Source organism: Pseudopipra pipra, chromosome 2 (assembly GCF_036250125.1).
Source record: "Pseudopipra pipra isolate bDixPip1 chromosome 2, bDixPip1.hap1, whole genome shotgun sequence".
Taxonomy (NCBI): Eukaryota; Metazoa; Chordata; class Aves; order Passeriformes; family Pipridae; genus Pseudopipra; species Pseudopipra pipra.
The window spans coordinates 41134485-41250657 of NC_087550.1; the positions used below are offsets into that span (position 1 = coordinate 41134485).

Here is a 116173-nt window from a genome sequence, read left to right on the forward strand (position 1 = left end):
TGGGGCTCATAGATATAACACCTTAAAATGGACATGTGGATGAGAAGAAAGGATACTCCTGTGGTCAGATTTGGAAATGTGAATGATATATGCTTTATAAACATAACAATGCACAAAAGACAGTCCTCTCCAGGCATAGGGGAACAAAGAATGTTTTCAGAAGCATATGCTTTATAGTGATACAATTTGATGTCTTGACTTAGTCAATTTATTAGTTTTAGTTCCTATTAAGTATATCAATGGTAGAGGCTAATAACTGTAAGAGATATCCAGCTAGAAACGTCTGAAACAAAACATTAACCATTCCTCACATGGTCAACCAATGGAAAAAAACATTGTATAACTGCTCCTCTATAAAACCATGTGCTTGGATTCATGTATGTTAATGTGTATGTGTGTGATGAGGATAAGCAGAGTTTTCAGCACATCTTGGTATCATGCTGGTAAAAAGAAGAAAAAGATGTGAAGATTGAAAAACTGCTTGAAAACCTTCACTATATGCCAAGTCATGCTTCTTTTGAGTACTAATATTTTAATTCTCTTTATCAGTTGACATAATGATCATAGTTTTTAATCTCAAAACATTCACTCATATAGTGAAATCCATTCAGTGTCTTGCTGGATGACACCTGGAAATAGAATTCTATCAAAGTGTTGTCCAGCGTCAATGTATTGACTGAACTGCTGGGTTGAACAATATGTTGTGGATGAAGAACACTGCTGAATAAATGTTTAGCATTGCAATTACACATATGAAAAATAACATTGTCTGCAGAAAAATATAATGATAATAGCTCAAAAGAATAAAACAAAACTAAACTAAACTTAAAAAACTCAATCAAACAAACAAAAAACCAAAGGGATAAGTCACCATGCTGTGAAAGCAAATTTCAGATTGAAAATTTCATGTTTTCACTATAGGTACCTCTCACAATTTAGTGAGAGGTATCTCTCACTATCAGGTTTAAGTTAAGTATGCTAAACGCTTGAAGTAATACTTGCAGTCACAAACAGTGAATCCCTGGCATAAGTCAAACCTATTAATTTTCAGACATTTCAAGCTGTATATCTCTTATACTCATTACTTTTGACTACAATATTCAGTGCCTTTCAAACAATCAACATATATCTCAGAATGTGTTAGTGGTTCCAGCTAAAAACAAGACATATTTATTTGATTAACTACTGTGGTTACCAGTTCTAATTGGGAACATGCTTGATTCTTTATTCTATAAAGCAAAGCTAAATACTCAGGCAATTTCTGATGGCTCTGGGTGCCAGGTAGGTCAGGAGCACCATGAGAACAGTTCCTCAGATTTCATTTTGAACATGTCCTTTCTTGTCTGGTCTAATAAACAAGAAGCACAGACCTAAGCAAAACAAGTCACAGAAAAGTACACAAGAGTTTTTTCAAGACTTAAAAAAGTTTCAGTCTCAGTTTGATGTGAAAGTTCATGGGACTTACCCAAAACATTTCTACCCTATTAATAGTCTTGGTTTAATATAGGCACAGAGCAAAGGCACTGTGAAAACTTCTTCACATAAATCTGTTAATGCACTTAAGGTTTGAGTTACATAATTTCTTTTGCACTTTTAGAATCTCTTCAGAAGCCAAACTCTATTAAGAAAAATTTAAAGTTTTCTACACATGGTTCAAGTCACTGCTGGATGATATATTACGAGGAAGCAAAGAGAAAGGCTAAGATACCAGCTATTTCTCCAACAGGTTAGTTCTGTGGTGTTAACCAGTTCAAAGGGGTGCAGTATTACTGTGTTTTTCCACAACTCTGGGGAAAAGTGTCCATAGGGAGATGATTTTTCAATCCTGGCCTTGGCTTTTGGGGCTGCAGATGGTGCTACTGAGCTATGAACTCTTTTGAAAATCTGGTTCTTAATGGAAGAATCAAATTACTTGAAAAAATTATCAGGCATCATCCATCGTGCAGCTGCCTCAGGACTGATGTCACTCTTGATCTCAGTTTACCAAACACAGTCTCTGAAAGATCATTGCACTGTCATACTTTCGTAGTGGAAGATGCTATGTTTGGCAGCAGCAGTGTGTTTTAACACTGGAGTATGCCTGGGAGGTGTTTTGAGGTTTCGGCATTTCTTCTGATTGGGGATTAAATGTTTTAAAATTTGTGAGAGGTTTTTGACCCTAATATTTCCAAATTAGTAAATTTTTACTCTGAAATTTTGTAAAAGGGTAAATAAGCTCATTAGCTTTCAGATTCTATTAAAATATAGTGAGATTCTCATTTATTTCAACATTTGTTTTCAAAGATAAGTGCAAATTCAGCCCTTTCGTTAGGCTTTTGTTCCAGCCCTCCTACTAACTAGGGGAATTAAAATAGGAATTCAGTTTGCAATCACAAATGTAGACAGGTGATACTCCTGAGTGGGGACCAGGGCATCTACAGGGCAGGGAGGGCAGCCAGAAGAAGAATCCTCAGGCATCGCCCAAGGCTCTGGGTGGGGAGAAGGGAGACCCAAGGAGCAAAGTTCAGGGATCAGCCACAAAATAGAAAGGGTGTGGGGTGGAACTATGTAGTAATAATCTTACTTTGGGCATGAACTGAATTGTAGGATGATCTGATAATGGCTTTTCCAGTGATTAACTTTTTGGCTCAACTCTCTGACTACCGCTGGAAATGATAATGGAATATTTTTTGTAGTAGTTACAGAGAAATAAATGATAGTGCCAAAAATGAGGGATGTATAATACACGTCTGTGAGGCTCTCAGTGATAGATGCTCAAAATATGTCTCCTGGGGAGTTATGATTCCAGTGATCTTGACCCACAGCGGTTGTCTCTTAGAGATGTCCACTAAAATGTTGTTGTTATTCACAGAAAAGAGATGCATCTGAAACACACTGCCATGACATACAAATAAAACTGTGTTACAAAGGATCTCATACAGGGGGGAGGAGCCCAGAGTTTGTTTTTATTCATGGTAGGATCACATTTAATGATCTCAATTGGAAAATAACTGAGTATACAGCTAAGAAGATGAATCAAGCCCCTCATTCCAGCACATGATGGAATACTATTAAACCTGAAATTAATCTCATGGGATAAATCACTCCAAACTAGTGTTAAATCATACTGTATTTGAATTTTGGTGAAAAAGGCTCACGTATGTTTTATTTTTTATTGCTTTAAGTATTTTTTTCTACAAACAAAAAGATATCCTTTTAATTTCCTTTTTCATAATAAAAATATTAGTTTCTATAAAAACTCATGGATCCCACATAAAGAACCTCTTTAGGGAAAACATAGAAAGAAAATTCCCAAGGATTGGGAATCTGTTCAGTACTAAAAGTTAACCCCTTCCTACCACACACCTTCAGATCAATTTTTTTTTTTTTGCAGAGTAGGAGGATGCATTTGAAATGACAACTTCTCAGTGATAGAGCTGTTTATTTTAGGGCTGCACCAGAGAGCAGTCATTTGAGACACTTGAGAGAGTAAGAACCAAGGAGGTGGAAACAGAATTCATATCCACGCTTACCTATTGCAGTGGCATTTCTAAGAGGCAATAATTGGGAAAAGATGAAGACATTTCAGAGAAAATCTTGTGTTTATTTGTCTAGTCCTTCACCTCAGGATTTATAACTTGGAGTCAGCTACAGACTGATATGACAGTAATTAAATATTATATTCCTCAAATCTAATTTTACTTTCATGGGCCTGTCACACTAAAGAAGGAATAAACACTACTCACAGTATGTTTCGGGTGTTTTAAATCCTATAATCTCCAAATAGGAAAATATCTTCAAATGAATGGGTTATAACTTCCAAGAAAGAACTTTTATAGAAGATAGCTAATGCAAGAACAGATCAAAAATTAGCTTATGAAAAACAGAGTTACCAAGCTGAGTCCTCTGCTTGACTAATCAGTTCTGTCCATATTCCCTGGCTAACATCAATTCACAGAATGTAATGCAACGTCTTTGTTGTTTTCTCCAAGTTTTTGGTGGTTTCATTGTCAAGAGCAACAGAAAACATAGGTTCACTATGATTAACTATTCTTCAGAAAGGAGAAAACATTAAGTATATTAAACATAAAAGCATTTAAACTATTAGTTTCTCAATTGCAACACTTATCCTGTTTTCCAAAGCTTTGTGTGAGACTGCAGGGAAAATCTGGACCTTTATATAGTGGTGCTGCTCAAACACAGCAAGCATGAAAGATGCAACCAGAAATGTAAGATCTATGCAAGCAACTCTGCAGAGTTTTTGTTTCCACATGAAGCTCATTAGAGCACACACTGAAATCTACTTGCCCAGTACTGATTTTACTACTAAAAGGTAGCTTGTTAAGAGACATGAAAATAATAGGATAGGCAGAAGAGTAAAGAAACACCACAATCTCTATCTCAAAATATCGTCCAGGTGGCCAAATTCTGGAATTTCTGATTTGTGTGACTATTTATTTCTTTAACATTTCCTTTTGAGAGAAATTGAAATAAAATATCAAAACCTCTCATGAGGTGAAACTTCTAGAAAAATTCACTTCAGGATTATTGGGTATTATCTGGATTTTCATTTCAATAAATCAAAAGGACTCTTCTCACTAAAGCTTTCTATGGTAAATCATACTATGAAAGTCAACATGATAAAGGTAGAATAAAGCATTTCAGCTTTATCACAACACTCCATTAAGAAGCTACTCGCAGCAACTATGAGAATTGATGGTCCCTGCAACCAGGGGACTTAATCTGATCTTTTCAAAGAGAAAAGTTTTCAGAGGCCTTTATAACAAGAATATACTCGTATATCAATATTCCCAAACATTCTCAGAAATTTCAAGGACTGATAAGACCCCAAAAGTATTTTTAGAAGTGTATATTATTGTCCACAGAAGAATAATTTGTCTTCCTGTGTGGTTAGTTTTCATTGATGCTCATAATCATTCTTTTTTTTTCTCAAAAACATTGCACAACAGCAGCTGCTTCCCTCCAGTCCCACAGAGCCCCACAGCACAGCCCAGCACAGCTGGCAGACACCACAGGCAGTGGTTTCTGGTCTCTGCTCTGAGATCCTGTATGTCTTCTGGGAACTTTTACTGAGACTGTCAAGGGACTCTTGGGAACCCTTTGAGGAACACCAGGGTGCCTGCTGCTGCCAGAAAAGGTCAGGTGCAAGAGGCTTCAACCACCCGGAAGCTCTCACAGCAGGAAGAGGTCAGAAGCCTGCACAGCATCAGGGTAAAGACAAAGAGGGTGGCTGCATCCTCTCTGAGATCTGCTGTCTTATGATCTTCAAACTCAGCTGCAGTGAGAGAGGGGCCAGCAGCATCTCTGCTTATTGGGTCAGGAAATATAGACTCACACAGTGGGAGCCTCCAACCAGAGGCCAAGTGACTGGAAAGCAGCTTTGCATTGAGGGCCTTGTGGGTCCTGGCAGAGAACGAGTTGACCATGAGCCAGCATTGTGCCCTTGCAGCAAAGAAGGCCACCAGCTTCCTGGGCGGCATCAGGAAGAGAGTTGCCAGCAGATCGAGGGAGGTGATTTTTCCCCTCCATTCAGCACTGGTGAGACCCTGGTACAAGAGAGACACGACGTGAAGTCTAGTGAAGGGCCATGGTGGTGATTAGGGGCTAGAAGCCTCTGCCATACAGGGAGAGACTGAGAGGGTCTATTCAGCCTAGGGGATCTTAGAAAAGGATATAAATACCTGGGGGATCTTAGAAAAGGATGGTGGGATGGTGGGATGGTGGGACCAAAGAGAACAGAGCCAGACTCTTCCCAGTGGTGACCAGTGACAGGACGAGAGGTAATGGACACAAATTGAAATATATGAAATTCCATTAAACATTAGAAAAAAGAAATTCACTGTGAGCTTGGTGAGATACTGAAACAGATTTCCTGGAGAGTCTCTAAACATTCCCTTCTTGGGGGTCTTCAAAACCCAACTGCAGATGGCACTGGGCAACCTTGTCTAGCTGATCCTGCTCTGAGCGAGGTGATTGAACTAGACGATCTCTTGAGGTGCCTTCCAGCTTCAGCCACTCTGTGTGTCTGATAGAACTACTTTCAGGCTATAATCATGGGTACGTCATTGCAATATTACTACTTTGTAAGCAAGATACCACAAACGGTGTCAAATCCTTTCTCAGCAAACTTGTTTTACTTAGTTTTCCGTCCCTTATCTCCATATGAGTGCTGTCTCATTCTCTTTCTTATCTCCACCCTATTCACTGACAGACAAAATATGTTTGATTTTCCTGAATTGCTGAATTTTCAATGAGATGAAAATAGGATCTAATTTGAATAAAACGGAACATCATAGCTTCATAAGAAGATTTAAAGTGATTTTAGTAAATTTAGGATAATTACATATTTCCTTCCTTTCATGAAATTCATCTGATATCAACCTGTCTGCTTGGTCTGATTCTTGTTTTGTTGGTATTTTCATGGTTTTAAGAGAAGAGGAAATGGCTTGATTAATATTTGCTTGATTTCTGTAGTTTTTCTCTCCTTCTTTTCTTTTCTTGTACATTATTACATACATTATGGGTAGTTTATGTTTAAAAAATCCTACATTTTAAGAATGCAATTAATATAATATCTGTATTTTTGTTTAAGAGTCTATTGGACATCCTGCTCCGTGCTGGAGGTGAAGTAACTGCAAGCAGTGACATAGCTGTCAAGGTAGAATGAAAGTCTAAAACAAGGTAAGAAACAACAGAAAAGAAATAGAATCTTCACTGTCAATAGGAAGGATGAGGTAGAAGGCTTGTGTGACCTTATTCCTCCCCAGCAGTGTGTTCTCACTGCAAATTGTAGCTCATGCTTTGCTTTCTAAGTTTAGACCTCTGCTGCCACTTTTCCAAATATATACTATAGAAGTAATTTTAGGCACAAAAGGTGCCTAAAGGTCCTCCAGAGCATGGGAATAGTGTATTGAGTCTAACAAAAAGCCCATCTAGGCAAGGATCCTCATTCTCTTTGCTAGTCATCTTTCACTGTTAGAAAAATAACAGGATATTCATAGATGATGCTTCACTCTAATACCCTCCTGATTCAGTTCTTATCTAAATTTAGAGATATACAGCAAAGATGTCAACATCTGAGAAAATCACTTAGGGAACCTCATCATATGGAACATGTATTTGGTGAAATTTGCCTGACCTACTTTAAGCATCACTATTAGGATGAGAAGAATCATGCTCTTACAGTACTTACTTCTCCTTTAACTGTTAGAGGGTGTCAAGCAAGATTAGTTCAGATGTAAGTGGCTTCCTGAACAGAGACAGGTGAAGTTATCTGAGATTAGTTTCATTCAAAATACCTCTAGTCAAACTTGGATTTGGGGTTTTGAAGAAGCAAGGTATGGGTTAGGGTTCAGACCTCTGCTGGGATCCACAACTGATGCAATTGTACCTCAAGGGAGAAGAAATCTTGCAGTGCTGAGATGTGTTCAGATAACTGGGAATAGTAACACCAAAATAATGATAAGAAACAACAATAGAAACAGTATTCAGAGGCAGTAAAAGGAGCAGCAACAGGATAGCAGGCAAAACAAGTAGTTTGTAGAAGGAGATTGTGAGCTGACCAGGAATTAGGCAATGAGCACAGAGTGCAACACAAACAGGGAAGAAGGGTTGTGGCTTTAACCATGTCAGTACATCTCAGTTGGAGGAGTACCCCTTGCCACCATTTCTTCAAGAATGCCAGTCCATCCCACTCATAACGCTATCAGGTGTTTTTCCAAGATAATACCATAATTCTGCTTTCCTTCCCTCACATAAAGGAAGACCTTTATCTTCCTTAAAGGAAGAGGCAAATATTATCTGGATGTGAATGCTATTTGTTCTGAAGCACCCCGAAGGCACAATTCAGTGTCTGGAATGGAGCATGAGCTGCAGTTGTTTTAACTTTTTTAAGTGAAAATCCTTAGAAACTAAACATAGCCTTTTCTGCTATTTAAACACGTGACAGAAGGGTTGAGTCAAACTGAGATTAACTGATTCTTCTAGCAAGGCAATTGTACAAAAGAGCAGCTTTATTCTGTACAGCATCTTTCATACAAAACAAAGTAGTAACACCTTCAAATGCAAGAGAGAAAGATAGAATTATTTCTCTTAATGAATATCAGCAAAATAGTAATAAAATGCAAAACTAAACAAGGGCAAAAACCTAGTAACAGAATTCTAAGACTCGAAACAAATTAAGAACAAGAAGAAACAAGAAATCTTTGTAGGTTAGGTTAAAACAAGCAAAAGGCAAAAAATTAATCCAGACAGAGCACCAGTATTTCACTTTAATTCACTTAGCAAAATGGGACCACAGCCTCCAGATTTTTTTTCTCATATGGTATTTTAAATTAAACCTGCTCTACGGCAAAATAGATTGGCTAAAAGGGTGAAACATAACTTAATTATCTCAAGAAAATGTAGTATTGCCAACCTTCTGTGACAGCATAAAGGCAATTCTTATTTAACCTTGATGAGCATGAACTTAGTGTATGAATGAGAACATGAAGAACAAAATTTAACTTTAAAGCCATTCCCACAAGTAAGGTCCTGCCTTTTCAATGCCAAATATTTGAGACTGGAAATATTGGTAGTCACAAGTCAAAAAAAGTTTATCAAATTTTCATCTATTAGTTGGAACTTTTTCAATCCCTGTTCCCACTGTTCTGCATTCCAGGCTTAGACACTTCTTCCTGCTGAGCCTAGGGAAAAAACCACTTTTGCATACTAAATGCTTTGTTATTTGACAAAAAGATAACTTCATTTTTCCTTCAAGCAGTTATCATCCCACAATTATCCCTTCTGCTGTCAAACCACTTTACTGTACAATGACTCTTGAGGTTACTTTTCATTCAAGAAGGAAAAAAATTTTTTGAGATTTATTTCCCAGCTTTCATCCTTCTGCAACTAGTTACTACTTGTCTCTACTGATTCCCTGGGCAGTGGTGAAACAGTCCTGCCACCAAAGGACCACCTAATGTTTAGCTTTGATATTGCTTCTACTAAGCCTAGCTATAACGTTTCTGGGGGTTTAGTGATGCAGAATCAGGCTCCTGATCTTGTCTGCCATTCATAATGAAATTCCCTGTGCAAAGTCACACTGCAAGTGCTAGCAGAGTGCAACCTACCACAGTATTTCTGGAGCAATGAATCTCAGGTGGGAAAAAAAAAAAAAGATTTATTCATATTCTTTTGTGCCATAAGTGTACAAGAGCCTTAATTTTGGAAAATGAAATATTGCACATAGGCTCTATTACCATTTTTAGAATCAAAACAACTTCAAAGACCATCAAGTTCATCTGCCACGATAATATTTATTGTGGATTTTCAAGAGAGGCCATGAACAAGTGCTCTGAACTTTAAAAGCAACCATGACAAATTATTTAAAGCAGAGATGCCAAGTACTTTGACATCCAGGCCACATGGCGTTTACAAATAAGGACTGTGAGCCAGAGTGGTATTGCTCCCTTGGGTTATGTGGTCTTTGTTTCCACGACCTCCTGTGACCTATTTGTTCATGTATACTGTACATTTCCTTTCTATGTGAAAGGAATATTTCCAGTTCATAGAACAATTTAAAAGGTCACTATCAAAGCACGTTCTAAAACTCACAGGCTTAGCCAGCTTTCCTTGGAATTTTCTGTGACCTATGGCATAAGGTTAATGATCCTAGAATGGAGTCATTTGAACAAATTGCTTCCGTGCTCTCCACCTGCTCCTAAAGAAGGACCATTTAAGATGAACAAGTTCTCCTGACTTTTTTACCTTTACATGGAGCTTGAAAAAATGGCCCCTATCAACAGTGCTTCATATTTTTCAGGGAATAAAATGTATAGTAGCTGGTAATCAGAATCTAACATTTTCTTAACAGAGGCCACATTTTTATTTGGAAGAACTGTACCAAACAGGCCTGATACTGTCTAGTTTCAAACAGAGAGTTCCTTCCAGATGAACACTTATACATTTTGCAGTCTCTTCACCTCGCATGGATACTTTTAACTCATGCACTTTAGAAGCCATGGAGTAGAGCACTCTGCCTTAAAGCCATCTATATATCATTTTAGCATGTCAAATAAAAGTCAATACTCAAATAAAGTAAATCCCCTACCCTAGGCTGCACACAAATTTCTACTCTTTTACCCCAAATATGGGAGAAGGGCAAGGATTACTGGTAAAACATTTCATCTTGATGGACTCTCACCACCAGTTACCTCTATCTAAAGCCTGGGACACAGGCAAGATTTCACCAGTTTCATAAACTGCTGCTCATCCACTGAGCCACAGCCATGAATCATGTTTGTATTCTTAGGTTTGGGAAAACAAAATAAAACATATTGATGAAGCAGATTAAAGCTATTCCATCTTATCTCAAATTTGCAAGGAGGTTAAGAGCATGTATGCAGTCAGTAATTGCTACTGCATGATGCACAGTGATGTGTTAAATCACAAAACCCATGCCCACAGCTAAGGCAAACTTCTCCAAGCTACGTCTCCCTATTTTCTACAACCACCTAGGAAAATTCAATGCAATCACACCACATACAGATTATTCCCAGTGGAGGCTCCAGTGCCTCCATAACTCAAGGACTTTGGTAAGTGTCTGAACTCTCTACTGTGCAAATCACAAAGATGATTACTTAAGATTTCTGTTTTGCCTTGTGTCTACATTCAGCCATTTTTCAAATAATTTATGAATATTTAATAGTCAAAAAATTACCTAAGAGGTTTCTGAAAGGGGAAATATCCAGTTATCAACAGTATAGGAATCAGTGGACCAATTCTCCCCAAAATTTAGTTTTTACACGTGACTTTTCACTCCTGTTTTCACTCCATTTTTTTTATGTATGAAGCATTAAATGGTCATTCTGTGATCAAATGAAAGGTAGGTCTTTACTTAAAATGTTACAAACCAAGCAACAGAACTGAGTTTAATTACAAGGCATGTGATAAGGTCTGTCAACACTGCCTAAATATCAAAATAAATCTCAGTCACACTGAAACACCTTCCAAAAAATTAGGAATTTCAGGAGGCCAAGATTATACCTTTTGAGTTACTGTGTCTCTCTCTATTTGCTATATATGGATCATCTAAGACAGATAATGAAGACAGTACATTGCTTAATCAGAAACCATCACTTAACAAGTTACATAAAAATTATTAAAACCAAAAAGGTGACACTAAAGACCACCCAGAAAAATATCTGGTCTATATTTCACTGGCTCTTGTTATATTTTGTAAAGACACTTGCACTGAAAAGAAACCCTTCTCTGACCTTTTCCCAAACTAGCGATGTTTTCACAGAGATGCAATAACAGTTATTTTCTGTAACATGAGAATCCATGATATCCATAATAACTAGATTATTATTCTTCCTAATTGAATCTGGAATGAAATCAAAGGACCAGAGATATCATCCACTCAAAGGGGACTTGACAGTCTAAAATCCTGAGTTTGATAAAAATAAACATGTGTTGAGTGGTAGGAACACCATATCTGTCTTCAGCTTCACGTTTAGCTGCATACTGTGAGCAGTGAAAGATCTGCTGATTCAGCCAGAACTGACATGCAAAATGAGTCAAAGAGGAATAGGTCAGAGGAAATACTTATTTATAAGTAGCTTTTATGGCTCTTAAACTAACACAAAGAAGACATCTCACGTTGCCAGACCACTTGCCCCCAAAGACCAGGGATATTTTGTTTAGAGGTATGGGCATAGTTTTTCCTGGGCTACATACTTGTTGCAGGAGTATTACTGTTGACAACAGGGCCTGAGGAGATAACCTGACAATATCAATAGGGCTGACTTCATTTTCTATACTCTTTTACTCACAAATTTTCCGTATGTTCAAAACACTGTGATCTCAATATAACACACAGATTCTAAGAACTACAAGACTTCTGTAGGCATTTTTCTTTCCCTCTAGGAGCAGTTAAATGTTTCCACATACACAAACAGTGTTTTTAATACCAATGAATAAGTTTTACTCAACAACTGTGTAGAGCGATTGCTCCACAGCTTACACTAAGGGCTTCAGAACTGACTCAAGGCAGTGGCAACTGGACTCATGGTGGATGAAATCATACTGAATGAAAAAGGCAAAGACTGACTGGAAAACCACGCCAAAAGCTCAAAAGTTAGAACTGTAGCAAGCCTGTCTGAGTTCAAGAAGTGTTTGGACAACACTCTCAGGTACGTGGTATGATTCTTGGGGTGTCCTGTGCAGAACCAGGAGTTGGACTCAATGATTGTGGTGGGTCCTTTCCAACTCAGCATATTCTATGATTCTATGATTTTTTTAGAAAGTACATACTGCACCCTTGCCAATTGCTCCTGGTCTCATTTAATAGAAGACAAAATTATTCAGACAAGTTATCCTTTTGCTCCCCCAACATCATTGCCTCTGCATGAAGAAGGCATTGATATGGTAATTCATAGAGGTCATACAAGTCTTCAGACAATACAAGTCAGGCATGTCCATACTTCAGAGGAATAGAATCCACAAAATAAAAACACAGAATGTGAAATTAGATTCTGGAAAATAATGGAATTTGTAGTTCAAACTGGCTCATCAGATGAATGTTATTCTAAAAGTGGAATGTTTGTCCGAGAATTGACTAGAAAATTTTCAAATATTGCTTTTTGACAAAAAAAATACCACTTCATCTTATACATAATTTTTTTAAAAATTGTAGAAATAGATTTATGTTTTGCTTCTGTCATCTAGTGTTTTATTAATTGCCACAGTGACTTGTTTTCCATAAGATTAATTCTGCTTTTACGTCAAATAATTTTCATTACAAAATCTAGTATCTTCTAAGCTAGAAAAGATAATGTTTCAGAAGTGCTATATTCAAAGCAAAAGTTTTACTCTCCAAAATGGATTACATTTTTAAACTTAAGTCATGAAAACATTAAGAATTTTAAGGTTTGTTTCAGACAGGATTCGATTTTTTTCAAAATTTGCTGGAAGGCAGAAAAGTGATTTCCTCCCCATTTTTAATATGTAATCTGGATTACATTATTCATGATGCATTCCTTCAATTTCTCTGTTAACTGTAGGATCTTGATTTTCTTTTCATAGTACTTTGCGTAACAGATTATTTGAAAGTGTGCATTTAATGGAGCTGGCTTGTTTTCATTTCCATTTGTGTAAATATGACCATCAATTTCTGGGGAGATATTTTAGTCACTATGACAAGCAAGGTCAAAATTGGACTTTCTTCTAGGTACTGTTGTAACAAGTTACATCAAAGTGGTTTTATCAAAAACTTTCTAAATCACAGTAAATAGTTTGAAGGTTCTTTAACAATGTTATGGCATTGAAATTAGAACAGATAGCTGCAGTCAACACTAAGTTAGTAAAAACCTCTATTTTCAGTCAGTTAAGGTCCTTATTAATAAGCATCTTGTTTTATTTTACATTATCTGAAGTTTCACATTTGAATTTAAGTTCAAGCTAACTTAACTTAAGGCTCTTCCAATGTTAGACTGGGCAGTAGGGAATGAATTGAAACTGGTTTAAAACAAATTTGGTCCAAACACTTAAAACAAGACTCTTTAATAAATCACATTGGTATAATTCAGATATTTTTTTTTTTGGTTTCAACAACCTTTACTTCTGTCTCTGCATATAAACTGTAAAAAGCATTGGATTCAGTTGTCATGCCACTGTTGCCTTTTTCTCTATATAATGAAATTACTGATTAAACTGACATGAGAAACTCAGCTCTGACTTTTGAATTTTTTTATAAAACCTATTTGGAGAGGGAGTTTTGATATTTTTCAGACAAAAAGAGGAGAAAACTATGTTCTACACAACTTGCAGCTAGAGAAATGAAATATAGTTGTGAATCTATTGTTTTTTATTCTCTGACTTATAAGTTCAGTGTCTGAGAAGAAAACTGGATGAGAAAAATATTGAGGAGGTCCTAGCACACAGGTCTGTTATTGCTCTAAGATTTTATAGCTTACACAGTGTTTTCTTCTTGCCTTAAAACTGTAAACAACCCATTAACTCAAATATTTCAGAAAGCAATTTCAAAGAACCCTGTAAATGGGTTACTGTAGAATAACCAGCTCTCAGAGATAGAGCATGAAGCAGCCTGTAACTGCATACCCTTCTGGTTATCCTGTGTTCTGCAAGGCCAAAATTATGCTTTTCGATTTGCAAACCACTTTGTCAGCATTTTTGGGGATTGGCCCCAAACTGGTAGATTATTTTAACTTTCTATAATAGAGATTTCAAAACATAACTGGAAAATCTTGGTGGGGGGAAACCTTCCAAGTTCAAGTAAGGTAGATGGGTCATGGAAAACAAAAATTATACTACTATAATGAGTTACCCAGCTATACTAACTATATTTTTAGGCTTTCACTAAAATGGTGTCCTTAAGTATGTATTCAGGCAAGGATATTGCAACGTTAAAGTAATAAATTAGTAGTAAAAGTATAAAATGATTTTGTGTAATAATTGAATATGTGGCATGACTAGTTTTAATATGTTTGACATTGTCTGATATTTCTACTGCATGATTCAGCAGAGACAAAAGAAACATGCAATGCAGGCACACAGGAAAGCAAATGGTCTCTCTGTGGAGCTTTAATAGAAGTACACACAAGAAATATGACTTTAAAATGCAAAATGGAAAATTTCCAGCTCCCATCTTAAGAACCTTCTAAAAGATAAGCATATTTTCTAACCTCCTAGCTGCTGAAAAAAAAGAGCATCAGCAAAGGCCCATCACCCAGTTTTTTGTTTACTTGAAGACTGACCCTTTCTCTAGTTTTTTGAAGAAAAATATGTGGGCACTTGTTTCCAGAAGAGGTCTTGGCCTGCTGTTCTCAGGCAGATGGAGGCTCCTAGGCTGAGCACAGCTGACTGCTGCTCCTGTCCTTTCTGTTATTTCTGCTTTAAGTCCTCTTCCTGGTGGGCATGGGGGCTGGGAATGCTTCATGCACTGGAACCTAAAAAGCAGTGCAATGAAAGTGGGTTGGTTCTGAGGACCCAAGGTGCACAGTAGATGCACAGTAGGAGGTTTAACTTTAGACTAGAGCTAATCTGTCCCTGGCCAGGCACAGTCCATTTGGCAGAATCAAGATGATTTTTAAAAAAAAATTCAGCTTAGCGGTTCTCAAAAGCTTTTAGTGTTCAAAATCACCACACAGCTAGTGAGTGCTTGAAACAATATGCTGACTGTGTCCTACCTTTTCCTCTTTCCTCTATTACCTTTACTTTGAAAGCCTGTTTCCAAGCAGTGTTCACCAGTAAAGTACATCACTTGCTATTAACATTTAGAAATTAAATCCTTCTCTGATGACTCAGTCTGCTGGAAAAATCGCTTTTTCTTTCCTACTGCGCCATCGAATGAACATCCAGAAAGGATGCAGGACTCACTCTCCTGCATTTTTCATCTGCTGGCTATCTACTGGGACTTGCAAGTGCTCAGTTTATCAGATAATTTTGACGTCTCAGGAATCTTAAAATAAAATTCTACTTAAAAAGTTATACAGTGCCTCCTCCCTAAGCAGAAAGACAGAGAGCAGAATACTCCAGCTACTATGTCAGAACATACAGGGTAAAGAAGAACAAAGGTTTATTTGTCATGCAAAAGGTGCCTGTGACAGATAACTTTGAACTAGTACAGCACTCACAGGAGACTGATCAGCAAAGATGCAGCTATAGGTTTTCTGTGCTCAGACAATACTTACTATTAATACTGGCTTTTAGAGTATGTGTTTAGCTTGACTGCAATATTAGGCTAATACTGCATGACTGTGGCTGTACTGCACCCAATCTGTACCAGCTCAGACTAAAACAGCTTGGGTCTCCACATCCTGCTCTTCCATTCTACTGGCACCAGGGTGAGCCTGAACTAAGCTCCGACTGCTCTAAACAATGGAAACGTTCTTTCCATATTATCTACTCAAAAAATATAATATTGAGACACTGTGTGTCAATTGATCAATTCAATAGGTATTTCTGAAAGATAGGGATGTCTCTCAAATACTTAACACTGTTAGGAAAATATACTGAGCGTTTTTTGCCACCAATGACTTTAGTAAGTGCTTATGTTGTCCAAGTTCCCTATTTGGATGAGTGTTAAAGACTGTGAACTTGTCTTTATGTACTACACCTCCTGTCATGGACAACCAGCAGGTCTGATCCTGAGGGTTTTCATGGTCTGCACGGGAACAGTGGGTGTTTCTGCAGAGAAATGGCCCATTCAGAATAAAACCCTCCCCATTAGCTGGAGAAGAAAGGGTGATGCTTTTGGAGAATGTGTTTCACTTTTAAAAATACAAGCTCTCAGCAGCCTCACTGACAGTATCCAAAGTAATAAGAAAATGGGCTTCAGAGCACCAGATGACTCCAGCACACTCGTGCTCCAGGGAGTAAGCATCATGTTAGACAACATGTGAAACAGCCACTGTTTGTGCAGATGCATTTTTCTTTTTTAAGCAAATTCAAATTGTTTTCAGACATACTTACCTCCTAGTATTATCAAATAACAACAATTTACTTTGAAGCATCAGGGTTTCCTTGAGAAGAAACTATTAAAGCAATTTTATAGTCTTCCCGGGTCTTTAAATCACTGATTAATGACGACACTGGTTTCTACTGTGCTTGCTCATTTGTTTGCTAGTTTAGGGACTGTGTGACCATCAGTTTAAAATTTTTTCCACTAGGACTTAATCCCTGTTCCAGGAAAATGGCACTGTTTCATGTCTGACTGACTGAAGACGAAGTGACAAGTTTCTTTCTCATTCTCTCAGGCCCCAGTGAACCAGGCAGGTTACAAGAGCCATTCTGGTGTTTTTTCTTGCTGTAATACGTTGGGGAGGGCAGGCAGGGACACAGGATGAAACTTTTTCATATACTTCACATGCAGGAAGATGTACAGTAAACATTGCGTTTGCACTCTTGGACTGCATCTATGGATCTGAAAGGGTATTTAAGGCTTTCTGTGTAATGCTGAATATGTACAGAATTAATTAAAGTGATACAAACCAACACTGACTTAAGTTACTAAACAACAACTTATGCAAACAATTCCACCAATGCAGCCCACTCCAATGCCTTTCTGTAAAGAATTTCTTCCTAATATCTAACCTAAACCACGCCTGGCAGAGCTTAAGACCTTGCCCTCTTGTCTTACTGATAGTTGCCTGGGAGAAGAGACCAACCCCCACCGGGCTACAACCTCCTTTCAAGGAGTTGTAGAGTGATGAGGTCTCCCCTGAGCCTCCTCTTCTCCAGGCTGAACAACCCCAGCTCCCTCAGCCTCTCCTCACAGGACTTGTGCTCGAGTCCCTTCACCAGCCTGTTTGCTCTTCTCTGGACCTGCTCCAGCACCTCAATATCCTTCCTGAACTGAGGGGCCCAGAACTGGACACAGTACTCCAGGTGTGGCCTCACCAGTGCTGAGTACAGGGGAAGAATCACTTCCCTGGACCTGTTGGCCACACCATTCCTGATACAGGCCAGGGGGCCATTGGCCTTCTTGGCCACCTGGGCACACTGTTGGCTCATGTTCAGCTTCCTGTCAATCCAAACTCCCAGGTCCCTTTCTGCCTGGCTGCTCTCCAGCCACTCTGTCCCCAGCCTGTAGCGCTGCAGTGAAACAAGCGATTGGAGAGCTCCAGAAAGACTACACTCTCCAGCCTGAGATGGACCAAGTGCACATTTTCCACCAAGTGCATGATTAAGTTTGAAGATGTACCCAAAGGCAACAGGTCATATTTCATTAAAGCTTCTGTTTCAGCTTGAACTTGGTCACCCAAGAGATTGTTCCTGCTTTGAATGTCTGCTGTGTATAGCAGGTATAATAATAATGATTGTGATTCTGCAGTTGAGGCTGGTGTAGGTCTGTGTGCCTGGAGAAGTAAGTGATCACTATTCCCACACACAAAATTCAGAAGGTGAATCAGACAATAGAGACGAGACTAGATAAGTAGGGGGAGACTAGTAGGGTGACACTCTGGAAGAAGTGAACAAATGAAAATGAGAAAGAATAAGAGAGATTATAGTAAATATCCCAAATAATTTTTTGACACATTTATTTATTCATACTGGACCCTGCTTAATTTAAGATAATATTTGCCACAAAGGAGTTGAATGTCAGTTTAATGTTTCTGTAGAAGAAGAGAGGAACACAAAGTCCTCTAAGTCAAGTTTTGCAATGAGGCTATGGCAGCCATGCAGCTTCCAAGCAAACACCAGGAATGAGTACAATCATAAGTGAGCTGGAACGTGGCTATCATAGAAGAAAGAGACTTCATTTAAAATTTCATCAATATATGATGTTCTATGTAAGGAGACACAGAATCTTAGAAAAACATACAGCTATCTACAGGGATGTAGAGAAGGAATACAGAAGAATGTTCTTTGTCTAAACAAACAGCTTATGTAATCTGCTTCAGCCTCATGATAACTATGTGTAATACAGATGAACTTCATATGCCTTCAGTCAAGGAATGATGCTGCTGACTAGTTGCTTTAATGATGTTCAAGAATGTCTATCTCATTGTATCTGGAACCTGCAAAAGTCCTTAATCCTGCTCATGGAAGTAAATTGTTTCAGGGAAGCAAACAGTCTCAGTGTAGGGTCAGACACTTTATTCTATCATCAGATCAAGTTACTGTACTTACTAAAAAGAATCACTAAACACGTATGAGACTACCCAGGTATACTGTGGGGAACATCCAGCTGTCCAGGGTCTTATGGCTGCAAGTTGCTTAGGGCCTCACATCATTACTACCTACAACAAGAGCACAGGTCATTGTCAGTTCCTTGATAATTAACTCTGTGGGGACCTTGAGATTCAAATAGTGTGGTGAACAAGTTGCTACATCATTTGATTACTTTTTTATTGCAGCAGAGTAGGACAATCTAGATGATACTCAGTGGGGACAGACAATATTTAGCTCTTGGTTGCATCCTGTATGAGGGATTTCACTCAGCTTGGCAACTTTCTTATAGGAAGAGCAATGATAAAAATACATGTAAACCTGAATTTGGTGTTTGGTCAGCTGAATTGGCCCTACTGAAAATGAAATACCAATTTCTTGTGTAAGAATCTATGCCAGTGTTTGTAAAGACAGAGTACCAACTCCCCAGTAAATATATCAGTAGCACATTTAGACCAGTAAGATTTTCAATGAGAGAGCTTTAAGTAAAATGAATGGGTCATATCCAGCTTTTTCCCTGCCTAAAATTGTATTGTGAACCAGGTGAAGGTAAAATCTGAAGATATCATATATCTGGATAAATACTGGATAGTTCTCCTACTGTAATCGTTTGGTAAAATGCAGCATGGAAATACACAGTGCATGACTCTGAACTTTGTTGGGTTTATAGCCATTTAAGTCCATAGTTCTTAGTTTTGCTGTCACAGTTTTCCTATACTGTGAATAATAAAAGAGAATTAACAATACTTAGGGGATCCTACCCTTTGCTTACTTAATCTTATTGTGAAAGGATGTTTAAAAAAGAGGTATTTTTAAACCTTCAGAAAATGAAAAGATCCAGTCTCGGTGTTCTTAGTGCTACTGGTTGAGCTGCCAAAGGTTTACAGAAGATTTACTGGACATCCTGAAATTGTACAATTTGATTACTGGTAATGTCTTCAGAATTTTTTTGTGCTCTGATAAAATTTGATTTTCTCTCCAACAATATCTGTTGTGTTCACCCCACTGTTTTCTTGCTTTTAACTTTTACAACCTCGTCTTCATCAGATTTATGTGCTAAAGACTTCTCTTGATTCATTCTGGTGATCTCACACTTCTATAAATTTAACTTAACCAATCAACAATGTTGGATTGACCACTACCCTATTTCATCATAATTATGATGAAAAAAACTACACTTACAAATTTGGTCAATGTCTTAATGAGACCCCATTTCAAGCTAAGTAGTTCCTGAATATACTGAATTAGTATTACAGAGCATTATTCTTTGCTTTCACTTCCCAACAAGAGCAGCAGTAGTACATTTTATGAAGACTGATTCTCGATAAACTGGGTAATTTCTGACTCTGTATAATAATGCCTGCTCTGATTTACAATTAATTACTTTGTAGTTTATTTAAGTATCATGATTTCTCCTGTTTCCACTCAGAAAAGTAGCACATATAAGGCTAGAAGCAACACAGAAATAGCCATTCTTAACAGATGTCTTTGATTCCTCCTGAGTAAATGTTGGACAGTAATTCAGTTTTTAAGAAAAAGTTGCTCCAGAAGGAAATTTTATTTTATTTATATTCACATCTTTTTATTCCTTAGGACTATATTACCAGTGAATTTAAATTGAGTAAACTCTTCTGTAACGTTTTTCAGCTCTTGAAAACAGAAATGTTTATATATATATATATATATATATATATATATGCAAACACCCAGAGGATATAATATAAAGATATGCTATAACAAGGGGATGTAGCTTCAAATTGCACTAGGTGAGGTTCAGGTTGGATATTAGGAAAAATTTCTTCACTGAAAGAGTGGTTAAGCATTGGAACAGGCTGCCCAGGGAAGTGGTGAGTCACCATCCCTGAAAATGTTCAAAAAAAAGTATATGTAGAACTTGGCAATATGGTTTAGTGGACAAAGTGGTATTCAGTTGAAGGTTGGACTTGATGATCATGAAGGTCTTTTCCAGTCTTAGGGACTCTGTGACTCTATAAATTGATAGCAATATTTCCATCACAAATGGAAAAATACTGATGTTACAAAAACAATGTAATTGTTAGCACTGTATATCTAACATTATTTTTTAAAAGTTGAGCTTTTTTTTCCTGTCTTGGGAAAAGGCAGGAGATTTTAATGCAGAAGAACAAACAGTGAATCAAACTAAGTCAGCGTTGACACTGGAAATACTAGTTGTGTCTTATAGGTATTTATATGTCCCTCCTCAATAAGGTAACATCTGAATGCCTTGCATTTTTTTAATAAGTTCTTCCTCACCCATAAAACAGAGGAATATTTTTGTCTACAATTTGTCAGCTGTGAAGGTGAACCACAACAAATAGGAAACACAGGGATTCAAAAGGCTTAAATTTCTCTTAGATCTGTGATCTGAATATCATCTACTGGATGCCCATGGAGGTCCTCAAGCCAGCTAGCGCCAAACAGCTAGAAAATTAATTGTGGGGAATGGAAGGTGTTTGACTATGGTCCCAAGCTTTTTTTGCCCCAGAGTTTCAAATTGCATGAGTAGATGGTCCTCATTAGTTGTGTGTCTTTTCTCATTGAAATAAAAATATGAGCTTGTGTCACCCACCACAAACTATTTAGGGAGCTTCTTGACATTTAAGGTCACTGAATATCAAACAGGAAGTGTTGGATGTTGTGGGAAAAATCTCTTGTGTAAATGTTTGAGCAATACTGATATAGTGTAAAAATCAACTGCAGACAATTAGAAATAAGCTCTTAGTGTAGATGTGCAACAATGACACAAATCTAGCATCTGCTAAGATAAAAATTTCATGTTTAGTATGATTCTTACGTCTATCTGTTACTATGAGTATTCTTGTTAGTTAGCTCACTGAAGATGTATTCTCTCTCCTGCTATGATTTATTCACATTCTTCATAAGGTCACGGCGTAGAACAATATACTGATGAACTCCTGAGTCACCCTAAGGAATGTCTAGCCTTGCTGTTCTTCGTTCCTTTGACAAAATGCCTTGGTCTGAAATGGCTGGACCATTTTTCAGAGACGAAGGAAAGATTAAAGGGACTAGAGTCTGATAAACAAGAAAGAGGAAATTTATCTCCCATGTCTGGTGGATGGGAACTCCCTAAAGAGAGGTGGGATCCTGGTTTTCATCCTTTCTCTTGCTGCCGACTCTCTAAGGAAAATGTCTCCGCAGAGTGAGGAGAAGGGATGTCTCTTAGGGAGTTTCCATCCTGGTACACTTTTGCATTTGGTCCTTGCTATGTGGTTGTTTTCAGTCTCCAGGATTTTTGCACAGCCCTCAGTAGCAAAGGGAGTCAAGTTGCCCTTGCTAACAGGATTTTATGTAAGTGCAGAGAGCCACTATGCTGCTGTCACAGCTTGTTAAGAGGTAGAGAGGAAGACCAGCATCTCCTTCAAGATCAAAGTTAAAGAACTTTATACACCCTGTTGGGATGAGCCAAACTACACTAAGTCCCAGTACAAAGTTGTTGCTGGGGGTTAGATCATGTTTTGTGGCCAGGACTGGTCCTATGCAGCCATTTTCCACGGCAGTTAGCATGGTGGTGCACGCTGCAAATCTCTGATGAGGCCTGTTGTTGCCCTGTCGCTTGGGCATCCTCCCACCACTTTTATTGCGTATAAGGAGTAAATTTGTTATTTTCCATTGGGGAGTTACTATCTCTGCTCAGTCCTTGCTGTCAAACTTGTAGTTTCATGTTCCGTCAGCATGCTGGGGTAAAGATGACCCTGTTTATACAGTTAAAAATCCATCAAGGAAATGCTGAAATTTGTTATAACCTCAGGAGCAGTAATTTTTGTTTTCTTCTCATTCCCCATAAGTAACCTGCCTTTGTTGCTAAGCTCAACTTTGGAACTCTACATGCAAGTAAAGCAGTTATTGTGGGAACTTGCTGAGATTATTTACTGTCATTCTTCAGAAAACGCATTTTTCCCTTTTCTATCTTCTTTTATTGCTGCACTCTCTGGCTTCTTTACTCATAGGTTTCTTTCACAATCAGCTCTTTTTTTTTTTTATTTTTGTAGACTTGCCATTTCTACTTACTATCTTTTTGAGCCTTAAGACTTCAATTTTTTTCTTCTCCCCTTACCTAAGATACAGGTACCTACCTTTGAACTAGAGTCTACATTTTTGGCTTGTTGATTAGGTATCTGCAATCTTTTCACTCTGACATCAAGTGTATCCAGACTTTATAACATACTTTGAGGGAAAGAATTATCAAAGATATGAAAGCGAATGGAAGATAGGTTAGAATTACATGAAATTACTAAAGGTACATTGTACCACATTAATCCAGTATCTTTATTTGAAAAGTGTAACTCTTGACTACATCGAATTAGTGATATAGTACCATGGAAATTATTAGTTATATGGATGAAGGTAGGGATTAGGACAGAAATTATAAAGTGGGTGGTAAACTGATTAAGTGAAAGATGGCAATGTGTAGAGCTAGAAGAGTAGGAATTAGCCTTGAGGAATTTTGCGTGCAGAGTTCTTAAAAAATTATTTTGGGGATTGGTTTCTTTAATATTTTGATTCATAATGTGGACAACAATTAGATTCTCAAAAAAACAGACTGATTTTTGACGTGAAGAAATGCTCAGATGTGGCTGAGCATTGATATTTCAGTTTGAGGATGACATAAATATACACCTGACATAAATATTCACCTGTGACTTGTTTCTCCAGACAGCACTTCCTGATCTCCCTTTCACAGGGACTGGCTTTGATAGACAGGATGAGATCGGAAACAAACCAGAAAGGCTTGACAAAAGAGTAAAGGCCAGCTACAAGCAGGAGATTATTCTCCTGGTACGGATCAGATGTTTTCAACATTTTTCAGAGCACTGTGGAGAGAGAGAGATGAAGAGGGCTCCACCTGGGACCAATATGTGCTAGGTATCTATTCCACAGATTTAGTTTCATGCCAATGCAAACATTTTAAGAGTGTGTGCTTGGTCAAAGATAAATATTGCATATGCAAGAAAGCAGAGTTCCCTGACCCTGTGTAAATCAAAAAAATGGCCATCAGTTTTCCTTCCTTTCCCCCCTCCAGATATTTCCATCCAGTTCTAGCAAATCTTATTCGGTCCAATTCAGCCTCTCCCCCCCAAGTCCTCTTCCACAGGAAATGGTGGGGGTGGGTGACACATGGAAAGAAACTGCAAAGTCAGCATTTCAGAATATCGTGTTGGGGAAAGCTATTTCTGCAGCAGTGGCTGGGAAGGCACAAAGGAGTGCTGGCTCCCTGTACCCCAGCCCCAGGACTGCCAGGGGAAAGCAGCACATGATGCTGGAGCTTGGCACCAAGCATAGGTGTATACAGGGAGTAGGGCTTTTATTTGGTCTCAGCTCTCAGCTGATTGCTCCTGAGTCACAGCTGATTTCCTTGGAGTAGAATAGGTGCTGTAGGGCCTGCTTTCTACTGCTGTGCTTTTGCCACCTCTCAAACACCTGTGGGGTCCCACTCCCCATGTCAAAGGAGATTTTTAGATCTCTTGCAGGGTCCCAGACTTCAGGTCACACTGAGCTTCTGAAGAGCAACTGAAGAACCCAGGTGATAAACCAGCAAATAAATACAAAACAAGATTTCCTGAAGAAAATCCTTGTATGGGTGTGCAAATTCAGAAACAAGGAAATGTCCCTCTACCTCAAGAATTTAATTAACTCACTGCACTCACAGCTGTAAAGGACTCAAATGATCGCTATTTCATAGATGTGCCATAGAAAACTTATGCAATATTTTTGGTGTTTGCTTTGTATCTAAGGAACTTGACATTTTCTAAAGATCAGCCTCTTCAAAAGAGCCTTATACAATTTACAAATGGACCAAATGGATCAGCTGAGATCCGTCTGTCCAGCAGCAAAAATAATCACATATTTCTGCAGTAGACCTGATTCTAGAATAATACTGACTATAATGAACTATGGAAAAACATACCTTGCTCCCAGTTAAAATAGGTTTTGAAGTTTTTCTCTCAAAAACCCACCCATTTCTTAATCTAAGATTACATTCTTCAGTGTATTGCAAGGCTCTCTATTTTTCCATCCAGGACGCATACTTTTTTTCTTTTTTCCCCTCTTTTCCAATAGGATATTCAGAAGAGATTTGCACTGCTTCAGGAGTAATCTGTGAGATGGGAGCTATACACTAAGAGTGACAGGGAAGGGAGATCATGGTGGCCTGGCTTAGCAAGTAAAGGGAGTAAGCTGTCATGGAAAAGGGAGACCCCAAAACTGGCAAAACAGGGCTGACAGTGGCCCACCTCAAGCATATGTACACAAATACAGAAGTGGTAAGAGAACAGGATGATGGAAGAAGCATTCACACCCTTTCTGGAAAATCTAGAAGAGTGTGCAACTCTCTAAGGTGCATGGAAGGAGAAACCAGGCTTGATCAAGATGTTAGCCTTCTATAAGGAGATTACTGGCTCATTAGATGAGAGGAGAGCCATGGATATTTTTTATCTTGACTTCAGCAGTGCTTTGGACATCTTTCCCACTGCTGCCCCCTTCAACACAAGCTGAGGAATTATATTTACGAATGGATGACAGTGAGGTGGATTGAAAGCTGGCTGAACTGCCAGGTTCACAGGGCTTTCAAAAACATGTTCCTGGATCTGCTGAGCACACATTGCAGTTATTACACATACATACATTATACACATATGGCATACAATAAATACATATATTATACATACCTATGTAGACACATTCCAATTTCCCGATGTAGAAACAAATAAGCATCTGCATGGAAATGCAGTTGGTTTCAGGTAAACCCAACAGCTGTACCATGAGAGGATGGTAAAATTCTAGCAGTATTAACTGGAGAGGTAAAACAGCATTTATCAAGCAAAAGTGTTTTAAATCAACAGGATTCATTAATTTGCATCTACATACCACAAACTGGTATTACATTTCAATACATCTTGAAATATGAGGGGACTAAAAGTCTTCAAAATTGTATCAATTCTCAAAAAAGGTAAGAAGGTTATCTGACTGAATTTGACAACAGTTTGCCTGATTTTTATTCCAGGCAAAATAAATATAAATTCTACAAGGGATCCAACTAAAACAGAAGAACAAGAATAGCAAAATACCAGTTTGCATGGCTTTTGAGGAATCAGAATTCATTAAATGAACTAGATTTTCTTTCATTATCAGACCACGCACCTGATTTACTCATGCAGAATTAAATATATAAGAGTTTATAAGCCATCCACTTTAATACTATTTAATATTGTTAAATAAAAACTAGTACTCTAAGAGGTCTTTTCCAAATGTAATGATTCTATGATTCTATCTCAATTCAACAGAGACTAGCTAAAAATTGGGTGTAAAATCTGCTAGCTAGTAACTAGAGAGTCACTCCCAAATGTACATATTTCTGCAAAGCTTCCTCAGTGATCAATATTTTTCACAGGTATTTTTCATGCTTAGTGAAAGGACAAGCACAAACCCCACTTTGCTCTTTTCCAGCATCTGCCTGGAGAGAGTTCAGCCCATGGCTCAAAGTAATACACCCTTGACCTTCACTGTGCTCCCAGCAAAGTCTGGGACTTTGCGTTTTTCTATTGTCTAAGATCACGTCAACTATTTCAGTTTCTTTTCTTACAAATCTTTTCCCTAAACAGTTATGCTTGCAGATCTGCTTATTAATATACCCTCACAAAAAGAATTTATTTTTTATAGACTTGATTTTTTCTGCTGATTTCAATGCATTTCCTGGGCATATACTATTCTTTCTTGCCCTACTTCTTTAGCACACAGGTCACTGATGTCTGCACCTGTACTTGCTGGTTGCACTTTCATAGCAGGCCGTATTAAAAGGCATCTCTGTTCTCAGCAAATGTAAACTCAAGAAAGAGCCTATCACAGTGTCACTGACTGACCCACAGTCCCAGATAACTCAAATACTTGGCAGGTCAAAAGAAATCTGGTGACAAAATGTCTTCATCTACTTCTTCCAGGAAATGAAGACACAAGCACATGGAAGAGTCATCTCATAAATACAGACATTGTTTGGGAATAACATATTCCTCCTTCTCTACTTCCAAATCGCACGAAAAAAAATATCAGAAAATGCAGTTAATTATCTCAGAATTCCTAGGAATTTCTGAATACAACATAAGGTACAAGTTTGAGGAAATTATTAGAAGTGTTATATCAGCATGACTGCAGCAACATCTCTTCTGCACTGACTACACAATTTCACCTTGTTTAAGCAACAACTTACAGACAACTTTTCTGCCACCAAAGGGGTAACACTATCAGGATATCTTAAGCATACAGTGGGCTATATGTAGTGGACATAAATGTGTTTAGCAGAATGTTCACAGACAAAAGAATGCCTTTGAGAAAAGAAATGCTCCAAATTAGTCATCATATCGTGCCGTCAGTTTACTGCAGGTTGACTGTGCACTGAGCATCCATCCCAACTCAGAACTGCCATGAGTAGTTCATGGTAGGTAAACCCTAAGAGGCTCATGGAAACTCCCAGCTGACACACCAGCCAGCCCGCAAATCCAGTGTGCGATGGCAGATGCAGGTTCTGGGTGGCAGAGGAAGAGGTGTTCATCACCATTGCACTGAGCCTGGCCCTACACACAGCCACAGTCCCCAGCACTGCTGTTGCTGGGCGCTCCGGTGCATTCCTGACAAAATCTAGATGCAGCTCTGAAGTTATTTAAAGATGGATGAATAAAAAACTCTGCAGTAGGGGTTTGGGCTGTGAGCAGTGTTCTCCTTCTATCACGTCACCGACGTGTTGCTATGCAGGGTAAGCCCTCTCAAGCCCATTTAGACAAAGTTGCTTATGTTTTAAATTTTTTGACTTTTCCCCTGGATTCTCATTTTCCTGTTCTCTTTTTGCCTTTTTTTTTAAACGCTTTTTTTTTTTTTAACACAAGTTGCTAAGGCAACTTGTGGCAGAAACAGGGAGGCAGACACAATAGATGCCTGACCCCACAAGGTTAACGTATCATGACATTTAGAGTCAAGGGCCAGTGACCATTTGGCCAAAACATGACTGTAGAGATGGGAATGATTCAACAAAAGCTTTTCTGTGGGGGTAAGCAAACCTAATTTACCAAAGGTACAGGGTCCCCCAGTGGGCTTTGCCGGAATACCTGGCCATGCCCGATTGCCACAAATCAAAAAGTATCCTTTCAGGAGTTGACGAGCAACTGCTACACCAGGTGAGGGTTGCTTGTGTGTATATAAACACCAAGCAGATGCATTCTGGTAAAAGGGCATATCTGGAGACAAGTCTTGTGAAAGGGTTTCTGTGGTAGCAGAAGCATCATTTCTCTTACTGTACTTATTAGCCAGCAGTGTTGCACCTGTATAATCAAAATAAAAGCAAGAAGCAGCAGTTAAGGTACCCAAAATATCTAACTCCTGTGGTGCAATGCCTACTGGTAGCTTAACAAGCCAGTCATTTATATTTGCGATGCAGCTCTGCACAGAAGCATTACAAGCCTTTGTTGCTAAATCAGGTAATCGTGTAACATTAGAAACAAGTTTCACTGCATCAGAGTTATTTACAGGTGCCCCAACAAGGCATGTGTGAAAAGGCAGCTCTGGTTTCACCAAGGAGGCACAGAAGGTAGTCTGGTTCAGTGCTTTCATCAGGGTCACCCAGACGTTGTGGCTGTTCCACGGGTTGAGTCGTTCGAGCTGTTCCACGTAGGAGTCATCACTGCCGGTTCCCCCGAGGCAAAAAAGGACGCACGCACTGAGCAGGAACCCACCGCGGTCCATCGGCTGTAGAAACACAAGCATAACCCTTTCCCCAGGTTATCAGTTGATGAGGGCCGGACCACTGTCCAGACACCAGGTCCCGTACCTGAATGGGAGCAGGAGCAGTCACAGGTTGAGATGACAATAACAAGGAAAAATGCAAAAAGAGAGCAGGAAAATGAGAATCCAGGGGAAATGTCAAAAAATTTAAAACATAAACAGCTTTGTCTAAACAGGCTTGAGGGGGCTCACCCTGCATTGCTCCATGGGTCTCTTCCCCTCTCTGCTCTGGTGCCAGCCTGCAGCTGCCCAAACCCTCTCATCTGATCTGTCCCACGTCAAGTCCAGCCAGCAAGCCTTGGGTCTGCCATGTAATGTGCCTTAGGCACAGTACCAGTGAGTGCCACAGGACTTGTCTGCAAGCTTCAGGTCCCCTGCTGAGACTCCACAGCCCTGGATGTCCTGTCTATGCAAAGCCTCAGGACAGTGAGGTGCCTTCGACGTGACATCAGGGAGACAGTCAAGGACACCCTGCAAAAGAGGGCACGGCTCAGTCTGCCCATCCCCTGGTTTTCCTCACCATCCTCACAGCATGTCTCCATTCCCCAGTTTCCACTCAGGAGTGACTTCTCCAGGAGACATGAAAGTTGGGGGTTGCCAGGGACAGGTGGCCCCTGAACAGTTTGGGAGTATTTCTACGGTAGGTAATTTATGTGCCTCTTTAGTTGATGCCTTTATTGTTTGGATTAGTAATTAAGACTAACTTTTGTCAGGCACCATGAAGCAAGCCTAAAGCAGATTCATATATCCTTCCTTCATAACCTTCACTTAGAAAAATTCCATTCAAGAAAAGTCCATATTGCACAGATTTTTTTCCCCATAACTATAATCAGGAATGGCACATATTTGGCTCAAGGCAGTGATGCATATTTGTGAGCTTTCCTTGCTCCTGGGTGGCTTCTGAAAATGTCAAATCTAGAATTTAAGCACTTCCTTTTCTGATGTAATTTGAGAAAGCAGGTTTGTAAACAATTGGACTATATCTGCTGTTGACGACATTAACTGCATCTATTAGTGAAGTCATACATCCAATTACTGTTTCCAGGAAGTCTGCAAGTAGTAATGCAGCAAAAGACAGAGGTTTTACAATGAACAGTGTCAACTACTCAATAAAAGTATATTTGATTGTCTCCACACCATGTGTTCTGTCATTACTGAACAGAAAATAAATTAAGCCAAGGCTTTCTCCAAGTAACATTTTAGAAGTTATCCAAAAACTCATGAAATTAAAGCTTGGTATATACACTCTTCAGAGTCAATAGAAATATAGAGCCTGTTGAGCTTAAAATTATTTTATAGTTACTTCTGTAAAGGAGCTTAATCACAGTTCATTCAACTCAATAGACATTTCACTTTATAACATAGTTGAATCAGTGCAACTTGAAGGAACACCTTGCACCAATATGTCTGATACCAAATTTAATTAAATATTTCAGCTAAATATCTTTTGCCTTGATTGACTAATCATGAGTCCTAAACTGAGACTTCAGCTTCCAGAAAAATATCTCCTTTGTATATCCACATGCTCCAGTGTGGGGTCCCCCATGGGCTACAGGTAGATCTCTGCTCCCCTGTGGACTTCCATGGGCTGCAGGGGCACAGCTGCCTCACCATGGTCTGCATCACGGGCTGCAGGGGAATCTCTGCTCTGGCAACTGGGGCATTTCTCCTCCTCTTCTCCTCCAGTGACCTTTGGGTCTGCAGGGCTGTTTCTCTCACGTATTCTCACTCCGCTCTTCTCTGTCTGCAAGCTGTCTGACAGAATTTGGTGACAGTTTGCCTGATGTTAATTCCCAATCAAAAAAAATTTCAAGTTCTACAAGGGGTCTGATTAATACTGAACAGCAGGTTCTGTATTAATACAGAATAGCAGGGGGTTTTCCCTGTCTCAAATACGTTATCCCAGAGGTGGTACCACTCTCACTGATGGGCTCAGCTGTGGAGACAGCTGGATTGGCTCCACTGGACATGGGGGAAACTTCCAGCAGCTTCTCACCAAAGCCACACCTGTAGTCCCCCTGCAGCCCCCCACTAGCAAAACCGAAACATGCAAACCCAATGCAGTGGTTTAGAATGATAAGCACTAATCAATCGTTCATTTTCATTAGAATTCAGGAGTTATTTCTGCTTACGTCTTGTAATTATTAATTTAAGAGGACAGAAAAGATGTGAAGACAGTTTAAGCATCTAAGAAGGTATTAGCAAAAGAATATAATGCAAAATCAAAAAAGTTACAGAGATTAATTCCTTCAAATATTTCACTAGAAAATAGAATGTGCTTTTTCTTCTGATTGCAATTTCCTAATAAGAAAGGAGTTATTAAAATTGTAAAAGCTAACAGGCTTTGTATAAATTATTCTTTTATATTACTTGGACTTTCTTAGCTTTTGTACTCTGGCCTGCTGAATTCCGTTTATTTCTCAGCATTTTAGTGGACTGCCAATCTATGTAGTAGGATCAGAATTAAATCAGAATGCTAGAAAGGTTTGAAAAATATTTAACCTTGCAACAATCCAGGACCTTATTGAATATTATGCAGCAGAAATAGCTGCAAATATAAAAATGAATCTGTTGTCACAAGCAGGAGACATACAAAATGGAACCTTATTTTTTAAACACTCTGGTGTTCCTGTGATGGGTTCTCAGTGTCATAACTCATGTATTTAGTTTTGCAACCAAAAAAATACAAGAAGAAAAAATAATTTCTATTTTATATCTGTTCATTGTAGAAAATTAATTGGATTTTGACATTTTTTGTCTGCAGCTACATATCACAAAATAGCTAAGACTGGAAACATCTACTTCATTTTCCTGTATATCTCATAGTTTCCCCATCCCTGTTTCAGCTGAGAGACACAAAGCTATGTTTTTGTACATGGGCCAGGAAAAGAGGTACAAGGACAGAGAGGGTAACATTTTCTCCCTCTACACTTAGGTGTGGGTACATGGTGAACGCAGAAGTCCTGGTCTGACAAGCATTCTGACCAGCACCTGGTCAAAGTATGCTCTAACGCCTGCCTAGGAAGTGCCATGTGTTACTTCTGCATGAAAACCCAGGTGCATCAGAGGAATTAACGGTCTGGCAGGCACCCAAGCAGAAGGGGAGTTAAGCACAGTGATGTTAAGCCACAGCCAAAGCTTATCCATCCCACCTTAACTAGGAAGTCCTTCTCACATCTCTCTCTATAAATGCAACTTCTGCACACTTACAGAAAGAGATTACCCACCCTACACATTCCCATTACACAATCTTCATCCAAAGGTCCATCTAAGCAAGCCTCACACCTGGTGGGAGCCCATAGCAGATGCCTACGGAAGCTATCAAGGCAAAACAAGACTCAGCCTTCAGAAACCTCTGGTGCAGGCATTTCCTATTCTAGTGTCAATGTCTGTGAACATAATAGCACAGGGGAAGGTTTAGATTGGATATTAAGAAAAATTTCTTCACTGAAAGGATGGTCAAGCATTGGAACAGGCTGCTCAGGGAAATGGTGGAATCACGGTCTCTGGAAGTGTTAAAAAAAATGTGTAGGTGTGATGCTTAGGGACGTGTTTAGTGGTGGACCTTAGAAGGTTGGGTTAATGGCTGGACTTAACGACCTTGGAGGTTTTTTTCCAACCTTAATGGTTCTATACATTCATCTCCCATGAATCCATCCAAGTCTTTGTGGAATACATGCAAACTTTTACTGTCTTTAGCAAACGTTTTATGTGCAAAGATTCATTGCCATGAGCCCCTCTTCCACAGTGCTAAATAGAAAATTCCCCACAAAGTATAGTACAAAAACCTTAAAAAAAAAAAAAAGTGTGAAAACCACAGTACACGGAAGTCCTGACAGGCAGTGCATGCTCTGAGGGTTTTCGCATGGAAAGCAAACAGCAGTGACCGCAGTTCTGGGCTGCCAGGGGAGCCCAGGACATGCTGTGCCTCCTGCCATCCCGTGCGTCCTGGGCTGAGCAATGCAGGGAGGTAACACGTGACATCGCAGCTGGAGGAGACTGTAGGCAAAATACACTCAGGAGAAGGAAGCAGAAAAAGAGAAAGACGGGAAGGGGAAAGGAGAAAGAAAGCGGAAGGCAGGATCCCATGGCAGACGGGAAGCGCAGGGCCCGCCCCACGACGGGGCACAGCGGCGCTTTGGCGCCCCCTGGCGGCTGTCCCCGCGAGGCGCCCGCGGCCCTGAGCGCAGTCCCGGCCCTGCTGGGGTCTGGAAGCACCCGGGATTCGGGCCCTGGGCAGGGGACAAAAGGGGTGTACCTGAAACAACCCTGTCAGTTTTGAATGGTTGTTATAACAGAGCTTTTCTGGACTCAAAGCTGAGCCTGATATTTGCTTCTGAGAGCTTGTCTTTGTTAGGCAGCCTTGCCTGTGAGCCCCCTGCCAAGGACAGCCGCTGCAACCACAAAAACCCGGAACTGTCAGACCATATAAGGCTGGGGAGAAGCTGAGGCAATGGAGGAAAACACGTGGAAAATAAATGGTTGGGAGCGTCTTTGGTACTGGTCTTAGCAGCCTTCTGTCTCGCTGAAAGTTGCATTTGAAATGTACATTAGTACATAGGTTTGTCTGCACGTGTGTGATTTTTACACGCACACACACACACACATGCACACACAGAGAGAAATTGAAAATTTGAAATGATGGAGCAAAAAAGCTTTCTGTGATGAAAGGACCATTCCTTTCTTCATGTGAATTGTATCTTTGGACAGTCCTGCAGAATACAGTGTCATTTGCACTGTTTGGTATAAGAAGTATTCATTAGAGCATGTTGTACAGTAACAACTTAACTTCTGGTCGATGGATATAGACAATGTCAGCAAAACCTGTGTCCGCTGAAAGCCAAGGATGCCTTCCTTTCCTCAATTTTAACTCATTTTACAATGAGCTGCAAAATGAAGTGCAGCCTGTCTTTATGGATTAAAACAACTGGAAGATCAATACTTAGCCTGGAAATATGTATGCAGGTTTCCAGTACCCCTTTTGTAAATAACTTACTTTCTCTTTGCAGCCATGCCAACAGAAATCCCACAAAGCACCCCTTCCATGCCAATGGATTGTCTCTGCTGGCTTTTGGGTTGACAATGGGACAGTGCAGGGCATGCTCCAGGGGGAGCGGTGCAAAACAAAACTAAAATCCCCAGAAAGGTTTCCTGTGACCAGAAAGGTCAAATGATTAAATAATTTGAGTTCACCAAACTGAGACTTACAAATTAAAGATATACTATGGGGAAAAGAAAATTAAAGAAATGTAGTTTCATAGCATCAGAGATTGCATGTCCTGTGAATACAACTTCTCATAGCTTAGAGTATCATTCCTGGAGTAGATATTAAGAGCATTTAAACCAAGATACCCTTTATTTGAAACACTCAATCAGTTTCTCTTAATATGGTACACCCTACATGTTCCTTTATATTATAGTCGAAATAAGACTGTTTGGGCAATGACCAACTGATTACTGGTCGTAAGTATATGGCCACAAAAATCTTATGTGTGGTAGTTGGGAATCATCAGCTGTAAATATAGAACATAGGCCTCTGAAACAGTTTAATATTCTTGTAAATTCTATGTGTTTAAGTAAAAATTTGTTTTCACAGTTGTTTTAGTGGAAATGGAATGAACCTTTGAAGACAGTAGCCATCTATCACATGGAAAATGTTCTCTTGTCATTGCTGTATTTCAGATTTGCATAGGCAAGCTGCCAACTAATCTCTAGCACTCTGATTTTCTAAGCACATGCTAAATTTTAAAACAAAACTAGACTAAACCAACACTCACATTTCAGAACATCCAAATGATAATAAAACTAAGAGATTCCTATGCTCAGCAGTTTTTCATAGAAACCTCCATGAAAGGAAAAAAAATCATTAAACTATATTAAATTATATTATTATCTAATTACTTGGTTTGGTGCCACAGAAGCATTTAGTGTGATCATGACTAGTAGATAAAAAAGAATTAAAGCATTATCCATCTTTTGATTGAGAATATTACATTGAAAACTCATACCTGGAAGATTTCTAGGAGTTAAAACTTGACTAGTATTTGCAATTTGGACTTCATCCTGTTTGCAGTTAATGCTGCAGATCCAGCTCTCACAGCACAACAAAGACACAAGTCAAGCCTGGGGCAAAATAAATTCATTTTATCTACAAAGGGAGAGAACTCTAAGCCACAGAGAACATAGTGTCTACCTGCAGCCTTGCTAGTAGAGCAGTACCTAATGGTATTAAAGCATATGTATTGAGTTTAAAGCAAGTGTCTGCAAATAGTCTTGGAAATGTTTTTATCTTTCAAAGAACTGTAAAATTCAAAACCTCGCCCCACCACTGACATTGAGAATTCAATTCATTTTTTGTATAGGTTTTCAATTTGACTTGACTTAAAGATGCAATGCCTATTTGCAAGATGATCCTTCAAGATTTAGTTATTTTTCCAGGCCCATCTCCACTGCGATTACTTGCTGCCAGCTAATCTAACCAATGATGGCAAAGGGGACATTAAACCTGATAATTAATCGTGGTAGTATCTGCCAGCACACATCTGCAATCTTCACTTGTCACCTTCATTTTTAATCAGGGATTCTAATTAAGCCACAAGCAGCCTCAGGGTGTCAGTAGAATATAGCTCTGTGCATCCAGAATCCCTACTTAGGATTCTCCCTTCCTTTCTGCTTGCAGGCTCGGACCTGGTTGTCAGAACAGGGGCCCCATCATCAAAGTCTGAGGCTTTCATTAAAGCCATTAAATTTTCATGAAATTTAGCCAGTGGCATTCTCCAGTAGGATTGTTGTACTGCAGCCTGAGGACTCTTTCTGACATAAGAGCCCTAATAGCATGACACCATCCAGGCTTGCAGCCAGGATTAATACTCTTTTTAAGCTCTAATGCCTGTTAATCTTGGTGCAGAAGCTCTTTCATTTTAGTATCTACCTTTATAGGTCTGCTGGGTCCATGTTGCCATTCAAAAAGATTGCATTCCTAATAAATATGGAGTGAGAGGGAGGGCTAAACAAGGTTTACATACAGTCTCTTCACCTCTAATTTCAAAGACTAAAGTGTCTGACAACAAAATCACCCCACGCTCAGAAAATTCAGTCTCCCCCAAGAGCAGGACATATCTCCTTTCTCATAGTCCCTCTACAGGGCCTGTGATATTTTTCTTCAAGCTACTTCCTACCCTGTTTCTCTTGCAGCCCCTCTTCCCCGATAAGGATAGCCCCCGATTTCTCTCTAGCAGAGAGAAGCCTTCTGCTTTTAGCAACTTTTTACATCCAATTGTTAAAGACTAGTACTGAAGCACAGAATAAAAGAGGAATGTTTTCTCTCTCTTAAGCTTGTAACATACCCTATGAAAAGCTTCATTTCCTCCTATAGCTATGTATATCTTTGGGAAGAAGTTCTAAACCACTGAGGTTCTGAACTGATGATGGTTTCTGCTCACTGTATTAATGTTTGGTCTAAATAAAAAATAGCAAAGGGGAAACTCACAGAGTTTTTAGCTGTTTTCATTCCACGTGCTACTACAGAGCTGATCTACTGAAACTGAAGCAAAGATGAGAAATACCATGCCTAGCTGCTGCAGATTAGATGCCAGGTTCCAGAAACACTGCTGTACTGACAATAGTCACATTTTTATTGATATTATTTTATTTTTACTGACAGAAATTCAAAGAATTAATAACGCACTTATACAACTTAAATTGGTTTTGTTCATTACCATATGATCATTCACAAAGTGAATGACAATCAGAATGAAAAACATAAGATCAGGCCCATATATCCAAAAATTAAAATTCCAAAGCTATGCATTTTCTTTAAAAAAAGTTTTTAATTCGTAGTGAACTGTAAAATAGACAATGGTAGAGTAAAAACTGGATTATGAAACATATTGACTGTGCAAATTAAATACAAAATAGACCATAGTTCTTGAATCTCAGTATCAACCTTACTTGTATAAAGATCAGGACCTGAGGGTATACTGAACTCTATATATACATTGCAACAATTTTTAACTTGCCTGATAAAGAATATAAAAAGGAGAGCTGATTCTGAAAAATTAACCTAAGGTGAAGAAAAGATATTTTTCCAAAATATTATGATGGAAATGGCAGGTACATAGGTTTTTAAAAGAAAATTTGCTGCAATTTCTTAGAAATTCAGATATGCAGAGAGCATAGAAAAAGTACATTCAGAGGTCATCATTACACTTCTTTTTATAATTTTTTCTGCTGGTTCTGAGATTGCCTAAGAGTAAATAAAATTAAAAGTTGAATAAAAGCTGACAAGAACTAAGCTTAATCCTTTTTCTGAAAACCCAGTTCTTTTTAGGACCTTCTTACTCAAGCGGGAACACTACAAATGCTGACATTTCCCAATAAAAATTAGTAACTGTATTGTAGAAATACCTAATAAAGTTTTGACTGAACTCTTCAAGTGAAGATGAAAGGTATTTATGATTGCAATGATACATTACTCCACATAATTGCCAGAAGAGATATATTTCTAATGGAAATATGGATAATAGGTTCTCCGAATTTTCATTGAAACTGATTTAATTTTGACTGGTTTATTCTTCATTTTCCATGTATCCCAGTGAATCCCAGTTGCAAGAAATCTACCTGTGTAGCGATGAACACCATTAAGATTTGCAAGGCCACACTTGCTGAACCACCATCCAGTGCTATCACTGAAGTTACTGCAGCTCTTTACAAGCTGTTCTTTAATAGTGCATACTGGCCTGCATCCATCATTATCAACATCAAAAGTGCTGAAAGGCATTGAATTCTGGTTATCTTCTTTTCTATATCCTCTAAATGCATCACCTAAGCACAACAGATAGAACAGAAGGATAAAAAAATTATTTATGGAAGATCATTTCTTACTTGTTGCATATCTCACAAACTTTTCCTCTGAATTTATTAGAAAAATAGAATTCTTCAAAAACATTTCAAGACACCAGATAATGAGCAGGCAAAGAAAAAGAATAAAATACTGAGAAATATGGAAGTTGAAATTCAATGAAACAACATCTTTATATTGTTGTTGCTTTTAGCAGTGCATACTGGCTAGGAAGGTAAAGGCTTCTGTCCTCAAAGACAGAGGAAGAAAAGTTAAAGGAAACAAAAAGGGTTGTAATTTAAGATTTTCCAGTAATGCGTCCAAAGTCCCAGAGAGACTAATGAGAAAAGATGGAATTTTAAAACTCAAAGGTCAGTGATTATTGGCTCTGTTGTCTTACTAAAGAAATACAAATACACTATCTTACAAATACAGGTATAGTAAAGCACCAACACCTTTAGAGAATAGCTATTTCATTGGTAATAAGGAACATTCTTGCATATTACTAAAATGTGAAAAAAAAAAGAGAAAAAAGCAGTAAGACATGCAATATTTAATGAAAACCTTTGCACACTTAGCTATTAAGAGAGGTCTGAAACTGTAAATTAATTTGTGTCTATGTAGCACTCAGTAACTGTTACACACTGTAGACCAACTTTGTTCACTCAGTTTCTTTCTCTACCCTTTGTGCATGACTGTCTGGGCTCTTCTGAATTAACCAAAGCATCATCAGGAAGACTTCCACTAACATCAGCAAATCTGAGATGAGATAATAGACATATAAAGAACTGTACCATTAGATAGATAAACACTAACACCTAAAAAATCCCTTATTTATTATATATATCCTATGGACTTGAATCTGTTAAAGATCCTTCCTTAATTCATCTTTATTAAAGAAGAGTTTATTCAGTTACTCCATTAAGGACATTGAAGCGATAAAGTGATTTCCTACTATGTAAAGATTAATGTTGGCATAACCAAAATTGCTATATCATCACCATTTATCTGCATAAATGTTCACTATGCACCAGAGAAAAACACATTATAAATAATTTTTTAAAAGTTATCTTAATTATTACTCTTTTGAATGCATTTTTTCATATTAAGAAAGGGACCAGCTACTTTTAAATACTTTAAAGAAGGAAGTTCTTACCAGCATTTCCTGAATAATGCCCCAAATGGATCTTAAAAAAACATGCTTCATCTTCTATCCAGAATCCATCATATGATGCATAGGCATGCTTGTCATTTTCTGATTCCAAGTCCACATAAAGATTGAAACTAGTGGCTTTTTGATTTACTATGTCAAAAATCTTCCTTAGTCCAAGCCAAAATTCCCCTTAAACAGAAATATAATATATAGTCTAGAAATGGAAACTGCAAAAGAAAAAATTATTGTTCTTTCTTTTCTACTTTTCTTCCTCAACCAAATGTAATAAAAGTTGTATGATAGGCTTATATTCCTTTAAAAGACTAATGAAGGAACAGAGTAATTTTCCTACTTCCTTAGGAAATCCATGGAAAGAATTCGATGTGGGCATCATCTTTTTTCTCTATGGTACTTTTTAGAAAATTGTCCACATGATAGATTTCAAACATTTGTCTGCAATATATCTTAGGAAACCACAGAAAAATGGTTGTGCTAAAGATCCACTTGCAAAAACAGAGTTCAGCATTCCTAAGGGCAGTACTGAGAAATGATGAATGTTAGCATTCTATGAAACACAACAAAACACAAACCCTATTCTCAGGATTTGCTGCCTCCGTAAATCGCACTTGTTGCCCCATATGAGCTGTGCTTTTGTGTACAGAAAAGCTATGTGCTTCCATTGCAATCCCAGATAAACTTCTGATAAAGCAAATGGGTTTAGACTTGCTGGATGAAAGGTGGAAATAAAAAATTATTATCACAATTGTGTTGTCATTAGCTATTGAAATATTTCCATTCTGTTTCTAACTTTGCTTGTCCTATGGTGAAATATTACTGATTTTTCTCTCCTTTAAGGAAATATTTTGCAAATGTGATTCAAAACAACTATTTGGTTTGAATAGGCTATTTTTTTTAATCTGAAAAGAGAGCAAATACAATCTATACATTATTTCAGGCAGAGAATATCATATTTTAAACACCTCCTGTGAGACAGCAATGGCTAAAGACTCTAGCGGGGTCACAGTCATTACTGAGAAGATCATACAACAGATTTGATAAAAAAAATACTTATGTAAAAATAAGACTTAAGAAACGAGAACTTTATACTACTAAAACTCCTACACAATTTAGTGGAATGTTGCTCACATAGAGGCAGCATAAATGTAGGATACGAAGCACTTTAGAGTTTTTAAAATTAATACCAGTAAGATCACCAAATCCATCCAGATATTCAGACCATGTTCTCTGGAATGGAATGATTCCATCAGTTCTTTTCTGAACCACAGTCCATCCACCTCCTCGAAAATCCATGTCACAAAAAACCTAAAAATAGACATAGATGTAACTTCAGAATTCAGATTCAGATTTCAAGCATTCTTGAAGGAGCTGTTATGAAGAAAACATTTTAATTAAATAAAGGTGAACCCAAGATGGAGCAGGGTCCTGGCAGAGATCTGCAGCCCGTGGAGAGGGCAGCCCACACTGGAGCAGGTTTTTCCCAGGTAGGATTTGTGGCCCCTGTGGGGGACCCATGTGGGTACAGCTCATTCGTGAAGGACTGCACCCCATGGAGGAGTGACCCATGGGACAGGAGTTTGGGAAGAACTGCTGCCTGAGGGATGGACTCACGACGGAGAGGTCCATCAAGGACTGTCTCCAGTGGGAGGGACCCCACGGGAGCAGGGGAAGGACTCCTCTCTCTGAGCAGTGACAGAAACAACAACTGACTGTAAACTCCGTTCCCCACCCCTCTGCACCACTGAGGAGGAGGAGGGAATACATGGAAGGAAGGGGGGGGGGGGGGAAGGTGTTTTTAAGACTGTTTTGTTTCTCACTCTTTTAGACACTACACCACCTAAGTTGTTCAAAGTAATTCTAGGGATACTATACATAATGAGTGTTTAAAAACAGAGGTTCATTGGTAAGTGCCTCCTAATGTAATTAATATCAGGAGAATTAACCTGGAAAATGCTTATAGCTATGGAGCTACTTGTGATAACAAAAGTAAGTTCAGAATATAACGTTGGCTGTCATAACATTAAGCAGATGCACAAGTGATGGAGTAAAGAAATTTTTGTTGATGTTACAGGGAAAGTACACAATGAAACATATTTCAGAAAAGAGAGATTTGCAATCTTAGCCAGTTGATAAAAGTAGAATCTAGGTGTAATTCAGTTTAACCCTCAGCAAAATTTGTGGCAGTCTGTGTGTTATATGTTCCCCCCCATTGCCTGTACTAGCCAGATATTTTTCACAAAACCAGACTTGTTCCTTGGCAGGAACGCATCAACATCATATTCAGAGCCTCTCAATGAACACCAAGAAAGCAACAGGACAGAGCTGCAATGTGGTCTAATATAACCTGGGGAATCTTAGATCTTCAAGTAAGCCAATGCCATTGGATGCTTTGGGCAATCCTTTCAACACAAATACTAAATGAATCATAGTAAGGGTCATGTGCACGAAAGAGACTTGTGGGCTTTATTCCCTGGAGAATCACATGCTTATTTCAGTCACCCAGGGAGAGTGGAACAGGAATAAAAAGAAATACAGAAGAATATTTAAATGCGAATACCTAAAAGTCATTCAAAATAATCCCATTGCCTCATCTGCTGTCTTGAGAAGATGATTGCATCCTTGGCTACTCCTCTGACTATGAGTCAGAAATACTAAGAGGAGCCCACTTGACCACAACAGCAATCTTCAGTCCAATATAACTCAGTGGGAGTGTTGATAATTCTCAGAAGGAGCAGATTTTGTTCTACATGAGAGGTCATCAGCCAATTAAATACAGCACCAATACAAACAGCAGCTAAGTAAAATATGAGATAGATTATAGATAGATAGATAGATAGATAGATAGATAGATAGATAGATAGATAGATAAAGAGAGAGAGAGAGAGAGAAATACAGTCATAGCTGTGTAGTTTCTTAATTCCTTATAGGCTAGAAATGTTGCAATTGAAAAGTCTTATAAGACTTTACAGTTTGCTCTATGTCTCATATCATGCAAGGTATGAGGGGCATGATTGTGCCAGGTGCAAATTAAATTAAATGAGCAGGAGAATGCTTCCATTGAATATTTCTCCTCTTTCCATCTTCAGTGTGCATAAGAGGTATATTCCAAACAACTGTTTAGTTTGTCTGATCCACCTTACAAATATCATTGATCTAATTTCACTAATTGAAAAATGTATCAGAAATTGATCATGATTAATTTTTCCAAAAGTGAAATTGGTTTTAATTGCCTCATGTTTAAATGCTCAGACAAAAGCCCATTTGGAATTAACTTTCTGAGCTGCCAAAAACCTGCCAATACCACTGAAACTGGATATTTTTATTGCTCCTGGAATTCAGGTTTCAATTAGCCCAAGATAAGCATCAAAAACTATACTCACTTTTGACAATATGAGGTTTTAAACATGAAAACATGAGAATAGGATCAAGTTGTTTAATATTTGTTTTCTTCATTAAACTGGTATCTTCATGCAAATGATTCTAAACACATTTTCCTTTAGTTTCTGTTACATTAAAAGGGCAGCTTATTGCTGAAAAGGTCCTCATTGAAATAAATTGTTTATATCAGAATTCTTGGCTATTAGCCTCTAAAAAATGCATTATAATTTCTTGTTTATGTTTTAATGTTTTAATGTCTTGATATTTTTGTTCATTTATCATTTCCTCTACCTTTTTTATGCTTCCACACATGAAAGAATTTGCATAAAATAGTTCTCCTTAAAATAACATTCTTTATAGAACACATATTTTACATATTTTTCTCTGACAACTTTTTGGCCCTGTCTTTTAAGTTCTGTGCAACATCTACCAGACAAGAAATGAGACACTCATTTCATGATTGCAGATATTCTTTTCATTATTTATTTTTACCTTTTTCTTTTAATCAAATTATTATGATTTTTCTTTTTTGTTTCTTGTACTCCTTAAAGAACCTTTCCACTCATATAACTGATTTTCAGATTCTGGAAGTACCTTTAAATGTGGAAAAGTGGCAAAAATATTTTGAATGAAAAGAAATTTTATCATTTCAGATTTATTTGTCAAAACCTAAAAGTGAACTGAGAAATCACTTTTCTCACATAATTATACCATCTCTCGAGACAAGTAATTTGGGTAAGGTATGAATATTTCCTCAATGGAATTCCCCTCAATCTAAAAGAAATTCTGAAACAAATGCACTTTTTGGTATGGTTCATCCTGCGGTGAGGCAGACAGCATTTTCTTTATACTATAAATATGGTTGTTCCGTGAACACTGCAACATGTCTCTGCATTTCTTTTATGTGGGAGGAACTTGCTGATGAGTTACAGACCGTTTTCCTGAGCTGACTGCATTGTAGAGAGAGAATGACAGGTTTTTGTATCGGGGGTTGCAGTCCATTTTTTTTTTTTTTGATATCCCAGCATAATTCTGAAGCCTTTTCTTAATCAGTTTGATCTCCTTTTTTGTAGCATTTTGAAGGACTCCAATTGGCTAGAGGTAAAGGGATTCATCCTTCCTTTGTTATATATAAAATAAGACTATAAAGTTAGATATTAAACTTTGCTATTTATTAGTTGACCTAAATGTCATGTTTCTGTTTCAAAAGCTAATGACTCCAGCATGAACTGCAAAGTTAAAGGTTTGAAAGTACCATATCTGCTTTTCCACTATACATAAGGCCTTCTCTAGATAGAACAGCCTGAAACAGAAATAAAGACATAAAACAAAATATTCCTTGTGTTTGCATGGATGTGAATGTCCTGAGTCTGAGGAAATTAACCCAAAATTCTCTTCTAGATGAACACCATAACTCACAGCAATAACATAAAGTGCAGGTGGTGATAGGAAGCATGATTGCTGCAGTTTGTCTTAAGAATATATATCCTGCAAAATGGATATGAAAACTAAAATTTTAGATGCCTCTCTGCCTCAAGACTGGCTTATAATGATACTGAGACAAGAGCTAAGCACCTGCTCCTCACAATAACGTACATCTGCCCCTATATTTAGATGCTTATAGGCATTGGAGTCACACCACAAGAGAAGGCAATGCTATACAGCAGAATAATTGGCTCTTCAGTTTTCCATCTCCAACATAGAAAAGAACAGCACTTGTAAATGTCCAGAAGGGGTGCTGGAAAGTACCTTGGGTTTTCCTCTTTGGTACATTTTTCACTACATATGAAAACTGACAACAGGCTCTTATGACAGAGATTAAATTTCTTTGTAAAACATGAGAAACTTGTCAAAATTATAGTAACAGTAGACACATGCAGAGGATTTACTACATTTCTTATTCATCCGTTGAGAAATTGTCAAGGAAAACACCTTAAATCTAATAAAAATATTCTAAGTGCATATTCTCAAGCAAATTGTGATTATCCTGAGAGATAAATGTATTACCTCAAAAGGATAATTTGATCCTTCTGGATGGATAATGTACAGACCAGATGGAGTTTTTGAAACTGAACCTGTGGTATCTTTAATATGAGTGCAGTCCAAACCTAGAGAAAAAAAGTATTTGATGAAATTCATGAGCAAAATGTATTTTTTTAAAAATACAGATCAAGCACAGAAATATTACTATTCTTGGTAACATATAAATGATTTAAAATAGCATTTTTTCTCATGCAAGTTTTAAAATCATGTTTTGTCATGAAATTATCTTGTAAATTCAAATTCTCTGATCTCCATTAAGCTCATAAGTAAGTATAAATTACACTGCATAGAGAAAGTTCTTTCTAATCTTAATAGATATGATACAGAAATTAAAGATTATGTATCTGGGTAATTTTACAAATTTTTACATTTTATTTATAACACTTGTACTGAGAAAAAGACATATTCTCTGGGAAATTGTATCTTTTTCCTACAGACACTTGTATTTATACTTGTAAAAGCCTTTTCATCATAATGTATACATGAAAAACTATTTGTCTCTAAGTGTTAAGCCAGGTACATGTTAAATATACTCAAAGAAGCAGTTTCCACAACCAGCATGGCTGCTTAGACATAATGTTTCCATTAGTTTGGATGGACATTACAAAGAAAATCAACTGTCCAGTGAACAGTTGACTTACATCCTATTTGAAGAAGGATATTGCAGATGCAGAGTACACTTTATTTCATTGCAAAAGAACATGCCATTTAGCAACATTAGATTACTTATTAACAGATAATCATAACCTGGTATTTTGCATAAAAATCAACAACATGCTAAACAGGATGCCTGGAATTGTCAATTACAAATTATTTAAAGCAGCATTTATGACAACATTTTTAAACAGTTCATAAAGTTTCCAGAGTTTTTATACTACTAACACGGGATAAATGTCAATGTTACAATTCCTTACTTTTGCTTTAATTAGTTTCTTGTCAAGATACAAAAGCAAAAAGGGAAGGTGTCAAGACTATATCTGAAAAATATTTACCATGAGATTGAACTGCTTTGTAAGGAAGTGGATCCAGATGCTTTCTCAAAACTGCTGCATTCAAAAGAACAAGTTTGTTCTTGAGTTCATTTACCTGCAAATTCAAATAAAAGATCTTTAATTAGGTTGCAATGAGGAATTTTACATTCTAAAGATTTTTTTTTTACTCCTAGTAAATATAATCTGAAGTTTGTTTTTTGTGATGTGTTAGTAAATTGTACCTTTATTAGGCAAATCGATCTTCTTTTTTACTTTTTTCATCCAAAACCGTTTTTAGGCACAATTCCGGTTGATTCAAAAAAAAAGTCCTTCAGTTTGATTAAAGCTTTTTATCTGTATTGAGTGATGCAAAGTGCTTGTAAAATACTATCAGAGCTAACAATAGTGTAATATGTTATCTGCACAAATACAACAGGACTGGAGATGGCAACTAATGGGAAGGAATAGTCCTCCACTTATGCAACTGCCATGTATGACACTATGTTGTAAAACAAGTGGTGCTTATCACTCCTTGTAGAAATGGAACTCACACCCTACCCAAGGTACAAGGAATGGTGATAGGGTCTCTAATTCTACTGGTTTAATGACAATAATAATACTTATTTTTCCTCAGATAAACAACACCTGTAGTGAGAAATAACAAATACAAACGTTAATGATAAAGAAAAAAGTACCTGACTAGAAAGGTAGTCCAAAGAAGACTGTTGATCATCCATCATGTCTCTTACCAGTTTTTGCGTACTTCTTGCATATTCAACAAGAGAGTCCTGCAAATTTCCTTCAAAAGAAATATGTTCATCCACTTTGTTATCATAAATCTAGAATTATTCTTGACCGGATGACAACACACTTATTTATGATATCTATGCAAATAGTGAAGGTGTTTTACCTTATGGCACCTGAAAGTGAAATGAAAGTAGTACAGAGACCACAGACTAGAGTCAAAATGCTAAAAACTTCAGACTTGTTAATTGCAGTAAAGACATCTTAAGAAGTGATGGCTCTTCTTATGTTTTGAAGAAGAATTTCATCTTATCCTTGGGCAAATTGGATGACCAGTTAATGGATATCACACAAATATAAATGCAAATGATAAAAGACAGATATATAACATTTCCTATCATCCTACATTTGCTCATTCACTGTGCTACTTCTGTTTTTTGCCCTGATGCTAAAAATAAAATCATCATCATCGTCATCTGGACAGATAATTAATAATATATACTAAAAAATCATATGTGAAAACCAAGAATTTATACAACTGTTTTCTGAGGCTGATTATATCACTTGCTGTGTAGTTTATCAAGGTAGTGATAGAGAGTGCCCTGTGTATGCATGTATAAAAGGTAAACTGAAGTACAGATTTACTCCCATGTAACTAACTAAATAACAAACTAACTGGCTAATTCCCACTTAACATCCCCACACCTAGCTATGATGTTTAAATGAGGGACAGACATCCTGCTCTTCCTCCCTAATGGAGATAGATACTGACGTTCAGAAGGTAACACAGACCTAGGTGAGCTGTGCTGCTGCTTAGATTTGTCTGTCTTCACCCATGATTAACTTTGCCACACCAGCTGCATCCCAAAAAAAGGGCACCCCAAATTTTCTGAACAATACTCAGAATTTGGGCAGCAGGTTCAAAGGCTGCCACATGTGCTCAAGAAGATTAAAAGATAAATTGGTACAGAATAACGTAGCATAGCAGAGGATTGCATAGCATGACATTGCATAGCTCATCACTAAAAGTATTTTTTATGAGTACATACTGCACATGTAATGTTTTTCCCCTCGTAAAATTTTAGCTTGAGCATCACATGGTACAAGGCATGGTTCTTTTTGTTTTGAAATGTCTGCAGATTTATTTTTCTCTTCTGCCTTGAGTGGTCCCTCCACAGCTCCAACATTCCTTGTATCCTGTTGTACCAAAAAATGTAGGGGGAAATAAATTGATCATAAAGCATATATAAAATAGCTCATCCTGTCAAAATGAAGTAGGTTGCTCCACAGATCTTCCTTCAAAACCTCTTTCTTTAAAGCTTGGTCAAGCGATAATTGACAAAGCTGAGGCCAAAACCGATTAGATGTTTTCTGCTTAGCCATACCTCACAAGAAAAAGATAGTGTCAGGGGTAAAGAATAACCTCTATAAATCCAAAAAATACCACCAGCATTTCTGGTGAGGTATTCTGCCTGTGAGCACTGTGAACCGGAAGCAAGAACGTGAAAATCTTGCAATTCAGAAGCTCACATTTTAGAAATCACCACACCCAACAAACATCTCAAATGTTGACAGAGTATTTTCACCGGAAAGGAGCAGGCTTTTGGATTTACCAGATATTAGCAAAATACTTTTACTCTTGAAAATCCCTAAATTATTTACTCAGACACTGATCAGGGAAATACCTGCATAAGTTATTAACCTATGCATTTAAGAAGTCCCAAGCAGATTTAAAGACAAACTCAGCATTACAAAAAAAGCATTTAAAATGTTCTTATGGAGGAAAGAATAAAGATACAGTATTCATGGGCACACAATTATGTGAAATAGTAAGAAAAATAGCATTAGTATAAGTAGTTACGCCTATTAATGTTATTTAAAATAATATTTTCCTGTTTAATAGTTTTTATTCTATGGTGTCATGTGACATAAAATAAGGGAGTGCCTCTGAGTCATCACTTAAAGAAATGCTAAAAGTAATTCCTGAAATATGTGTCACTGACAAAAGACTAAACAACATATTTTCATGAGAGTCTTTGTTTGTTGATTCCATAATCTCAGCAAACCATTTGCAGTATGTTCATATGATGTATTTTCAAATTAAATAGGATTCTTAGACATTTCAAATTTTAATGAAGAAGAAAACTTATTTGGACTTGAATATATCTTCAACATAGTTGTTCTTTCCTGCTACAGTTTTTTTCTTCCTGGTATTGGCACTGCCCTGGCAAAGCACTTAACAGGTTTTTCTCCTGATTTTTGCTTTTAAAAAGTAAAACCAAAAATTACATAAAACTCTTAACAAGGAGATTTTACAAAAAAGGTTTTTGAATTACTAGTATAATTACATTTTGTGCCTGGAAATAAATGGTAGAAAAGTAAAAGAATATGTTTCTTTAATTTTGAAATAAGCACAAAGTAAAGGAGGAAAAATTATGTAAGAGTTATAAACAGATCGTTTGAAATTTATAAATAGATCACTTGAAACTATGGCTTGTTCCAGGATATTATCACAGCTACTCAGTAGATGTTCAATTAAATACTCTCAAGCAAACATTTTTAATCAATATTTATCTTTAACAAAAGCCAACATGAAACAAGTGATTAAGTGTGAACTCAGCAATTCAGGCAAAAACTGTGACTCTGCCAAAAACAATAGTTACTCTTCATTTAGAGTCATGCAGATGAGATTAAAAATATGACCTAACAACTGAGTTGTGATAGCAGACATTAACACAAAAATGTTCTAATATCCTGAAGTCCTACGATTTCAATGTAGTTTCTTTTCTGAATCTGAAAATACCTGATTCTTCTGTATGTTTGTATCTATCTTGAATAAGGCACTCTACATCTTTAAAACATCTGTCACTTTTCTGAGAAATCATTCAGTTACATTCATTACCTTTTCTAAGCAAAGTAATTGAAAATCTTACCTTACATGCACAGTGCTTTCCATCACTTATGACAGTCTCTCCTAAACTGAACAAAAAAATATTAAGACAAATCAGTGAAGTTACCCTAAAGTGGTAGTTCATCTTTTACTTGAAGAAATGCAAATGTTTTAAACGGGTTTCAAATTTCTGTGGAAAGGATTGTACACAATGAAGTCCTGAGCTAAGTATTTGGGAATGTCTACAGCACAAAGGGCAGCCAACACATCACTCTTTTACTGCCTGGATTTAATAAATCATATTCTAACTGCACAGTAGAATTTATATACTACTTCTTGCATCCTGAGGGAAATTACTGCTTATCACCTCTACATGACACATCAAACCCATATATTTTTATTGTGATAAACTCTGACAGATTTTCTTATATGCTACTTTTGAGCATTGGTATATATTTGGCATGAGTGATCTTGGCTACTTGAAAGAAAAACTAGTATTAATCGATGTCTTCAAATTTTTACAAAGGTTTTTATCATTAAAATGAAGATGTTTGTATTGTGGTGGTAGTGCACTAGGACAGGCATGGAGGCAATTTTGGAATATGTCATAAAAGCAAGTTCAAAATAGAAAACTGAAAAACATTATTTTAAATTAGTACTTTGTATTACATAGAAAATGTTTACTGGGGGGACAGTAGGAGTCTTGTGGTCTGAGACCACCTGTAGGAACACAGGTACTGAGAGTGAGACAATCATTCAGTACAATGATTTTTATCCCTGAAGAATGTCAAAGTACAAGAGAATGGCCCAAAAAAAAGAAGAAAATTAAATGTAGTCCACATAAGCTTAATTACCACTATGCAGCACTAACAGTTTTCACACACCCAAGTCCACTACTTTTGTACCTAAAAACTGGACCTGATATTTTAACAAAAAAAAAAATTATTAAAGAATTTAAATTGTCTGTGCTCTGGCTGAATAAATGAAACCTCATCTTCTAATGTACCACTGGGAGATACACTGTTTAAAGAACATTCAGAATACACTGTTCAACAGCACCTTACCCGGCTACAGCCAGATAATGTTCCAAATTTGTCTTGATAAGGTGGTTCATCTCCATCCCTGTCTGAAGCTGGAATACACAATAGCTTTTGCTATGAAGAGATTTGAAAGCGTTTGGGAGCAGACGATTAATACAGTTTTAAGTCAGTTTAATACAGATTTAATTCAGTTTTTTAATCCATTTTTTCTTTAAAATTAATAGCTAAAGGGTACTAAGCACGTGTACCTGAGAGGAGCATATTCAGCTTCTTGTGAAATTCTAAACAACTTTCATTATTCTGTACTTCTCAAAATCACATTTTTATTTTTTTCTGAAGTACCACATGGAAAATCATAGTTTTCCAATATGAAAATTACAAGAGTTTGACTAGTGCATCAGTTGATACTCTCTCAAGAAGACACAAGTTTTGATTCATAGTTCAGTCTCAGGAAGGTGAAAAGATTTTCATGGTTATCTATACATGACATTAAGAGGGACAAAAAAGTTTTTCTTCTTCTTTCTATGCACAGAAATAGGCAGAGGTGACAGATTTCAGGAAGGGATGGTTAAAATACAGAGAATATTGACTGAATTTCTTCTCCCATGCAGTCACATGCACAGCTCGGAGGAATGGGGCATGAAGCAAATTAATCCCCCACTGCAAAAAGAAGGAAAGAAAAATGTGTTTCTGCAGCAGCACAGCTATGCTGCAGCCTTCGAATAAGACTTGTAATAAATTCAGAATCCCTCCCACAAAGTTTTAAGATCTGATCTTTATCCTTCACTGGAATATCAGTGTCTAACTCAGAGTAAAATAATGAAACTTCTTTCAAACCAACTGCCAGAGCTGGACCTTCCATTCTGTAACTACTTAAGACGAGGCTAGTTGCTGTCCTAGATTAATCATATGTCTCAGAAATACAGGTCCTCAGCTAGTCACCTTCTCATCCCACAGTCTGAAAGATGTGAGGTTACCCATGAGGAGGAATTATCCAATAACCATAAAACAGGACTATGAGAATGTAAGAAAAATGTAAAGAAGGGAAAGAGAGAAAGATATATAAAAACTATTCTTACTTCTAAATCTCAGAAAGTATCTTAAGGTGAAGCTGCAAGTTGTGCTGTATTAGATCAAAATTTTCAATAAATCTAAAGAAGCTCAAATCTGCCAGCATGAGTTGATCATGAACTTGAATATTCTAGATGTGCCATGGGCTCAAATTCTGCAGTTTTTTCCCAGTTCCACTTCAGTCTTGCTTGGGTGACTCAGTTCTCCATACTGATAAACTCTTCTGCTAATGAAAGCATCCTAAATGAAACAGTGTATTTTATCAGGCAAACTTGGATTTTAAAAAGTTTATGTGGGTTGGAAAGCATATGGTGGTAAAGTGACAACCACTTTTCTACCTGCAACACAGGTGAGCAGATGGGGCAAAGAGGTGGTGAATTTGGGGCTAGTATTGTGAACTAGAGGTGAAAGACTTCCATTTTAGGGTCATTTCTCAACTGTGGTAACTACTATTATAACTATTATAAACTATTATAACTATTATAACTACTATCTATAACTATTATAAATATTATGCACATTTGGCGACCTGACCATCAGTGATCTTGACTGTAAAATGGCAATAGTAACACCTACTTCACAAGCTGTGCTACAAATAGGGGGGAAGGGGGCTGGGGGACGGGGTGTCTGTGGAGAAAAGTATTTTACAAATGCCGAGTACTATTTTTACCTTCCTAGTCAGAGACATAGAACAGCTGCACAGTGGAAAAAAAAAATAAAAAAAAAAAAGGGGAAGAATTGGTTTAAGCTGAAACACAACAGCCAAGAAATGTCTCGCCAGGAAATCACCAAGGCATTTAGCCTGTTGCTGACAGCTCATCCAAGGCAGAGCAATATCCCAAGACAACCCTGCTTTGCCAAAAAAAAAAAAAAGTTTTGCATTTTTAAGAGCAAATTACTATTTGGTTTTGTTTTTTTTTTTTTTACTTTGTGTAACTTTATTTAATGTATTTTTTAATATTTTCTATAAAATTTTATACAATTTTACTTTTTAGTTGTTGTTCTTATGACTTCATCCTGTGGTAAAAAAAAGTTTATACTGTAACTCCAAGTCTTCACCGTCAACAGGTCTCAGAGGCACCCTCAGAGAGCTCTAGAGCTCGGCAATTGAACTCACGAGGACGTGTTTTCGTTCGGATACCGGGTGCGTTTCGGGTTTTTAAGTGGCACTGCGCGGTTTACAGCGGTGCAGAGGGGATGGACAGCAGCGCGGTGCCCGGCGCCGGTGTCCCTGATGGGACGGGAAGGCACGGAGAGAGCAAGGTGCCCAAGCATGGCTTCCACCCTGGCACGGGGACCGACAAGGACCTGCGAGGCGAGGCGGTGCCGGGGCGCACCCTGTCCCTTGCTCCCGGCTTGGCGAAAGCCCAGGCACGCCAGCCAAACCGGCTCCCCCCTCCCGCTCCCCGCCGCGGCCCCGCCCCGTTGCGAAGGAAGCGGCGTCCCCGGTTGCCACGATGCAGCGGGGCTGGGGCCGGGGCCCGGCGCTGCCCGCGGTCCCGGGGCGCTGGATGGAGCTCAGCGGGAAGGGCGGCGGGGCGGCGCGGGGGCAGCACCTCCCTGGCGCCCCGCAGGACAGCGCGGGAGGGAGGCGGAGCGCCCCTGGGTATCCTTCTGCGAGCCGTGCGGGGCCGGGGCCGGGGCCGGGGCCTCGGGCGGGCTCTCGGGGTCGGCTACGCTGTGTGGGGCCCGTGTGGAGCCCGTGTGGGGCAGGGGCGGCGGTGGCCCAGCCCCCGCCCCGCTCCTCGGTAAGGGACCGCCTCAGGGGTGGCCTTAAATTAAAACTTACACTTCGTGGGTTTTAAACTGCTGTGGGAAATTCGAATTCTCAGGCAGCTTCGGAGTTTTCTTGTTTTCGTTCTTCTGCGAGGCTCTGCTACTGGGAACTGTGTTTTCCATCCCAAGTGCTACTTAGATCAGTCTTGCCTCCTGCCACTAATGATTTGTCTCCGTGGAGAGCTTTTATGCAGTAATGTTAATCAATTTCAGTGTAAACAACTAATACTTTAGATGTGTGGAGGGGGTGTTTTTGCTATTGAATCATTTTCCCTGTGGTACATGTGTCCGTATGTTACAGATTTAGATAACTACAGAAATATGTCCCTACAAATGAACATAATAAAGGTGAGATTTTTCAGCTGGTGATCATCATGAAAGATGAGTGGAAAGCTTCTCTTAAAATCCCTTTAAACAGTAATATGCAATTACATTCTTTTCTGGATAAGCATAAAGTTAGTTATGATTATAACATACAATTATGGGACCAACTATTGTATCCTTAGTCAAAAAAGGCATATCAGCATTTTGTATCTCATCAATAACGTTTACCCTTTCCCGAAAAGGGGAAATATAAAAATCGATCAAAAATTTAAAGTCAGTCAAACAGGCTGTTCAATCCAGTTTCTGTTGTCCTTAACACAATACTAGGGATAGAGCTTTAAAATTTCATTTTGAACAGGATTTAGAAGAAGAACGTCGGACATTGAAAGAGGATCAGAAATTACATCGGAGTAAGGCACAAAAATATTTGATAGAGACAAACAGAAGAAGAAGGTAACTAACTAAGGTTCCTTGGAAGATTTAAAAAAAAAAAAAAAAAGTCAAAACCTTGAGATAGCTCAATATATCTCTACTATTTGCATGTTCACCTTGGTCTAGCAGAGTCTAGGATAAAAAGTTTCATAAATCCAGTTTCTTGCTATAGGACAAATAAAATGTAGAAAGAACAATATTCTGATTTACTCACTAATTTTTGGAAACTCACTGTAGTCACCTCTTATTGTATAAAGTAAAAGTAAGTAGCACGTCCGTCTTGTGGCTCTGATCTGCATTCCTAGTATTATTCTGGTTTTTATTAACTTCAATGGGTGTGTGAAAAATGCACTCAGCTGTACAGAAAGGACCAGGAAGCTGGAAACTCTTGTTTCCTTCTGAAGTGTATACTTTTCTGTCTGCACAGCATAACAGCTGCACAGCCTCCCCTTCGTTGTGGGGCTTTGTGCTCCCGCTTCCCAATAAACACAGAGCAACATCTTTCTAGTACAGGATTATATTTATAATAAAGTTATTCTGTACTGACATTTTAAACAGACCTTTGAATAGTCTGTATTTCTGCATACATGAGAATGCAAAGCCATGAAATATTCTGTGACAAATGGATTAAGTAAATCAGACACTGAAATGTTTCAGTGAAGTGCTGTAAGTAGTTTTAATAGATTTTCTCCCTCACACTGGACTTGTGCTCACACGTACAGGAGACTTGCCTGTGTATTCTGTAGAGGCAGATGGGTTCCTCCTTGCCAGTCCCCAGCCTCAGGCCAGCGTCCTCTGCCTCATGTTAACTCATTAACACTCATCCCCCACAGTTCCTGTGTACGATGATTTCTGTTGTACAATGTTTACTTATTGACATATGTTCATAACTCCTAAGAGAGGTGGTATATATTTTTTATGCTGCCATTTTAGCTTGACGGTATATGCTGTCAACACATGTTTTGAAATATAAAGAAAAGTGGAAGAGGAAATATAATCACCTGGGAGAGATTAAAGACTGTGCGACTCACAACCTTTGCAGAAAATAAACTGAGTCTCAGTTGAAAAATTAAATATCTAATTTAGTTTTCTGGAACAGTACCACTGAAACACTACACATCTCAGATGAACACTGTTTATTGTATTACTGGTCTTGAAATATTATACTCTAATGTAAAAGACAGACAGCCTGCATAGTTTTGACAGACTGGTGTAGTTAAGCTAATACTCATTGATACATAAATACATTTCCATATGTATGTCATTGCAACCTTAAGAAACACGGTATAAATCCAAGTTACTCAGGAGAGCCAGTTAAAAATTATAGGTATGGTATTCATAAAATGAAATTGTTTCAAATTGTGATAACTGAGAATGGCATAACTATTAGCATGATAAGCAGTTCAAATGGAAGTCTGGTGTGACAAGTCTGAGAAGGAGTTAGCTATCTAATGTTAGAAAGGTATTAAGTGCATACAGTTTTAATAAGATGTGAAATATAATTAAAAATTAAGGGTCATTGCATATATGGAGGAATGTAGTTTGACAATAAAAGATTCCTTGAATCTGAATATTTTTCCCAGACAGTTTTGCAGGTAGGAATTGATTAATCAACCACTAGGTCATGTCTCAAATCTGTGTGTGAGCCAAGAACCATTAGCTTTGTTACACATGTAAAGGTGAGGGCCTGTTGTTGGCTCCTGTTGTACTTGTTGTCCAGCAGGGCCCCCACATCTGGGGTTGTTCCTCCCCAAGTGCAGGACTTTGCACTTCCTCTTGTTCAACTTCATGAGGTTTCTGTCAGCACATTTCTCCAGCCTGTAGAAATCCTTATGAATGCCAGCACAACTCTCTGGTGTATCAATCACTCCTTCCAGTTTGGTGTCATCTGCAAACTTACTGCGAGTACACTCTGTCCCATCATCCAGATAATTTTTGGTCAACACCTGGCTGAACATGAGCCAGCAGTGTGCCCGAGTGGCCAAGAAGGCCGATGGCATCCTGGCCTGTATCAGCAATAGTGTGTCCAGCAGGACTAGGGCAGTGATTGTCCTGCTGCATACAGCACTGATGAGGCTGCACCTCAAATCCTGTGTTCAGTTTTGGGCCCCTCACTACAAGAAAGACATTGAGGTGCTGGAGTGTGTCCAGAGAAGGGCAGTGAAGCTGGGGAAAGGGCTGGAGCTCAGGTCTTATAAGGAATGGCTGACAGAGCTCAGGATGTTCAGCCTGGAGAAAAGGAGACTCAGGGGAGACTGCCTCTGTCTCTACAACTACCTGAAAGGAGGTTGTAACGGGGGGGGGAGGGGGGGTGGTCTCTTCTCCCAAGTAACAACTGCTATAGGATGAGAGCAAATGGCCTCAAGTTGTGCCAGGGGAGGTTTAGGTTGGATACTAGGAAATTTTTCAGTGAAAAAGGTTGTCAAGCATTGGAACAGGCTGTTCAGGGAAGTAGTGGAGTCACTGTTCCTGATGGTATTTAAAAGCTGTGTAGATGTGGCACTTAAAGTCATGGTTTAGTGGTGGACTTGGCAGTGCTGTGTTTTTTTGTTGGACTTGATGACTGTAAAGGTCTCTTCTCACGTAAGTGATTCTGTGTTTCTATGTTTAATGAAGATGTTAAACAGGATTAGGCCCAGTATTGACCTGTATTGTTCAACACTATGTACTGGCCTCCATTAAGACTGTTTCACTATCTATCATGTACTTGTAATGAATTTTCTAAATATACTTGTAATGCAATTTTCCCTGACAGCGTTATATTGATTTGTTGTCAATACCTCTAAAATGCAGCAGCTTCAACATTAAAAATACTCAATTTCTACAAGATGTGCTCAGTTAATTGCTTTAATAGTAACAGACAAAGACATCACTTGCTCGGGAAAGGGGTAGTATAGCTTTGGAAAGAAAAGTCTCATAACTTAAGTCACACACCTTTTTCAGCCTATCTGATGCCATCTGTTTCTTTGCATCTCTTTTACTGACCAAGCTTCTTACTTTTGTGTTAACAACAATGCTTCAAAACAGAAGAAAAATCCCTAACCTATGGATAAGCTTTATATGAGTTGCCTGAGTATCAAGAAAGTAATTTCTTTATTGTCTCACTGATAGGTGAAGTTGCAATTTCAAGATCAGATTAAGAATTAAATATTCACTGGGGCAGTAGCTGACAGATATTTTGTTTAAATAACAGTATTCTGGAAATAGGAGCTACTGACTAAGCACATACTTGATGTAAATTAATAGGATATCATATTTTGTGTTTATATGACTCACTGCTTTCTAAATACCAGCTGTCAGTTTTGCTGGGGACTATAGACTTCCTGCTGTTATTGCTCAGTGCAAAATGTGCATCCCATTCTGCTGGGATGTTACTGGCTGCAGGTAGTTTTTTCATTCTGGAAATGCAATTGTCTATGTGCATGTTAAAATAAACCTTACAGTTAGCTATCTTGGTTCAGCGTTTTGAATTACCTTGCAATAGCTTATCCATCTGTTGTTACCGGAGAAGGGAATGCTTTCCCAATTTATATCAGTTTCCAATCTATTCTCATTACTATTTTTTTCATAGTACTTAGTTTTCAACATGTGCACAAGCTTTGTGCTCCACCTACTGGCTGATTAACATTGATTATTTAATAAAAGCTCTTTAAATTTTTCATCGGTGTTGTTGACAGAGAATGAAAAGCAGTCTAGAGCCGGAAATAAGAGAACAATGCTAGCACTTGGTAAACAAAGTGTTATACATTTTGTATTGCTTTCTATATCAGAATGAAACTATGAAAAGTAGGTGAACACTATAACCATGTAGACTTGAAATGCAGTATTGCCATTTCTAATAATGGCTGAATTTGCAAGGCTTTTGGACAGATGCTTGCCAAACTTGCTCTCTTTGAATTTTTCTTGACCTGACAGCGGCTTTATTTTACTTGGTTTGGCTGTAACAACAGTTTCTCTAATTGACCAGGTGTCTGTGGCTAATTAATTTTGCCTTGTGTAATTTTTTATGGTATGACCATAGTTTTATATAGATAACACTAACAAGTAGTTCTTCTATGTAGAGAATGAGGCATTTATGATGCTAAACTGATGATGTAGTGTAGGGAAATGCAGGCCTGGTACAGCAGCAGAGGCCTTGATATCTGGAGGTGCAGGATGCGGCACGGAGGAGTACTGGCAGGGAAGAGTAAGGGATGGCACACAGGCTTGGCACTGTAGACCCCATGGCTATAAACAACTCACCAATACTCAGTTAAAAAAATGCAGAACTAGATCTGACAAACCTTTAGAGGCTTTACAGGTAACAAAGAGAAGAAAAGAATAGTGTGTAATATACATAAAAGGCACCATGTATGCAGTATTTTTGGAGGTACTGTGGAGTGAAGATAGAACAAAGGTGTAGAAGTGTGTTAGCAAATATAAAAATTATTCCAAGTGGATCCTGAGGTGAGGAAAAAGAAAGCAATAACATGAACATCCTGTTGGTCCTGCTGAAGGGACTCTAGATTTTGCCAGTTTACCCTAACACCCCAGCACCACCAGAATGAAACTAGAAGCAATGCAAGCATGAGCATCAGGAAAAGGGGTAGAAAACTCAATGTGTGAATAACAGTTCAAACTGTTTTATCATTGTTATTGACCTTTTTCTGTATAGAAGTATTCTAACTGTATTATTATTTTTTCATTAACAATTATAGCTGGATTAATAATAATTAGACTCTTAAGATTTGGATTATACTAATAGAAAAAAATGCTTGGCTTTATATAAGGTATGCTTGCTTTTTGCTTATAAACAAGTTATGTAGTGTAACAACTGGTATATAGTGTGGGCAGCTCTCCTGTGAACCTTTTGGGCATTTTGGAGGACAGCCATCTGTGAGCCCCTTCAGCATTGTAAGGGTTGGTCCATCTGAAGCCCTTACAGCACTTTCAGGCTGTCCTTTTGTATTCAGCATATAATAATCAAAGATGAGGGAATAGGTTAATATGTGTTCCTATTAAGCATGTCACCTAGAGGAAAAAGTTGATTTATTGACAATGTGCACAGATCTTTTTAAGGATATAAGACGTGTTTCCTGCCCACAAAGGGAATTTTGAGTGTGACACCCCATTCTATCCTTTTCCTGCACTTGCTGTACTCATTGATTATACAAATACCTCCCTACCTCAATTTTAAAATGATTGTGCACTGAGTTGCAACGTCATATGGCAACCAAAGAATGAATAACATCAACTCAGTATCAAAAGGTGCATTTCATAGCATTCCATATGCACTGTATATATTCTTCTTTTTTATTATTATTTTCATCCGAGGCAGTAGTAAGCATTTAGTCCACCTGGGAAGGTAGCATCCATCACTTCACTGTGAAGACAATTTTGTAAAATTAACCAGGAAATAGCTCCACCATCTAGTCATGCTGTTTTTAACATAAAAATGCCTTCCACATAATGTCTGTATATCTGAGACAGCTAAATATTTTAAGTTTCATATTCCAAATTCACTATAAACATTTTGGCAGCCGTTTCAAAAATTGCTGCACCGCTGGATTGTTTAGAGTAGACAGAAAAATTGGGTTAAAAAAACACCAGTCAGGAAATTCTTCTGCTAACTCTTCATCTTAAAGCCATACTCTTTTGCCAATGTTACATCTGCGATATGAACCTAAGCTGGTGGCTTAAGGAGAGTGCATGAACAAACATTTGCTTTAACTGTTTTTCAATGTGCATTTGTAAAATTATTTATTTTACATAGTGCACCTGGGTGTCACAATTTACATTCTGTGAGGTCAAGAAGTTAACGATGCTGGCTTCACTGAATATCTTGCATGCATTTCTTTACATTTAAAATAAGATCCTTTTTTCTCCTTCATGTCTTAATCCAAACTAAATAATGATCATGATGAGCTGTGGTGAAAAAGATCTCTTGCATCAGCATTTGGCCTTGCTCATTCCCAGCTATATGGAACAACAGTCCTTTTTTTATGCCAGTTATTAGGAATGTGGAAGAGTGCAGCTAAGTCATATCCAAAATCATTTTAAAAAATAACTAAAAGTTCTGTCAGAATTCACTTTTTCCTTTTTGGAGTTATATGCTGGAATTACTCCAGGTGTAAAGTTGCAGAATTTCCCACATGTTTGAATTTAACAACTACAGTTCAACTAAAGGCCTTCTTGACTGGCTTCTAGAAATATTGAGGACATCATGAAGAATGTGTTTAAAGTACTTACTAGGATAAGCAAGTCTGTTTCCTCTCTGGTGATTTTTTTATTTCTTTAGTCAGGATAAAGATGTAAAACATTGCAGATTTCTGTATCAGATTTTAAGGTGAGTGAAATTCAGGACTACTGAAAGTGGTCAATGAACTCTAGTTCTACTTTTTAGCTGTCAAAACATGTTTTGACAGCCATGTATATGTGAGTTTTCAAAACAGCGAAGGTTCTTTATGTGTCTCTGTGCTATGCGTTGGCTTCCAAGTGGATTAAAGTAGATATTCCTGTATAAGTGTATACTTGGGAATTATTTGGCAGTTTTCCTATTTTTTTACTATTGTGCAGTTACAGCCTTTAGACTTTCTAAAATAAAAAGTACCTATTTCAAATTATTTTTCTGTTTGTTTTCCAGGTGATCAGTCAGCACTTTGAAGGGATACTAGGGAGGCTCAAGTTGAATATTTCAGTTTGAACTTTTTTCCAAAAGGCAAAGGGAGGAATCACTAAAATAGCTTGAGTTAAGGAGAAGCTCTGTTAAGCAGCAGCTTTGCTCCATTAAGCAAGAAGATGTATGAAGCAACTGCAAGTGATTAAAGTTATGGGGTGATATCTTATTATGGTGAGAGAACTGAAGAACATATGGCTAAACATTTCTTTCCACTACTGCTGGCTAAGAGTGGGACCCTACTTAGTGCTAGTGACCTGTCAAATCACGTTTCTAATACACAGAGAACTTCAAAGATGGGAAGCTGCCTTGCATGGCAGGCTTTTGAAGTTGAACTTGAAGAGTATTACTTTTACAGTATTACTCCATTTAGAATAGAATGTTTCCAGGGATGGGACATCTACAACCTCTCTGGGCGACCTGTTCCAGTGTTTCACCACTCTCACTGTAAAAAATGTCTTCCTTATATCTAGTCTGAATCTACCCTCTCTTAGTTTAAAACCATTAAATATGGCTTGCCTACATAGGCACTGTGCCAATATGTTTAATGGGTGTATTTCACTCAAGGAGCTAGTTTGTCAATAACAGCTGATGCTTTTGTCAGCAAGAAAAAAAAATCTGCATAACTTCATCATCGAGCTTGTGCCTACTGAAGGAAACCTTTGTGATGATGGTTGGTTTTGATTAGAGCTGCTTTCCTTTCCAGGTAGTAGAAGGATATGTTTAATATATTTGATATTAACAACTGATTCTGTCAATTGCAGTTTCACATTACTATTTTATCCCATTTTGTGCTGCTATCTGATTGTCTTTCAGGAAACTTCTTAACAATTAGAAGTTGAAACTAACTCTTGCATATTTGCAGGTAAAACCTGTAGTTCCTTTGTGTTATTTCTAAATAGCAACTTATAAACTGTTACTATTTCTTCAACAGCTTGTGAAAGGCACACACGCAGAGCATTTGCAGTTCAGCTTCCTGTTTATCTGCTCACTGTGGTACATTTAGGTGGTAATGTAAAGGCTGTTGTGAAAGCAACATTGGTAACAAGAACTGGTCAAGTCTGCATGTTAATTCAAATATAAAGAAGAATCAAATCTCTGGCTGAGGCTAAAAAATAAAAATATGTTGTGACTTCTTCCCCACCCACTGCCCCATTTACTATAAAAGTCCAGCTGTGCTGAAGTTAATGGCATTTAATTTATGGACAAGCAACCTTTTGTACTAAAGTGGCAAGTTGGTAAGCAAGTAAGTTACTAATATTTTGGTAAAAGTAATTCAAAAACATAGGAATGATCTACTTCTGATTCTTACATACAGAGCCTTTGAAGAAAGACAGAAGCAAGAAGAAGTAAAAGAACAAAGATTTAGACAAAGAGTTCTTCAGCAAAGGAAAATTAAACTTCAGGAGGCAACTGAGAAGTTCCAGCGTGCTCATCTGCCTTTTTCTCAGCACAAACAAATAGGTTTGTAAACTAAAATTTAATCATTATTCACAATACAAGTGTTTTTCTATTCGCAGAATCATAGAATTGTTAGGGCTGGAAGGGACCTCTGGAGATCATTATTAGTCCAACCCTTCCTATTATTCTATCAGTATAATATAATTGAAGCAAACGGAACAATTAACTTTACTCAAATTCATTGAATTCATAAAAGCAAAACAACTGACAAGCTCAGATCTGATACATATGACAATTGAGTAGAGGGAATTAAAAACACAGTTTTGGTTTTATTCCTAAAAATTATACTCTGAGATATTGCACTATATTCCGGACACAGTAAGTGCATCACCTCCTTGGGGTATTGTGGCTTTCTGGGTTTTCCCCACTTTTTTGACTACAATGTGCTTATTGCTTGCAGTACTGTGCTTTCACAGCTGGGTGAGAGGTGTTACAAAGCCACTGACAGTTACTAGGGTAGAGTAATGGTCCCCTCTTTGAACCACTGAAAATGACATATTCAAGAATGTGCATTTTGTTTATCATTAAGTAAAAGCAGTCCTAGCATATATTAATGTGTTACATAACTTTTTTTCCAAATTAGTCCACTTTCTAAGCTGTTCTCTCATTGCTGGGAAGTAGTGATCACTGCAGCTCAGTTCCTGCTTTCTTGGAATCAGTGCAGATTGGCAGAAGTTTGTAACAGCATTAGCCAAGTCTGATTTCCAGTCAACTTTCCAGTGTTCAAACTCTTAAGATATGGTCTATTACTTAGGTATGCTTTAGCAGATTTACTCTCCCAACTGCAATTGTGCCAACTGTGAGGTAATGTCTCTTACTTCAAGATCAAATGTCAGATTAAAATAACAAAATAGAAAAGTACTGGTTTAGGGCTTCTTCGTAGCCCTACTGACAGCCCAGACTGTGTAGCAATAGAATGAATCATAATTTTTTTCCTTGGTTTTCTTTTATGCAAAAAGTTACTCTTTACCCTACTTTTACTTACTTGAAAGAGGCAATAACTTGTGCCTGTCTGGACTCTTTCTTTCTCCACTGATTGGATTATTTGGCCTCTGTAAAATACCTGCAAGCCATAACTTCGGCTAAGTGCATGAGCAGAATAATCATGATGTAAAAAAAAATTAGATTTTTTAACCTCCTACTTTTTCAATGATGCATTTAGAAAACAAAGAGCAAAATTGTTGAATAGATGTGTAACTTTAAACACTTAAATAGGCTGGCATTTTGTTTCAGAGGAACTCGAGGTTCTCTAGCATGTTTAATAATGCTATACCACTCTGTTTATTGTAACTCTCTGGATTTAGGCTTCCAAACTTCAGAAACTTAACCAAACCAATTATGGTGAATTATTCCAATTTTAAAAATATTTTTTCCACTGTGTTTTTTTAACTCTGATCCCTCTAGTCCAGACAAAAGCATCTTCTCAGTTAGAAGAAGCTCTTGAACAACTTAAAGGATCGGTTTTAACATCAGGATTGTCCTTCCCAAGGATAAACAAAATCAACTTCAGGTAAGCATTCCTGTTTACTCTGATGATCACAGGAAGTAAATTGATTTATTCAATAAACAGGAGACGATTACTCTTTAAGAAATTGTAGGACATTTCTCTCATAGCAAAGAAGGCATTTCTGTGAAGTTTTCCAATGAAGCATTATGCAACTTCCTTGAGTTGTTTGTGTCCATTTGGTAAGACAGCAGAGGAGGTGACACACACCTTTTCCCTTCAGCAGAACTCTGGGAATAGTCAGGACTAACCCAATCTCCATTCAGTTATAGCCTGACTCAGATTTCCATGGTTATCAAACCATTTGCTATACTGTGATTTATAAAGTATTCTGTCTAGATGGTTTCTTATTCTTATCAGATGTTTTTCCTTCTGACATTCAAGGATACTTTAGTTTATATATTCATGCAAGGATCTTCTTTCCAGCTGTCATTCCTTTATATTTCTCATTCTCTATATGTATTGTGAGTATCCTGTAATTTTATTTTATATCACATACAATTTGATTTGCATACTTTTCTCTCTGCCCAAGCACTCTTTCGAAGATACCTTGACTTATAACAGAATGTTTCTTCATACATATTTTGTCTAGCTGCTGTATTTCATACTCCTTCCTGATTATCCCCTTCCTAATCTCTTATTTCTTTAACATTTCAGTTCAAGGGGTTATTTTTGTTATTGCTGCTTTTGTTGTTACTATTATTATAATTATTTTCTGCATTATATAAATTCTGCAGATGTTCAGAATAGACAAATTCTGTCTAAAAGGGGTCTTCCTAATTTTGAGCTTCAGTGTGTTCTTCATTGTGACATTAATATTCAGGTTGTTTACATAGCTACTGCTGATTAATACCTTTGTGTGTGATAAACTGATCAACTGAGAAAATATTTCATAACTCTACAGCTAAACACTCATGCTGTTTGCCAGTCAACATTCATAGGAAGATTGCAGCCATAAAAACAAAGAAACAAGCAAGAAATCTACCTGTTAAACCTAAGTTTTCATTTATGGGAAAAAAATGTAGATGTTTCTGAACCGTGTCTCAGGGTTCCTGATGGTTTGCCTCATTTCACTTATAGGCTTCATTAAGGATAGCAGCTCAGTGCCTCTTCCCCCAGCCTTTATCACTTGTTTCTTTATTTTTCATCTTTTTTCAAATTGCTCCTTGTGCTTTGCTTTTGTCTCTCAGGACCTCTTAAAACCACTTACCATTTTTTACATTGCTGTCACTCCATTTTTATTTGTATAATTTTAAATATTCACTATCCTGTAATAATGATAGTATGTTCCTTTCACAATCTTCAGGTTCATAATGAAAATTTTATATGTCATTTTTATATGATTTCCTAAGGAAATTAAATTTATATGTTCATATTCTTTTACAGCTTGTGTTTCCCTAGTAACCAAATCTGAGAGAGAGCTAAGAATCTCAAAGTTAATTATATTTTTATAAGTTCAAAATTAGTAATTGCTCAAAGAAAAAAATTTAAAATAAGTGACTCCAGCAGGAAAAAAGTTTAAAAGTTGAGTCTACTATGATCTATTGGCAGGTCACAAGCCACTTAATACAGATAAAACAGAAGAGTGTTTTGGGAAGGTTCACAAAGCTGAAGGTTCTTCAAAGCTCACCAGTTCTGAGTTTTAAAGCTTTAAACATTTCTTGTAATCTCTTTAATTGGAAATGTTGGGACAGCTAATAAATAACTCAGATGAAGTAGTAGATGCCTTTCTGTATTTCTCCTTGCAATTCTATAAACACTTAAGCCAAAAATCTTGTATTATCTTTAGAATTTACCGTCCTTAAAAACAGAGTATATAGAATTCATTGACAGTCACCTTTCAAAGGTAGGAATGAATACTGTATTAAGTATTCAAGATAAATATGGCTGTAGACCCAACAGTCTACACATATTAGTGAATTTTAAAAGGTTCTAAAATTCCTAATGCCTATGTTTAAAAAAGAAATAAATTGAGCAATGAAGACATATTAACTCCTCTTGGAGAAAAGCAAAACCAGATTTTTGGGGGGCCAGGTGTCTGACAAGAAAGTTTTGGGATAGGGATGCTATCTGCCATACAAAAGAATAGAGCATGCAATTTTCTGAGTTCTTTAAATAAATACAAGATCTACCTATCTGGTAAATCTTGTTGGATCTCTGCTTTTAGGTAAAGGCATACCCTTTACCTAACATACAAGTAACTTCACTGAAAGTTTATACTGATAGTCTGTTTTCTCTGTTCTGCTTCTACCACCATTTGTAGTCATTGTGGAGTACAACAAAGAAAATCATAGTCGTAGAACTGTTTTGATTGGAAAAGACCTTTCCAATCATCGAGTCTATTTGTTAGCTCAGCACTGCCATGTCCATCATTAAATACTTGATCCTAAAGCAGCAAGACATAACCTTGGCTTTCTAATCAATTGCAAGGATTATGGCTCTATTAAACATAGGTAAAAACATAAAGGATGGATCTGTTGACAAATAACTGTATGTGCCACTTTGGATACACCAGACTAAGGGCATTTAAGGCCCTTGAACGAAGCTGGAGCCAAAAGACAGGATCAGTGTCCTTCACTAACTGTTCCACCTAGACAGTCTAGCATAGCTGGCAACCTGGCAATAGTTCAGAATACTAAAGCTTGATCTAGAACAAAGGTCTCTATGTAACCTTTCAATACTGTGAGCAGAAAAGGTCTATGGCAGATTTTGGAACGCTTAGGTTGTCCCCCCAAGTTCCTTAAAATGATCATCTCACTCCATGAGGATCAGCACGGCCAAGTCAGATATGGCAATGCACTTTCCGAGCCCTTTCTAATAACTAATGGTGTGAAACAAGGCTGCGTTCTCGCACCAACTCTATTCACAGTCTTTTTCAGCATGATGCTCCAAAGGGCCACGGCAGACCTCGATGATCAGGACGGTATCTACATCCGATACCGTACTGATGGAAGCCTGTTCAACCTCAGGCGACTGAAGGCCCACACTAAGACCTTAAACCATCTTGTCCGGGAGATGCTTCATGCTGATGACGCCGCCCTTGTGGCCCACACAGAAGCAGCTCTGCAGCGTTTAACATCCTGCTTTGCAGACTCTGCTGAGCTTTTTGGTCTGCTAGTCAGCTTAAAGAAGACAGAAGTTCTCCATCAACCTGCACCTCAGGAAGTCTCCCATCATCCCCATATCACCATTGGCCAATCAGAGCTCAAATCAGTCCAGCAGTTTAATTACCTAGGCAGCCTCATCTCCTCAGATGGTAAGATTGACGGAGAGATAGACAACAGGTTAGCAAAGGCATATAGTGCCTTCGGAAAGCTTCATAAAAGAGTTTGGTGAAATAAACACTTGAAGAAAAGTACCAAGATCAGTGTTTACAGAACCATAGTGCTGTCTGCTCTCTTATACAGATCTGAATCATGGGTCATCTACCGCCACCACCTGCGACTCTTAGAACGCTTCCATCAACGCTGCCTCCGTACAATCCTAAACATCCACTGGTCAGATTATGTGACCAATACATCTGTTCTAGAGCAAGCAGCTGTCACAAGTATTGAGGCCATGTTGCTGAGAACACAGCTGCATTGGGCAGGGCACATCTCCAGGATGAAGGACCACCGCCTCCCTAAGATCCTGCTCTATGGTGAACTTGCCACTGGCTGCCGCAAGAGAGGAGCCCCGAAGAAAAGATACAAGGACTCCCTGAAACAACATTTCAGCCTTGGCCATATTGATCAACATAACTGGTCTACTCTGGCCTCCAATCGGGAGGTCTGGAGACACACCATCTATAACGCTGCTGATGCTTTTGAGAAAGCACGCAGGATCACCCTTGAGGAGAAAAGACAACACAGAAAGAATTGTGCCTTGCAGAATATACCACCTAAGGAGTCTTTCTGCTGTGCATTTTGCAACCGGATGTGCCTGTCTCGTATTGGCCTTTTTAGCCACCAGCGTGCTTGTAACAAATGTGGGTAGAGCCCTTCCCAAATCTTCGTTCGCGAAGCCCAGCCATGACTAAAGCTTGATCTACCCACAAGCTGTGGGGTTTGGCATCTGGGTTATTTTTGCTTTTTTTTTTTTCAGACCTTCTTTTCTTATTGCTTAAAGCTACTTGTTTCTTGATTTTGTCATCCTTGATATCAACCCAGTTCTTGCTTCTTGTTTTCCAAAGCTTGGTTCTTATTCCTAGTGATCTTACCCAGCTTCATTCCAGTTCTATCTGCTTTTTGTTCTTGAACATACCTTGTTACAAACTCCCTGCCTTCCTGGTCACTAATTGCACTTTCCTTGTCATTTGGCTTTGCATGCTTCTTGACTTCTTGCATTCCTGGGTGTCAACCTGTCCCATGGTTCTTGTTAATTCTCATCTTGTAGAAACCTGTGGTTTCCTCTGCCTTAATTTTGGCCCACCCTTGTCGCAGAAGCCAGCTACACTAGCTACTCCAAAGGTGGTTTTTTTTCAGGCATCAAATACGTGTACTTTAACATACCACAATACTGACATTACTCATCATCAGTAGATTTGGGGTCTCTACATACTACAAAGCTTTCTTGCTCTTTGAAGTAAGGGAACACCTGACGGCATGCTCTATATAAGCCAATTCTATGAAAAAACAAAGCCCATTTTCCTTGGTTTTTTATTTTCCTTGGGTTTTTTTCTGCTTTTTTTAAAAAAAACCACAACCCTCTTTGTTCCATTTCTGCAAATTACCAAACTGTTGGCTGACATCTTCCATATTAATTCAGCCTGAGGCAGTCACCCAACAACCTAATCAGAAAAGTCTGACTATTTATAAATAACAGAAGAGATGTCTTAAAATGGAAAGTGTTGGACACTTTTAGATAGTACTAACAGCACCACCTGTAGTTACATGTAGTATGACTATCCTTCACTTGCCAGGCATTTATTGGTGGTATATACTTTCAGAAAGGGACATATTTAAAAGTGTACTGTTGACACATAAAAATAAGATAAAGTAATAAGTTGCTTATCTGCATCAAGCACCACAGATGATACATCCTCATCAGCATCTAGAAATGATTCTTTCCATCAGAAGCAGATGTCAGCAATGTTTGGCTGTGATAAACCAATACAAGAGAGCAGTAGAACAAACATGGATAGTCACCAACTTCTCTTCCAGAAAAATCTGAAAGAAATGCAACAGCTCCTTGAAAAACAGCATCTGAACAACTTGGAGGTATGATATTTTCCTGTGATTCATTACATGATGCTTTTTAAGTGTGACAAAAAGTTTCTTGAGTGTGACGAAAATGAAAGGTCTGTTAAGCAGTCTTTACCAAGTAGAAAACACAGCTGTACTATGCCTTACCAATAGATTATTTAGGGTAAAATAATCTTTTGCAGTAAGAAGTCAGAGATCTTTAAAAATACTTGTAAGAATATTTTCACAAATTCTTCAAATATATATGTCATGTTGTCTTTTTTCTCTTTGAATGTAGGATTTGTGTGTCAGACTTCTTGGCTCTGAAGTTGCAAGTCAGTCTATCACAGGAATCTTGTGCTACCTCCAAATTTAAATTGGCGCACAGTTTTCAGCGCACAGTGAAGTTTCTGCTTTTCTATTGCTACAGCTCAGCTACTGCTATAGCAGTATAGTGATAGTAGGTCAAATGTTGGGGGATTTTTTTTCTTGATTTTTTTTCCTGATTTTTTTTTCCCAATGCGTGGTGATTTGTTAAGAGATTGACTTCCAGTCTCTTGAGGCCCTTTTTTTGTCATCTTTGGAATAGCTGCAGGTGTTCCAGCAACAAGCTTTCTGCCTAAACTGATTTTTGGACCCAAAATCAGTTTCAAAACTCACCTTAGAAACAGTGAAAATCAAGAACTGAGCTCAAAAGTGATTTCTTATTACTGCACTTTTAAGTGTTATTTTACGTCTGTCAGTGTTGTCTTTGATTTTGAAAATATTGTCTTCAGAATTACATTTTGTGGAAAGAAAAGGACATACTTTTATATGTTTCTTTTATATATATAACATCTACTGATATCCAGAGTCGTGGTATCTGAAATGACCTGGACTCTGTGAAGCACCATCCCTCTATACTTGTGATGGCTAGAGACATGAGATCATTGGTGGCCATAAAGTAAGAGCTTTTTCTTTAAATACATGTGTATGGATAACTTTTGGAAGACTGTATAGAGTTCGAATCTACTTTGATATGGATGTTTTCAGGAACATTCATCTCTGCCTTTGTATCTACTTTGTTCTGATGGTTATTTATGAAAATCTTGAGCAGCTGATGGCTAACACAGAAAATCTCACTCAGTTGAAGTGAGATTCAAAAAGGTTGAGAAGACAGAAAGTGAGATTCAAAAAGGTTGAGAAGACAGAAAGTATAGTTGTACTGGCAATGATTAGTTTCCTTTCTTTTTTCCAAGCATAAAAAAAGGAAGAGCAAATGATAATTTATAGAAAAGAGATAATAAAACTGAATTCTAGATAACCACTTTAAAACAAAATACAAAGAAGTCTAAGCTTTTTTTTTTTTTTTAATTAACATCACGTGCATTTCATTGATATAGTGCTTGCAAATCCCTCTCTAAATGATGATGCTGAATTTGGCAGTAATTGCATTAGGATATCTTAGAATTAGAAAACAAAATGCATTCTCTTTGACAAAAAATGTATAAAAAGATTATTCTTAATATAATGTAAGAGGTATATTGTAGTGTATTTTATCAAACACAGTTATCACTTTCTAATTGAATACTAGAAAAAATCTGCTATGAGTCATGAATAATTTTTTACTTGCAGTTTTTTCTAAATGTTATACCAACTTCGGACACTGCATATAAACTCGTGTTCACAAATTAATGTGTTTTTGAAAATATCTTGGTCCTGTAGAAAATTTAGCGCTTTTTTCCAGAATGTATTTTTCTGCTGCCACTAGGGGTTGCTCAGCTTCTTTCCTCTGATAAATAGTTTCAAAACGTAAATATTTATACTTAAGGCATTTGGACTTTCTTTCTTTCTTGAAATTGCATGTTTTGGAGTCTGTTAAGAAGAAAAGTCAAGAAAGCTATTGTCCTTGTTCCATGACCTGAGTTTGGGAAGTTTAATATTTAGATTCTGCTGGTGTGCATGTGCATTGAGAATTCCTGTGTTGTGAAATAGTATTTATAATACTCTTACTAATAAGATTTATAATTTATAATTATTTGTAATACTCTTACTGAAATGAATAGATTTCATTAGTCTTGCTCCTACCTGTTGTCCAAACTCATTTCAACAGTGCTTGCCTCTCTGAAAGTAAAGTATTTCCTTGTGCACATGCTTTGCAATCTAACTATCCACTGAGATCCTTTGACCTCTCTTTATTTCTGTTTTTACAGGCCCAGCAGGATTATAGAGATTCCTAAAATTCTTTACTTTCCTACAAGGGAATAAAGTTCTATGTAAACCTTTACTAGTAGATTTGCTGTGTTCCCTGCTTTACATCCCTAAAAATTTGTATAGATTCATCAGTAAGCCAAGGTTTTTAGTGACCCTTCTACCATTTTCAAAAAATTATTTTGCTTAAAATATTGAGAGCAGTAGATTTTGTTCTGTGCAACAGTTGCATCTAAGCCAGTATATCAAATTATTATTAGTTATATGTTCATGAGTATGTTCTGTTTTGAAGAATTTAATATTGTTAACTTCATTCACAAAAAAAGGATTTGTTGCACAGTCTTTTCCTGGTTTTATTGTATGCATAAACAAAATCTTTAAGGTGGAGCTGATAGCATAGTCTTTGACTAAACCTGCAGGCAGCTTTTCACCAAAAGACATTAGACCCAAATGCTTATCATTTTTCAAAATTATTAACTGATTATGTCCAAATTTTTCATTTCTAGTGCCTGCCTTGAACTGAATAATTTAGAAAATTCCCATTAAAATGGCTCAACTGTGACTAGTAATAATATTGTTTAGGTATCTTTTGTCTTTTTCTTTTGGCCACCTCTTTAATTTGGTGGCCATACAACATTATTTGGGTCAGTACAATGTTTCTAAGCTCCTCCAGAAGAATACATTATGTTGGAATCAAAATGATTGGCATAACATTTTACCTCTTTGTTTCACTTTTTAAACAAAATACTTGAAGTAAGAGCTAATTCACTGACAAAATAGGTATGGATTATCACATGGAGGTTGTATTTTCCTCTTCCATCCTTTATGTGCCCATAATCAGGTTACTCAAGTGATATCCATGAAATCTAAATTTAAATCCCTTTCTGCTTGATTTGAAGCAGGATTTTTAGCTTGGCTCTCCTTTTCTTCCAAGCATATTGTCCAGCCATTGAAGTACTGAGTATCAGTCTTTCTATGGATTCCATTCTCCTTGGAAGAAAATACTTCAATATTTATTGAAATAGAGATGGAACATAGAACTTGCAATGCAAACCACGAACTCAGAAGGTTATTCTTATACTGTCTTTAATACAAGAAGAATTTGTATCTTATTGTACTGTGTGCGTTCATGTGTGTGACATGTAAAATCACATAAGTATCTGAGAAATAATGAAAAGTGTTTTCTAAGTGATGTTTCACTGAGTGGAAGCAGCATAGGTATGAACATGGCCTTCCTTGCCTGAGTTGACCTGTATGACTGTCAGCTGTTTGTGTTACTGTGATTTTGAGGTTGGACAGTTGGAGATGTTTCAGGTAACTGATGGAAAAACTGTAGTATGACTGGAATGACTTAAACAAAGGTTCCTTATGCAAGGAACCTAATTATGCAGTCTAATTCTTCAGAGGCAGAGACAAGACCAGCATGGGGAAAAGGAGGGCCTGTGTACAGAGTCTCTGCCAAGTATCAGGAACTTGTAGAATGCTCAGGGCTGGTTAGTGGGAAAACAGATTCTGAAGGGGAGGGTTGTGATAAAATGGCATTGAAACAGAAGTCAGACTAGATTTTGTAGACATCAGTCAACAACTTGAAATAGGTTTCTATGGTCACCTTAAATCTAGAAACGTTGGCCACTTTTTACTTATAAATGGGAGTGTTAACATTTTTATGTTGATCACTTAAATTTTGTGACGGACCTAAATGATTTCTCTCCTTATTTTCCTTTTGGCAAGATCAGAGGGGTTCAGTTTTCATTGGCTTTCAACCAATATTGCGATATACAGCTATCTTCCACATTATTTCACTAATCCAAAATTCACATATGCTATAAAAACAATTTGAAATGTATCTCCAGACTAAATTATTTTACCCATTTATTTTACTTTTAGATTGCCCTGTATGGAGTCAGGCTTTGGACTCAGTGATCTTTGCGGGTCCCTTTCAACTCAGGGTATTCTATGATTCTAAAAGGATTTCTATATCTGACTTTTAGGAGTTCGTTATATAAATCCACCTTCTGCCTTGGTTGCTGCTGTGCAGTGCATAAGATAGAGTGGGAACATGTTAAAAACTGTTCCATCTTTACAATCTATTTACATTGCTAAAATAAAAAATCATGTTTTGTCATAGACTACTAAAATGTATACAAGTGTTTTAGCGAATTAGATAGTTCTGGTAGGATAGTCTCTCAGCTGACCTAGAGATTATTTTAAAAGTTATATTCACACACTGTGATTCTTTCAGGAAGTTTGTACCAGTCAAACAGTATTAATTTATTCTTTCTTACTGATGCTACAGCTCCAGGTCATTCAAATCTGTTAACTTAATCATTAAAATGTTTATTAGTTAAGCACTTAAGAACTTCTACAATTAATATTTCATATGCATGCCAAATTTTTCTCCATGGCTATATGCCTTATGATGGTTTTCATTTATGCAGTCCCATAATATTTTTACATGATAAATTTGCGGGGTAGATGATGCCTGCTCACCAGGTGCATAAATTTTTTTAATGGGTTAGAAACAAAAAAAGAGACTAATGCATCATGGTGCACAGTGCCTCAACATTTAATGATTTACAAATTTTCATAGTATTTAAACCTAGCATTATGAGTTCTACTCCTAGAGCTGAATGACCAGGTTAGTCTGTGAGGGTTAGATACCTGGGACAGGGTACCTGAGAAACAGTACTCTGAGTACTGAGGTGCTAAAACAAGAGAGAGACAAGTTTAGCTGAAAATCTGTTTCCTACACAATTACGTACATTTACCTCAGGACTTAATGAAAACTGGAAGTCAGACTGGCACCCTGGCATTCAGTGTTCAGATCACTTTTCTTTTAAACTTCTCTACCAGTATGGCTTATTGAATTACCCAAGTGCCCATGAAATTAGAAACATTAATTCTTTTTATCCCTAGAAGTTTGAACCTGCGTTTCTAATATCCCGTGATGATTTTCAAACAAGTGAATCAGATCCCTTTAAATACTCATAGAATCATAGATATCTAGTTTCTGTATTCCAGGAAGCTTGGGGGAAGATCAGTCACCTAGGAGTTAGACTAGGAAAGACAGGAGTGTTGATAGTAAGATTTTCTCTGGTAATCTTACTCCTCCATAGCTTCTTTGGTGGGTCTGGCACAATATAATGGATCTCTTGTGCAATGTAAGCATTAGAATCCTTTCTTAGTGGAATTTGCTCTCTTGAGTCTGCCCAAGTCTTCTGAGAAAGTAGTGCCAAACTCATATGGAAAAGAGATTATTAATTTTAATGGACTTTCCTATTCCATAGTTGGTAAATTCAAAACTAATGAAGGTGTTTAGGTACTTCGCTGGCTTTGAGAAGTAGTTTTGTATCTATATGTCCACTGGTGTCTTTTACCTCAGAATCAGTTAGGTGTATAACATTATATATATATATATATATATATATATATATATATATATATATGTATGTATGTATGTATGTATGTATGTATAACAAGCAAAGAATATCTGTAAAAATAAACCACTTGAAATTATCAAAATAGTAAGTAGTGCGAGAGGTGAGGGGCCTGGGTTTTCAGAGTAGGTAGCATTTTTTCCAGCATTTATCTTCAGAAGAGTGTTCCCATTTACCTCCTGGAATTATGAACAGTCAAAACTTCTTTTGCAGAACATGTCAAATACAGATATAGCAGCTCTTTGGTGTAATAGTGTTCTGACAGAGTCAGAACACTTTGGCAGAAAATTCACTTGTCAGGTTCCCTTAAAATTTCACTTGTTACAATGTTTCATTGGCCTCATGAAAGATTTATTAGGCTCATGTTTTCTCTTTGTTTTAGTGCTTTACTAAAATGAAATTTTTTGACACAGCTGTTCTGAGTCTTAAGACATACAAGTGACCTCTTTAACTCCTCGGAAGTGTTCCCTTTCCTGGAATACCACATATGTGGACAGAGGGGGGTTAGATTTCAAATGTTAGAACATAAGATAATGCAGGCCACAGGCAATGCAATACATCATACTGATATAACAGAAACAGTATGCAAATACAGAAAATAACAAAATAGTACACTCTATGAACATTTTGTTTCCTTGTCATCCTATAGTATTCGCACAGATTAAATCAAATTAAATGATTGGGATTTCCAGGTTTATTTCTCTGCACTTATTGATCACAAAAATGGGTAATTGTTCAATGCCTTTTTTTTGTCTGCAGAAGTAGTTCTAGTTACACATTTCTATGAGGAAACATGACATTCAGTTGCATTACATGGTAGGTTAAAATGGGGAATGAAATATGTGAATATTTTAATAAGAATGTTAAACATCTTTAATGTGTGAAAGGATGAAATTGTATGCTGAAACAAAATAAACGTAAAATTAAAAAAAAATGAACTAAATTTGCATAAACTATGTAAAAGTAAGTATGTGTTTAAAGGAGGACTCTATTCTTTAGTTCCTAACATTTCTGGATGTTACCTCAACTGGGACTTTGGGTTTTTTACAAGGAGAGTAAAATTATATATATAATGAAGGATGAAGTCTTTTGTGCTCTGGAGCACAACTAGGTAGAATTTTTCTTAATCTTAATTTTTAAAAGTTGCAAATTTTCTTGCATCCTCCAGATTCATCAGTTTAAGCTGACCCGCTATCAGAAAGAGTGCTTTTTAAATCAATCCTTAGAAAATTTTTCTGCTGTCTAACTTTGTCATTTTAGAAACATGTATTTTGCCATACAGTTGCAGTTTCCAAATTAGACAAGGACTAAGCCCTAATTTCTTTTTACTGTTTTTTCTTTCCATCTGAAAATTTCAAAGTTAGTTCTTAAATTTGGCCTGGTATTGAAAACTCTGAGTAAATGCCTTTTCCTTGTTTGGTGAAGTTCAAGCAGAGGTTAACAATATAATTTAGCCAAACATAAAAGTTAATAAATAACTAACAAAGTGTTATTTCTTTTTTTCTATTAGAAAAGCACTGGTTTATATAGCTTTAGTTTGAAAATTTTCCCTAAAGGGATCTTTCCCTACACTTCGTTCTTTGTTCTTCTATTTAGTTTCGGTATCTCAGATCATAACTATAATGGAAGACTGCACCAACCTCTGAACATACAGTGGAAGATAAGATTTAATTCAACCATAAAAATCTTTCAGGACTTACTAAGCTTTTTATTCTGCAATTTAATACATTTGTACAACTATAAAACATGCAATATTAAGGTATAACAATTTTATTAGAATAAAAAATGTTTACTACAAAAATATATTATTATTATTCACTAAAGAATTTTATGTATCCTTTGGTGAGTTTTCAAAATGCTAATTCTATGTTATTGCTAGGGGATATATATTCACTTGCCTCGGTTAACAGATTTTGCTACTTGAAACATTTTCCATTTAAAGTCACTAATAAAAAAAAAATCTTCATTGCATAAGTTGCATGTCTAATTCAGCTTCTCTTAGTTTATCACACCAGTTTTTTCCAACATAAGTTTAACAATCACTTTGCTGCTGAGTTGTGTGAAAGTGAGTGTACGAGATTGTGAAAATAGTTGACATGCTTGTTATCCTTTATGCTTATGGGTATTTTGAAGTCTTGTACTTAAAAAAGTATATATTGTCAACGATGTCAGCATCTCAGTGCTTGGATAGAGAAGTAATAGTGAAGAAAATGCTTGTACAGTACATACATAAAGTTGTCCCACTAATGTTTCAGATGGTACCAGTTCCTCTTATTCATCACTCCATTAAAATCTGATGAGAAGGTTGGGAGAGTAGATGGGACTCCCTTAGGCTCTTATACCTGATCTGTCCTCATAGATCAGATGATACTTTCTTCTTTCTGAAAGACACGAACAGAACAGGGAATTTCACTGGGGAGTTGGGAGCTGTTAGTTGCTGTGGTTATGATAACTAAGAGATTTTTCTGTGTTTGCCATGACATGGCTTAACTCCTTATCACTTGTGGTTCGTTTTATGAAAAGAAACATATTCAGTCTAATATTATGGAAAAGTTCCAGTTTGGGGCAGATCCGCTATCAAATCTGCATTTTCATGGATTCTCTTTCAATTTGTAAACTCACTTAGAAGCCTTACAGAGTATGGAAGTCATCCTGTATCATAGGGAAATCCATAAACAGTATTGTTGTTTAGATAAATCTAGTTCCTTTTTTGATATTGCAGAATTTATATATAACTAAGGATTAAATTTGTTGAACTATGCAGCTCTCTCCTCTAAATTTCTTCCCAAATTACACCATTTTCTTTTACAACTTAATACAGGTAAATTTTGACTTGGTGGAAACACTCATGGTGATGTGAACCCAAGTCATAAAAACATCAGGCTTAAAATTGTTTGTATTTTAGTCTAAGCTATCATTAATGAAAAATTAGTATCAGCAAAACCACATTTCTGATAAATCTAACAGTCTGATTCTTTGCCTGTATTACAGAATTTTCATCAAGAACTCAATGAAACAGATGATTCAGAAAGCCTGACAAGCCTTGACAGTCTTGAGGCTGAAGGACAAAGTGGAAATTACACAACACCGAATGAATCATCTTTGACTGCACAGTGTGACTGTGCCCTGTATGATCCAGAAAAATCCCAGACTAGGAATAATGGTTTACTTCATATAGATCAAAGTACTTCTAAAAATGCACATCTAAATAATTGCCTGAGAAATGCAGATCCACACTACCACAACATACCTATTCATGATCTTTTAGCTAAACATAATGTTCTAACTCCTGCTGAACATGTGAATGCTTCAGAAGAGGAATCATCTGCTTCTCAGAGATCTGGAAAAAAACTTCCAGAGTTCTCTACCTCTGATAAGCAAAAGAGCTCTGTAATTAATACATTTAGTTTTCTGCAAAATATAGAAGAAGACAGAAGCAAACCATCTTCTGGAATGGCTAGCACATTAGCCATTACTCATCCTGTTTTCAATCCTAGCAAAGCCTGGGACAGCCCTGATTCTATTCCAGGAGAAAGAGTTCAGGATCTGATGCAAGATCAGAGTTTTAAAATGACCCCACAGAAGAGAACTATATCTGTGCAAGCATCCAGTCAACCTATTGCAACATCTATAATCTTATTTCCTAATCGGGGATGTTCCACTGGCATTCCCAGCACAGCTGATACATTACCAAAGGACAAAAATATCAGTACAAAGTTTTTAAAAAATACCTCAGGAAAAATGACTGAAACAAAAGAAGAAAATATTAAATGTATTAATGATACTATTCCAGGAACATCTTTATTTCAAGACATACCAAATGCCTCAGTTTGGTTGGAAGTTAAGCAACAGAATAACAAAGAGAAAGGAAAGGGAAATATAATTGACACTATGTCACTGGTGTCAGATACAGAGTTCAATTCTGGAATTCCTGCACAGGACAAAACCCTGAAAAGTAATATTCTTGAAAGAAAAAGAGCAAAGTTATTCAGAAGTATCCTAAAGAAGGATTCTAAAGATGAACCCAGTCCTTTCAAAACTGTGGTTGTGAACCATGGGATCAGTTTTGGAACTCGATCCATGTCATCTATCAGAGACAGTTTAGAACTGGCAAAAATAAAAAAGAAAAGTGCAGAAAATGAAAAATACAATAGGAAGCTAAGATGGTGTGATCAAATTGACCAGATAATAACAGAAAATAATGAAAAATGCTATGAAAAAAGCACCAGTGAAGTATCTTCTTCAAAGCTGCAATATGTTCAAACTGCAAATAATTCTCCTAAGAATAATTTAAGTATTGTTGCTCAACCTTCAAACCCCATGTTCATGAAAAATCATCAGGAAAATTCTCATATATCAAAACCAAATGTTAATACTGAACAATCAAATAAAGAATGCACATCTCAGAATATATTTATGTCTACTGAATCCTTTTCTGCTAAAAAAGCTTGGATGATGTCAAAAGATGAAGCAAGTAAACCCTCAGTATATAGCAATAATTCTAAAATTAATGAAGGTAATCAACTCCAAAATAAGGCAAAAATAACTGGAAGAGAAACATTTGTAAGAGCCCAGTCAAGTTTTATGCCCAAGAGAAGAGGCACTATACTCCAACTGCAGTCAACCACTGGAGCCAACGAAACTCAAAAAGCTCCAGGGAAATTGCTAACACCTCACCCGCCTTCCGCACCTCTGCCGGGAAACAGAAGTGTCAAAAACGCAGCCAGCCCTGGGTGTCAGTCACTGCTGCCTTCAAGCCTCCAAGCTACCACTACTAGCAGGAATGATTTAAATGACAAGCATGTTGTGCTAGCAAATTGGGGTTTAAATAGGAATGGTAGAGAAAACAGTGAGAACATTGCTTGTTGTTCTGGCTTGGCCGCTGTAATCTCTCCACCCGACTGCAGCACAGCCAAATATGAACCTTGGGCAAAAAATACTTGTTCTGTGAGTGGTGTTCAGGCAAGAGCCTGTCAAAATCATTCAGTAACCTGCACTGAGAGAATACCTGTTAATGCAGAAAATGGATTACATCTCCATCATATCCCAGCAGCTGGAAAAACAAGCACCTCCTGGCGTGGAGCACATTCTGCCCGAGCTGCAAAGGAGTCTGCTACTGGTAAGAGTCGTGTTTCTGGGTCTGGGGTGGGGGGATGTTCAGACAAAAGTCTTCTTCAATTACATCATGAATTTGTTTTCAGTTGAAACGTCCAACCTTTCATCCATCTACACAGTACAACCAGTTTTAACAAGCTTTCTCCATTTGTCATTGTCATTTCTATTCTACTGGTGCCCAGAGGCCTCTCAAACATTGATCCTCATTTTTAATAGCTCTCTACAATATTAAATGAAAGGGAAGTATTTTCCCTGAGATTATATTCATGACTAATGAGCAGATGTGACAGGTGGTCTAAATAATGATATAGGAGGAAGTGACTAAGTTTATGCAAGCAAGTTTTACAAGGTAACTGAGAGTCATAGCTTGTTGTTCAACAGTCACTGCCACATGAGAGCGAAAGAAGTATAGATCTACTGTGTTTTTAAAATGTTGACACTGAAAATGCCTAAAATTATTAAGACTTATTCCCAGGAATACAATTAAAGCTTAAAAAAAAATTAAAGGTAGGTTAAAATTAAAGAGCTTCTGCCAAACAAACTTTGCTCTGCTGCAAAGTATGTCTGATTTATGAAGAATTTTAAGGAATTTGATAAACAATCCTGCATTTCATTAAAAATTAACCTTGATGAAGAGATTGATTGGTAAGATAGAGGAAAGATGCATAAGAAATTTTTGGGTGAATAAACTTTCATCTCCCGGTTTTTACATTTCAAATTACATTTCATGCTTTTTGATTTACCTTGTTTCTCCTGTGCAGCCTATCTATATTTTGTGCCTCGGGCACTGATGACATGCTTGTGCTTATAATTTCTATGTAGTTTGTTGGTTTGCTTCCTGTTGAGGGCTACAGCAGGAGTTCCTGCAACTGTAGACCCTGTTTCAAGTATAAGCAGCATTTCAAACTGCTTCATGTACCAAGATCACCCCAAGGATTGGCCATGCAACTCAAAAATACTTTCTAGCAAAATAATTAATTCAGATAACTAAACCCCCCCTACATTTCTAGTTTTATCTACATATATCTAGTATTTATCTACATTTATCTACATTTATCTACATTTATCTAGTAATATATAGTTTTAACTATGGAGTGATTCAGAACAGCTCTGTTATGTAAGGCAGGCAGGTGAATATTCTTGGCCTTAAGTAGGGCTGGGAAATGAAAAATGCTATCTGTTTGTCTATTCCAGTTCAAAGTCAAACAGATGAATTTAAGATCCGGGTGACTTAACCTATTTGATTTTACATTGGAAATGAATGAAGACTTGCATTACCATGCCTCGCCTCCAGCAGAGATTCTTGCCTTTTGATGTCCTTATCTGCACATCAGATCAATCAATCAGGAAATGTACTGGGTCAAAGTTGTGTGCACTACTAACACTGTCTTCACCGCAACTTTAAATGCTACATTCCCAATGTCACATACCTCCAGCTCTTTCAGGGGAAGAGCTGAGGAATAAATTTGGGTGGGTTGCCCTTTCTCAGTATCTGCTTAGATTTTCTGTTTTGAAAGTCTTCTTTATTTTAAATACTCCAGATAACTCTTACTGACTTGCTGTTATTTGTTCAATTGCCTACCAATTCACATAGACACCATAGTCTTTGTCCTGAAGTGCTTGCTGTGAGATTGAATACTGCATTGCTCTCAAGTAAAATATCTGCAGAGTTCCATAAGGTTTGTGAAGACACTGTAGAAAATGTGATTTGTTGCAATGCTTGGCCAAATGTACCTAAAGTATAAGTGAGAACAAAATGAATAAATAAAATTATCATCCATGAGGATCTTAATTTAATTTGGCTTCCAGGCTTCAAGTTGTATATCTTCTGCTGACACATATTATATTGTAGCTGGATATTAGAATTATTTTAAGACCTTTCTTGTTTAGTCAGTAAAAGGCTTTAAAAATGTGTTTGACCTTTAGCCTGTCACAAATATGGGGCTAATTACATGCTTATAGTTGAACAGCTGTAGACTGCTTAGTATCTTGTTCCCTTAAAGATACTGATGCCTTAAGCCCCTAATAGTTTTTATTTTTCTAATACTTGTATGTTTTATAAGTAGTGGAAGTAGACTCTAAAAGCAGCATCCCTCCCTTCCTTCCTTGTCCCTTTCCCTCTAGCACCCTTGTTTACACATTCCTTAACCCTCTTACCCCTTTCTATGCTCCCTATATCACTCCTACCCCCGAATCCAGTAGAAATGTTTAGTCTTTTGTCAAGGCAAGGCCTGGATTTTTGGCGTATCAGGGCCTAAACCACAGAACACGGTCAAAAACTGGGTGACTATGTACCCTTTGTGCTCTGATGAAGATGAAGATGGGATGAACAGAGGGTCCCAAAAAGCCCCCAGGCCCATTTTCAGGGGGTGGACCCCGGGGCGGTCCAGAGTAACGGCCACAGGGTGGACACATCTGGGATTGGATGGATGGCATTATAAAATGTAACATCTCAGGCACCCGTGAGCGTCTTGTAACATCTTAGCCTTGGCAAATAAACCCTTTCTTATCTCACCCCTAATTAACTGCTCCGGGAGATTTTTTCAGCACCTAACTCCCACGGCAACAATACTATTGCTTATTATAATTTTGTCTTACATGTCTCAAAGGAATCTTTCCCTTGGCATATATCTAGCATGTCTTGCAAACTAATTAAATTAAGTATTGATGCATCTGCATAGAGCAAGTTTGAATTTTATTTTTTTCTGAAAAACATCATGTGATCACTGATATAATCAGGGGTCTCTTGTTTTCTTTTTGTTTTCTTTTTTTTTTTTGACTTTCTGCCCTATTCAATATAACATTTCTTTTCAGGTGCTATTCAGCACCATGCATCATGTTACAATAATTTGCACTTAACTAAATGGCAACCTTTTAAATCTAATGTGTCCCATGTTACTATTGATGGCAGCAGCCTGTTATGACCCGCCCCAGAGAAAGGGGAGGGGGGTAACCCAGGTTCTTAACAATAATTCCCTTGGGGTGGATTAGAGTGAAACGACACTGAATAATCAGTGTCTGAAAACATACATTGGTAAAGTTTATTTTAAAAATTTTGTATCAACAGATATGCTAGCATTTCTGTGTCGTCATATAACAATGTGACATAGAGATAACCTTTGGGGGAGGGAGAAAATGCATAGGGGAGAGAAAGACAGGATAAGAGTAAGGGAGAGTAAGGAAAAAGAAAAGCTGAGAGTGGACAAAAGATATATATATAGTCACCGCCCACGGAGTCCAGCGATGACACTTGGTAGTTGCAGCTTCCATGTCTGTCAGTTGAAGTGGTGGCCTTGATCTGCTGGGGGTGAAGGAGGGAAGCCCCCACGCACCAAGAAGTTATGAGTTATTATGTCCATGGTCAGTGTCACGGGCCATGCCTCGAGCCTCCAAACTCTCCCTGGGCCTGCGCAGAGTTTCTGTGTCTGGCCTGGTTCCTGCCTTTCAAGATTGACAGAGGGGGGGATGGGCTTTGATGGGCCATCAGTGGTATAAACTGCCTTTTCAGGGCTTGACACTTAGTCAGGGCTTCAGCACTGGAGGGACGGATGGGCCCAACTACCCATCAGAGGTCAAAAGCCTGCAAAAGTCTCCTAGAATACATAAATCATTAACCATTTCAGTCTCTGACACCACCCCGTGATTTATGCATTCAATAATTTTTCTTCTTTCATTGTTCTCTGTGAATCTTCTTTGTGGGCGGCACTTTTTGTATAGTGGACAGGAAGATAGGAGAGTAAAGGAAAGGAAGAGATAGCCCCAATGCACTGCAATTCCCCCCCCCCCAAAAAAACAACTTTATAATAAAATAGTAAGCTAATTTTCATTAGCTACTCTCTCCATCCCATGAGTAGTCATAGGGGATGTAATATGATCTCAATAGCTACAATCAAATTTCCCAATATTAACAAAGGTACAAACATCAGGATTTAATAGTGACACAAATCTAATTTTCACTAGCCACTGTCTCCACCCTGTGAGTAATCAGGGTATCCTTTAATGCGTAGTGGGTGTGAGGGATTCTATAATAATGTGTCTGTTGGGGGGGAGCAGTGTGTCTTGAAATTGTACTTGAAATTACACATCAATTCTCATGCAAACACATTGAGTTACTTGGGAGTTGGTAAAAGGTTTTCTTATATTCTCTTCAGGTAGCATTTTCTTTTGTTTTGTTTAGATTTAGTTTCATTTGTCAATATTTTGTGAAATTTAGCCAAATATAAAATTTGATGCCTTCCGAGGCAGAGGGTTAATGCATGTAATACATATTTGTATGATTCCAAATATGCGTAAATTCTTGTACTAACTCCTAGGCTAAATTTGATTGAGTTTTTTGATTCTCAGTTGATTGAGACAGAACTACACACATCCAAAAGCCTCTCCTAAGCCAACTCGACCCCCAACAAAAAGACAAAACAAACTTGGCAAAAACTAAACTAGCAGTACATAAAATGGTTTGTCTTACACAATCTTATCAGCGAGTTGTTCATGATAAAAACACAAATTTTGGGAGTAGAGGGGACACAAACACAATGTTCGTGGTAAACTTTTACGTATTGCAAACTTACTGAGACAAAAATACATACAGACATGCATATTACAAAGTTATTAAGATAAAACCACAAACACGTCAAAGAAGAGTATAAGTCTTCAGTCCTGTTGCTACTTCATTTTCTTATGGGATACTTGTAAGCTGATAATAGAAGCAGTTGTGGGGGCAGTTATCTTTTCTGCCCATTGCTGCAATTGAAAGCTTTATTGGTTTCACGCAGTTTGATCTCATCTGCTGGCAGGTTCCTACGGAAAAAAAAAGAAATCTGGCCCACTATGGATCCATTATTAAAAAGAAGGAACTATCTATTTATCCAACTCCTAGAATGTATAAATTGTTAACCGTTTCAGTCTCTGACACAGCCAGATGACTAGTTTCAAATATGCTTCAAGTATCAATTAATTGTTTTCTTTTTCTGTGAATGGTAGGAATTCTGCTTTGTTAATGTCACTGTAATAACCACAAAAGAAATAAAATTCTGTTAGAATCAGTAAAAGATCTCTTGGTAAAATCATGAACTGTACATTAAACGGCACATGTAAATATTTATTATGTAAATAAAGAGGTAATTTATCTTCCCAAGTGTAAATCAAGTAACTGCATTTACAAGTCTAGTAACTGTGTTTACAAATGAGAATATAATATCTCCTTGGGTATGTAGATTCCTGAGTTGCCCATGAAAATGCTAATTTGCATCTTCGGTTTGTATGCATAAACATTTAATTAAGAACATAATTTTAATTTTGAAACTTGATGCTTTAATTTTGAAAATGTATTGCTACACCAGACAAAACTGAAATAGATTTTGAGGTACAGTATCTAGGTTAGACCTCTCTGACTGAGGGAAAATGCTATACAACAGTACTGTCATTACAATTAGCATACAGATGTATGAATTAGTAAGATTAACTACAAAATCCCAAGCTATAGAAATAAGGTTTAAAACCATGGCTTTTAAACCTTACAACACTTGTGAGGCCCCACCTGGAGTACTGTGTTAGTTCTGGACTCCTCAGTACAAGAGACATGGATGTGCTGGAGAGAGTCTAGTGACTGGCCATGAAAACGGTAAAGGAACTGGAGCATCTCTTCTAGGAGAAAAGGCCGGGAGCTTGGACTGTTCATCCCAGAGAAGAGAAGGTCATGGGGAATCTTATTGATGTCTATAAATACCTGGAAGGAAGCTGCAAAGGGGACAGTGCCAGGCTCTCTTCTGCGGTGCCCACTGAAAGTACCAGAGGCAAAGGGCACAAACTGAAACAAAGGAGTTTCCTTCTGAATATCAAGAAATATTTTTTTTTACTTTGTGACTGAGCACTGGCACAAATTGCCCCAGAGATTTTATTGAGTCTCCATCCTTGAAGATGCTCAAAAGCCATCTGAACATGGTCCTGGGCAAGGAGTTGTATGTGGACCTGTTTGAGTGGAGGTACCTGTTTGAGTGGAGGTACTGGAGACCTCCAAAGGTCTCTTCCCACCTCTACCATTCTTTGATTCTGTGAATCAAATAAAGTGTGAACTACCCCGTTTTCTGCAAACTGCTATGTAATCTTAACAGAAGTTGAATCCATTAAGATATACATTACAGCAACTTGTCAACAGGCATTTACTGTCTTGGGCAGTTAGACTTCAAGATTATTCTTTAAATACAATTTATTTTCTAAATCATTACTTTTTGGCACATTATTTGATATTTTTATATCATAGCTCACCTTTCATTTTCCTTTTTATTTGGTAAGACCACCTTGTATCTTTGTACTTACCATTTTTATTATCTGGGATTCAAAGTGGGGCTTCACTTAGCATGCTTATGTCCACATACAATCCACACCTGTATCTCATAGTCCTATGCTAACATGAGGTAAAAAACACCTTAAAAGTGCCTGTTTCTCTCTTTTCATTTTAAGAAAATATATTTAATGAGATCAGATGTAAACATCTGAATGTGGGCAGAGATATTTACTCATCATTATTAGTTTTGCTACTACTATCTTTATCATGGTTTTACACATTTTTGCTTTATTTTTGTCTGCATGTTATTTAAGGTTTTGTTCCTGTTACAAGACAAAATCAAGTTCTTGGCAACTATGAAAATAAACAAAGAGCTGTTTCAGAACACAGAAGACAAAATGTAGCATCTAAGAGATGGGAGCCAACTCATCATGCACAGGTTAATATAAAATACTACAAAAAATAAAAAGCTTGTTTATCTTCAAAATGGAAAGAGCTTTAGAAATATCAAAGATTTGTTCAGTGTCATGCAATTTTGAATCAGTATGTTTGCTGTCACTGCTAATGACAAGAATAAAACCAATCAGAATACCTCACTGAATTAGTATACACTAATACTTTGGCACTCCAAAACATTTGGTAATATGAAATAATAAATAAAACATGTTCAGAAGGTAGTGGTTACCTTAAATTATACTTAAAATATTCTTATAATATTTTTTATAGAATTCGTTATGTACTGTCCAGCTGAGTCCTGCTCCATCCACATTCGATCCAGTACAAAAGATGAAGAACATCTATAAATCTGAGGAAGGTATAGTAACACAACTCACTTCAATTCTTGGTTGTACATAAAGTAGAATGACCTAATATATCCACTATGTAACATGGCTTGTGCCTTTTGACATCAGTGATTCTAAGCAGAAAAGGGTAGTTATCTATCTAGACCTAATTTTTTTTTCCTGGAAATGCAATATATAACCCTATCATGGTATGGATGGTTTTATAAATGCATTACAACACGTATTTAATTTTCATTCCATGCCCGTTTGTAACTGTACATGTCATACATAACTGTATGATAGGGACAGGTATTGCTTGCTACCATTACATATTTCCAAGCTCATTAGGACTTGCTCTGGTGCCAATTATAAGATGAATTAGTGTTCTTAATTATTTTATTTTCTAATGTATCAAGTTTCTTGATTTTGCCAATTGATCTTTCAATGTCGGTTTTATGTGTTTCACAGACATATAGTCATGAAAACAAGCAGTTTACTTAAATGTAATGAGCTCTTCTCATTTGAAGTTCCCCCTGTAATCTCTTCAGTTTCAGAAAGCACTGCTCAGTTTCTAATGGCAGAAAAACTAGCAAATACACACATGGTGGAGGGTGAAATTCTGGCAGCTATGGACAGTGTGCAGCCAGACAGACAGCCCTCGCTGCTTAACAGAGCTCCGTGTCCAGGCATGAGTGCACTCTCAGTAGAAGAACAGAGGATTTTCCAGTCTCTTAATTATCTCAATCAGAGGCTACAAAGTAAGTTGGATAATAAATAAGATGATACATCAAATGATCAAATAACTTTATATTTTTTGCCATAGATTTATTTGGGTTAAAGCTAGGAATCCCATGATAGAAATTATTATTGTTATTATTATTTACTGAATTTAGCAAACAGTAGATCAAAATCATGAGACCTTTCTTGAAGTCAGTGAGATTAATTTAAAAAAACGGTGACCTTTTCTTGGTCAAAAATATGATTCAAAATATGACTGGACGACATCTTCAGCCCAACTGTAGCTGTTGTTTGCAACAGATGTTTGTCAAAAATGTTCTTTCAAGATGCATCAGATGCATCAGCCTCACTTGGGAATCTGTTTTTATCCATCTTGATTTTTTTGCAATTATTTTTGCAAATAATTGCCTTTTATATGATATATCATATATTTTTTGCAAATATATCCCTTTATAATGAACGGCTTAACTTACTTAAGTATTCTCTAACTTGTTCTTTCTCTATGCCAGGCTGATTTCTTACCTGCTTTATACTGGTGCTTTTTGTATGAACTCTCCAATCACAGCTTCCATTTTGCTGAAGAATGTGGGGAAAATGTCTATACTTGTTCTCGATAATTTTTTCCCCAGTGATTAATTAGCTAACATTTTCATTAGTTGTCTTATGATAACTAACACAGTTGTAGAACAAACTTACTTCTTGGGTCTGTTCCTTTATCTCATGGTTAGGATTTGCTTTGACCTATGTGGTCATACATGTCTTCCATAAAAGCTCTCACTAGTTTGGCATAATTTTGGTATTTTGTGTGCTCCATCTTGTATTTGAAATCAGTGCGGAACTTGTGACTTGGTCTACGTGATCTCTTCACTGTTTGACTTCTCATATGATTGAAATAACTTCTGCTTGCCATTTGTGCTGTTTGTGGAATTGCCAACTCTCTTGAATTTTACATTTTCCTTGGACTTTTTTCATACAAGATTTTACGTGTCAATTATTTGAGTTTATAAGAGTTTCTTGAAGTCCATTGATTTCATTCCACTACTTTTCCTTCTGCACTGCACCATTTCATGATCAGGTTACCCAAGTATACCTCCTTATTACCTGGAATCAAACTAAACCAGGGCTTATTAAACTTCTGCACACTATCCATACATTTTTACATCACATGGTGGATTGCATGACTTCGAGGAAAAAGGCTTCAGTTTCCTATAAACTGCACAGCAGAACAATAGATCTTTGCAACTGTTTAGAAATTTTCTGCAGCTGTAGCTTACAATTCCTGCTCCATCAAACAGTGGTTCCAAATTTCATTATATCATAACTTGTGGTTATTGCTTCCAGGCAAATGGAAATGAAGAATTCCATTTTTTTTACCAGAGAGGTGTTTTAGTATGGTGTGCTCAGGTTAGGAAAGTAGATATGAAAAGAGAAATACATGAATATAGAAACTAAATTGCTGTATAAGAGGGAAATTACAAAGAAATATAGGGAAAGGTAAATTCAGCAAAAGGACTGGGAGACAGAATGCTGAAGTTTGCAAAGTGTGAACAGGAAAACTGTAAGAAAAGTATGTTAGGAATATGAAAGAAACAAAGAGTCATAGGAGTTAACAGATTGCAAATGAAGTAACTGTGAAAATTAATGTAATACATACAGATACTTATGTACCTGGGAAACTTAATTAGCTTGCCTAATTATTTAGGGATTAAAATTGGTAATAGGAAGCTGGGAAATTTTACAGGTGGACTTACATGTAAGTAGGTACCTGTAAATCAGTAAGTAAATGGTTGTCTGTACTTATGTGTCATAAAAGTACATTGCTTTTTTAAACTGTGACCTTTCTGCACACCTTTTTTTGTCTTTGTTTTCACATGTTAAAAAATTAAGTGACTAAAACTGTGTACCTTCATAGCGGTCTTTTTAATAATGGTCACTAACTAGTCTACACCTGGAATATTTGTTGCCAGCTTAGAGTAGCTGGCATTCTTTTCTCTAGCTTTAGATTTCTTTATTGACATTAAATCTTTTGTTCATATAATATCTAGATACAAGTTTTAAAAATAGATATATGGCCTATTACAGGAGCAGTTAATAGGGGAAATAAAACTAGTGCTATTAAACTACATTTCCACAATCTTCAGAAAGTTCTGTCTTGAATATTTGACTGTGAATCTTATTTTTATTAAAGTATTTTGTTTACATAATATTTATTATATACTTTCATGCTTTTTTTTAGATGTTCAAGAAGCCATTACCAGAAACCCATTTACTTCACATGTTTTACAGATAAGCACTCCTTAGTAAGTATTTAATTTAAATGTGTTCGGTTTTAATACCTACGAAGTAAACTTACGGCTTATGTTGTAAGAATAGAATTCAAATATTGACATCAATCTGTTCATCTGGATTGCCATATTTTCACATTTCTATTATGCAAAACAAAGCCTCCAAAAATATGAACTTTATAGTACTGTAAACAGGCTTTAACAGACTGCCTCATCCTCTGGTTTCGTTTTCATTTTGGGATCTGAAGACACTTGCCAAGTGTCTCTAGTGTCTTCAGGAAGTTCTAAGAACTTTTAAGGAACAGTAATTTAGTAGGGTCTATTTGAAGTATATATAACTAATAAATAATTTGTATTTCTTAATAACACAGAGGAAAGGGGTAATTATGCATGGCAATGCATAAAATAATTGTTACTGCAGTGAATTCTTACTTTGACCTGAAGATATTTTCTATAAGTGACGGGTATTACCTTTCTTCAATAAGTGTTTGTATTTTGTTTTGTATATTCTAGATCTTGTCAGTTTGAAACAAATACGATACCTGGAATGCAAAGAAATGAATAGGCAGATGAGTGTCTGAAGTACAACATTTACATTTCAAATGTTCAGTTTATGATGCAGGAGTTAGTATTTATAATTCTGTATTATTGATCTTCTCCTTTACTATGTATTTATACTGAAGAAAAATTATAGACACATGACCATATACTTAGAATCATAGAACTGTTTAAGTTGAAAAAGATCTGTAAGATCAAGTCCAGCCATGAGCCCAGCACTGCCCGGTCCCTCCCTAAACCATGTCCCTAAGTGCCACATCTACACTACTCCAGGGGTGGTGACTCCACCACTTCCTTGGACAGCCTGTTCCAATGCTTGACAACATTTTCCATGAAGACAATCTTCCTAATGGCCAATATAAACCTCCCTGACACAATTTGAGGCCATTTCCTCTTGTCCTTGTCACTTGTTAGCTGTGAGAAGAGACCAACCCCTGCCTGGCTACAACCTCCTTTCAGGTAGTTGTAGAGAGCAATAAGGTCTCCCCTAACCCTCCTTTACTCCAGGCTAAACAACTGCACTCCCTCAGCCACTCCTCAAAGGATTTATGTTCCAGACCCTTCACCAGTTCCATTGCCCTTCTCTGGACCTGCTCCAGCATCTCAATGTCTTTCTTATCATGGGGTGCCCAAAACTGAACAAAGGTTTTGAGGTGCAACCTCACCAGTGCTGAGTACAAGGGGACAATAACTTCCCTGGCCACACTATTGTTGATACAGGCCAGGATGCTGTTGGCCTCCTTGGCCACCTGGGCACACTACTGGCTCATGTTCAGCTGCTGTTGGCCAGCACCCCCAAGGTCCTTTTTGGTTGGACAGCTTTCCAGCCACTCTGCCCCCAGACCGTAGCACTGCCTGGGCTTGTTTTGAGCCAGGTGCAGCTGGCACTTGGCCTTGTTGGACCTCATACAAATGGTCTTGACCCATCAATCCAGCCTGTCCAGATCCCTCTGCAGAGCCTTCCTGCCCTCCAGCGTATCAACACTCCCGCCCGACTTGGTGCCAGCTGTAAAGTGACTGAGGGTGCACTTGATCCCCTCATCCAGATATCAATAAAGATATTAAACAGAACTGCCCCAGTACTGAGCCCTGGGGAACCCCACTCGTGACCAGCCACCAGCTGGATGTAACACTAGTCACCACGACTCTGTGGGTCCAGCCATCCAGGTAGTTTTTTACCCAGTGAAGAATGCATCCATTCACACCATGAGCAGCCAGTTTCTCCAGGAGAATACTGCAGGAAACTGTGCCAAAGGCTTTACTAAAGTCCAGGTAGACAACATCCACAGCCTTTCCTGCATCCACTAAATGGGTCATATGGACATACAAGATCAGATCAGTGGAACAGGAACTGTCTTTCCTAAACCCATGCTGGCTGGGCCTGATCCCCTAGTCCTGTACATGCTGTATGATCGCACTCAAGATGATTGTCACATACTTCATATACTTTACTGGATAAACTGTTACCAAAAATGTTAGAGAAAATATTCTTTATTCATAAGGCTTTTGCAACTTACTGAATTTGAGACTGAAACACCTCAGGAATTATCCCAGCTCATAAATTCAAAATGGTTGCCTGGTTTTGAGGTGGAACTGTGAAAAGACCACAGGGTACATCATTACCTCTCTTCTTGTGAACCTCAGTAATAGGTGTGACTTAGAATATCAGCTGCCTTTCTTCTGCCTCCTATCTTATAAATTTAGTGTTTTATGGCTAAACATCTTTTAAATTTTGCATTTTTCAGCAGTTACCTTTATTGGATCTAACTGTGTTTTACTAACATATTTTTGAGCTTGCTCTCTGATCCTTTCTTCATAGTCTGTCCTACATTAAAACAAAACAAAACAAAAACAAACAAACAAACAAAAATCCCAGGAAACAAATCTGTTCCTCTCAGCAATGTGTTTTTCTTTGGCTGGCTGGTCTGTGACAAAGCTTCCTCCCACTAATTCTTCATCTACAAAATTTTTGTTTCTCAAATAAGATATAAACACTACATATTACTCAGGCTGTCCAGTCTCTGGAACTGTAAGTTCTCTGATGGACATTTAAGACCTTTCTTTCCCTACAAATATATACTTAAACATTTAAACAGGTGTCCAATTGCAGATAAACATTCAGATCTCAGCCACTCGTTTAGAATTCTTCTTAGTGATAAGAGTGAACTGTTGAACAAGTAGCCATCTTCAGGAAAAGTACAGATGAATGAGATTTCATCAACTATGATAGGAGAAACACTGGGATTTTAAATTTTTACTTACTGAGAGAACACCCTGCTTCAGCTCTCCTAGTTTCAGAGCACTCTAATAAAGTATGGATATTCACTTAGTAATTTCTGTGAAGGACATTGTACTCTGTAATACCAACCTCTAAATCCAGGTGAAGGTACACAATTGTTTATATAATGGAAAACATATCACATAATACTATCAAATGATGTTCTTGAATGTTGTACATAATCACATTTTGATTTAAATTTATATCTCATTATTCTCCATTTCATTATAGAGTATTCAGCAATGCATGTTCTCCCTTTTGGTGAGACCTGCAGTGACCTCAGAGCAGTGCCAGAGTGCCTCAGCTAGCAATCCACTGCAAATGTACAGAAGACACTGATATTACCTGCTACAGGATCTTGCAGCTTTATGTGCTTTATATGCAGTGTCTATACTGTTTGACACTACAAAATTAGCAACAAAATAAAGAAGAAAGCAAAACTCAAATAACGAATTTAAATTGACTGGTAAGCATTTTTAGGATAATTGTCTGTTTTATTCTGCACTTTATTGTCAAATCAATTTTAAAAAACCTGCCTGAGTTGTTATGCCAGTTCTAGATTAAAGGCCCTTTGTTAGTTAACCAGCATGATACCTAAATCTGTGAAGTTAGTTAAGTGCAAAGAAATGGTGACTTTTTAACTTCCTCTGTTTGCTCTTCCTCTGCTCTTTCAGTACAAAGTAGATAAACATTCACAGAATCATAGAATCACAGAATCATTTAGGGTGGAAAAAACCTCTAAGATAGTTGAGTCCAATCTGACACCACCATGTTTACCACTAAACCAAGTCCTCATGTGCCATATCCACACTTTTTTTTAAAAAAAAGTTCTAGGCTGGTAATTAGCTGCAAGAAGCAATAAAAGCAATTTACTAAATCTCTGGATTTATGACTCCCTCTTAGATACCTGATTTTCTGCTCATATAAGTATATAGTAAGAATTAGGTAGAGTAGAGTAGGGTTTGTCTGAGGAATTAAGTCCTATACTTCCACCAGAGCTGTGGTGGAAGTATGGGACTTCCACCCCACACAGTGTCATTGCTAGCCTTTGAAACAAAGAGTATGGAAACTTAGGAGAGCTTTATTTAAGGAGCTCCATAACAGTGCAACCATGGGAACATGCCCCCCAAGGAACACTGGTATTCTCTAATGCATCTTCCCAAAAGAAGCTATTAAATGACTATTTGGCAAAAGTATTTTAAAAACTTTATTGTTCCCCATCATACTACCAAGATCATCATGCCATTATCTGTAAAAAGTGCTGCCATTGCTTAGGAGGGAACCAACCTGTAAGAAAAAGAGAAGAGGAGAACATGCCATCGTAACAATGGACAGTTTATCGGGGATTAGAGCTACCTGCTGGTATGTTGTGTCAACCAAGACTAAGGTGAGCTACAGATGCAAATAATAGTTAGCAGCTGAAATTTTACAAAGAATGTTTAGGGAAAGATTGATTTCTTTTTTGATACAATGTTTTGAAGAATGGAATAATAAATAATAAATAATAAATAGCCTTTCTCCTCTAGCTAGGCATTCCAACATCTTTGGAGGAAAAATCTGACAGACTTAAAGGAGCTGACTTCAGTCTGGAGCCTCTTAAGATAAACTGTATTTAATCATAAAAATTTGAGAAACTTGGTGTCTTTTAATCACTGTTGCCATCTGTACTGACACTGCTGCCAGAAAAGGGAAAGTATAGCTGAAGTCCACATGTCTAAAAATTCTGATGTATGGCAGGACTTACAGTGTCTTAGGTGATCAAATACATGTAGAATTTCCAGCAAAAGACATGAAACAGATAAACAAAGGGCCTTCTGAGTTGGAACTCAACATTGGTTCGCACTGAAATACTGAGCCCTGACATCTCTGTTTGTAAGCAGTACCCTGCAACATTCCAGTATGGTGAGGATTTCATATTTAAATAGCAGAGGAAGGTTTCCCCACAGAGATTAAGAGAGGGGAGAGCAAATAATCCAAATACCAGAGACCATGGATCAAAAGCTGTCCTGATAGTCAGCAAGCCAGAGCACCAGCTTAACCAGGTTTCTACTCCTGTTAATCGGTTTAGGTGGCAGAAGTAAAGCCCATGAGTCAGCTTCCTCAATTACATGGAGACATTCTTTCAAAAACAGGTTGCCTGCATTTACATTTCTAGGAAAAGATTTTCAATTTATTTTTTTTATTTAGGGTTACAGGGTTCAACTCAAAGCTAATAACCTTGTTTCTGAGGGGACTTTGGCTCTTTGATAGTGAATTATAGGTTTTTGTTTAGGTGACTGAACAGTGTGACTCTTGGGCATCATGAATGTGCACTATGAGAGTGGGCCCAGGGGCAGCAGCTGGATTCTGAGCACTTGTGAAAAGCCAACAAGGTCTTTTGTTCCAATTAGTTGATGGTTATTCTTCTGATTGGTGTTCCCAGGCTTTTCTATGCAACACACAAAATTTAAAAAAAAAAAAAAAAGGCTTAACTTTATTTTTCAGTTATAAAGAAAACTAACTATGGTAAAATCAACAAGCTTGGTTTAGAAGTGAACACACAAAATTTGGGTACCTTCACTCTGCCTACCATTTTAACTTTTTTAAATAAATTTATTAAATAAATTAATCCATATTGTTCCTGTGATAAAAATTTAGTATGAAAACCAATTTAACATTATGGTTTCCAGTACGAGTCTAAATTCAAAACACCCACAAAGTTTCTTTAAATTTGTACCTACGTACAAACTTGATTGAACACCCGTGGTTTCAGGTGCAAGCACACCTTGGTACTTTTACAGAGAATGACATGGAAATGGTCCCAAAAAATAATCACGTGCAAGCAAGCAGTAAGGCTCCCAGGTCAAATAAAGGCAAGATTTCAGCACAGCTCTTCTGTGGCACTATGTGGTGTGTGATGACACATCCATTACAGCTTAACTCAGGAAAAGTTACAATAGTGGTGTACACAGAGCATTGTCTTTTGCCATCAGCTCATACAAGGCAGTAGCCTGGGAGAATGTCCCAAACAGGTTGCAAACGGCAGCAGAGCAGAGCCTGATTAGAGTGTGATTGACAAGCAGCTTCCTGAGTGCAGACATTACCAGGAAAAGGCCAGGGTTAGAAAAAGAGGTCCATGTTAACACGACCTTTATGCCCTATCAGGGGTTTGCAGGGCGTGAAAGTCCTCTGACACGGTCCACCTTCTCCTCCATCGCCTGTGCAGCAGCCTCCAATGCCAGAAAGAATATTATCTCCCTCCACATCTGGGAGGGCACCACAGCCAATAGCCATCATCCACTCCAGCACTTGCAGCTAGGCTCTAGGATGGCAGGAGTCAACAGACCTGAGGCCTGCTGCTGGCGTGGGAGGCAGTAGTGACAGGCATACTGGTGCTGTGAATGTGAGGGCTAGGTGCAGCTGCAGACACATGGGGACTATGACAATCCTCCATGCTGGCAGGGACAGGCAGCGAGACAGGGATAGGAGGAGCTGCAGCCCCAGCCCCAGCAGCCTGGGGATTGTGAACAAGGCTCTGGTTCTCCATTCTCTTCTGGAACTTTCTGCCAGCCAGGGTCATAAGGCAGCAGGGTCCTTGCCTATGCTCATTGGTAAGGTCTTGGTGGTGGCAAGAGCTGCAGTGGTAATGGGAGGGAAGAGGGGGGCAGGGAGACCTTCCTTCTCCAGCCACTGCTCCTGGCCAGTTTGCTTTCCTGGGGAAAAAGCATTTTCTGTAGCTACAAAATTCACAGACTAACAGAACTGTAGCCTTGCGAAGGGCTGAAGGCCTTTGCAGAGCCACTACTGACACCTGTAATTGATGCTTCAAGAATTTTAAACACTATGTTTTGCAGCCAAAACAGGCACATGTAAACCTTTATGGCATTGTTTAGGGGCAGCTAAAGTGTGTGTAGAATTGCAGCAGTGAATACTGCTGTGTTGTACAACCACAGGCTGTTAGGACTGAGGGTGCTTCAAAGCATTTGAGACTAAAGTGCACCCTCAAAATATGCATTTGCCTGTATTAGGCCAGTATATAGTACACAAGTCTTGAGTTGTGTGGCAGCAGCTGTGGTAAAGCGCTGCTGCTGGGAGGAGAACATGACTGATACTGTCAAATTCCGCAGACAAAATGGGAATGACAATGCACATTACAAAAGAAACTAAAGATGACTCCACAATGTTTTTGGAATTGTATTTCAAATCATAACTGCAGGATTCCTTCAATATTGAATATAAATCCCAAGCCAGCAACAATGGTGGCCATGATCCAGACAACAGAAGTCGCTGTGGGTGACATGAATCTACATATAAAGTCTCTATTATTGTATATATTGATTTTGTTCTTGTTTGGAGAAGGAAGCAATTGTTCAACATTTTTATTTAATCTGTATCCAATAGTTTGTGCTCTTTCAGAGAAAAAGAAACAAAAAAGAAAATAAAAACAGAACGGAAAAAGAAAAAAAATAGAAAAAAACAAGGAGGGGGGAAGGAGGGGAAGGGAAGGGAAGGGAAGGGAAGGGAAGGGAAGGGAAGGGAAGGGAAGGGAAGGGAAGGGAAGGGAAGGGAAGGGAAGGGAAGGGAAGGGAAGGGAAGGGAAGGGAAGGGAAGGGAAGGGAAGGGAAGGGAAGGGAAGGGAAGGGAAGGGAAGGGAAGGGAAGGGAAGGGAAGGGAAGGGAAGGGAAGGGAAGGGAAGGGAAGGGAAGGGAAGGGAAGGGAAGGGAAGGGAAGGGAAGGGAAGGGAAGGGAAAGGAAGGGAAAGGAAGGGAAAGGAAGGGAAAGGAAGGGAAAGGAAGGGAAAGGAAGGGAAAGGAAGGGAAAGGAAGGGAAGGGAAAAAGGAAAAAAATTACTTTTTTATGCTGTTTATCCAATTTTTAGCAATGTCTGTTCATATTTAATCTTCCTACCTGGGCCATGATGAGAATCTAAAAGATCCTGAATTTCTTTAAGGTTGTGCCATGCTGTAGTTAGGTAAAAATGCTGATAGAATGGACTGTTGTCTGCTATTTGATGGTCATTGAAGAGCTGTGACATTAAGCAAACCGAATAAATGAAAACATATATTTCTAAAGAAGGAAATGCTCCTGAAATAATTCATATTCAGAGTTTTGATCAAAGAAAAGAAATCAGAAAAGTTGAAATATTTCTGTTTGTATATAAAAATGTGACTTTTCACTTCAAGGTAAGGTTTTGAGACTAACTTAATCCAATTAGTCAAAAGCTATGTGAAATGTTTAGTTTCAGGTCCACTTTTACCAATTTGGTAATTTCTTGCTTGTGGAAATTATTTCCCCTTCTGATTTCTCAGTTTGGCTGTCTAATAAAAAGCAAAATTTGCACAATCAAGCAACCTGAATTCTGTTCTCAGCTGTAGGCAAAGGGTTTGGCACTAGGGAACATGGCCTTCAGAGGTCATATGGTCAGAGTGCAGGAGTTATTTTCTCTTGGTTATTCACACTGCAGCACTGATCTCTGTGTTGTCCATGGTCTCCCTTTGGAGAACAGAGCTATGTGGTGCTGCTTTGCACAGCTGCTGAGGCAGTACCAACACAGATATTCTCAGTAGCTGAGAACAGCACAGGGAGGTTTCAGCTAGTGGGGATTTGATGGGAAGGATGAGTATTTACACAGACTTTTCATGATATTGCTCTGAACAGCAGGAAGAAGTAGGGAGACAGAGCACAGGGTACCAAAAAAGAACCTCTTTCCCTTCCTGTAGACTGAGTCCTACCAAAGACAAAAGGTGACTTGGCTGAAAGGTTGTGCATTTAGGTTAAGTATTTAATGAGTTACATTTGGTGGAGCTGATGAGTGAGCTTGGGATCTTCTATACAGCTTCTGAGCCAGTAATAAATATAGTAGGTCTTTCCCCATTTTCTTGGATTGCTAGAAAGCTGGATGAAAATGTGGAAGCAATTATGTCCTTCAGAGCTCTTGAAATTACTGCACCATCCACACCCTGTGACTAAGTCCCTCTCTCTGACTGAGATCGTTAGAGGGGATCTTTCTGAAGCAGAATGTGCTGTGAGGTCTCATGGGATGGCAGAGGCTTCGCACACACAATGAGCCTTTGCAGACAGAACTAAACCTTTCGATTCTATGATCTTATTACACATGTGTGTGTTTGTTTTCTAGAGGGATGGAGATATATAGAATATACATAAACATATTCTTATGCAATGAGCACTGCTTCTGACAGTGCTTTTTTCTTTTGTTTCTAGATTCCAAGATGTGGCACACTATAATGCATGCTTCTGTATCTTTGCTACAAAAAATACCCTCCTGCAAGTGGGAGGGATTTGTCTTCATTCAAGGGGGGGGTTGTAGACCAAATATGGCCCAAGCCTGTTAGATAGTTCTCTCGTAACTGAAATGATGACAATCCTCTTGTGACTAGGAAACATTCCAGAGCCAGGGTGTAGGGTTACACAATGGTACAGTGTCTTGCCCCTGATTTATAATTTGAGAAGCAGATTGCGTTCAGACAGAATGTGAGTTGAACAATGAGGTTTCTAGTCCTGATCTCATTAACAGAGATTTATACCAAGGGGCTATTGTATCTTGTTCCTTTGGTTTGCCATGCCAGCAAACATTCATAAAGTTATTTAAAAAAGAAAGCTTCTGTCACACACTTAGGTCAGAAAGTTCTCAGGAAAATAGCTAGTCAAATACAGAGCAGTCTCAATCTGCACTTAACTAATGCTTATGTTTCTGGCCTTAGTAAGTCTCAGAATGATTAGTGGATCAAACATCACATTCAAGCTTATTACATGTAAAGGTTTATGGGGACATGGCTTAAAATGCCTTTTCACATATTTATGTTTGTTCATGGTTGAGTCACTCTAAGATGCTTACTATTTGCAAATCATACATAATCACCAAAAGAATGTTCTTCCAGTACAGAAGAACCATTAGAGGGTGGAATAACAATAACATCCTGAGAGCTACTTTCCCTCCTGCGGCCCTAGAGCCTCTGTGCTAAATGAAAGGTTATAAAGACATGGCCTGGAACCTGCTCTTCATCAACAGCCTAGTAGTCATTGCACATCCCATTAATCAATATTTCAATAATCCTACCAGGCAATTTGGACTGACCACCAGTAAAAAGAAAATGGAGGTTCTTTTCCAGACTCACCACTCACAGTGCTAGAAAATAGACTGGCCCGTCCGCGTGTATTGACAACATAGCTCTGAAGCCTGAGGACCAATTCTGCTTCTGCAGCAGGAGGCTGTCTCGGAGTGTCACAGCAAGAGACGAAGTCACCCAGAGCACAGCAAAATCCAACACGACTCTTAGGAGATTAAAGGACAGCGTATCTGGAATACAGGAGGCATCTGGCTTCAAAGTGTCACACAGCTGTCATCACCACTTTCTCATACTCCTGTGAAACATGGACAGCTTGTCATTATCAAGGCATGTGACTTCCCAATTTCACCTGCACCGACTACTGTGTTGTTGTTGGTATAAATAAGCACACAGTGCAATTAGCCTGTTATTCACAGTCCCATCAAATGTTGAGTGCTGTAGTAATACTCCTGTGAGCTGTGTTCTCCGAGGCAGCTGATGCACATGTCAGATGAGAGGCCACTCAAAGCCTAATTTGATAGTCAGTTTCCACATATGAAACACCTGAGAGTATGTCAGGAGACAGGGCAGCAAAAATGTCAGGCAAACCTTCAGATGGCAGCCAGCTCCACATCATGGAAAATTGCTGCTAAATAACATCTCCTGTTGCAAAGAACTTGGATCAACCAGATTACATATAGAAAGAGGGAGAGTAATGCTGTGCAGTGCAAGGGCATGGAGGACAGTGGGTATTGTAAAGATTGACAATAACTACCTTTGGTGTGTTCAAATTGTGCTGTGACAATGGGACACATTTCTCCCTAGAAAAGACAAAACAACTGAGTCTTTGCGTGTTGAATGAACAGCCACAATCATCCTTAAATCCTGTGGTGGAACTGTACCTAGACCTTCTATTGGTCTCCTCTACCTGAACTCCTAGTAGAGTTTAAAAGAAGTGATACAACACACTCTTAACTCCTGGCCTCAGTGTTACAGAAGAGTTGAACTGAATTTTTTACCTTAATTTTAAAACACATTTTGAAATGGATTCAGGTTATCTTAGCTTCGTATCATGTACCTTTGCTGTCTGGTGAGCCTGGGGAAATTGGAACATGTTGCTCATGTTTTCTGTACCCTTCATTGTTTTGCAAACTTTTTCCAGAGGAGTTCAGATTGTACTGCAATAGCAGCTTGTCTATCTTGCTAATGACTTGTTACTGAATGCCAGACAGCCCAAATATGGAATAATTAGGATAGGAATGAATGACATTTTCTAGGCAATATGTGAACGATAAACTTTAACTAACTTTGGTAGTCTTCTGCTTAATCCATACCTTTTTTCCTTGGGCTGAACATTTGGTGTTAAGTGACAGAAGAACGAACATTTCATTCTTTTTTTCCCCCTAAATGTATTAACTATTCTTTATCTCCCACAACAGCCACACTTTCCGTAAAACTTATTCTCGATCAAGAAAGTTCTTTACAAGTTTCCTATCCAAGTGCAATTGATTTCTAGCATTTTTCACTTCCTTTATTATGAAAAACTGAAAGACACAATCCAGACAGTTTGTTTAACTCCAGTTACTAAAGCTCTGTCAAAGAGCAATGATCTGACAAGGCAATGCTTAAAGCAATGAAACCTATGTTAAATCTTTGCAGCAAAAAAACAGTTTCCAGTTCCTTTCTGAGTTTCCCCTCTTGCTGTCATCACCATTCACACATTTCAACTGCAGCACTCACAGCAGGATCACCCAGTTTCCTGCTGCCCTTTCCATGTTTCTGAGGGCCTAGACCCAGAGTGGAAAAAGCAGGGCTGAGGCTGTGCAGGAGGAGGTTATGCTAAAGCTTCTAGCCTCAGCTTTTGAATCAAGCTCCACAATGTGTCTTCTTAAATCGTATTTTGTATTGATGAAATCAATATGAAAAGAGTCACTTTATTAGATTCCCACACTTTGATTTTTAAAAAGGTATATTTGACAGAAAGGGTCCTACTGTTAAGAGCAAACTCCCTGTCTGAGGGACTGCTCTGGGTATTAGACCCCTACACATGTCATGGAATTACTTATCCACTTAAATACATGCACATCCTGCTGAATCTTTCCAGAGGTTAATATCCTTCAGAGAACTAAATAGTTATTTCTTGCTTCTAGTCACTGTAACATATATTTCTAAGATATACCAATAGTCACAGCAGTTTTGCTTTCTCATTATTCAATGAATTAGGACAGAGAAAAGGAATATAAAAGACGTCTCCAATCTTACTGAGCTTATGTCCTACTCTAATACATACAGCTGTCTCCTGAGTCTTGTCTCCTGTCTTTGCAATGGTCCAGCCACATGGCTCCAATCTCAGTGCCATTGAACCCCTATTAAGCCCGTTGCTCACAAGGTCTGATAGCACATTTAAATCATAGGGTCATTTAGGTTGAAAAAGACCCCTAAGATTACCAAGTCAAACCATGGCCCAACATAGGGCCACTTAAGGAGTCACAGACCTCATCTCTCCATCCTCCCCGTCTCTGGAGATTTGCATCCCCATGGCTCAGCTCTACTTCATGAACAGAACATATTAATGAACACCCAGGGCTGGGACCTGGGACACCTCAGGGCTCTGACTCACAAACCTTGTCATGGACAGCACTGGAAGTAAAACACAAGTGTTTTCCAGGCTATCCTCAAGTCCTGTTATATGGGAGACATTCAAAGAAGGAGAAATTGGATAGAAAACATATACTTGCAAAAGAGAAGAGCCCCGGGATGCTCTCAATACCCATTCACCTTCTCATCTTGTCAGGAATCTGGTAGATATTTTCTGCTCTTCTGACCATGAGTGTATGACAGGAAAGGAGAGGAAATGACACTGTAATAAGCACTGACATGTACCATTTCCAACAAGAAAACTGTGCCTGGCACTGCATGTCAAGACAGTGGCTACACAGATGGGTCAATGGTGGCTACATAGATTAATATCTTCAGAATTTCTGACTGCAGGTAAATAAGCTTGTTTTACTTTCGGTTTAGGCCTATTTTTTATTTTTTTTCTCTAATATTGTCATTAAAACCATTGCCACATCAATACCTATGGAAAATGGTTGCAAAGCCAGAGGCAGAGACTTCTGGATTCAAGTTTTGGCAGACAGGGAAGAAGAGAACAAGTTTGAAACTGAGCTAGCTATGGCAGTACCATTCCTAGGAGACCCTGCAGCAAGGTGCAAAGCTTGCCCCAAACCATTTGGGTACACATGGTAATTTCAACAGCATGATCTACTGAACTGTCTTCAGCACAGCTGTGATCTAAATGTATTACTTTATTGACTATGTTCAATACAACTGTCCCTCATGCATATTAGTTGGACGGAGTGTATTGCCCCTAATTTTGTGTTATTTTTTATCAGCATTTGTAGCAGACTTAGTCCCTTCTCTTCTTTCACCTGAGAATGCTATGGGATACATATTTTTTGAGAGATTCTGTACCAGTGTGATAGAATCATAGAATAGTTTGGATTGGAAGAGACCTTAAAGACCACCTAGCTCCAAACCTCCTGCCATGGTCTGAGACCAGGTTACTCAGAGCCCCATCTAGACTGGCCTGGAACACTTTCAGGGATAGGGAGTCCAAAACCTCTCTGGACAACCGGTGCAAGTGCCTCACCACCCTCACAGTAAATCTGTCTAATCTAAACCTTACCCTTCTTCAGCTTAAGGCCATTCCCTTTTGTCTTATGGCTGCCTGTGGCTGGATATCCTTGTGAAAAGTCCCTCTCCGGCCTTCTTGTAAGCCACCACAGTTTTGCATTATGGCAACCCATATAATGAGAACATCATCAGGACAAACTTTGCCTGAATAATGTACAGAAAACTGTGCCTAAAGTGTTTTGAGAGTGGTTCATCTCTGTTTGTCATCCAATATACAAAAAAATGTTAAGATCAGTTCTAAGTTGCTCTGCATCTGCCATTAATGGAGTAACAGAGACCCCACACGAAAGACAACTCTGTACTTTCAACCCAACACCAGCACAGCAGGAAGAAAGTCAGTACCATCTTTCTGCAGAACACCTCAAGGGTCTATTTTCTGAGGTCCTGTCATCTGCGCTCAGTTATTCCAAGAGCAGTAAATACTAAAAAACTTTCATCTCTCTTTGCAAGTGACCCTTTGTGTATCCCATAGGATTTACACAAACAGTCCCCTCTGGGAAAGCACATTTCAAGTTTCCTATTGGTCATGCCAAAGATTTTCAAATAAAACTGTACACTGGACAAAATTTCTTGATTTAAAGTTTAGATGAAGCAGATTATTGTGAGACACTATATCCAAATGGCCATTTGTGTAAGTATGATTACATTCTAGAATAGATTAGGTGTAATAGATCGGATGCCATGTCGGGAGTCAGATGGCCCTAGTAACTTAGCATGCTCATATCTCAGAATCTGTTACTCACATGTTTTTAAAATCTTGGGGGTGTACACCATGAGGAGGGGAGCATTATGGAATCTATTTTTCAATATTCTTACATTAGTATATAAAAATATGTAATAAGGATTATAGTGTATATATACTACATTGCATACATCTATTATTATATGTTGCTAATAGTATCATTACATACCTAGTTTTATATTGGTGTTTTCTGCAAATGGGAAGCCAAGAAAAATCTTGAGTTTTGTGGCTTACTGAATGGAGCTAGGAAAGTAGAAAACATAGCAGGAGACTACTTTTGTTTTGAATGTAAAAGCAAGATGATTCTGAAAAGTAGCACTAGTCTCTGCAAAATACTTTAATTTGACTTTTGTGCTATTGATAAAAATCAAAAATCAAAACAAATATGTTGCCATGAAATTCTCATCAGAAGTGCTTTTTTTTATCTTATTTTTTCTTCATTTTGCAAGGAAAGAAGGTGAAATAAAGTATTCAATATACTGAGATCAATAATTATTTGTACAATATTATAATAGTCCAAATCAGCTTCAGAAATTTTAGTGCCAGCTGAAGGCATAGGGTTCAAAGTTCCTGTTCATTTTAATGGAAATTCTGTGTCCACATTTTTTGGAAAGGTTTTTAAATCTCAGGTACTATTTATAAACCAAGTACAAAAGCATCTGAACAGCACCCAAAAAGAACAATAAATGTACAGAGCACATTGCAGCAAATCAAGGTGAATCCAATTGAAATGCGTAGTTCAGTTCCTGAATACCAAAGTGGAAATCCTTTACAGAAGTTTTGCAGAAAATACTTTAACAGATAACATAACTCTTAAAATCATACAGATATTCTCAGTGTGTGTGGGTCCAAGTTCTCATTCAGTGGTACGTAGCCACATTACCCTTCCTCTGAGAACTGACTACAAACACACAACTTCGTGGCACAGTGCTTATAGCCCTGAACAGTCCTATCAATTTAGCTTGGCCCTGCATACAACATCTGGCCCATAATTAATACAGCATTTTAAAATCTTTCTGGTACTATTAAATGGAAGATATGTTAAACGAAAGAAGTCTCTTTTTTTTCTTCTGAAGAATTAAAAAACTGAAGGGTTAGGGAAGACAGAGTTATTATATATTTTAAAAAGCCAGAGTACTAGATCTGACAGTTCCTCAGATCTCTTTTATCCTTAATAAGACAATACTCGCACATTGGCCTGTGGGGTATCAGATGGCCTTTTTGTGCTTATTCATTTCCTATAAAGAACATAACTACTGTGGCTGCTCATGTTTCCTTTGGCAGCTGAGTAGCCAGAGATTTAACATGCCATAAAGCTGCAGCTGTAGCAGAGCCCAGGTCCCACCAGATCCATGGCCACTGTGTTTTCCATGTGCTGAGGAGGGCCCCCAAGGTACCCCCCTTCCCCGGGCCACCATGTGTCACCTACATCCCACTCAGGTCTGCGGTCCTACCCTTCACTGCCTGACCACCATGGGGGGACTGCATGTAAGCAAAAGCTATGCCTTGACTGACTACTGCTGCTGCTGTGTATGGATTTATTCAGAAAGCTCGAGGAAAATATTAAAAATTATTGTATGGCACCATTGTAGACTGAGGAATTAGAAGCTATGTATGTCTTCTGTAAATGTGCAGAAATTACGTGTGAGATGATTGCCATGTGATTCCTTTATAACAACTGGAGAGAAAGAGACAATTTTAAGGTATGTTTCACCTGTTCCTATGTATCTCAAATAGGACAGATTAATCAGTCCCTAAAACTACTTGTTCATTTCTAATGACTTGAAAGAGAGCTTACAGATGAGCTCAGATAAAAAGCTGTGTAGAAGTTAGATGATATGCATGCCATTGTAGGCAGACTCAGAAGAGGTCTACTGACTTCTTTGCTTTCTCTCTTGGTGTATTGTGATGTGTTTTGAAAAACTAGATCTCAAGCTGAGATGACCAAAAATAGCTACAAAAGGATATATATATATATAACATGCAGACATGATGATCACCAATGTATAGGCACCTATGGCATATTTTGGCCAAAATGGTTGTGTTCCTGTAGATACAACTTTGTTCACTTGCAGCTAATTCTCCTTTATCCGAATTACTGAAGTGTTGGGATTCCACAAGTAAATGAAAAAATGTGTTTCCAAACCTAAAATGAGGAAATTTGAAATCTCCGCATCCTAATTCCTAATGTGCAACGGCACACTGAATGTTCAGAAGCTAAGCTGGCTCTGCATAGATCAGTTTGGCTACATCTCTATCAGTAAATAAAATGGATAAGAGCCAATTCTCTGCCCCCCAAAGCAAATGGCACACTACAGTTTGCAACCACACAGTGAAACTCTCACCTAGAGCAGGTGGCTCTGTTCATGTTGCATTTGGGAAAAGTCCCAGGACTACGTCAAGCCCTGAGCTGGGCCTGGACTTTGTTTGGGATAGCACTAGCTGGAACGTGACATACCATGCATGACAGGGACTATGCCACCAGTTAAACTTTACAGACCATTAACAGGTCAGTGCCTAAACACATCCTCTCTAATACCACGTTTCCAGCGTAGTTATAGAGGTTGTTTAGGAGTCTAATAAAATACACAGGCACAGACCTACTGCTCTGTGAATGGGGGTTAGGGTTTCCATCATGCAGACAGATCATATGCCTAGAACACGGTTTAACTTCAGCAAAGATAATCTGGCCATCAAAATGGGATGATTAGCTGTATTTTCAATATCATATCACCTTGTGAGCATATCAAGGGAAATCAATATATTGGAGTAGCATGTTCAATATTTAACAGGAGTGGAATTTTGATACTACACCTTTCTAGTCTCTGGACTCAACATTTCAAGGCAGAAATTCAGTATTACCTAAGTAAGTTTTCCAATCCAACCGAACCAACTCCACTACAAAGGTCTGAGTTACTCTAGATGGAAGTTTTAACACAGGAAAAATGTGATTTCAAATTTAGTAAACACACAGTTCATCTATACTGTCTTGTTGGTGCCTGCTGGATTTTTGTGCTTAAGTGTTATCTCCTGATTGTCCATGCTACTTAAGTGTTAGTTCACCCTCAAGTTTAATTCTGGAGCAAGCTCAGTTGTTTATGGGCTGGGAAGAATTAGGCAGAGAGTAAGAGATAGTGTGTGCCAGTGTCCCACCCCCACACTGCATGAAGATGCAGTACAGTGTGACTCATGTAGGGCTTGGCTTCTGCCAGACTAACCAGTATTTCAGATGGCCTCATGTCCTAAGCCACCCTTGGTGTTACACAACAAAAAGATATATCTTGCAGCCTGCAAAGCAGCTTTCCAACAGCAGCCCAGGGCAACATCTTAAAAGGACCATACTCAAATCAATGGCTCCATTGTTGGGAAGATTTCTTAGCAGCAATTTAAAATTATACTGAGTGCCATAGCACAATGTGGTTTTATTTTATATAAACAAGAGAAGTGCTAGTTGTATTTCATAAATCTATCTGTATATCTATGCATATAAATTTTGTCTCCCGTATGTATGTGTGTGTGTGTGTGTACATACATGCAGAAGGAGTAACCAACCCTTGGTGCAGGCAGGCACAGCTGCCTAGGCTGTACCAAGGTGCATGTGATTCTTGTAAGCTCAGCTTTCAGCAGAATTCTTTGTGATCCATGTCTGCTGTGACCATGATCTTGAGAGGCAGGTCTCTGCTTTGCTTCTCCAGACATGAATGTTACTGAGAGTGCTAGAGAGGAGCCCTCTTCCTAGGCTGCAACACATACCCCTATAGACTCACACATCTAATGGATGCATTGTCACTGGTGCTCCAATCACTTGTTTTTAAGTTTTCACAGCAACTGGATATTTTTTCTTTAGGGAGTATCTATACTGCTAAACCAAAGAGGACCAAGTAATGAGCTCAGGTATTCACACTTGCTGTCACACTGCTTAATTCTTAGTGCTCTCCTTCACTCTGTTTTGGAGCACTTCAGCTGTCACTGAGAGAAGTCAGTTGTAGAGGGAGTTGACCTTGTGGAGCGTGGACACAAGCCAGCCAGTGCTATTCAGCCTCAAGGCTTGAATCAACTCAGCAGTATAAACACAGCCAAACAGTCTGTATGTTCAATGAGATGAAAAGGAGCAAACAATTCTGATTCCATTTAATGCCAATTTGCGGCTCTTAACATTGCCTTTCCCACAAATCAAGCAGTTGTATTGTCTAGCTGAGGGCTTTTGTCCAATGACAGGATGAGAGTCTGAGAAATCTGTCTGTTCTGATAATGTTGCAGGGAGTGTTCACGTTTACTATCAAGGCTTCACTAAGACATAGTCAACATGTTGATTTTGCTAAAATAAATGTCTGGAATAAAGGACAGCACTAAAAATAAACATGATCCTAGGAAGGACATTCACTTTGTTTTTCCCCTGATGGGAAGAGGTACAGCGTGCCAGCTTCCAAGTTGGTTGCTAACTGAATAATGAACAGGGATAAGCTAACTCTGACTATGTTTTCAGTTTCCTTAGGGAACTTGAAGCCAATGAGTTTGAAGTTTTTCTATTAGTGTCTGAATACTTTTGTGCAGTGGGGCCCTTTTTGCAGCCCAGGATATGATTGACTTTCTGGACAGCGAGCACACATTGCTGGCTCATTGCATTTGGCCTTGTTGATCTTCATGAGGTTCATATGGGCCCACTTCTTGATCTTGTTGAGGTCCCTCTGGACAGCATCCCCTTCCTCAGGCATGTCAACCACACCACTCAGCTTGGTATCATCTGCAAACTTGCTGAGGATGTACTTGATCCCACTATGTTATTGTCCCTCAGTAGCTGGAGCAAGATGGTTTCATCAATAGGCTTCCCTTGATCAGGCGGCCTGAAGTACAGACCAACCACAAGGTGTCCTTTGTTGTCTCAGTCTCTAATTCTTACCCATAAGCTTTCAAGCTGCTCATGGCTATTCTTCAGAGAGATCTCTTCACAGTCTATCACATCCAAAGCACTTGGTGTAGAGGGCAACCCCTTTGCCCCTCCTTCCTTGCCTGCCCCTCTTGAACAGCCTGCACTCATCAGTAGCTGCACTCCAGCCATAGGATTTGACCCACCAAATTTCAGTAATAGCAACAGTAATAGCACCTTACAGCCAGGTAATTTGCTAGAATTACAGTTCACAGGACATTTGGCATCATAGATCTAATTTATGACAAATAAATAGATATAAATATAACATTATGAAAATTTCTTCCTGAGATCCCTTGTTTATTCCTTGAATACTCTGCTGTTCCCTTAGTAACTCTCAGTGTGTTCTAAATCTAACTTTTAAAAGTATATTCTGTAAAATTCTGTATTAATATTGTAAACCTAATTATACAAAAAGAGTGATAAGTTTGCAGCTCAAGATACTCACATATGAATAAGATGGATGTCTCCAGTCCTTCTGCTGTTGAAACAAAGGCAGACATCAATAACTTTAGTGGAAGTAGCTTATGAAACATTTTAAGGGACCTAAAATGGGGAAGACAAATGGCTAGGAAGAAAAGAAAAAAATAAACCTCAAAAAAACCACAAGCAGAACCAAAACCAAACAAAAACTGCACAGTAGCAAAGCTTGTTAATGCATCACTTAAATTTACCTTTAAATAAACTAAAACAATCAAACAAGAAATCTATAGCCAATTCCAGGCTTATCAGGCATCAGAAATTCTGCTAAAAGTCTTTTGGAAAAATCTTTGTATCTCTTTGTGCTTATGAAATAAGGAAATGCTGACAAGCCCTCTAGAAAATTAAATAATGCTTTCTGAAATGTGTGGAGATCTCTAGGTAGAACTGTAAAGCATCAGATTGTGTACAGTTCTGAGTGCATTTAACAGATGACTTTTAAGCTCTGAAGGATTTTATGGGTTTATTAAGAGCACCTTAACCTTTCCCTACTTGTTTCTTGGATACAGGCTTGAAACCCCTTTACACCTCTCCTTCAAATTACAAACTCTTTTATTGTATGGACATGTCTGGCACAATTAATCTATATTTTGGCAAGGATCTCTTGGTCTATTGTTATATAAATAATTTGTCCAAATGTTATTTCTCTGAATGTTCTCTAAATGTCCCTTATCCATTTTTTTTTCCTAAGAGGATCTTAACACTCAAACATTTACCACTCTAGTCTAAATATTCCTCAGCTGAACTACAACATGAGTAGGAAGAGAACTGCAGCATTAGAGAAAATGGCAAAACATTCCCTCCGTAAGCCAGACCAGGCATTGTAAATCATGCAACCTTGAGAAGAAAAGCTCACATCCTTCTGCCAGGACTTCTGACTATGAAGTTTGTAAATTGAAAACTTTAGCAAATCACTTCTTAGCTGAAGCTCTAAGAAGGATAATTTTAATTTAAACATTGAAATACAGAAAATATTAAAATCAAAAGCAAAATATTGCCATTTCTCTTTCAGACTCATTGCTAGGGAATAAAAGCAGATTATTCATTCTTCATCTAACAGTTAAACAGAAGAGACAAATAAGTTTCTTTTCCAGGAGATGGAATGGATTGGGTTCCATCAGTTTACATAGTTTGTAGCTCAGTTTGGCTTCTTCTTATTGCAACTAAAAGGTATATATTCTCAGAAACACTTTAAGAAAGCACTTACATATCATCGTATTCAAATGAAACTGTGCAGAATAATAAATAAGTGAGACTCTTAACTGGCCCAATACTCAGAATGAGTTTGTCATTTCCTCATTGGGACAGCATTGCTTTAGTAACTGAGCCATACGCACTCATTTGGAAAGCTAAGAGTAAGATCTCTTTCATGCTTTCAGAATTCTTTCAGAATGGAGTCAGAGGGAAGCCAGAATTGATGCTGACATTCTAACTACACAGCATGATTTGCAGACCTGAGGACTGAAAGGAGATGAAAACACCTTGTGCAGAAGGATGGATTCTAGAAGAATATTTTGCACTTGCAAGAATACTATCCTGCTCTACTTGCTGCAGATCGGAGATAGGTTTTTATTCACTTTGCAGGTGCAAATTTATTCTCACAAGATAAATTAAAGAAGCAAACTAGTGTGCATATCCTCTTATCTTCGGGCATCTGTAGACAAAGTGATGAGGTCTCTGATTTGGTTTCCTACTGGAGGACACACACAATATTTAGGCCACACATTTCATGCCCATAAACAAGAGCTCCACACTCTCCTTGCAGTCTTGGACCTTCATCTGGGGAGAGGAATTTCTTCCTTCAACATGGATTCTGAGGCATACTACTGTCAGGAGATCACTATTTAACACTGAACAGCAAACCACACAGAAGCTTAGAAGAGAAAATAGAGAAGAAAATCACCAGCTGATCAAGGAGGAAGAGTTTGCAAAGATAACGTAGCAATCACATTCTCTGATATGTAATTTCATTCTGTAGTATAACTGGAAGTTTTGGAAAAGCGGGTTATCATTAGATAATTTCAATTTGTATGAATCAAAACCAACTTCACCAAAACTCATGCAAAATTCTGCATAAAAGCCCTCCTAGTTTCCTGTCATCAAAAAAACTACTGCTTGGTAGAATAATCAGGAGCTTGGTCTTCCTTGATTTGTGAATTCAAGATAGATCTATTGTGCAGGTAGATCTGGATTCCTAAACTCTACATTGTTGTTCTCAGAGCCTAAAATTCCTAACTCTAATGATAACTTCACCTTGCCACTGAGGGAGAAACCTGGACACTTGGTGACCTCCATCATAACCTGTGGAACCAAAGTTTTGGATTTTTAGCTCTGCCCTGGGAGACTCCATTGGGTTTTCCTGACCAATGGAAACCCTGTAGACTTCTGCAACACTGACAAAAAGCCCCAGATTCACCAATGGCCTTGAATTAACCACAGAAATCCTGGAACTTAAACCAAAATGGTTACCTGTTTCCTGTTTCTTTGTTAGAAAATGTAGAAATGTCAAGTTTTTGTTCAAACCAAGCAACAGTTTTGTTTTGACATCACCAGTGTTTCCTAAATTGACCCTATATTTGACTTCAGGTTGTGCTGCTTTAATACACCCAAAATAGATATCCTTGACAGTCTACCCTCACTCTTCAATTAGTCCTGATTGCTATTATGTCTCTTATGTTGAGTAGAATAACAAGAACCCTTTGCTTCACACATTTACATGGGTGCCATTCTGCTCCCATGTACTTATTATCCTTAGGTCCCTAGAGATGTTTGTCTGTCCTAGTGTTGAATCTGTAGAGGTGAACTAGGACAGTCACAGTGCCTGGTGCTTAGCAAGGAACGCATTATCACCAGCTCTCTGGTAGAACCTTTATCTTACATTGAGCATGTCAAATTGCATGAAATATCTCTGCCTTTCCCATGGCAGGAGGTACAGGCACCACCTTGAGAAATAAATGTCTTGGCTGATAGTTTACTGGCTGCTGTGGATATCATAATTGTGGAGAAAAACAGCAAAGTAGTTGGCTGGGAAATTCAAAAGAAAAAAAATCTCCCCCAAAACCGCTTTTCTTGGTATTTTCTTTATTTTTGTGAATAAGCCTACAACAACCTTGAACTTGACTTCATAGAGTATCTGTCCTACACCTAAATAGCATCAGGATTCAAAACATAGACTTTCCTCTTTCATGCGAATTCCCAAGCTCAATTCAGTAAGCATTCCCTGAGGTGTCCCAGCAGATAGAATCCTACATTAAACAAGAGAGACATTGGTTGTGTCACTCTTTTCCTTTCGTCTGTGTGGGTAAAGCTGGATTTTGCCCATAGAGGAAATGTGTATTCATGTATCACCTTTTATAACTTCCAGATCAGAGGGCAATATAGGACAGGTCTCCATCAGTCTCACTGTTGAAAGTGTCTCTGCTTGGGTAGAAGTGTAATACTAGTTGGGCTGAAGAGCATAAAAATTACTGTAAAATTAGCAGCCAAAATATTTAATTGAAATCAGGGAAGCTTAAATTCAAGGGCATGCCATAGTTCTCACAGTTCATATGGAGCCTCTCCTTTTGTCAGGTACTGGTTCCTTATGGCTAGTTTAGGTATCTTTTTGCTTAAAGTGAGGCTTTTTGAAGAGGTAGCTCAGACACATAACTTAGAATCTGGATTTTGATGGGCATCTCAGCCCAACAACACTACCTTCTACGCCTTTTGTGGGTCTAGTGTTAAATGACTTGCTTAAATTCCAGTAAAAGCTTTGTGGTCACATTGGGAACTGATTTCAGTTCTGCAAAGCCCAAAACAAACAATTCACGGTGGAGTTCATCTTTTCCTCACATTTCTAGAAAGAATATAATAAACTAGGTTTCCTTACACAATTGAAAACAACAGCAAGAAAAAATCTGCATAGGAATTCAGACCAGTTTAATGGTTTAAAATAAGCTCCCAAACAAATAAGGTGTTCCATAAAGGTTAAAGAACAGTTGCAGTTCAGCATAAACCTCATAATTTTAGTAAACGAATCCAAAACCAGAACAGTTTCTCCATCCTCCCAGACTGAATTAGGGTTTAGATCGCCACTCTCTCAGGTGGCCTAGATTAAGATTCACAATTATGCAATGAAGGATGGTTGTCAGACTGAATCGAAGATGACATTTGGGTACCTCATCTTATAACACTTCATAAGCTTTGTTTAAACAGTAAAAACAGCAGACAAAGGTAAGTTGATTTTGCAATAAAAGTTATTTTTATGAAAGCAAAAGTCACATGACCTCTTACCCAGCTTTCAAGAGAGCAACAGAACTTGCTTTGCCTGCCAGCCCTGAAAAAACCTGAATTTAATGTCAAAGACGGAGGTCTTATTAGGCAACAGTGGTAAATTCCAAATCTTACACATTTATAACTTCCCTCCTTGTCTTAACCTCCCCCTCTGGATGAAAAAAAAGCCCAGGGGAGTTAGGCTTAGTGCCTCATAGCTCTCGACTTTTACAGCAGCTGTGACCACCTTGATTTTTCACTCAGCAAATTTTTCAAAGTGAAGTATAATGATGTGTAGTTTGCATACATGGCACATGTTAGTAAACACGCACTGCAGGAGGGAAATCAAGGTCTCTGTGGGTCCTAAATATCCTAATTCCAAACTACATGTGTCAAGCTACATTGAGATTTGTCACTACTGTATCCCTCTCAATGTAAAATCAATATTGCAGGCAAGTCTTTGCTTGTTGCTTGCTAATTTCAACACATACACATTTCTCCAAAGTCTCCTTAACAATATTTTTGGTAAATATATCATGCTGGATAACCACACCCAGTTTCCTTCTGAAACAAAGCTTTCTTTTTCCTTCCCTGAAACCTTTTATAAACTCCTCAAATGGAAACCCTGTAAAATCCCATGCAATAATAAGAAGAGCCAAGAAAAATCAAGGTGAATAATTAGCTGAATAAGCACCCAAGGAGTATACACTAGTGATCTGCTTAGAACCCATCTGTACTTCAGCAGACTGATATAAAATAAACAAAAAGAAGCTGTTTAAATACCAGAATAGTATTTAGCCCTTTTCAGAGAAGAAAAAGTGGTGAAAAATATGGTGGTGATATTTCTGCCCTCCCTTTGTAATGAAAGTGGCTTTGGTATGTATAGTGAAGGACTTGTGAGTGAGACACCAATGCCATGGCACAGGTAGCACCATAAGATGCAAAGAACCTGGAAGGTCAGTGCAGTAGAAGGGACAAAGTAACCCAAGGCTAGATATAATGTGCCAGAGTCAGGAGGGAGGGAGGAAGATGGGATCCTGTAGATAGCTGTAATCTGCTCATAGGTATGGGGGAGTGGGGCTAAACTGGGATGTACAAAATACTGCTGGGAAGGTAACAGTCAAGAGTGGAGAGTAAGGTGTACAAAGCTGAGAGGGATAATAAGTTTTAGATAGTAAATTTAAAATAGAAGGAACAGTTGTGCTTTTCCAGCAACTCAGTCAGCACCTCCACAGCTGGAATTCATCCCTGTTTTCCTAACTTTAGGTGCCTTAGGGGTAGATGTGTACATGTAACATGTGCTTCAGGTACACATGCAATCATACATTCAATGGAGTTCAATTATGGAGCTTAGGATGTTTTGAGCTCACCTTATGGTAGACATCTCATCAACTGAATAAATCTGTTGCCTCTAAGGACAGTACTGACTTGGGACTCATTAGTCTTTCCAGTGCTAAAATACTGTAAGATAAGTCTGATGGAGAGCAAATTAAAGTCCACGTCCCGCACCTTTTCTGTAATGAGGACTAGAACTACCCAGCATAGAAGGCACTCTACACTACAGTGAAGTTCAGCTCTTGCAGAAGATTTATCGGGTGTCAGTGTCCAATTCTAGGCACTTGCACTGATAAAAGACTCCAGATTCAAGTCTGTGAGAGAGACAGAAGCCAGTTAGAAGCCAAATACAAATATATCTAAACCAGTAAATTCCTCAGGTGCTTCTACGTGGCCACTTAGATCCATCTGAGACAAAGTAGAGTATGGCCTTTATGGAGCTGGCAGATATCACTACTTAAGAGTAGACTCAGCCTCTAGCTGCCATTCCAGAAAAACAGAAAAGAGGTATCTGGGACAATCTGAAAGATACCCTGGGCATCTGAAATGCCTCTCTATGCAAATAAATTTACATCTTGATCTCCCTTGATGACAATGGAACTTGGCTGACCTGTAAAGACCTACAAGTAGACATCTAAAATTAAGTCTCTGAAGCTGAAACACACCCCAAGGTCTCAGGTCTCACCTCTATGTCTAGTGCCATTTGAAATACCCACCTGACCTCCAGCCACCAGTCTGGAGGAGCATAGGTCTCCTCTAGGTGTTGTGTCATATCTGACAGCCCCATGAAGATCTTCCAGCCCCTTGAGGGATTTTAAAGTTCAAGCAACTGAATAAAGCTTCTGGCACCTAGACCTTCAGTCACTCCTAAATGTACTCAGATCACTGTCCAGAGAAAAACAGCGCATCCAGTGGCTGGGTAGCCTGTATTCATGCACACAGAGGGAGAGGAACTGTTACACTTTAAAGGAATTTGTAACAGGACACCTTGCAGTATGGTTACACAGTTGTCTAAAAATAATAAGGAAAAAGTTTAACTAGAATAAGTAAAAAACATTTAAAATAAAATTTCTAAAGAATTTGCATGCCTAAATCCAACATTACTTCAGTATTTCATATTAGCCAGGTAGTCACTGGATAAAAGTAATAAACAGCCTTTTGGAACTTGAACAGGTCAAGAGTTGGTTGTCCCCTCCTTCCTAAAGTCCCTAATCAAGAAGTTAGAGATACAAATTCATGTTTATGTTCTCCAACTACTATAAAAAAACTTTATTTTTTTCACAGGGAAACAGTTTCTGTGACACAAATACCCAGACACCTTGTAAGCTTTTGTAGGTAAACTGTGTAGGAAAACTATGTGTGCAAGTGCATGTTTGGCTTGTGGTCCTAGAACAAAGGGGGTATAGCACTGAAATCTCAAAGCATAAGGTGAAAAGCTTAACTTTGAAAATGGGCATCTCAAATGCTGTTTGCGTTTATGAACAACTCCTGTCTTGCTTGAAAACAGGATTAGTAGCTCAGAAACCCTTTTTTTCTTCTGCTGGGTTTAAAATTAACAGCAATCCATATCTGATTTAGAGAAAGGGTGTTTAGCTACCAGCCTTCGAAGGAGAGCTTTAAGGCAGTGAATCTCCAGGAGAGAACGTAAATTGTAATGGCAAGATGAGACTTTAGTGTGTGAATCCTCTTTGTTTCCCTCTTAGATGGGGCTGGTTTCACACACACTGTGTTGAGTTTCCTAGGCCTCACTCTAATTCTAGCTGTGCATCTCCATCATCTCATTTTTCCTTTCATAAATCTAGGCATTGCAAAGCTTGTTGCTTTGATACCTAAGCTCATTTCAGTTAATTATCCTCACGTATTTTCCTTACTACTTATCTCTAAATACTTTAAAAACTTGCAATTTGTAAATTATCTATATTTGCCTCACTTTTTGAATTAAGTCTCATAATAGTGCAACATACCACACTTCCTTTGGAAACAGAGGTTATTAATGGAACAGTCACTCATATATATATGAAGTTGATTAAACTTAAACAGACAATATGGACAAATCTGCCATAAACACAACCACCTTTTAACCAGTTGCT

General features: G+C 38.0%; 2 protein-coding genes across 5 annotated transcripts; one reads left to right on the plus strand and one right to left on the minus strand.

The window, feature by feature from the left end:
• Positions 1 to 36104: 36104 nt before the first annotated feature.
• Positions 36105 to 52274, minus strand: ANGPTL5 (angiopoietin like 5). Its single transcript, XM_064645145.1, has 10 exons — positions 51744 to 52274; positions 49580 to 49669; positions 48559 to 48604; positions 46675 to 46822; positions 45577 to 45680; positions 44903 to 44996; positions 43875 to 43975; positions 39674 to 39794; positions 38475 to 38660; positions 36105 to 37302 (listed from the first exon to the last, which is right to left on the minus strand). Exons 1-10 carry the CDS (start codon positions 51899 to 51901, stop codon positions 36983 to 36985), a joined length of 1368 nt encoding a protein of 455 aa, XP_064501215.1. The 5' UTR covers positions 51902 to 52274; the 3' UTR covers positions 36105 to 36982.
• On the plus strand, positions 52106 to 91942 carry CEP126 (centrosomal protein 126). 4 transcript variants are annotated; one of them, XM_064645141.1, is made up of 11 exons: positions 52106 to 52232; positions 53054 to 53179; positions 61132 to 61277; positions 62679 to 62784; positions 67781 to 67976; positions 76559 to 78686; positions 85280 to 85404; positions 85692 to 85779; positions 86296 to 86505; positions 88722 to 88785; positions 91838 to 91942. In XM_064645141.1, coding segments are annotated over exons 1-11 (3285 nt in total). In that variant the 5' UTR covers positions 52106 to 52137; the 3' UTR covers positions 91839 to 91942. The 4 variants fall into 4 exon arrangements, with proteins under 4 accessions (XP_064501211.1, XP_064501212.1, XP_064501213.1 ...); XM_064645142.1 differs by lacking the exons at positions 85280 to 85404; positions 88722 to 88785; positions 91838 to 91942 and having other exon boundaries at positions 86296 to 86405; XM_064645144.1 differs by lacking the exons at positions 52106 to 52232; positions 53054 to 53179; positions 61132 to 61277 and having other exon boundaries at positions 62707 to 62784; positions 67920 to 67976.
• Positions 91943 to 116173: the final 24231 nt, after the last annotated feature.

Coding starts and splice junctions, on each gene's coding strand:
- ANGPTL5 (XM_064645145.1), bottom strand. CDS start 51,901: ATGCTTGGGCACCTTGCTCTCTCCGTGCCTTCCCGTCCCATCAGGGAC. Junction 43,976..44,902: donor CAAAGCAGTTCAATCTCATG/GTAAATATTTTT, acceptor TTTTTTCTCTAG/GTTTGGACTGCACTCATATT. Junction 39,795..43,874: donor GATCAAATTATCCTTTTGAG/GTAATACATTTA, acceptor GTCTATTTTTAG/GTTTTTTGTGACATGGATTT.
- CEP126 (XM_064645141.1), top strand. CDS start 52,138: ATGGAGCTCAGCGGGAAGGGCGGCGGGGCGGCGCGGGGGCAGCACCTC. Junction 61,278..62,678: donor TTCTCAGCACAAACAAATAG/GTTTGTAAACTA, acceptor TGATCCCTCTAG/TCCAGACAAAAGCATCTTCT. Junction 85,405..85,691: donor AGCCAACTCATCATGCACAG/GTTAATATAAAA, acceptor TATTTTTTATAG/AATTCGTTATGTACTGTCCA.